Source organism: Sorex fumeus, unplaced genomic scaffold (genome assembly GCF_029834395.1).
Source record: "Sorex fumeus unplaced genomic scaffold, SorFum_2.1 ptg000034l, whole genome shotgun sequence".
NCBI classification, from domain to species: Eukaryota; Metazoa; Chordata; class Mammalia; order Eulipotyphla; family Soricidae; genus Sorex; species Sorex fumeus.
In genome coordinates, this window is record NW_026606091.1 from 11811357 (window position 1) to 11955535 (window position 144179).

At 43.4% G+C, this 144179-nt stretch overlaps 2 protein-coding genes across 2 annotated transcripts; one reads left to right on the plus strand and one right to left on the minus strand.

The window, feature by feature from the left end:
- The first annotated feature begins 12218 nt into the window (after positions 1-12218).
- MTAP (methylthioadenosine phosphorylase) lies at positions 12219-66574 on the plus strand. Its single transcript, XM_056117107.1, has 8 exons — positions 12219-12424; positions 25316-25402; positions 26652-26710; positions 29964-30131; positions 51698-51800; positions 55273-55512; positions 60749-60871; positions 65357-66574. The coding sequence occupies exons 1-8, from the start codon at positions 12392-12394 to the stop codon at positions 65393-65395; spliced, it is 852 nt and encodes a 283-aa protein (XP_055973082.1). The 5' UTR covers positions 12219-12391; the 3' UTR covers positions 65396-66574.
- A 42196-nt stretch (positions 66575-108770) lies between these two features.
- On the minus strand, positions 108771-114964 carry LOC130026434 (cyclin-dependent kinase inhibitor 2A-like). The gene is made up of 3 exons (XM_056117236.1): positions 114839-114964; positions 111154-111460; positions 108771-108871 (listed from the first exon to the last, which is right to left on the minus strand). The coding sequence occupies exons 1-3, from the start codon at positions 114962-114964 to the stop codon at positions 108852-108854; spliced, it is 453 nt and encodes a 150-aa protein (XP_055973211.1). The 3' UTR covers positions 108771-108851.
- Positions 114965-144179: the final 29215 nt, after the last annotated feature.

Sequence of the window (144179 nt, forward strand, 5' to 3'; positions counted from 1 at the left end):
TCAATCACACCTACGTGTAATTGCTACCCCTGACATTTCATGATTTCTCCATAACCAACGCTGTGAGACTTGAATAAATGGGTCAGTGATTACCAACCAGCCCAGTTTCCCACCCCCCTCCCAGCCCCCTTGCCCCTACCTTCCTTCAATCATCCATTGCCATTGACCAGCTAGGGTGAAGGGGACCATGATTCTGCCCCAAACACATGTGTCTCGCACTACAGATTGAACTCACACAGAGCAGGTTTGAAGCTTCTGGGAGAGGCTGAAACAAAGGCCATGCTAAGAATATCAAAAGAAGACAAATTCAAAACAGTTCCAAGCTCCCAACCCAGCTTGACAACACTTTAACAAGGAACTATTTGGGGAGAAGTTGGGGAAATGGTATAATAATTAACATTATAGGGATCAATGTACACATTTCCCAAAGTCTGAGATTGCCCATACCCCTGCCTGAGATAATCACTCTCTTTCTTTTACTTTGTGGCATATTTTCTCCATTTTCTCCATTGTACTTGGTTTGCTTGTAGCAAACCAAGTACAAGCTCTACTTGGCCTGTCTGTTTGGTTCTCTCTGCTCTGGAGAAGCCTGAGTCCTTGCACACAAAACTCTTTCTCTCCTCTCAAATTTCCCAAATAAATTTATCTTACTTCACTATTCATTTCTTCTCTGTAATGTTTTTCTGTGCAGGTAGGTGACAGACCAAGCAGAGCTAACGACTGGTTTTCTTTTTCCGGAAAAAGAGCAATTCCTCACTCCAACCTAAATTCCATTACTCCCCAAAAGTTCTTGTGCAGGGATTAACTCTTATGCCTTACACATAAAGTAAGACTCAGGTACAGCTAAACAATTGTATGTAGCTTGTGGGACTTTATGTCTGTGCCCTAAATTCTATTCCATGCAGATATTCACAGCGGACTTTACATTCTAACCTTCCAGCACTTCCTAAATGTCCAAGGTGGATGAAGAGGATAGAGAAAGGACTTACCTCTCGCTGCCACCTCCCCGCTCCCCACTTCATAAGCTACTTGCAATACCTGCTTTGGTTTGCCAGCCCCTGCAGCTATTACACGCTAACTCACCATTTTCCTTTTACCCCAAACCCATAATCCCAAGAGATGCAGTGTGGACTCACGGAACATACAACAAAGTACTTATCTATTCTCTCTGGTTATATGACTCAGTTGCCAGCTTCCTAGATCTTGCCACAATCTGGAGTTATAAATGTCCTAACATCTCCTCACTCTACTGTCTGGCTTTAGATTTCTTCGAAACTCCCAGTTTCTTGATCCTCTGCTCTCAGCTCCTTCCTCACTGCTTTGTTTCTAAGGCTCGGGGCTGGAGCAATAGCACAGTGAGTAGGGCGTTTGCCTTGCACGCGGCCAACCAGGTTCGATTCCCAGCATCCCATATGGTCTCCTGAGCACCACCAGGAGTAATTCCTGAGTGCAGAGCCAGGAGTGACCTTTGTGCATCGCCAGGTGTGACCCAAAAAGCCCCAAAATAAAAAAACTGTAAAAAAAAAAAAAGAAAGCTCGATTTCCATGGTTGATCTTCTTAATTAACATCTACAAAACCCTCCATTCATTGAGTCCTATCTAATCAGATAATAGGAATCTACCAGAAAATTGATATGTTCTTACTTTTAAAAGATGTTATTATTGAATCACTGTCAGTTAGATCCTTACAAAGCTGTTCATGATTTGGTTTCAGTCATACAGTGTTCTAACACTTTTTTCTTATCACTTTTAAGAGGAAAGATGAAAATACTAACAAAAATTTAAATATGTGAGTGTTTTACATTAGGGATAAAACAGGATTGTCTCAAACAACCCAGGACATACCATACTCATCCATATTTAGGGAGTAGTTAACAATTTGGCTGAGCAGAGATTCCTGAGTCAAATGTTTATAACCAAAACATGTCTGAGGTTTCACACAAGGCTTTACGTGTCAGAGACTTCAGACCTGGTCATAAGATCTGAAAGGTGGCTATTTTCTGGATGTTTCCTCCTAGTTGACCCACACTTCCTGGGACAACTAGGATAACCAAAACATATGTCAGAGATTTAACAATCGGGTTTTATAAGTCAGATATTTCAGATCATGTCATATATGATGTAGGAAGGTAGATAGGGAAAGGCCCTTTGCAATGAAACAATGTTTTATGGAAGAATTCTAGGACTGACCCACTTTGTGAAAACAAAGACCTGATAAGACCATTCGCAGACCCTGAGTATATAGGCCTCCTCCCCATGAAGTTCTTCTTTCTGGACCTCCCTTTTAATCTGATTAACTTTAGTGATTCAGCCCAAAGAAGACCATCACTGCTCCCAACCTCTCTGGTAACCTCCTTAGCAACAGACTTTTACCTGGGAAGAAGCTTCACGTGAGAGCAGGCTGGAGAAACCCTATAAAGGCCACCTTGAACAAAGGAAGGGCGCGCATATGCTGCCTGAGCCCATGTGTGCTTACGCCCACGTGGCCGAGCACATGTGGTGCCCGAGCACGTGTCGCCCGCATCTCCCCTCTTGAGATGTGTACTTTCATGCTTTCATGTCTAATGCTAGGATGTGTGTAGGGGCTCTCTCTCCGTCCTTGGAGAAACCTGTGTTCTCTTTTGAGTTCTCTCTCTCTCTCTCTCTCTCTCTCTCTCTCTCTCTCTCTCTCTCTCTCTCTCTCTTTCTCTCTCTCCCCCTCCACACCTTAAAAATCCTCCAAATACATGGAGAAAGGTGTTGGGAGGATTCTCCCAGGATGGGAGAGGCATGCTGAAAGTAGACTATAGACCAAATATGATTGTCACCCATTGCCTCTTTTGCAAACCCCAACACCCAATAAGAGAGAGAGAGAGAACAAAAGGGAATGCCCTGCCACAGAGGCAGGGTGGGATAGGGGGACGGGGGGTGGGAGGGATACTGGGATCCGTGGTGGTAGGAAATGGGCACTGGTGGAGGGATGGGTATTTGATCATTGTATAATTGAAACCCAAGCACAAAAATTTGTAAATCTACAACTGTACCTCATGATGTCTCACTAATAAAAAAAAAATGAATTAAATTTTTTAAAAATCCTCCAAATAAAATCTATTTGTTTCACTGCTTATCTACTCCTGAAATTCCTTTCTGCGAGGCGAGACAAGAACCCAGTAACCCTGGGTCCTGGGTGGCAGAGGTGGTTGGGGAGAAAGTGACCCGTCTTTCTCCCTGCTTCACATAAGTCACCTGTGGGGCCCACCGACATAACACTTAAAAACTGCTTCCTGATTCTCTCGATGCTGCAGATGGACCTGGGAGGTCTTTGTTGTTAACAATTGCTGCCTTAGCCAGGGACCAGAGACATCAGAGTTTACTTCCTGTTTTTGTTCTGGGACACCCGTCCTGCAGTGACCTGGGGAGTCCCTGGTGCATTCGTGGCCAATCACCAGCCCTGGGGCCGGCTGAGGATGAATGAAAAGGGACCACAGGCTGTTCACAAGTGGCCATTTATTCAAGTCTCACCTTGTTAATTACAGAAAAATCATGAAGTGTTGGGCGGAATAGCAATTGGTTAAACGTTATCATAAATAATTTTTTCATTTCATTTCATCATCCTGTTAATCGTCGATTGCCTCGAGCAGGCCCCAGTAACGTCTCTTTCATCCTAGCCCTGAGATTATATTCACGGCTCTTTAGGAGAATGAGACCCATCATTGTTACTGGTATTTGGCATATTTGGTAGGGAGTTTGCCAGACTCTGCCCTGTGGGCAGGCTACATTCGATAGCCTGCAAGTTTGTCCAAAGTAGGAATGAGATAATAAGATGTCATAAAGAAAAGTTCTGATAAGATGTCGCGTGGCCGCATTTGCGGTTCCGGGATCTGGATTTTATAGTCTCTGAGTCTTGGCCGCTGATGGGATTACGCGGCGCCAGGGGGCCAGGTGGTGGGTGTGACCCCCGCCTACTGGAATTTGGAGGATCTGGGTGGAAGATGCTCGACTCCAATTCGAGTAGGCTTGGAGGTCTCGGCCCCGGAACCCGCGTGGCTTTGTCCCTCTGCCAGTACCTTCAGGTGTGCAGAGAGTGGTCTCAGCATGGTGGTGGCTGGTCCTGGAGGTCTCCGGCTGCCGTAGCCCTGGCCGGGGCGGGGAGGAAAGCTCAACCCGCTCCCCTCCAAGGGACTCCGGGAAGGAACACCGAGGCGCGGGGGCAGAGACATAAATAATAAATAGATATAAATCCCTTCCTTCAGGGGCAATTCTAGTAGGAGATCCACCCAAGGACAAATCTCATCTAGGAACTCCAGCATTCTAAATTCCTACTAGGAGATCCACCAAAGGGTGGAATACTATCTAAGGGCATATGCTTTCTCCTTTCCTTTGCTAGTAATTGATTTAATCATATTAAATTTACTTAATAATATTCCTAGTCATTTTGTATGAACACAGTAAGAGCGATATATTAAGCTTAAAGAGTGGCTCTTCCTGGGCACATCTCACTATATATCCCAGAATACAGTTCTCAGGCCAGGTTAGTCTTTCCTAACCCATGGGTCATGATAGAGTTTGTTCCATGACCGGGCTCTTAACTTTATTAAACATTTACGAGCTTAGCCTGTACCTTTTCAATCCCAGGGTAGCGTGCAGCTTGCCCTGGGTCGAATCAAGTCTCTCAGCCAGGGGTTAGAATCTAAGGGCAACTGAGGCTTAAGTCAAGTGAATATGACAGATGCCCAGGAATAAATATTACTCAGAGTCAATTAATCCCCATGTTACAAAAGCCTAGCATTAACTGTCTTCCTGTGCCTATACAAAAAGGACATTGTTTTAAAACAAATTTTGCAGACGAAATAAAGGAAAGAGAAAAGCAATATTTCACTTACATACAAATTCCGGGGCCTTTTTCAAGACTTGACTTTACAGGTTATAGTGTCTGATTTGGAGATACAGGTTATAGTGTCTGATTTGGAGATATTTGTGACTAACAGGGGAAGAAGAGAACAAAGGGGATGTTAAAGATAAGCACAGAAGATTGAAAGTGTCCAATGGACCTGGATGTGCCTGATGGACTTGGGTATGCCTCGGGAGCACTTATGGTGGGTGTGAGCACTATGGTGGTATAACTTAATAAACCTAAGCTCCCTGCTGGGGGAAAGTAGAACAAGCCAATGTTACTTCTTAAAATGCTTAGTACTATATTCCAACAACCTCCTTCACATTGATTTTGCAACTTTACCTCCTAAGTACTTACATAGTTATTTCTGACTTCTCCAGACCTTTGAGTAATCACCTCCAGCCCCTGAAATGGCAAGTTTTTGTTCACATTAAAGAAGAAGGTCCTAACAGACAATCTACATCAATCATTTTCATTTCCAGACTACAATTACCTGACCTGCTCTTTCCAGAAACTTCAATTTCCTTCATACTCATATTCTCTCTCTCTCTCTCTCTCTCTCTCTCACACACACACACACACACACACACACACACACACACACACACACATCTCACTATATATCCCAGAATACAGTTCTCAGGCCAGGTTAGTCTTTCCTAACCCATGGGTCATGATAGAGTTTGTTCCATGACCGGGCTCACACACACACACACACACACACACACACACACACACACACACACACACACAAAACACACACACCATCACTATCACCATTACCATCACCATCACACTTTCTTTCATGCCCCATTCCTTAACTCTGATCTCAAATATCACTTCTCCGGGAAATGCACTCTGCTCAGCATGCAGTCTCAGCTGAACTGAAGTCTTGAGCATACTCCCACACTGGGTTACAATCTCCAACTTCTCTCAATCCTGTCACATTAGGACTTCCTTAAGGGCTGAGAGCAAAAGTCATACATCTTTCATACTTCAGCACTTTGCCTAAGGCCAACACATGGTAGAAAGAATAATACTATAATTAAGAGTTCATACATGGCCATTAAGACAGATTTAGGACTGAAACCCAATTACCCTGATTGTATAAATATGAGACTTCCTAAATGTACCAAGCCTCTGTGATAACAGTCAGGCACCAAATGTAAACTTTCTCACATTTCATATTGCATTTCAACTTTTATTACCTTCTTTGGTTTTAAAATCTCTGTAAAGTTCACAGACCCTTGGAGGAGAGATTACCTTTTAAGCCAGTCATGGGCATTTACAAATTAACAGGAATGATGTTTGATTAATTTTTTGATTCAAGTGAAGGTGGAAGAGCCTAAGAATCCTCAGCAAACAAGGTAGCTTTTGAGAGATGCAAACAAACAAACAAAACGAAAACAAAAAGAGGTGAGGGTGTACAAAATCTTTGAGGGCAGCCAGGGGAAGGCCCCAGCAGCTCTTTCCCTCACTGCCTGCGTTCGGGGTGGGCCCGGGGCTGCTCTCCCAGCCAGGGCAGCCCGGGACATGGGGCAGACAGTGGAGGAGACGCGGGCCAAGCCGGTTGATTGATCAGATGCTGTTTATTCCATTCTCCCCTCGCACCTGCCCCAGTCTTCTCTCTGGGCCTCCCATTCTAGTCTCACACAGCTCCTCATTCCCATCTCCTTCTGTCTCTCCCGCTCCATCTCACAGCCTGGGCTCTCTCTCTCCACGTGCCTGTTCCTATATTCTTCTACATTCTTCTCTCTCTGTCCCCCTTGCTATTCTCTCCGTTTTCCATCTTGCCACCCTGCTCTCTCTCTCATTCTCCAACTCTCCTGTTTCTCCAACTCCCTTATCTCTCCATGCTGACACTGCACCCAGTCAGGTAGCCAAATCAACATAAGAAAACCCTTCCTGAGGGCCCAAGTTCAAAGGGAACACCACCTAGGATATTCAAAGCCCTTCCTGACTGCCCCAGGGCAAAATACCCTTTTTTCTCTTTTTCCTAGTCCAATAACTACCAACATCTCAATACTAGTTATTTTTGTATGGACACAGTAAGAGATAACATTGAGGCTTGTGGGGCAGCTCTCCTGGGAACATCTTGCCACAGACTCAGACTATAGTGGTCAGGCCAGATTAATCATTCCTAACCCTAGCAGGGTCCCAATCTAATTGTTACTATTTGGATCATGACAACATTTGTCCGTGGCCAAGCTCTTAACTTATAGTTAAGCATTATGGCACTTTGGCCAGGCCCATCATGATGCCAGGGTAGCACATAGCTTACAGCTTGCCCTGGTTCCATCCAGTCCCTCATTAGGACCCTGCTTTGGAGGGCCCTAGGAAATAAAGGCAGCTGAGGTTTAGGTGAGAGAACGGATGCCCAGGGGGAAAATATTACTGAGAGTCACATTACAAAAGCATGTCTTCTTGTGTCCATACAAAAATAACATTGCTCTGAATAAACTATGCAAAGGACTTAGGGAGAAGAGAAAAACAATATTTACAAGTCAACAAAGCACAAAGAAAGAAGTTACAAATAAACACAGAGGAATGGGAGCACTGTGATGGGAGCAACCCAATAAACCTAAACTACCTGAGGCTATGCAGAAAGGACAAAATCAGTGTTATCCTCAACACCCAAAAGGAGAGAGAGAACAAAAGAGAGAACAAAAGGGATGGGGGGGTGGGGGTGGAAGGGATACTGGGATCCATGGTGATGGAAAATGGGCACTGGTGGAGGGATGGGTATTTGATCATTGTATAATCGAAACCCAAGCACAAAAAGTTGTAAGTCTACAACGGTACCTCATGGTGTTTCACTAATAAAAATTAAAAAAAACAAAACAAAACAAAACAAAAAACAGTGTTATCCTAAAGGAAGGTAATTCAACTCTTCTTGGTCCACTCCTATAAAAAGGGAATTATGTCAGCCTTCAGATCAAAGGGTGGCCATGAGGATTAAATTAAGACTAGATTGTTCTGGGATCCTAGGGATGGCTCAGAGGTAAAGTTCCTGCCTGGAGTTCAATCCTCAACACCATTCTACATGCTGAGTCCAATCCCTAAACCCTGCTCTCCTCAGCACTACAAAGTATTTCATCTCCAGGGCACCAGAAAAAAAAGTATCACCCCTGGTAAAATCACAACAGCAACAAAAGGGAACAGGAGGAGAAGTTGGGGAAGGGGGAAATATATGGCTCTCAGTAAATATTAGCTAATTTATGTTTCTCTTTAAAATATTCAAAAAGCAAATATTACCCCACCCCCAATTGATTTCACATACTTTATTAAAAAGGGCTGGAGCGATAGCACAGCGGGTAGGGCGTTCGCCTTACAAGCGACCAACATGGCCAACCCGAGTTCGACTCCTCCGCCCCTCTCGGAGAGCCCGGCAAGCTACCGAGAGTATTGGATATGCCAGACACAGTAACAACAAAGTCTCCAATGGAGACGTTACTGGGCCCGCTCGAGCAAATCGACGATCAACGGGAGGGCCTTTACCTTTTTATTAAAAAGGAGGGCACAGAAAAGCAAAGCTTTTAGTTACTTTCTTTATTTTCATTTTTATCCATAGCTCATAGATTAGGGTTTTTGAGGTTTTTTTGTTTGTTTGTTTTTGGATTTTGGATTTTTTTTTCTTTTTGGATCACACCAGCAATGCTCAGAGATTACCCCTTGCTCTGAGCTCAGGAATTACTCCTGGCCATGTTCAGGGGACCATATGGGATGCCGGGGATCAAACCTGGGTTGGCTGTGTAGAAGGCAAATGCCCTACTTGTTTTACTATCACTCTGGCCCTACAGGTTAGGTTTTAAGTTCTAAGTCAGAATGAAGAGCAGGAAACAGACAGGGTTGGACACTTTGTCTTACTTTAATCTCTATAACAAAAACGCCGTAGCCTGGAGGCCTTCAATTACATCTTCCTCATAGAATTACTTAATCAATATTAGTCATCATAGCTCAGAACTTCACAGAATAGGATGAATTGTGCTGCCACTATCAAATTAAATTATATCTGAGTATCTATAACTCCTCGGCTTTTTTCTATATAGAGGAGAAGTCCATGTCTCTTGAAAACAGGAATGAACATTTTCTCCACCAAAGGAAATGAGTAGAATTTAGGGGATCATCTTGCAGTTTGTTTATATATAATAAAAATGCAAATCTCATAGAAGTGTGAGTTCTAAAATCACAGAATAAATTCCCATTCTGTAAACCAGAATATGTTCTTAATGACTTTGGGGGAGTCATACCTGGCTGTGCTCAGGGTTACTCCTGGCTCTGAGCTCAGGAATCATTCCTGAAGGGACTCACTCCTGTGGAATGACATAGAAAACCTAAAATAACACCAGCATAATAAAAGCAGGAATGAAGATAAATACATTTCATACTCTTTATAAAATCATTGGCCAATGGGAAGGAACCTTGCAGTACTTCTCTTGATGTTCAGAGCACACTGCACTTGAAATAACTGCCATTATCAGCTACACAATGGAATACTACACAGCTGTTAGGAAAAATGAAGTCATAAAATTTGCCTATAAATGGATGGACATGGAGCATATTATGCTGGGTGAAATGCATCAGAAAGAGAGGGACAGATAATAGACTGACTGCATTCTTTGTAATATATATTATATACATAAATAATATATATGCATAATATATACATCGAACTCGGGTCGGCCATGTTGGCTGCATGCAAGGCAAACGCCCTACCCGCTGTGCTATCGCTCCAGCCCGCTCTATAACTTAAACGAAATAATTTAGATTGTATTCTGGGGAGTCCTTGTGGGGAGAGGGATCTCCCAAGAAATCCCCGAATTTCTCCAAGGCCAGCCTTGGGGAATGCCTGGGGGACCATGTGATGCCAGGGAATAAACATGGTGGGCTGCAAGCAAAGATAGTTGTAGACTTTTAAACAGATTTAACTTAAAATAAAACTATGTTGCAAGAAAATTTAGACTTGAATCAAACAAAGAGAGTACTATTTAAGTAAAAAAAGATTAAATAGGCAGTTCCATAACTGTTGTTTTTGTTTTTGTGGGGAGAGGGGCACACCTAACAGTGTCCAGAGGCTATTTTTGGTTCTGTGGATCACTCCTGGTGCTACTGGGTGGGAGGAGAGGAGGGGCGGACCGTGTGTAGTTTCAGGGGTCCAACCCTGACCAACCCCATGCAAGACAAGGGCCTTAAGTCCTGTAGCATTTGACCCCAACACAGGGATATTTGGAATGAAATTCTGTCCTCTTCTCTGTGTTCGCTAACGACAGTCTACCCAGCCACATCATCCTCTCATTCCCAGAGTATTTGCAGCGGCTCTGTTTCGAACATTACTGCCATTGCAGTTCCTTGGTTGGGAGAGCCTAATTTATCTGTGGAAGTTAACCAGAATTACCCACTCAGAGAGAGATGGGGATTTAGAGCGGCAGAGATTATCTAACTCTGCAGAGAATGCCGAGGGATGGGAGGTATGAGCAGACAGTGTAGAATGATAAAGAAACTTGAGTATGGACTCTAAATCTAAGTGCCTACTCCGGAATTAAAGATGATCCCAGGGGCTGGAGTGATAGCACAGCGCGTAGGGCGTTTGCCTTGCACACGGTCGACCTGGGTTCGATCCCCAGCATCCATATGGTCCCCCGAGCACCACCAGGAGTGATTCCTGAGTGCATGAGTAACCCCTGTGCATGGCGGGGTGTGACCCAAAAAGCAAAAAATTAAAAAAAAAATTTAAAAAAAGATGATCCCAGTCAGAGTCAGGTTAGGGGTTGACATGGTCTCATCATCCTAAAATCTTACTTCCTTGGAGTCCAGAGATAGCATAGTGGTTAGGGCACATACCCACCCGGTTCGGTTCTGGTGAACTACAGGGCAGGAGCACCATCCTATCTTCACCCTTGCATTGAAAGTTTCACCTGATTGGCTGATGGGGCCCCCAGACTTCCTGGGCACCATTTTGGAGCCTCCACTTCCCCCCCCCAAAAAAAAAATATTTAAAAAAAAAACACCCTTTCCAACAAATTGAATACGAGTGGATCACAGTTTGTAAACCAGGAAGGTGACCCATCTGATTCAGTTTTTATTGCCCCCTTTTTGCCATCCCTGACTCATGTGTAGCGCGAGGGGGCGGTGGGGAGGCCGTCCCCCAGGAATTAAGCAGAAGGGAGCAAACTCGAGGTGGAGTCGCAGGGGGCAGGGGGCGCTGGCGCGCCCTCAGCTGGCCGGCCGCTGGAGGGACACGGCAAGAATGCCCAGTTCCCTCCTGGTGACCAGTCCTCCCGCCCGCGAATTTCCCGACAATTTCTAGCTCAGGCGGGCCTGCTGGGACAGATCATACAGGCGAAGTGCAGTGAATACTGGGCCGAGCGGAGAGTGCTGATGTTCCCCGGGAGAAAGCGTTGGCACCCGTTGATGGAGCTCATTAACGTGCAAGGCACGGAGTCCAGGAAAACCAGGCACTCAACAAACTATCTCCGTTATCATCGGGATCAGGACCCGTTATAACCCGGGCGGACACACACACAGAACCATGGTCAGGACCGCGTAGTTATAACCGGGGCAGGGATGGGACATACAGAGAGAACCTGATACACACGTACACAGAACCAGACACACACTCGTGCTGACACAGAAACGTGATCAGAACCCGTTAGCTGTAATCGGGGTGGGGACACACACACAGACACAGACACACAGAGAAAACTGGACACACTCATCAAGAATGAACACACGCATTTTAAAAAGGGGGGAGGGGGTCACGCACGCACAATCGCGCGCGTGCACACACACACACACAACACCCCACAATCATGATCATGACCCGTTAGTTATAACCGGGGCAGGGACGGACACACATACACACAGAGAACCGGACACATACTCACGCTCACACAGAAATATGACCATGACCATTAGCTGTAACCGGAGTGGGGACACACACACAGGCATACAGAGAAAACTGGACATATACCTAAAGAATGGGCACACACAAAGGGGGGGGGGGGGAAGGAGTTGCACGCGCGCACACACACAGGTACAAAACACACAATCATGATCATGCCCCGTTAGTTATAACCCGGGCGAACGGCGGCGAGGGCACATCGGACGGGGACACACACACATACAGAATCAGACACTCACGAGCACGCACGCACACAATCAGGATCATGACCCGTTAGTTGTAACTGCGGGGGTGTTTGGGGGGACGGACACACACACACACACGCGCGCACGGACCCAAGGAGAACCGGCCACACGCTCACGCACACGCCTGGCCGGAAAGGTCCGCGGCCGGGGCGGGACGCGGGAACCCGGGCCGGAGGCGGGGTGGCCCGGGGAGCCCACACCGACAGCCAATCCAGCCGTCCCGGGGAGGAAGAGGAGGAGCCAGGGCCGCCCCACGCCGCAGTGTTGGCGCTCGGGCCACGCTTCCCCACCTGCTCGCGCCGCTCGCCGGACCCGGAGCCCGCAGCCTCGCGCCCACACCCCGCGGGGCCGCCGCGCCGTCCTCGCGCAGACATGGCCTCGGGGCCCGCCGCCACGCCGGTGAAGGTGAGTGCCGAGGGGCGCGCAGCCGAGTGCCCGCACCCCGGGGGACCGCGCCTCCGGGCTGCACCCCCTGCGCGGGCGGGCGCCGGGGCCCGGGAGCTGGCACACTCGGTGCCCACCCGCCGCGCCCCGCCACTCCTCTGCTTGCAGCCGCACCGCTCGGGGCGCGCACGAGCCCGTTGGGGAGGTACAGAGTTCGCGCCCCGACCTCGCCAGAGCGCTCCTTTTCGGGGCGAAACGTCTGTTGGGGGCGGGAGCGGGTGGGACCCGGGCCGGGGGGGTCGCCCGCTGCGGGCTTGAGGCTTCCCGGACCCCGCGATCGCGCTTCCGCCCTGTCCCCGCTGCTCGCCCCGGGCCCACGTGGGGGATCTGCCTGCCTGCTCTTTTTTGTAAGCTTCCGGGTGTGTTTTTTTTTTCTACTTCCAAATGCAAACCTTTTTTTTTTTTTTTTGTAGTATTGGTAGTTGTTGTTGCTATCCCGAAGTTTGCCCCTGCGGCTCCGCGCGGCGACTTTGTTTCAGAATCCTTGCGAAGGAGTGCGAGGCCGCACCCTTTTTTAGAGGCCTCTGGCCTTAAGTGCTTTGTTCGCCGCCTGGGGAGTTAAATCCGCCTCTCTTGTGACCTCGCTGCACCCGGTTCTCGCCCGCCTGGAGCTCTGTTCCTTGGACCCCGGGAAGTGGGGCCTCCTCTGGCCGCGAGTTTTGTGGGGCGCAGAGAACTTCCCCGGGGGCGTTGAAACTTCCACCTAGCTGTCTCCAGAGGGGTTGTAGGATTACGGCGCACCGGGAAAACTTGACATTCAATTTTAGGACCTCTACTAGGCAGTTTCTGATTGGGCCAAGAACTCTATTGACTGTTGGACTTTGAGAAATTCCTGGCGGATGGGACTAGGATAGCTGGCTGCCTCTCTCCAGGCAGCTCTTGAGTTCTATCTGCCTTGCCTGCCAGTCTCCAGGGAGAAGGGAAACCTCTGCGGGCCTGTGCTGTGATTTGCCAGCCAGGCTACTTAGGTCCTGCAGCTCTTAATGAGACCATTGAAGAAAAGAGGGTGTGGTGGGTACCTGTCAGATTTAGATATGAAACTCCTTTTGCCTTCTTGAAAAGAGTCTTACATTCCACAGATGTTTGTAGATGGCCATCTCCTAAGGGGTCCTGGAGTGCACAACAGAAGGTGGTTTCAGGAAGCTCATGCAAAGCGTCCCAAGGTTTTTCTTTTTTTTCTTTCTTTTTTTTTTTTTTTGGTGCTCATCTTTAATGTGAGAAATTTTACTGCAGAATCTGCTGGAATGGTTAGATTTGTGCTGTCATCTGGTACATGGGTGAAGTTTATTATATGCTAGCTCTCATAAGCGGATGTACTGAGATTAACGTGAAATAACTTTTCTACCAGCTGGAGTAATAGCACGGCGGGTAGGGCATTTGCCTTGCATGCAGTTGACCCAAGTTCGATTCCTCCACCCATCTCTGAGAGCCCCGCAAGCTGCCGAGAGTATCGACCAGCATGGCAAACTACCCATGACTATTCAATATGCCAAACACAGTAACAACAAGTTTCACAATGGAGATGTTACTGGTGCCCGAAGCAAATCGATGAATAACGGGAAGACAGTGCTACCAACTTTTCTGCAACATTGAAACTATTAGGAGGAGGATCATTAGTCCCATGGAGCTTTCAGTTGGCAAACTGAAAATCCATCTCTCCTTAACACTGTAGCACTGTCCTCCCTTGTTCATAGATTTGCTTGAGCGGGCACCAGTAACGTTTCACAACAAATTGTGAGACTTGTTGTTACTGGTTTTGGCATATTGAGTACACCACGGGTGGCTTGCTGGGCTCTCCAAGAGGGGTGGAAGAATCAACCCAGGTCAGCCGCATGCAAGGCAGACGCCCTACCCGCTGTGATATCGCTCCAGCCCCATCTCTCCTTACAGATATGTATTTAAAGTGATATTTTAAAGACAGAGATGCCAGAGAGATATAGTACTGGGGTTAAGGTACTTGACTAGCACATAAGTAACCCAGGGTAAATCCCCAGCATTTCATTTGTTCCCCCCAGCACAGAGCCAGGAGTCACTGTCACTGTCCTCCCGTTGTTCATCGATTTGCTCGAGTGGGCCCAGTAACATCTCGATTGTGACAATTGTTACTGTGTTTGGCATATCGAATACGTCAGGGGTAGCTTGCCGGGCTCTCCGAGAGGGGCAGAGGAATCAAACTCGGGTCGGCCATGTTGGCCGCTTGCAAGACAGACGCCCTACCTGCTGCACTATCACTCCAACCCAAAGCCAGGAGTAAGCCCTGAGCATTGCTCATGTGGCCCAAACAAAAACAAACACTGTCCTCCCATTGCTCGTCAATTGCTGGAGCGGGCCCAGTAACTTCTCCATTGTGAGACTTCTTGTTACTGTGTTTGGCATATTGAATACGTCACAGGTAGCTTTCCATGCTCTCCGAGAGGGGCAGAGGAATCGAACCCGGCTCAGCCGGGCTGTCTGGGTGCAAGGCAGATGCCCTACCGCTGTGCTATCACTCTAGCTCATGTGGCCCAAAAACAAAAAAAAGGGAGAGTTAAGTACACAGAATCAGCTTGGGCACCCGGTTCTTCCTGCCAGTTTCTCGTACTTTGAAGTGCGAGATGGGCTCTGTGATCAGAGTCTTGGTGTAAATATTGAGTGCTGTGTATTTTGGGTCTTGGCAGGCTGCTAAATATAAAATGAAGAGCTACAAATAGTGCTAGGCTTCCTGCTGATTTTCATTCTTTGAGAAGAGAATGGGTGACAGCTTGTCTGTTGAAAATCCGGGATGCCAGCACGAAATCCGCAGGCTACTGCAACAGCATCTTATTAGAAAACCTGAGGTCCAGAGTGAAATAAGCTAATGAACCGTATGCTACCCCAGTCTTCTCAGTGGTAGAGCTGTGACTTGCTCACAAGAATCAGATCATGGCGGCCTGGGGAACATAATTGGATGGATCCACTGGGTTCAGTAGACAGTGGTGGAACAGGGCCCTGAGCTTGCATCCTGCCAGCTACATGAGACGCATTTCCAGAATCTGGCGGTGGTCTCTGTGCCCTGTTCATGCACCTGTCAGCAAGCAGCAGGAGGACACGCCAAGTACCCGCCCAGAAGCACCTCCATCCCAGGCTGGTGCTGTTTGGGCTCATTACCTGCTACATCTGCCTTTGGTCATTTACAGAGCATCTGTGTGGAGGTGAAGCTAGAGCTAGTGAGAAGAGGGAAAAGTGATGTAACCAGGAGCCCCAGCCCCCTGGGTCCTAGGTTACAAACTAGTAACTGGGTGCTGGTTGCTGGCGCCCGCTTGAGCTAATCGATAAGTTATAGGATGTCAAGTGATCAAGTGAACTGGGTGCTGGTAACATGCCTCTGAGAGATGTTGGGTTTAAACACTGGAATGTAGTAAACCACTATGGCTTCTGAATTGCCGGAGAATCCAGTGTGTAGTCAGTCGGACCCACCGCCACCGCTCTGTTCAGGGATGAGGGTGTGTGGGCCAAGGAGAGGTTAGGCCTGCTCCCTTGGGAGGCTTCCTTCTGGGCATTTGCTTGTTCTCCTAGTATCCTCAGTGTTTGTTTGGAGGCCTGAGTGTTGTCACACGCCCACCTGCTTGGCCTCAGGGCCTCCTGGGGCAGCAGAGCACATTCTGGGAAAGGGTGTGGTACCCAGGGTCAGCAGGCCCTCCTCCTCTAATGCCCGGCTCGCACAGTAACCCCAGCACCTCCAGCTTTCACTTGTACTCAGGGTTTCAGATATAGACTGCTGTGATACTGTGTAGTGTGTCATTCAAATCTGACCATGTGCTGGCGGGTCCTTGTCAAAATAGTCATCGAATACTAGACTGGAAATGAATCTTTGACTAAGAGAACACCCACTATGTTTTTTTTTCCTCGGCTTCTTCTCTGTTTTTGTAGTTTGGGGGCTGCACCTGGCCATGTTCAGCACTTTTGGCAGTGCTCAGGGGACCATATGTGATGCTGGGGGTTGAACTCGGGTTGGTAAGATGCAAGTCAAGCAGCTTAACCCCTGTATTAACCTTTTTAGCCCCCTTTTATTCTTCAAATATTCCAAAGGGAATGACAAAGATAGTGAGATGAGTATGGGAGGGAGTGGGCCAACCCGGGCAGTGTTGGGTGTGGGGAGGACGGGAGCTTGCCGAGAATGGAGATGACAGTTCTGCTGGGGGCTGGTATCAGAGGGTCTTCTAGCAGATCATAAAGGATTTGGATTTGAGGGCAGATAGCGTGCTCTGCATTGATGAAACTCAGGTTTGATCCCCGACACCAGATGGTCCCCTAAGCACCCAGAACATAAAGGCAGGCATATCTATAAATGGATGGACATGGAGAGTATCATGCCGAGTGAAATGAGTCAGAAGGAAAGGGACAGATATAGAATGACTTGCATTCATTTGTGGGATACAAAAAATATATATAGTGGAAGACTGATATCCATGGCCAAAGGAAACAGGAGCTAGGTAGGAGGGCTGATCAGTGGTTGGAACTAACCACAAGTGTGTGGGGCTGAGAGTAGGTAATGTAGAGAAGGGACCAGTATGACAATAGTAGCAGGGAATGATCATGCTGGACGGGATCTGGGTGTTAAAATTAGGTAAAAGGAGATTTTTGATAACCTTTCAGTATCAGTATAGCAGTCCACAATGGCCAAAAGGAGAGAGAGGCAGACAGACAGACACTGGTGCTGGGAAATGCACATTGGTGGAGGGATGGGTGTTGGAATACTGTATGACTGAAATCTAAGCATGAACAGCTTTATAAGGGTCTATCACAGTGATTCAATGAATTTTTTTTAAGTGGGCATATCACCCTGAGCACTGTCAGGTTTAGACTAACCCCATGTCAGAAGAGAAATTTGAATTTTCATTGTTTTGGAAGGCACTGAAGGGTTCTGAGCAGAGGGGTCATACTGGGTTTTCCCTCTGTGATCCTGGCTGTCCATGAAGTCCCCGTGTGGGCAGGAGCTGGACAGACAGGCCTGGAGCCATGGTACTGCCAGGACTCAGGCCTCGGGTGGCAGCCACAGGGGGGTTAAGACCCTCGGATATAGTTCTAAGGAATGCAGAGAGATGGGTGAGTCATGGGTAGTGCAGGGCAGAAACCTGCAAGATGCTAGTGCTAGCGAGTCATTTCACGATGGGAGGAGGGAGACGGTAGGTTCTTCAGTGGGAGTCTCTGCTGATCACAGACCCAGGCTCTAGGAAGAGCTGCAGGGTGGAAACTCCCAGTGTCCTCAGGGGGTTCACTGCAGTGAGAGGTGGCCTTGGCCAGGGAAGTGGATGACTCTGAGAGGTGACCGCAGTACTGGAAGCCACTGCTTCAGTGTCAGCCAGGATAGAGCAGGTCCTTGGCAGCAGGGTCTCTCTCGTTGGGTGCTGGCTTCCTCGGGCAGCTGCCCAGCTTGTACTCGGGATGTTTGAGAAATTCTGGGACCTGGGTGCAAGAAGCACGTGCTTTGCATGCACAGGCTCTCAAGTTCTGTCCCATGCATCACTGGATGTAGACCTGGAAGCCACTGAGCACTGCAGGGCATGGCCTTGGGGACTCCCCTCCCCTGGGCACCACATACCGGGCAAAGCCTCAAAAGCATTCAACAAAGGGTCTGGAGCAATAGCACAGCGGATAGGGCATTTGCCTTGCATGCAGCTGTCCCGGGTTTGAATCCCAGCATCCTGTATGATCCCCCAAGCACCGCCAGGAGTAATTCCTGAGTGCAGAGCCAGGAGTAACCCCTGTGCATTGCCAGATGTGACCCCAAAAGCCAAAAAAAAAAGCATTCAACACAGTTAATGGAGTTCTGCGGGGATGAGCCCTGCACCCCCACCCCAACCCTGCCCTGGAGCATTGCTTGGGAAACCCCTAAAGGTCATGGTTGCTGTGAAAAGTGGGGAGTGTAGCCTGCTTGGTGGCAGGTGGTGGGATGCTAGCCCAATGGCTTGAAGGAAGAGGGACAGTGGCCTGAAGGAAGAGGGACAATGGCCTGAAGGAAGAGGGACGGCTTGTGGAACCTTCGCAGCTCTCCTTTTGTCCTGGCTTTAGTGTCATAATGCTTATAATATGCGGTCTACCTACCGAGGAACATACTTAGCTGTGACCGATACTATATACAAGTATTATACTGGGGCCGGAGAAGCAGCTCAATTGGCTGAGCGCTTGCCTTGTTTGCAGGAGGCCTGGGTGTGACCCTGGCACCACAGGATCCCCTGACCACTGCTGGGTCTCCAAAATAAAAAATATTTTTCAATTAATGCGACTGTACTTCCTAAGAGTTCTGGAGGGCACAAAGCCAGAATGAATCTGAGAGAGATAAAAATCGTGGTGTTGACAGGGCAAATATTGTTGGGGGCTCTCGGAGGAAATTCCGTGGACATACCTTTTCCAGCTCTGACTCCTAGGTGGACATCACTTGATCTTCTCTCTGCTGCCTTTGTCACATTGAGCACCTTCTTCCTTTTGTGCCCTTCTCAGAGCTCTTTTGACCCTCTGGGGTCCACTAAGACAATCCAGGGTCAGCCTCATCAGCAGCCCAAGATCCTTAGCTTGGTCACATCAGGTGATGCTTCCCCGTTCTGGGGCGCAGGATGGAGATAGGACCTTGGTAGCCATTATTCAGTCTGTGACACTCAGCAAATCCTCATTTAGAAAATTTAGGGCTTCCAAAAAGCTAGCCAATTCTGGCTGCACAATCAGCTTAAAGAAACTGATGAGGCCCTTGGTGGTGGGAAATGTACACTGGTGAAGATAGGTATTGGAACATTTTTTCACCAAAGCCCAATGATGAACAACTTTGTAACTGTGTATCAGGGTGATTCAGTTAAAAAAAAGATAGAATTCTTTTGAAAAAGATGCTAAAGAAAAGCCATTTTTCCTTTGCTTGGTTAATTATTCCGTATCCCTGCTTCTGTATTGAAAGCTCCTGGGGGCAGGGGACACCAGTATCCAGCTTGTGTCCTAGGGAAGGGCACTAGGAAGACTCCTGCTCCTGTTCCACTCCTGAAGGAGAGTTCTCCAGAACAGATGGTGTGTTAGGAAAATCCTTCTCCCAAAATAGTCATTTCTGGAGGTGATCCCTTATCTGTAAGGTTTACAGTGCTTTGACCTTGGAAGAGGTCTGTAAGCACAGATGTTTTTAGCCCTGACTTTGCAAGAGCAGGTAAATTAAAAGCCACAGCTGTTGTGAGCCCCTCGGCTTCCCCAGGCTGCCCTCCTGGAAATGGTCTCGCTGTACTCATTTGCTGATGGTACTGTCACCAAGTCCCAGACTGGGTGGTCTAGCAGTAGAAGTTGACTCCTCACAGCTCCATAGACCGGAGGGTCAAGATCAAGTTGTTCGCAGGTTTCTTCAGAGACCCCCCTTTCCAGTCAGCTGATTTACAGCTGACTCCTGTGCCCTTGCGCCGTCTCTCCTCTTTGAATGTCCACCTCCCCACACATACACACAGAAAGTTGAGTCCTCAAGAGGCTACTCCTGACTCTGTGCTCAGGTGTCCCTTGTGGCAGTGTCGAGAATCTTATCCTGGTGTCCAGCCTACTGAGCCATCTCTCTGGTCCCTTATGTCTTTAGAAGGATTCCATCAGATTAGCCCTTTCTCTCCTTCATGTCCTCGTTTATTGACACCCCTGTCCCCAAACAGTAGTTCCATGCGGAGTCATAGGAGTGACCCTAACTCCGGCAGGATTCTAGCTATAACTTATCGCCTTGGGTGCCTTGTCAGAGTCGGAGCTGTCAGGAATCGCCCAGGACCCATTTGCATTTGGCCACTCCGGGTCTATGGGTCTATCTTTTTTTTTGGGGGGGGGGGTCACACCCAGCGATGCACAGGGATTACTCCTGGTTCATGCACTCAGGAATTACTCCTGGCCGTGCTTGGGGGACCATATGGGATGCTGGGAATCAAACCCGGATCAGCCGCATGCAAGGCAAACGCCCTACCTGCTGTGCTATCAGGACTGCTTTCGGTCCGCTGTGCTGAACAAACCTGTTACTGACCACTACGGGATGGAAATGTTCAGGCCCCTTAGGATTGGGCTGGACTCTGCGTCCTTTGTCTTAGGAGATTGAAGGTGAGGTGGGCAAGCTGGGATTTTAATGCCTTCCTGGAGGGAGAGGGCAGGGAGGGGGGCGCTGGGTCTGGAAATATTACAGTTTCTCCTTTAGGAAGTATCAGCCCAAGGAACATTTCCTAATGATTTCAGCTGTTTTGATTAACAGTTCTCTTTGTTTCTCAGCCTAATTCCAGAAAGTCTCCGGTTTCTTATACTTGGAGTAGATGAGAATCTTCTGGAACTAGGTTCTGGACGTCTCTGTTTTGGACAGGTGAACCAGCTTTCAGGGTCTTTGCTTTCAAGCTCTCCGGGAGTAACACCTTTTCTATTTGAGGCAGACTTTCAGTCTGTCCGCAGAAGGTGTAGCCTGAGAACTTGCTGGAAAATCTGGTAGAGGGTAGGGGAGTCCTTTATTTCAGAACCTTGAATGACGAACAACTCCTCACTGAGCACCACCCACTCCACCACATTCCACCTTGATCTGCAGCACATTTATTTCCCTGGGCCGGGTACTGACACTTCTGGCTGAAACTGGTGGGGTCTTGTCACTGGTTGGGGTCCTGAGTGAACAGGGTCATGGAGGGGAGCCCCCTTCCCTCCACGGTGGAGTTCGGTGCCCACCCAGTGTCACTGTTCCTATGCTGTCCATGAACTTGTCAAAATCATATAGTAATCACAGATTGGCTCTTACTCATTCAGTTTCTGATCATTCTATTCATCATTTCTTAAAGGTTTTTTTTTTTTTTGAATAAGCAATATAAAGCAAACCTGTTGTGTGCCTGGGGCGGTATGGAATTGGGAGGGAAATTGAGGGTGTTGGTAGAAGGAAGATCACACTGGTGGTTTTGGAACATAAATGCTTGAGACAGCTGTATAATGGACAACTGTGTGAATCATGGTGTTTCTAATAAAATTTTTTTTAAAAAGAACTTAAACTTAGTTGTGAGAGATATAGTACAGTGGGTAGAGTGATTTCCTTATACGCAGTTTGATCTCGGAATACCATGTGGTCCGCCGAGTATCATCAGGAGTAATTCCTGAGCCCAGAACCAGGAATAACCCCTGAGCATAACTGGCAAAACAAAACAGAGCAAAAAGAACTTGAACTTACACCCATTTCCTCATGACCTGGACCCTTAAAAGACTTTAAACGGGGTTGGATCCAGGGATACCTGAAAGTTGGACAGCAGTGAATTAGAACATCTAAGTCTTGGCTTCCTAATCTAGTTTTACTGGGCAACTTTTTTTTTTCTTTCTTTCTTTCTTTTTTTTTTTTTTTTTTTGCGGCTGGAGCAGGAAGGGCCGTTGTGACCCAGGGATGCTCTGGGACTATTCCTGGCTCTGTGCTTAGGAATCACTCCTGGCAATGCTCTGGGGGGCGGTCATAGGCTTTGCTGGGGATCAAGCCCAGGTTGACTGCTTGTAAATCCTTGGACTATGGCTCCCATCCCTGGGCTTGTTCATACCTGTGTTGCTGTCCTCATTTGTGAAGTGGGTAGGACAGTTGGGAGGCTCACCTGCCCCGAAACACTTGACACAATGCTCTGAGTGTTAGTGCTCAGATGGAGTTCTTCTACTATCCAGGAAAGGACTAAGTCAGTTTCCAGGGGAGCATGGAATGAGGCCCTCCAGCATGCCTGGGAGTTCCTTCTCTCGTGTATTTCGCTGTGGAGCCAGTAGGTGGTGCCAGTGGCCACATCTTAGCCTTGCTGACCTCCACACAGCTCGAAAATGCTTATCAGCAAACCAGCTACTCAAGTGCCGAGTGTTCAGTCACTGCACTTGTCCTGCGTCTGTCTCTTGCAAAATGTGGGGTTCTAGAAACAACTCAAGCCCTGAGGGTGACTGGACAGACTCTCCTGCAGTCCCCTTGCAGATGAGTAGTTGACACACTGCTTCCTGCCAGCTACTGCCTGTTCCTAGGGAGGGCTGCAGAACCAGCTCCTGGATGTAGGTCATCAAGCTGCCAGTGAGATGCAGAATGAAGCCCAGGGCCTCTGTGCAGAGGACACAGGTGCTGGACTTCCCACAGAACTCGGAGTTTACATTCTTTAACCACCATGGCAATGTTGGATTTAACTTACCTCAACTGACTGTAGTTTCAGATTTGGTTTGTACATTCAAGTGTTGAGTTGAATGTGAGATGACCATCCAAAAATAGCCATGTCAGGCCAAAATGTTACTTTTTAAAGATTTGTTTATTTATTTTTTGAGGAAGCTCCCCATGGCATATTTGACATGCCAAAAACAGTAACAACAAATCTCACAATAAAGATGTTACTGGTGTCTGCTTGAGCAAATCGATGAACAACAGAAGGACAGGGCTACGTGCTACAGTTTTTGAGGCAAGCAGAAGCTTTTAGGTGTACAGAATCATCGAAGAGTAGTTTGAAAGTCAGAAATTCAGTTCTCAGACTGGATGATGACACAGATAGGACAGTTTCTTAATACCTCCCAAACCCCCAGTCAGGGCTAGGAGTCTGGCACAGTAGAAGAGAGCATCTGTCTTGTATGCATGAGGCCAACACACCACACACACACACACAGAGACCCCTTTCAAACTCCCCAGTCAGTGGTGTTGCAGAGCTATAAAACAGACAAACCAGGTGATGGGCAGAGAGGTAGCCCTTGCCTTGCACACGGCTGCCCCAGGTTTACTCTCGCACTACATGGTCCCCAGAGCACTGCCAGGAGTAAGCCCTGAGCACTGTCAAGTGTGGTCCCCGAACACACCAACGAACAAAATAAAAGTCAGAAAACCCAGGGCCAGAGTGGTGCATCAATAGGTACTGTGTATGCTCTGTATGCAGAAGGCCCAAGTTTGACCCCTGGGTCTCAATGACCCTCCCCAGCACTGTTAGCTGGAGTTGCTAAAACACTACAATGGGGAGGTGAGATATCCCTGAAGCGTTCTGTCCTTGGGGTCACCCAGTAACTCGGACTTATAATTTCACTTTCTTTACACAATGACACGCTCACTCTCCTCTCTCATTTCCTAAGTACAAATAATTGCCTCACTAAAGAAAGTACCCATAGAAACTGGTAATGATTTAACTGTAGTGGTGACGCAAGTGAACACTAGTGTTGATTTGGAAATGCATGTTGCTTTGTCTTGACCTGTATTGTTGAATTTGTAACAAGGCAGGAGAGAAATGAAATGGGTAATCGACTGTGGTTTCAGTGATGTGCCACAAGGTGGCGCCAAGTTCAAAAATGTGCTCAGCCACTCCAGGAAGTTGTGGGAAAACTTTAAAAATGATAAATTGTCAGCTGGCGGTTCTTAAAGCGAAAACTCATTAAGTTGCATTAGTTTTTCTTGTTTTGTTGATTCTACAGTACTCTCGCCCTCCTCCACCGGAATCTGAGGTTTAGAGGTAACATTGTTTTCCATGTTTATATGCATCAACTTGTAAACTGATCTGAAAATACTCAATTCAAAAGTTCTGTTAATTCTTAGTTCTAGAATTTCATTATTTCTCCTACTTATACTATAATTTTATTCAGTTGACAGTGTAGTTCATGTGAATCATTACAAAGTAATGCTCCAGTCATTTTAAATAGGATTCGGGTTGTATCCTCCCTATCCTGCGCAATTTCATGACCATTTCTCCTTTAGGAAGTGTAAGCTGGAGGAATAATAAGAATGGTTTCAATCGTTTCATTTTCGCTGAGCATTTTAATTAATTAGTTCTTTTGTGATGGTTTTGTTTGTTTTTTAGCTTAGTTCTAAAGGTTTCTTTAGCTTAGATTAATTAAGTTAAATTAAACTTGATTTAACTTAAAAGAGTATTGCATTAACTTCTGGAAAATGCAGTACGGCACTTGAACATTAATAATTTAAGTTGGGGGCCTCAGACAGTACAGGGGTCGGGGACTTGGATTGTATGTGGCCAGCCCAGTTTGATGCCTGGTCATATGATAATGTATGGTCGGTCACCTAAGCACAAAGCCAGGAGTGACACCTGAGTGACAGGTGTATCTCTCACTGAAGACTTCAACAAAAATAAAATAAAAATAGCATTGATTTAATAAATGGTTAGGTTTTACTTCCTTGATATACAGAAGACTGACTTTTCACGCTACTTCAGACCCCTTTCTGTGTTCCCTTACAGCTCGGTGAGCATAATGGCCTGGAGAAGAAAGTCTTCGCTGTTCTCTATGGGGTCATAAGGAGAAATAATTAACAAATATTTCTTTCTTTTGAACATTCTTTGTGTTATAGCATAACTACTTCCTACTTCCAGTATGCAAAAATTAGTGTTACTTTGCAAGTTATCCCTGGATCATGTAGTGGTACTATTTATTATCAATATTAATAGGCATTTTTATTACAAATGATATTTTTTAATGTGTAAACAGTTTGAAAACCACTTCCATAGTATACCTTGTAGAGCAGGAAAATTGAAAGTACTTCAACAATCACATTTGACTGTGTTTTTATTATGATATGTTAAATTCAGATAGTCATTGATAAATGTGATTTATAGCAGGTAAAAAGCTCTTGCCTTGGATGCAAGTACCCATCTTCAGATCCCCGGCACTGCATATGGGCCCCTGAGCAGTGCCCGTGAACCACCACCCTCAGTAAATAACTGTGATCTGTAGTCTGAACGGTGACTCATGCTCTGGTTATGTCTGGAAACTAGAAAGTCATCAGCTGTGGGTTGATGGCTATTTTTCAGTAGTTTTCTATTTTTTAAGATAACCAAACAGGATTGGAGATGGGCATATGAGTGTGACTAAGTGAATTTGTTAAAATAATATTACTTCTATTGAAAAAAGATCAAATTTATTTCCTTTCATTGTCTCCCTTAGATTGGAATAATTGGAGGAACAGGCCTGGATGATCCAGAAATTTTAGAAGGAAGAACTGAAAAATATGTGGATACTCCATTTGGAAAGGTTAATTTCCTGTTAATGACTAATGAATATCCTATGTTTTCTTTTCTCCTATCTACCTTTTTAGTATTAAAAATAAAATTAGGGGAGGCAGAGAGATAGTAAGACAGGTAAAGTGCTTGCCTTGCACATGGCTGACCCGGGTTCGATCCCCAGCATCCCTGAGCACAGACCCTGCAGTATGGGTATGGCCCGAAAACCCAAAACAATTGAATAAAAATCATTGCTTTTGCCTATGGTTCCCTGCCCCAGCTGAGAGGTGCCAGTAGTACCTTGCTGGGTTCTCCCTGTTAAGACAGATTTCCAAATCTGTTGCCGTGGATTTGGCTTGATGGTGAATATGTCTTTTAAACATATACAAGTCGTGGGCTGGAGCAATAGCACAGTGGGTAGGGCATTTGCCTTGCACATAGCCAACCGGAGTTCTATTCCCAGCATCCCATATGGTCCTTTGAGCACAGCCAGGAGTAGTTCCTGAGTGCATGAGCCAGGAGTAACTGCTGAGTATCCCCGGGTGTGATCCAAAAAGCAATATATATATATATATATATATATATATATATCTTCTCAATAAATACCTTTCTGTAGAAGTCAGATACTCCTGTCACACAGAGCCCAACTGAACTTTTCAGATTTCTGCATTTGGATCATCTTCCGGTGTGATGGTCACACTACACTAATTTAAGAGGTAACTGTTGGCTGTCGGGGAATTACCTGTGGACAGTATTACCCAGTCACCTTTTTCTGAGTGAGCCCCGGCCTACAAAAGGATTTCTTGTGGGACACAAGAGCTGACACTAACATGCCTCCTGTTTCAATAGAAAGGGCGGTTATTCTCCCAGCCCTGTGTCCTCGGCCTGGCCAGGTCAGGTGTGCCCCTCCCACTTCCATTGGGCTGCTTCAGACTGTGTGACTCACTGAGCTCCTGGCGTCCCAGCCAGCCTAGCCTTGAGTCAGACCTTGTGTCTACCAGGTGTTGCTGTCGGCTTGGTTCACTCGAGCTGATGTTTCTGTTGTGTTTTTCCCAGTGTCAGGGCTCACGTATGCGAGGCCTGTAGCACCGAGTCACATTCCAGCTCACTCCTGTTGCCTTACCTTCTTTGGTTCCTGTTGCCTTACTTACCTTCTTTAGTGGACCTTCAAATTCCCAACTTCCTCAAATTCTGCTGTGATTAACCAGTTTAGAAGGGAGACTTTGGAATGGTTGGTTTTGTTGTTGTTTTTGTTGGTAACCCTTTTTTATTGTGTGCAGCCTTCTGATGCCTTAATTTTGGGGAAGATAAAGAATGTGGATTGTGTCCTACTTGCAAGGTAAGATTCTTTTTTTTCCCCCCAAACTTCTTGAAGGTTATCCTTCAAAGGAGACTTTCAATTGAACTTAAATTCTGGAAAAAAGTATGGATACAGATATAAGGATTTAGATGTTGGTAAAGTAGTTACCAACAAAGTAGTTCAGTCACCTTTATTCATCACAGTTTGGGGGTTAATTTGGGGTAAGTGATATAAACTTCGGAGACCAAACACTACTCTTCACCCCAAGTCCTCTTCCTTTAAGAAAGTTTAATTAATTCAATGAGGGATAAATTAAATTCAAATCGAAACTCTACTTTTAATTCGGACTTCACAAAGAACTTTTTCTCTATTAATTTTCTCCCTTCTAATTAACCAAATAAAAGATAATGTTCTATTCTTGAGCCCTAGGTAGCAGTTTTAGGTTTATGGGTGTGGATGTGAGTATTTGGTCTCTTACATGGGTTTCCTCTGGTTTCCTTATCTTGACAGTTAGAAAGTAGTCACATGCATTAGTTTTCCATTGTTGCCCAACTAATGTTATAGACCCCTTACTGGTTTTGTTTTCTCTGGTTCGCACTACCCACAGTCCATGCCAGTCTGAAAAAAAACATTGCCTTCAGTAAGGTATTTTGACAGGGTGCAGAGAGATAGTACACACTTTGCCTACAGCTGAGCCTAGTTTGATGCCTGGTTCCCTGGTACCACAGAGGGTTCCCTGAGTTCCAGCAAGGGTGACCCCTGAGGAGTAAGTCCTGAGCACCACGGAGTGTGGCTGAGAGAGACAGAGAGAGATTCACACCTTATACAATACATTAATCACAAAATCACAAATCATCCTGTTAATCGTCAATTGCCTCGAGCAGGCCCCAGTAACGTCTCCTTCATCCTAGCCCTGAGACTATATTCAAGGCTCTTTAGGAGAATGAGACCCATCATTGTTACTGGTATTTGGCATATTGGGTACGCCACAGGGAGTTTGCCAGACTCTGCCCTGTGGGCAGGCTACATTCGGTAGCCTGCCAGTTTGTCCAAAGTAGGAATGAGATAATAAGATGTCGCTCGGCCGCAAATGCGGCCGCGCGGTTCTGGGAGTTGGTTTTTATAGTCTCTGAGTCTTGGCCGTTGATGAGATTACACGGTGCCAGGGGGCCAGTTGGTGGGTGTGACCCCCGCCTACTGGAATTTGGAGGATCTGGGTGGAGGATACTCGCCCAAATCCGAGTAGGCTTGGATTATTATACATTAATAATCACTCTATTTGTTAATCTCTTGCTGTGCATAATTTCATTGTTGTTAATCTCTTGCTGTGTGGTATAGTAAATTTTATCCTATGAATGTGTAGGGGAAAACAGTGTAATAGAGAGTATGATGGCCTCCCCGGGGGATTTAGAACAAGTCCCTGGATGGTAGGGACTGAGGCTGAGCATGGTTCCAACAGTCGAGCTTCTTAAAGCCACACACTTCATCTCAGTTTACTGTTCGCTTATTTATTAAATCACCATAAATTACCAAGTTGGGGCCAGAGTAAATATTACAGCACATAGGGCTCTTGCCTTGTATGCGGCTGACCCAGATTCTATCCCAAGCATCCCAGATGGTCCCCGAGCCCAACAGGAGTAAGCCCTGAGCATCACCAGGTGTAGTCCCCGAAAAACAAAGAACGGTTATTCATGATGGAGTTTCAAGTGATCGAGCACCAATCCCTTCACCAGTGTCCCCTTCACTTCACCAGTGTCCCCAGATTCCTTCCTGCCCCCCCAGCCCGCCTCCATGGCAGGCACTCTTTCCTTCCCCTTGCTTCCTTTCAGGCACTGAGGTTTGCAGTACCGAAAGGGCATCCTGCATATCACTTGGCCTCCTTTCACCCAGTTCTCATCCACACTTCCCCCATGTACCTAGACCTGCCAAGTCCCAGTTCAAGCTCATGAGGGGGTTGTGGGCAGAACCCCATTCCTGCTGGGCAGAAGCTGCAGCTCCTGGGGCAACCTCCATCCCTGTCCTGTGTCCCTCATGGACAGATATTTCCATGGCAGCAACTTCTAAAGAGCCTGATGGCCCATCCTACCCCACCTCCCCCCTCAAAACCACCCCAGCATTGGTTATGCTGCTTTGTTTGGTTTGGTTTGGTTTTTTATGGGGTGTGGGGGATACTCCCAGGCAGTGGGTTCACTGGGCTGGGTCTTTCCATGCTCAGTGTTGGAAGTAACACCACTGTCCTACCCAGCAGAGGTCCCTCTAGAGGGCCCATGAGGTGCCGGATCCAGTTCAGGCCTCTGAGTCTGCAAGGCATGAGCTCCAACCCTTTGAATCCCCTCCCTTCCCCCTGCTTTTCTTTTTTTTTTCTTTTTTTTTTTTTCCCCATTACTGTTACTGCCAGAGATCCAACCAAGGACCTATTGCAAGCTGAGCTATTTCTCCACCTGCTACTGCACCTTTTGGATGTAGAAGTGGCTTTGCCAGAGCCTATACAAAAAATTTTACTTTTATTTTTTTTTTCTTTTTGGGTCACACCTGGCGATGCACAGGGGTTACTCCTGGCTCTGCACTCAGGAATTACTCCTGGCGGTGCTCAGGGGACCATATGGGATGCTGGGAATCAAACCTGGGTTGGCTGGGTGCAAGGCAAACGCCCTACCCGCTGTGCTATCTCTCCAGCCCCAAAATTTTACTTTTAGAGGGTCACCTAGTAGATTTCAGTCCACCTCCCTTGGATTGGGGTTCTTGCTGGAGAATTGCTTCATTACCCCACGTTCAGAGAGAAAACTGTCAGTAGGGGGGGTGGGGGGTGACCCCACAGTGCAGTGTAGGTTTTATTCTCTGCCAGCTGAATGGAGATGTGTTGGACTAGGAAATGTATGCCGTTGAATGTGCAGGTTCTTGAGGGTCAATCATAACTATTCCTTTTGTGTGTTTGTTTTGCTTGGGGGCCACACCTGATGATGCTCGGGGCTTATTTCTGGCTCTGCACTCCAGAATTATTCCATGGCGGTGCTCGGGGACCAGATGGGATGCCAGGGATCGAACCCGTGCAAAGCAAACATGCCACCTGCTGTACTATCTCTCGGCCCCTCATAGCTATTCTTGGTACAGAGCACAGTCCATGGGCCGTGCCACCAGCCTGCCCCTGAAAACCCTGCTTTTGTACTTGGAGTCGCATATGCTCCCTGTCCCCTCACCGTTCTTGCTTGGCCAGTGAGAGCGCTTTGGTGGGAAGGCCTGGAAGCTGCTCCCAGATGCACTGCTCACTGCTGCCGTGCTGACCTTGCTGCAGGCACGGGCGGCAGCACACCATCATGCCTTCGAAAGTCAACTACCAGGCCAACATCTGGGCTCTGCGGGAGGAGGGCTGCACGCATGTCATAGTGACCACAGCCTGCGGCTCCTTGCGGGAGGAGATCCAGCCTGGTGACATCGTCATCCTTGACCAGTTCATCGATAGGTGAGTCTCTTTGGAGGCAAGGGGGAGGGGGGCTTGGGGTGGAGAGGGGTCCAGCAGTGGGGAGATAGGGAGATTGTGGAGGAGAAAGCGGCCAGCCCACAAGCGTCTTCAGCCTCCGTCATGGGAGTTCTAAATTCACACCTGCTGGAGCAATCAGCGGGAATTCTCCAGCTCTTGGTTCTGTCTTTATCATCAGTTCACTGCCCTTTGTACCCTGAAAAGATAAGGGCAGATGACTCCTATTTCCTTAGATTTGGGTAACGCGCCCCCTCCCCTTCCCCCATGCCACCATCCTAACCTTAGTCTCTAACTTTTGACAGTTGTTTTTGTTTCTTTGAGGGTTTGGAGGAAGTCTGCTGCTTATATTCCTGAAGCTTTTTGAGGGTGCAGTGTTTTGTTTGGTTTTGGTTTGGGGGCGGGGGGTGACACCCAGTACTCAGGACTTATTCCTGGAATGGAGAGATTTACCTTTGGTGAGGTTCAGGGGACATCCGTGGTGCCAGGGATTGAAGACAGGTTGTGGTCCTGTCCTGCCGCTCCAGCCCCTATACCGAGAGCTTTTCTGGGGAGCCAGAGAGAGAACTCAGTGGGCTGAGTTCATGCTTTGCATGCAGCGTCCCAGACACCACACAGTTCCCCGAGCATACAGGGAACAAAGATCCCCTGAGCACTGCCTGGTGTGTCTCAAAGGCCCAAAGAAAGTCTTGCAGCTCATTGGTAAAACTCATCCCTCATAGGCAAGAGACCCTGGGTTTGATCCATAGCACCAAATAAAATTTTTTTTTTTTTGTCCAGAGGTTTCCACCCAGTTTCTTCATTTCCTCTCGACCCTGTAGAATTTGTCTATATTCTGGGTGTTATTGATTCATCCTTTTAAGTGTCATTTAGTGTCCTCAAATGCACTGATTTTGCTGTGGCCACTCACTAGTCAGGTCTGGCAGCCTGATAACCAGACTTCTGATAACCAGATAAATGAGCTTCACTCTGCTTCTTATCAGGAGACACAGATCACCTGGTCATTCCTGCACTGTGTGAAGACCCTTCCATTGGTTTGGGAACAAGGGGGGGTTATTGTATAACTGCACGAGCACTAAATACTGTTCTGTATCCCCAAATGAAGCAATAATAGACTATCATAATAACATAATAATCTGTTAAATAACACCTAAGGATAGTAGAGATAAGGGCCAGGAGAATCGCCCCAAGACTTGGAAGCCAATCTCATGTGTTGGGGGGGAAAGGCAGGTGGAAGGGAGAAGAGACCAACCACTAAGTAAATGATGGTTGGAGGGATCGCTCGAGGTGGTAGATGCTGAAAGTAGGCTATGGACCCAACATGATGGCTGCCAAGTGCCTATATTGCAAACCATAACACCCAGGAGAGAGAAAGAAGAAATGTGTCTATCGAGGGTGGAGGGTGGGAGGGGAATAGACACTGAGAGCATTGGTGCTGGAGAAAGGGCACTGGTGGAGGGATGGGTACTGGAACATTGAAACGTAATCACAAAAATGTCTTAAGTCTGTAACTATCTCATGGTGATTCACTGAAATTAAAAGATGAAAAATAGTCTATTCAATAGACTGGACTTTTTCTGCACTTCGAAGTAGTTGAAGACACGCCAGTGGAAGTGAATGCTGTGTTGGGGATTAGTCTGCCCCATTCCTGCTGGGATGGACCACATCAATGGTGGGGGTGCAACTCGGCAGTAGAATGCATGCCTTGCATGTGTGAGGCTCAGGGTGTGGGGGGACAAAAAGGGACCACATCCTCTGCTTTGGATCAGGGTGGTGAGAGAATTCCCACAAAGGAAACTGAGGCAGCTCCTCCCCAAGTCTCATCCCATCTTGGAGACCTGCAGGTACTTCCTCATCCTCCTCCCAAGTCTTTGTCTTGGAGCTTCTCATTCTTGTTTCCTGGGAGGAAGTGGCTTGGTGTTTTTGTTTAAATCCAGTTCTGTGGGCTTCTTTCAGGGTTTGCTTATAATTCTCACCCAAAGCCCTCTTGATTTGAAGTGGAAAAATTGAAGTATATGAGATCGCACACTTTGGAAATGGCAGTGATTGAATCAAGTGATTTGGCATGGTAAATAACGGGGAGAAGGCCAGAACCTTTATATGCCATTCCTGTCATTGCTATCAATTTTTTTGACACCCGAGATTGCATGTTTATTTTCTATCTCCCTCTCTGGCATATAAGCATATAACCTGGCCTCATAGCTCTCCAGTCAGTGCTCGAAGGAATGAACATGATCACTCAAAAGGAGAGGGAAGACAGAGTTTGTGTTTAGTCTGTAAGCATCTTGGGGGCTGGAAAGATAGTTCAGTGGACTGCGTGAATGCTTTAGGCACATGGAAACACAACACACCCCACCCCCCTCGATGCTGAGCCAGGAGCAGCCTCTGAGCACAGCCAGGTAGCACTGTCCTCCCCTTGTTCATCAATTTGCTCGAATGGGCACCAGTAACATCTCCATTATGAGACTTGTTACTGTTTTTGGCATATCGAATCCATCACGGGAAGCTTGCCAGGCTCTGCTATGCAGCCCAAATACTCTAGGTAGCTTGCTGGGCTCTCCCAAGAGGGACGGAGGAATTGAACCTCGGCTGGCCACCCGCAAGGCAAATGCCCTACCTGCTGTACTATCGCTCCACCCACATATAACTCAAAAAATAAAAAAAATTTTTTTTTTCATAAAAAGCATCTTGATCAAATCTCTGACTAGCAGAGCCCTATGTTCAGAACAAATGGCTTAAAAGATCTTTGTGTGGTTACTTAAGTTAGAAAAAAGGAGTATAATGGCATTCTCAGGATGATCCAGATTTATAAAGTAATTAGAGACGTTACTGAAAGAAAAGTCTGACTTGGTTACTCATCCTGGGATTAGTTGGTACTTAGTGGGCATAATCAACAGTGCATTGTTACTTGTCCCAATCCCATTCTCACTTTATATGCATAAATGATTCACTTTCTGACTCTTTCAAGAATGTAGTCAGTGCTAGAAGTGAAAAAGAGGACAGGCCTTACTTATTCAATCAGGGTTCGGTCTGTCGCTTCATGGCTGTGTGTTCATGGCTGAGACACTAGTACCCGGTACTGGTTTTCTTTTGAGGACCATGTGAAAATCTTGGGTCTTGCCTAATTCATTTATTGTCTAGAAAGTGCCTTTGTTTAAGGCCCAACTGATATACCTGCCCAGTATATTGGTATCCTTATTCTGTCTGAATGGAAACTTGTTAGCTGGAGGGAACAGTAAGGAACATCAGTTGGTAGCAGCAGAAAAGGAGTTTTGTTCAAAAGATAAAAATCTTTTGGAATAAATTTCAAATGCTCTATTGACTGCATACTACAGAAACATTTTGGTTGTATTTATATTTGATAAAACAGAACTTGTTTCTCTTTTCACGTGACCACTGGAAAATTTGAAAGGGTGCACCACCTACATTACCTTGCCATAGACATTATCTTCTAAATGAACTACCATTGGTTGAACCTCCAACAGCCAATTAGCCAGACCTGGGGGGACGGTCGTGATTCCTCAGAAATACCTTTGAATGTCTTGGAATGTCTCCTCTCTCTAGGAGAGGAAGTTCAGAATTGTTTTCCCTTCTCAGTAATGTCCTACCCAGATTGTGTGGATACCACTTTTTGTTGTTGTTTTGTTTCTTTTTTTTTTCTTTTTCCAGAATAAATCTCAGTGTATTCAAACAGATAACCTTAACCGAAAGGCAAGGATTGGTGAGGGAGTCTGTGCTCTTTGTGACTTCAGGTTCCCCAACCAGACCTACAAACTCAGCCTGTTGGACCAAATTGCCACACTCTGCAAGGGGCAGGAGCATTGCGTTGGACTGATCTTGGTTCTGTTGAGCAGCCAGCAAATCACTTTCCTTAAGTGGACCCTTCTGAATCAAGACTTCACATGCCAGCATCCCTCTCACTCCTTTCCCTGCAAGCCATTGAATTTTCTGGGACCCATCTGTCAAAACAGGCAGCCACACGTATCTACTTCCTCTGATGTTGCAAACACCTCACCTTAGGACTGTCCTAATTTGAAAGTGCCCATTAAGGGCTAGAGGCATTGTTTTATTCTCCCTAACATAAATTGATGATTAAAAAAAATAAAAAGAAGAATCATAATAGTAGGACTATTGTTTTTTAATTGATGGCTAGGGTAAGGAAGACCTGTCCTTCTCTGCCCTCTGTGCTCTTCGTGCAGGGAAAGTCCCCTCAGCCTCCTGACCCCATGACTCCAGGGGGGCAGTATGGTTTGGGTGACCAGGGGTATTCCCTTCAGCAGCACAGAGACTCAAATTGAAATGACACAGAAGTTGATGTAACCCTACGGGGGCGGGGAGGGGATCAATATCTACCTTTTTTTTTTTTTTTTTTTTTTTTTTTTGGGTCACAACCAGCAAGCCCTAGAGGTTACTCCTAGCTCTGCTCTCAGGAATTACTCCTGGCGGTGCTCGGGGGAGCATATGGGATGCTGGGATCCTGGGTCAGCTGCGTGCAAGGCAGTCGCTCCAGCCCTGATACCTACTTTTCAAAATGAAATTCACCTATGAAGAAATCTGACCACTACCCCATTTAAGAGAAACAACTAGTTCTGTAAACAATTTAGAAAGTTGCCCCTATTTTATTGAGTTCTAAACCAAATAATTAATAATGAGGCAAGTTGTTTACATGTCGTAAACTGATTCTATTACTGATAGAAAATGTCTTAAAATACAAAATAACTGAGTTGTAAGGATAAGAATGAGATTCTTTTAAATCACAGTTTTTAATCAAGAGTGTTCCACAGATAAAGGTGTGTGTGTGTTTTATAATGAGAAAAATACAACCCCCCTACATAAAAAGTGTGTGTGTGTGTGTGTGTGTGTGTGTGTGTAAGCACTAATTTCTAGCGCCAGGTGTTTTGTGCAGAATATCATTAACATCTTGTCCGGTTGTGCCTAAGACCTTACATATATGCCCTGCTTGGAAAATGTGGCTGCATTCTCCTGAGAGGAAAGCCCCCTTTTAGAAGTGAGAACATCCAACATTGTTTCCTGGTGCGATCCTGAATTCCTTTGTTGCTTAGTGTTCCCAACTGTTAGATGAGGGTGTTGGCCTGGTTTTTCAGAGCCTGCCCTTGGGATAATAAGAGAAGGAATGTTTTTGTGCGGATGGAAGAGGCTGCCCGAGTGCTGGCGGCTGATGCATCTTTCTTACTCATCAGGAAAGTCCCGCAGTAAACATAGTGATGAGGGGTTGTCAGCTTACGTGGCCCTCTCAAAAGCACAGCCCTGCCTGGGCTTCCTCCCATCCCCCGTCCCCGGGGTATCTGAGCCTGCAGTTCTTCCCACCTCCCTAGAGGACTGGGCCCAGAAGTTGGTGGCATGTGGCTGTGGCCCAGTTAAAGTCATCTTCCAGCCATGGGAGTGGTGGGTGAATGGTCGGCAGTGGCCGTGGATGCCTGTGGTAGCGAAGGATACAGGAAGTGGGCCAGAGCCGTAGTACAGCGGGGAGAGCGTTTGCCTTGCACACAGCCGACCTGGGTTTGAGCCTCCACATCCCATATGGTCCCCCAAGAGCCGCCAGGAGTAATTCCTGAGTGCAGAGCTGGGAGTAACCTGAGTATCGCCAGGTGTGACTCAAAGAGAAAAAAAGGCGGGGGGGAGGATACATATAGGAAACTGCATTTCTGAGCACAGCTGTAAACCCTGCCTTTTCCCAGGGCCCAAGGATATGGTTCAGTAGTAGAATCCTTGCTTTGCACACTTGGGGGAGGCCCTGGGTGGGATTCCTGCTACTGCTCATCCCCTCCACCCACCCTCCAAAAGCCTTCCTTCCCTCTCACAGCTTCCTGTTCAACTCCTTCCCTCTGAGTTGAGGCTGTTGCCTCTTTATAAGAAAGCAGGTGCAGTCAAGGGTCAAGTCGCCTCTCCCCTCAGTCGTCTTTTATCAGTTCCTGCCCATAGTCCTTGAAGTAGGGGCCTGTTTCCTGTTTAACTCTGGCATTCCTCTCTGCTTCTGTGGTGTTGCCTCACTGTGCCTCCTCACTGTGTCTGAAAATGCTCCTGCCTCCCCACCCTTGGAGGAGTCCTTCAGAGATGCCCGCTTGAGGAGTGAGCTCTGTCAGTGGCACACCGGGCCTCTCAAGTTTGTGGTTGAGGAAGCTGAAGCTTCGAAGTGATGGGCCTCTGCTAGGAAGTGGGACCCGGGAGATTTGAATTTGGGGAATCTCCAGTCCCTGCCTACTACCTCTCACACATTCTTCCAACCATGCCTTTCCCGATGGTAAACCAAACTGGCCATGAGGTACCAGAGTCCCAAAGTGATATTAGGCTTTCTAAGATAAAATTGACCTTAGAGCCAGGAAATAGTACCAAGGTTGAAGCATTTACCTTGCATGCATCTTAGCTGCCACAGTGTCCAAATCCCAGCACTGCATGTGTTTTCCTGAGCTCCACTAGGAATGATCCCTGAACACCAAGTAGGAGTCCATCCGTCTCGAGTACAACTGGGTTGGGTCCCAAAACAAAAAATTTCCTTTTTCCTCATTGTCTTCTACTTCAAATGAAGTCTCACTCCCCTGAGACCCGTTCCATTTCTGTGTAGGTCATAGTGTGGCCCTGCCTCCACCACTGACCACCATCACCGTCACCTGTGCTGTGGTTCCATATTGCTCCCACCTCTGGTCAGGCCCCAGGTTCATCTGTGCTACCTTGAATTCACCCTTTCCCCTCCATCACCCGTATGGGGGGTGGTAGTTGGTTGGGTATTTTTTTTCCTGGCTTGGGGGCCACACCCAGCAGTGCTCAGAGCTTCTCCTAGCTCTGCTCAGGAACCACTCCTCACAGGGATAGGGAAACAGTGGGGAGCCAGGGATTGAACCTGGCAGCCATGTGCAAGGCTGTTACCCTAACACTGTACCATCTCATTGCCCTCATGTCTGTTGTCTTTCACACGGGGGCTCCTGGTGGTGTAGGGCTATAGTGTGGAGCTGTCCTGTCCTTGCAGTCCTTAACAACCCTCCCCTGCCGCTGGACCCCGCTCACAGCGGGTCTCCAGACTATCCAGCAGTGGTATGAGGAAGGAGGATGGGCTGAGAGTGCTGGAAAGGCAGCAGCAGCGGGCCTTGCCCTGGACTCTCATCCTGGGGGTTCTCACTAATGGGCATCAGATCACTCCTGGGCATGGGAACAAACGGCAGTCAGGAACGGGGCGGGGGAGTCCTAACATGCTCTGGGAGAAACCTCAACCCTTCCTGTAATGTGCTGTCGTTTTTCCTCTAGTTCCTGTTGTCTTTGATGGTGATGGTCTTGGACGTGTGCTTAAAAATATGTCCGTCTGCTTTGCTGTGGTTTCATCATTGCTTTTATATTTAGATTCCTCCTCTGTTTCTCTCTCTCCCTGCTAAGTAGTCATGTTTGATCTAGCCACACCTGGTCTGCTGAAGGTGAAATCAGGTAATTTCAGGATAATATCGAAGTGAGAACACAGAGTTCTTAGCACGAGTCAGATGCCATTAGACCCTAGGTCATTAATATTTACTGCCAGTAGAGCTGGTGAGTCCCTGTCGAGAGGGCAGTCGACACTTAGAATAATCTGCCTTTCCAGTCACTCTTCGCTTTAGCACTGTGCAATCCTAAACTGAAAAGCAATGTGCATTTTTCTTTTCTTTTTTGTATTTTGTCCTTTTTTGGGCTCCCACCTGGCGAAACCATCTATAGGGCTTAGTCCTGGCTCTGCTCAGGAATCACTACTGACAGAGTTAAAGGTGGTGATCGATATACATTGTTGGGAATCAAACTAGGGTCAGCTGCATGCAAGGCAAGCACCTTAACCCCAAATCCCCAACTCTCCCCCGCCCCCCCAGCCTTTTGCATTTTTCTATGTCATATGCCAGGATATTTCCTTCTTACTTCCTGAGTTTGCAGTGGTAGAATACAGTCCTGTGAGATGCCCTGCAGATAGAAATAGGAGTCACTGAAGCCGTTACACACTGACCCAAGGCCCTCCCGTTGATCATCGATTTGCTCGAGCGGGCCCAGTAACGTCTCCATTGGAGACTTTGTTGTTACTGTGTCTGGCATATCGAATACGTCATGGGAAGCTTGCCAGGCTCTGCTGTGCGGGCGAGATACTCTTCGGTAGCTTGCCGGGCTCTCGGAGAGGGGCGAAGGAATCGAACTCGGGTCGGCCATGTTGGCTGCGTGCAAGGCAGACCCCCTACCCGCTGTGCTATTGCTCCAGCCCCACACTTCCAGCTTCAGGAAAAGGAGCTTGAGGTGTTCCAGAGAGATGGGAATGATTTGCACATGACATATAAGATAGGACTTGTTGAAGCACTGTGTGGGTTTCAGTTCACATTTAAACACCTTGATGGACGTCAAATTGTGGTAAAATACCCTCCTGGCAAAGTAATTGAACCATGATGTGTTCGTGTAGTTCGAGCTGAAGGTATGCCACAATACCGTAATCCTTTTGAAAAAGGTGATCTTTACATAAAATTTGATGTGCAGTTTACTGAAAACAACTGGATCAACCCAGACAAACTTTCTGAACTAGAAGATCTGCCTTCTAGACCAGAAGTTCCAAACATAATTGGAGAAACAGAGGAGGTAGAGCTTCAGGAATTTGATAGCACTAGGGGCTCAGGAGGTGGTCAGAGGCGTGAAGCATATAATGATAGCTCTGATGAAGAAAGCAGCAGCCATCATGGACCAGGAGTGCAATGTGCCCATCAGTAAACTCTGCAAATTGCACAGGTGGATTTTCTTTCCACGTTTGCCTGATTTGTTTTCAGTGGCCCAGCTGGAGTGTCCGGTCAATTCAGATGAACTGATGGACATCTGTTGGTCTATGCGTAACTTTTAAAATTGGTATAGTATCTACAGAGTGTATAATTTAAACTAACCACAAAGCTTTACCATCTTCATTTTGACTATTCTGTAGCAGAATAAAGCACTTGAAAGGAAACAAGACTCCCTTTCACACTGACCCAGTACTGTTTTTTTGTGATATTTACAGTGAAAATGGTAATAACACCAGTAAATGCTAGTAAAGCCCTACTGTGTTCTGGTGTTGCTAATTAGTAACAATTGCAAAGACATATGCCCACATCATGTATTAGCCATTTTTTTATAGTTAAGAAGACTGAAGCTTGGTATTATTGGTATTACCCACTTGTGTGGACACTGAGATTTTTTTCATCATAGTTCTTTTTTTTTGTTTCTTTTTTCTTTTTTTTTTTTTGAATTTTTTTAGAGGAGCTCTGTCCAGCAGTGCCGGGTGGGGCAGTGTGGTGGCAGGGGACCAAACACTGGCTCTCTCTCACAGGTGAGGCACGTGCTTGCCACTTGAGCTACACGTATAGCCCCTACAGCTAGATAGCCTCACATGTATAGCCTCTACAATTGGGACTTTGCTGTTCTGTTCTTGTTTTGTGGCTCTAGGTTTTAGCAATACCTCATGAGAAGTAGACAGGAAGGAGAGGGGATGGTTATATTACCTGAAACACGGACTTCAGTGTTTCTGTCTTTTGCTATAGCACCATAAAAATTTTGGGACACTTGTGAGATCAAAGGACTTGGAGGGTCTTGGTGCTGGTCCACATCCCCTGACTAATCAGCGGATTAATTGAGTATTAATTCCCACTGATTCACTTAATCACTTAATCACTTAACTTCCCGTTAGTCGTCGATTTGCTCGAGCGGGCGCCAGTAACGTCTCCATTTGTCCCTGTCGCGTGCTAGTGTAGCCCAATGGCATCTGTTCGCTCCGGGAACATGAAGGGCCTCAGACCGATCGTTGATGATCTTGACGAAGAAATCTGACCATCTGGTAGGTGGGCGGCCACGTGATCTTTTGACATCCCGTGGAATCCAGTCAGTAACAGCTCTGGTCCAACGGTCGTCTTTAAATCTCATTACGTGACCAGCCCATCTGATTTTCGACACCTTGGCAAATGAGACAGCGTCCCTGATCCTTGATCGTCGACGGATGTCAGAACTCCGGATTCTTTCTCTCATTTGAGTGAAACGTGATATTCCAAGCATAGCTCTTTCTATTCTTCTTTGGGAGACCTGAATAGCGTTCTCATCTTGTTTGCGTAGGGCCCAGGTCTCTGAGGCATATGTTAATGCAGGAAGAACAGTGGAATCAAAGAGATGTGCTCGGAGCCGGAGGTTCTTCGTCCTCTTAGCTATTTCTTCGACGTTCTTGAAGGCGTTCCAAGCTGCTCTCTTCCTCCTGCGCAGCTCGGGTGCCAGGTCATTTTTCATGTTGACCTCTCGACCTAGGTACACATAGCTGTTGCATTCGGAGGTGGTCATTCCATTGAGAGCGAATGGGGCGTCAGGAACAAGGCTGTTTCTCATAAACATTGTCTTCGTAAGATTCAGCTGTAGTCCTACCTTTCCACACTCACGGTCAAAGTCGGCCAGCATTTGTGCCGCTTGGCTAATGTTTGGTGTTATTAAAACAATGTCATCAGCAAAGCGGAGGTGGTGTAGCTGCCGACCATCTATCTTTACTCCCATTCCTTCCCATTCCAGTCGTCGCATGATGTTCTCGAGGGTGGCACTGAAGAGTTTGGGTGAAATGGTATCACCCTGCCGCACCCCTCTCTTGACATCAACGATCACTTCTTTGTAGAATGGTGAGATCCTGGTAGTGAATCCGCAATACAGCTCACGGAGGATCCTGATGTATTGGGCTTGAATGCCCTGATTGGCTAGGGCTTCAATGACCGCTTCCGTCTCAACAGAATCAAAGGCCTTCTTTAAATCAATGAACGTTAAGCAGAGCGGCATCTTGAACTCCCGAGAAACCTCAATGAGCTTGGTTATCATGTGGATATGGTCGATGCTGCTGAATCCTTTGCGGAACCCTGCTTGCTCGCATGGTTGTCCTTCATCTAGTGTTCTGCCAATCCTATTTAGGATGACTCGAGTGAACAACTTGTAGATGACAGACAATAGGCAGATCGGGCGATAGTTGCCAATGTCATGGATATCTCCCTTCTTGAACAGTAGTACGGTCCTGCTGGTTTTCCATTGGGACGGAACCTTGCATTCAGACAGGTAGCGAGTGAAGAGCCGAGCCAGTGTATTGATGAGTACTGACGGCAGGTTCTTCAGGTGTTCAGGTCTGACCTTGTCTGGGCCGGGTGCTGTTTGTTTCTTTACCGACGAAATGGCGTGTCGGATTTCGGAAGGGAGAACGTTGGGAACGACATACCCATCCTGTGGAATTTGGTATGTCGGCAAGTGGACATGGCTATCGAAGAGATTTGAGTAGAAGTCATGGATAATCTTCTCCATTGCCGTTCTGGAGGATGTGATGGATCCATCAGGACGTCGGAGGGCAGTCATCTTGGTCTTATAGTTGGCGAAGGACAGGCGGGCGTTACGAATACTTTTCCCGGCTTCTGCCGCATCTACCAGTACTTCTGCTCTTCTCTCTTTGAGGTCTTCCTTGATCGCATCTCTGCACTGCTTTGCGAGCTTGGACGTTAGTTTGCGGTTGCCTGAGGCATGCGCCAAACCACGCTGGCGAATTAGCTCAAGAGTTTTCGAAGATAGGCCATTTTTTGTGGCTATCTCTCTCTTGGCGTTCCTCGCACATTCATGGAGGTGCTGAACCAGTCGATCGTATTCCTCGTCAATGTTGTCAACAATGGCATCTTCCCATGTTGCCGCAATAGTACCAAAGAGTTCCCAGTTGGTGGTCATTCTGGGAGTTCTCTTTTTGAACTTTGCAGCCCTTTCTCCCCGCTCTGTGAAGTAGAATTTTGCACGAAGGAGACGGTGGTCCGATCCCGTTCGAAATTTTGGGACAACAGCGACATCAGTCAGGCAAAACCGTCGATTGAATATGATGTGGTCTATTTCGTTGTGGAATCGTCCACCGGGAGACTCCCATGTCCATCGTTTAGATTCTGCCTTCTGGAACTGTGAGTTACCATGAATGGTTTTGGTCGACATGATGAACTCAGACAGTCTCTCACCCTGTTCGTTCGTTTTGTTGATGTTTTGTAAAAAAAAAAGTGTTCTCACTTCTCCCCTCTGTAAGATTGACCCCAGCTCCCTGAACATTTGAGGGATTATGAGTGCCAACTACCCCCCAGCCTCAGTTGAAAATCTGCTAATAAAGTTTGGATTCTCCACAAATGTTTAACTATTGGTGGTCTGCTGCTGACCAGAAGCTCTGACAATAATGTAAATCAATGAACCCCTACTTTTGTATTCTTGCCTATATTATTATCATTACAAAATAAGACAAAATACATTGATATTAAGTGGATCATTATATAGATGACTTCATCTCAGTTGTCTTCATGTTGAGTGAGCAAGGAGAGAGAGATTACATTTATGGAAATAATGTGTAATTTCTGTTTGACTGTTGTGGTTTTTCATTTCTTTAATGATGTTTCTGCACGGTGCTAATCTTTCCACTGCTGGCCTTAGGTTCTGTGTCATAAAAGAAGCCAAAAGCAGTCTTAAATTTCTTCAGAAGCCTTGTGCCAAATGGTCTGATTTTGCTTTCTGTCACTGGTTCCAAATACCCACTCATTTCATTTTCTATTTATCCCTCTGTTATATCTCTCTGATAAGTGGTCAATCTTCATGGTGAAATCCAGGCTATTTGAGAGCTGACTTTTGTTTCAAATTCCTTCTTTTCTGGGCTGAGAGAGTGCCCCACCTTCCTCCTCTTCTAGGTTCGATTCCTTGGAATCCTCATTCCATGACTGTTTCTTCAAGAATTTGATCCTACAATTAGGAACATGCTCGTATTAGCATATTAGTGGGGTTTTGTGTGTGTGTGTCTAAATCACACATGCAAATAACATTCAGGAATTTAGGAAACTCACTCTTGATACTGTTACCCTTTAAACTATGCATGTTGCCTAGGGTATAATTACCTTTTGATCTAACCAGATGGTGATTTTTTTTCCAGCTCCACCCATTTGTAGTCTTTGGTTTGGGTTATTCTTTTTTTATTTAAAAATTTGTTCTGATGTATGCTGAAAACTAGAATTCTAGCACTATGCATATGGGTTTACAAAACATGCTCATTTTAACCATATGTTAATCATAAATAGCCCAAGTAGAGAGGTTAGTAGTGAAGAAGAAAACTCTCCTGTGATTTTGTTTAGTGTGTGCCCTTCTATGGCCCCTTAAAGGATAATTTGGTTGAATCTAATAAACTGAAGATGTAGGGGCTAGAAAGATAATACAGTGGGTAAGGGTGCTTGCCTTGCATACTGCTGACCCGGGTTCAGTTTCTGGCACCACCAGTAGAGACTTCTACTGGGCACAAAACCAGGAGTAAGCCCGGAGCTTACTCCTGGTGTAGACTTTTCCCAACCCAAGAAAAAAGATGTGTTTGTCCATTGACTCAAACCATTTTCTTGGCTTATTGAGAAATACATAAGACAGTGCTTCTGGGGAACCTGACTAACTTGGGGAAATGGCACAGTTCTGAGTGAAGCTTCCTTGCTGTGTATTCTTGGGATCAGGTTTGGGGCCTTCCATGGTCCTAGCTGAGCTAGCTAGAGCTCTTTTTTTTTTCTCTAAAAGTTTCCTAACTATTCTCTTACTTTTCAGCTATTCTCTTAATTTGTTTTCTGAATCTGCAGTTAGGCACCACCTAGTCTGCCTCATAGCCAACAGTTGGAGCTGTGATTCACTTGAATGGTTTTCTTGGGGAGCATTTGTTTTTAAGTTTCCCGTCAGTATTAACTGCAACTCTTTTTTTCTCATCTCTGTATTTGTAGGAACGTTTCTCATAGGCGAGCTGTGGGCAGTGGAAGTAGGGGCTGTCATGATAGCTGAGAGGATGGTCCTTTGAGAACACCTTCGTGTTCGCTCAGTGCAGGCTTTAATGGAAACAGGGGAAGCTTTATAGGTTTAGGTTTCTTCCTCACCATCACTGTCGTTCCTTAGTTCATCAATTTACTTGAATGGGTGTCAGTAACGTCTCTTTCATCCCAGCCCTGAGATTTTAGCAGCCTCTCCTTACTCGTCTTTCCTAATGCTGCCGTATTGGAGGCTCTTTCAAGGTCAGGGGAATGAGACCCATTATTGTTACTGTTTTTGGAATATCAAATATGCCACAGGAGCTTGCCAGGCTCTGCTCTGTTTGTTTTCTTAAAAACAAATTCTGGGACTGGAGTGATAGCACAGCAGGTAGGGTGTTTGCCTTGTATGCAGCCAACCCAGGTTCGATTTCCAGCATCCCATGTGGTCCCCTGAGCACCGCCAGGGGTAATTCCTGAGTGCAGAGCCGGGAGTAACCCCTGTGCATCGCCAGGTGTGACCCCAAAAAGCAAAAAAAAAAACTGAAATTCCATGTCCATCATTGTTTGGGTGGCTTTTGGTGATACCCGTTCTCTTAAACCATGCTCCTTACAAAGAACCGTTGCCTGTTCTGCTAGGAAATTCATTGACTTGGTGTTTTCATTGTAGAGGGTTATTAATATGTGCAGTAGTTGGAAGCTACCACAGAGCAATAACCTGTAATTCTACTGTGGACCAAGTATTTCTCTTCATCTTGTGCGCTACTCTCAGCATTTCACTGGAAAAAAAATTAACAAAGTCCTGACTTTGAGCTTTAAATAAGCAAAAACTGGGGTGTAGGCAAGCAGAGATACTAACCCCAAGAGACCCAGCTAATGAGTGGGTGTTAAAGGCAGCCGGCAAGGTCTATTTTCGGTTGACTAGTAGGTTTCCCATGCTAATAGGAGGCGACATTAGCAGTCCCCTGCTTAGCTGGAAGGGTTATTGGCTGCAGCAAGAGTTGGGGACCAAGGCTGCAGAGATAGTACAGGAAGAGTACAGGAAGTAGGGCACTTGCCTTGCACATGGCTGACCTGGGTTCAGTCCACAGCACCCCATACAGTCCCTCAAGCCCTGTCAGGAACAAACCCTTAACACTTCCAGGTTTGGAAAACACCCATACCTATACCCCCCTCGTGTCCCCCCACCGCACCCCACTCCCCCCAAAAAAGTTAAGAATAGGCCTTCAACATCTGTTTGTCTTGCTATTACAGAAACCATAACAGGGTTGGCTCTATCACTTTTTTCCCCCCTGTCTCTGCTCCAACAAATGCTAGCACTCGTAGGAAAACTCAGCAACATAAACTGGTATGTCAGACAGCAGACTGGTGCACACCAGTGCTGTCCTTGGGTGTAGGAAGATTGAAAAGAAGTGGTTTAGGGGCTGGAGCGATAGCACAGCGGGTAGGGCATTTGCCTTGCACGCAGCCAACCCAGGTTCGAATCCCAGCATCCCATATGGTCCCCTGAGCACCGCCAGGAGTAACCCCTGAGCATCGCCGGGCGTGACCCAAAAAGCAATAAAAAAAAAAAGTGGTTTAAACAACACGGGATTGATTCTGTTAAGAGCCTCACATGGATCTCAATGGGTCTGGATCAAGTGTTAGAGGACCGCATTCTCTATTGGACACTCAGGAGAATTCATTTCCTTGCCCTTTGCCCTCTTTGTTCTGTGACTTATGGTCAGCTTGGACGTGCCAAGTCCTCACCCTGCATCCTCCAGACCCGGCCCTTTCACCTCCCTCTTCCAGGTGTCAACCTGTGCTGACCTTCAGGCTCACCTGGATTATCCAGAAAAATCTTTTTGCTAGAGCGATAGCATAGTGAATAGGGCATTTGCCTTGCAAGCGGCCAACATGGCTGACCCAAGTTCGATTCCTCCGCCCTTCTCGGATTGCCCAGGAAGTTACCGAGAGTATCTCACCCGTAACGCAAAGCCTGGCAGGCTACCCATGATGTATTCCATATGGCAAAAACAGTAACAGCAAAGTCTCATGATGGAGATGTTACCGGGCCCGCTCGAGAAAATCGATGAACAACGGGAGGACCGTGACAGTAACAGTGAACATAAGGTCAGCAAGTGGGCAATTTTAATTTCATCTGCAGCCTCACTTTCCCCTTAACATATAAAGGGAATATATTCACAGGTTCTAGGCTTTAGGATGTGGGTGTGTTTGGGGTGGGGGCATTCCACCAGCCTCTTGCACAGATCACTAGGATAGAGCCTCCCCTCCTGGACTCTGTTCTTGGCTTCAGGTTGCTTCAAGAGGTATGTGAGCTTTCCTGTTCCTCAGGGCCACAGCCCCCTGGCAGGGCCTGGTCTAGTTGAGCATCCTCTGAGGCAAACTTTAACCCCAGGTTCAAGAATAGATTCCATTTTTCCTTCCTGGAAGGAAGCACACACTTCATTAAGAGACCCCTGGGTTAGGGAAAAGTGCTCACTGAGGCACTGCAACAGGCAAGTTTCTTCCCTTAAGCCATCTGTAGTTCTCTTCCAGTGAGCTCCCCTTCCCCTCTCTCTGCGTGTAAGGCCATTGGAATGAGTACTGGGTGCCAGCTAATGAATCTTTACCTCATTGGTGCTCATGGCAGTAAATACAGTAGCTTGGCAGCAATTAAGAATTTGTCCCCAGAGGCAAACATTTGACATGCGAAACCAAGATGTTATTGTATCTGAGTATCAGGATGTTAACAGCTGGCAGTTTTTGCAACCTGTTTTCATACTTAAGCAAGGTGACAGTGGAAAGACTGTTCGTACTTTCCTTACAAAGAAAGATTCCAGGAAGATTAATATGCTCAAGGCCGCACAAAAGTTCAGTAAGTGCAAATTCAGATATAAAAGCTACCATTCCTTAACAGTTGCCCAGAGGCAACAGAAACTGAGAGAATAGGCCTTAAGTAGCCTGCAAGGGGTGGAGGGTGGGGGACTAGGGGGAAGAATGTAAAAAAGTGTCTGTCAACGGACTTAGAGACAGTCTGGTAGGTGGGAGAGAACCTGGGACACTGGTGAAGGGTTTGGTGTTGGAACATTGTATGCCTGAAACTCAGTCATGAATAACATGGTAAATCACAGTGCCTTAAAAATATTTTTCAGGGGCCGGAGCGATAGCACAGCGGGGAGGGCGTTTGCCTTGCATGTGGCCAACCTGGGTTTGATCCCCGGCATCCCATATGGTCCCCTAAGCACCACCAGGAGTAATTCCTGAGTGGCTCTAATTCCTGAGTGCGGAGCCAGGAATAAAGCCTGAGCATCACTGGGTGTGTCCTGGCATCGCATATGGTCCCCCAAGCACTGCCAGGAGTAATTTCTGAGTGCAGAGCCAAAAATAACCCCTGAGCATTGCTGGGTGTGACCCAAAAAGCTATATATATATATATTTTTTTTTTTTTAATTTTTCAGTTTAAATTTGAAACAAATCCCATAACAATAGAAAAGAACAATTAAAGATTGGGCCTTTAAAAAACAAAATTTTTATTTTCTATATTGTTGCCATGTCATGCACATGTGAATAGCTGTTCTGTTTATAAAACTCTTTTCTCTAGCATTTGGGCATGAGTTGGTATGTCCAGGTTCCCTGTCAACAGTCCTCATTACGTGACTGACAGGTTTTACTTCTGGCTTCCTCTGAGTGGTAAACACTCTCACTTCTCTAACAGAAAACCTCAGGGAGGACAGGAGCAGTGACAATCTTGCATATTTCTAGGACATAGAAAGATCCTACAAGAGTTGAGGCATTTGCCTTGCATGCATGAAATATCCAGCACCTCATATGATACGTCTAGCACCGCCAACATCGTACCCTGGGCACAGCCAGGTGGGGCACCATACAAACAAAAATGTATGCAGACTTTTATAATAGAATTATTCCTGAAAGAATTGTACATTTCACTGGTGTTGATCTGATTTCAGCAGAAAGCGTGACTCATCATTTATACTGTGTGGAAGAATTTACATTTGTAATGGTTTGTTTAGATCCTTAAAGAGCCCAGAATGTGCAGAAGACCAGATAAGTGGGCAGTTTGAAGGATTGGTGCTTCTCATCTGAACCTTTTGGTTTAGGATCTTGATAGTATAACTCTGGAACTATTAATAACATTAAGTTTGTTGGGGGTTCTTTTTTAAGGGGAGACAGTGGTGGTGGCGAGATTCTCATTTCTTGCCCCTTTACTTGGCCTCTTACAATATTGGGTGTTCTGAATACCTACTTCCTCAGCCACCGCATCTTGTGGGTCCAACTCTTAATTCTGTCCCAGGCCCAGATTCACATCTGAGCTATTGAGTGTTTCTAAGCACCATGGATGACTGAATCCTCACGATGCTCTTCTACAGGGACAGATCAACACTAATATTTTACATCTAGCGTGAGACTGATCAACACTAATATTTTACATCTAGCGTGAGACCCAGTTGATATATATGGAGTTGATTCCTCCATCTCTGGAGGATGCTGAAGTGGAGTTTATTTTTGCTTGTGTTTTTAAAAAGAACTTGTCCCTTATATAGGAGTGCTGCAGATCTTAGTCCTTGGATGATAAAAGTCATATTTCTCTGCCAGAATGTACCCTCTTTCACTGGGAATCCTGGATGGGACAATGGACAATCAGAAAGATGTGGCAGGTCTTTATCAGATGCATAATTGATAGTTAGGAAGCTTTAAAAAGAAAAATGTAAAGTGTTCCACTTGAGAGAAGTTAAAACTGGCATGAGTGTTACCTGTATACAACATAACATTACAGCATGTATAATGCTGGAACGATAGCACAGCAGTAGGGCGATTGCCTTGCATGCAGCCAACATGGCCGACCCGAGTTCGATTCCTCCGCCCCTCTCGGAGAGCCCGGCAAGCTACCGAGAGTATCTCGCCCGCATGGCAGAGCCTGGCAAGCTCCCCGTGACGTATTCGAGATGCCAAACACAGTAACAACAAAAGTCTCCAATGGAGACGTTACTGGGCCCGCTCGAGCAAATAGATGATCAACAGAAGGGCCTTTATTATAGCATGTATGTTTTAGGGTCAGACAGAGAGTTCAGAACAAAGAGGACTATTGAGCCTAAAAGAAAAAGATGGAGGCAGAGGTAATTAGGAAGGAAACTTCTATGGCGTGGAGTCTGTTGGAATAGAGCCATTGAAGGGTTTCGTGGCCCTAATTTCTTTCTGAATCACAGCTACTGTTGGTGGTGGAATTGCTAATAACTCACTGAAGGCTGAAAACCCTCCAGAGATGGAGTATGAAGCACTGATTATTGACCAGTTTGACAGAAAATGTTTGTACAGACTGGGACAGTCGATTGACCTGCACTTCAACTCTCCCTGGGTTAGATCTGACAAAAGGGGTTGGGAGGAGCAGTGACATGGTTTTCATTTCTCCAGAGCACCAACATCTGGATCAGCACCAGCACTAGGATCACAGTATGATATGTTGACACTGGCATGGCAGTTTGTGATAATGAAGCCAGTTTAAAGCGTGAGCCACCAGGGGTGCACGCCATTGTCGACATGTCACTGCACGACAGCCTGTGAATAGTAGCATTAGGGTAGGTAGAACTGCCCGCTGCTTTAGCACTCTTGGGCTCTTCTCCATACTGTCCTGGAAGTCTTGCTTATACCATCTGCCTTTTCCTGTCAGTTGCCCCACCACCACCACCTCCCCTCTGTAGGAAAGACATTATTACTTGTGAGTTCGACTTTCAGTCAGACGCATAATGACGCAGAAAGTCATGATTCTTTTTTTTTCCCCTTTTTTAATGAATCATCATGAGATACAGTTACAGACTTACGTTCGAGTACCCATCCCTCCACCAGTGCCCTTTCTCCACCTCCAATGTTCCCAGTGCCCCTCCTGCCAACCCTACCCCTTCCCACACCCCCCTCTGTGGCAGACACATTCCTTCTCTCTCTCTCTCCTCTCTCTCTCTTTGTCTCTCTCTCTCTCGTTTTGGGTGTTATGGTTTGCAGCATAGGCACTAAGCAGCTGTCATATTTGATCTTAGCCTACTTTCATCACGCATCTACCATCCCAAGTGATCCCTCCAACCATCATTTGCTTCGTGGTCTCATCTCCATCCCACCTGCCTTTTCCCCCAGCACAGGAGATCGGCTTCCAAGCCATAGGGCCACCCTCCTGGCTTTTATCTCTACTATCCTTATGTGTTATCCTTCTATTATGTTACTTTATATTCCACAAATGGGTGCAGTCGTTCTGTGTCTGTCCCGCTCTTTTTGACTCATTTCACTTAGCATGATGCTCTCCATGTTGATCCACTTATATGCAAATATCATGGTTTCATAGAAAGTGATTTTTCTTGAAAGGTCTGGTGAGAAATAAGAATTTCCTGGGTGACTTGACACTGGATTCTTTTTAGCCTTTTTTGTAGATTATAAGGTGTTTTACTTGAGCCAGAAAGCTAGACCAGCAGCCCAAGTGCTTGCTTTGCACAAAGCCAACCAAGTTTTATTCCCAGCTTTATATATGGACCTCAGAATACAGCCAGGAGTGATCCCTGAGCACAAAGCCCGGAGTAAGCCCGGAGCTTAGCCGGTGTGGCCCAAATGCCATCACCACCACCACCACATCTTCCTAACCCCCAACACACACATTAAAAAGATGGTTTACTTAAAATGTTAAACTAAGGGGCTGGAGCAATAGCACAGCGGGTAGGGCATTTGCCTTGCACGCAGCCGACCCGGGTTCGATTTCCAGCATCCCGTATGGTACCCTGAGCACCGCCAGGAGTGACTCCTGAGTGCAAAGCCAGGAGTAACCCCTGTGCATCGCCGGGTGTGACCCAAAAAGCAGAAGAGAGAGAGAGAGAGAGAGAGAGAGAGAGAGAGAGAGAGAGAGAATCTTAAAATATATCTGCACAAACTGATGCTTCCTTTAGTGGGTCCAAAGCATGAAAAACGTTGGTGGTGGGCAAGAGTTTCAATTTAGAGACCTGGGCCATAAAATACAAGTTTAGGCTGAAAACTAATAAAGCAGGTTTTTAAGATTTTTTAGGATGTCAGGAATATTTGCTTAAAGTCTATAATATTAGCCAATGCTGGAAAATTCATATTATCTTTACCTGATTTAATAACATTACTGTAGAAAATAGTCCACATATTTTTGGCCATGTATAAGTAGGGATGAAATGGTGACATCCAGGATTTGCAACTGTGGAAACTCCATCAGATGAAACAAGTTTGATGAAACTTGGAAGCTATTGATTCTAGGTGATGGATTTAAATAGGGTTTGCTATACAGTTCTCTCCATTTCCAGCAATTGGAAGCTTTGAGTTACCTGCCCTCCTGACCTGCAGTGGAGTCCCACATGCAGTCCAGTGTGTTGACCTGTCACAGCTCCCCCAGCACAGAGCTTCAGTTACCATTGTAGAAAGCATGCTGCCTCAGAGCGAGCCAACCCAAACACTTCCCGGAAGCTGCTTTTGTTTTATTTTGAGTAAGGACCTGAGCTTGGCCGACAGTGCTGAGGCTGGTGGGTTTTGGGGTCCCTCGGAAAATCCCTGGGAAGTGCTGGGTAGCAGCTGGCAGAGGACATGTTGGGGACCTTATTCAGGATACATACACATGCATCCTGCCACCTAAGCTGTCTCCCAGCCCCGACACTAAACCTACCCACTGACTTCACTGTACCCAGGATTGCTGATTCTGGCGTGAGGATCAATGCTGTTAGCCCTTGATCGGGGTGATTCATTAGCCTCTAAAGAATTTTTTCCTAAAGGAACCTTTTATTTTTACAGGACCACTACAAGGCCTCAGACCTTTTACGATGGGAGTCATTCTTGTACGAGAGGCGTGTGCCACATTCCAATGGCTGAGCCGTTCTGTCCCAAAACAAGAGAGGTTTGTAATCTTTCTGGAAGGTGTGCCAAAATAAAATCATCAGCACTTGGGAAGGTGTCTAGAGTTAAGAGTAATTGGCTAATTAATAGTGCCAGAAAGATTGTTCAGTGGATTGCCTTGCACTGTATTGCCTTGCATGTGGCCAACCTGGGTTCGATCTCCAAAATCCCATATGGTCCCCTGAGCACTGCCAGAAGTGATTCCTGAGTGCAGAGCCAAAGTAACCCCTGAGAATTGCCAGGTATGTCTGCCCCCCCCCCAAAAAAAAAACCATGGCTAAGCACATGATTCTTTATTCCCTCTGATTTGATTCATATGCCAATTGTATGGGCTGGAGCGATAGCACAGCGGTAGGGCGTTTGCCTTGCACGCAGCCAACACGGCCGACCCGAGTTCGATTCCTCCGCCCCTCTCGGAGAGCCCGGCAAGCTACCGAGAGTATCTCGCCCGCACGGCAGAGCCTGGCAAGCTCCCTGTGATGTATTCGATATGCCAAACACAGTAACAACAAAGTCTCCAATGGAGACATTACTGGGCCTGCTCGAGCAAATCGATGAACAATAGGAGGACTGTGACAGTGCCAATTGTATAAGCAGCCGTTACCCTTTGCTAATGTAATACCTCTCTACTCTTAATCATTTGTAAATGGGTCAATGAAAATTACCTAGGGAACCCAATTTGAACAGTTAAAAATTAAGAGTCAGGCCAGAGAAATAAAACAGAAATTAAGACACTTGCCTTGCATCTGCCTAACCCTGGTTCTAATACCCAGCACCGCATAAAGTCCTATGAGCATGTGCCAGAGTCACTCCCTTGTATAAAGACTAAGAGAGTCCTGGAGAAGACAGCAGTTAGAGAAAATACAAAAATCAAGTCTTTCGGTTATGACATGATCTTATGACTGTGAAAGAGATGTTCAAACATTGTCATGAAATGCAAAGATTCCGTGGTACTGCCCCTTGGTGAGCTACCACTGAAACTGCTGACCTCCATATGACCTTTTGTGAACTGATGAGGAAGTAGACCGATGGATTGTCAAGTGGTAAGTAAGGTGTGTGATGGTTTTTATATAATATTCATGTGTATAAAGAGATCCATCTGGAAGTAAGGTATTTCTGGAAAGTTGGTCTGAAAAAAAATGATAACAGTGGTTTTCCTTCAGGGGAAAGAAATTTGTCACAGGGCAGTGTTATTTTCTGTACCTTGTGCAAGTGTTAACCTGTTTTTGAAAAGTTGTTTTAGATCATCTAAAATGCACTCCTGAACATTCTTACACATTAGTTATATTTAGCCTGGTGATCTAATGTTGCTAAGACACTTTTCAAGGATAGCAGTAGATTCAGGAGTTCCACAATGATTACTCAAGACAGGGAAATGAGGTCATCTTAGCTTCAGACCTTGAACTTTCTTGGGCTGTAATTTTAATTTCTGCTCTGTTATCTGTTATCTACTGAGAGTACAAAGTGTCAGTTCTCTGACAAAATCCAAGAGTCTGTCACTGTCGGACCACATCCCTTAGCCTCGCTCCCTACCATGCCCCACTCCACCCATCCATCATGGCCTCCCCCCCTCCATGGGTGCTGGTGGGGACTCACATGGTGCAAGCCATTGTCACTGGGCTTTTATGATTTTCCTCCAAACATCTCTAGAGGAGCCCTGAGGTTAGATGGAGATGTACCCTTGGCTATTTGGAATTTTTTAACATTTAATGAAGGCAGTACTGGACTCTTGAAGTTTTGAAAAAGAAATTGTGGGGAGAGAGGAGTGGTTTTGATTAAGGTTAATCTTATTTTCAGCAAATAGAAGATAACGAAGCATGATGTAATCTCAACTGTTCGTTGTCTTTGGCTACTCGTGGTTCTAAATTTGGAGTTGCCCAACTCTTATTAAGATTCTTGGTTCTCTGCCATGGTAAAGTATAAGTTGTTTTTAAGGAAATAGGGTTGATTTTCTTATCTGGCTCAGACATGTGGAAGCAAGACTGGCCTAGAGTGAAGCCTTCTATTGACTTTGAGTCAATGTACACATATAAATATATAGTTCTAAGAACCTTTGCCAATTATTTGACAAACATGTGTAGAAACTACCTGTGTGTATTGTTAAAAGATAGTATTATTGAAAGTGTTTTGTTAAAGCAGGCCAGAGATAGTACAGGAAGTAAGGTGCATGCAGCCGACCCAAATTCTATCCCTGGCACCACCTAAGGCCTCTAAGCACTGCCAGGAGTTACCCGAAGCAAAACACAGAGCCAGGCATAGCTCTTAAGGCAGCACTGGGTGTGGCCAAAAAAGGGACAAGTTTATTTTTTTTTTTATAGCTAGTGTGTACAGGTGTCTGACACAATTGGTCCTATGTATCCATTACTTCATTTAATCAGTATTCATTTTACAGTTTGTTTTTTTTTACTAAGACATTACGAAGGTTAGAAGATTTTTCAACTGTACTAAGTAGGTTTTAAAGGTTTTATAAAAATTTATTAAAAGAAATACTGAGATGCAGTCTAAGAAAAAATGAATTAATAAACTGAAGTTTAAATATGTGTTACTAATTAAACACTGGACAAAATCAAACTTTACTCGTGTGGTACCCAAGAACTGAACTTAGAGTTCTAGACCCAAATGAACAGGTTTTTAAATAATTTTTTAAAAACCTGAACATTTTGCTTCGCTAGCAAACATGCTAAAATAAGTTTATTCCCGGACAAAATAATAAGAAGAACAGCAACACACAGACTTCATCTGTTTACCTTCTGGCCTGGGAGGGCCACCGGTTGGCAAAAAAACATACTTTACACCTCCCTCCCCCACCAAAAAATACTTTACTTTCTTTCTTCGGGTTTTGTATTTTAAAAAAAAAGCAATAAGAATTTTTGAGGAGCTTAGAAATTGTTTCCAGCTCATCTCTTTAAGGATTGCTCCATGATGAGCAGCACCTTAGCTTAGCCTTAGAGGTTGAGTCAAGACAAGTCCGTATTCACAGCCCAGCCTCACCTCTTCAAGCTGTTAAGAAGCGAGATTAAAGTGTGTAAACAAACTTCTGGTACTTAGATAAAGCTCACCATCTGTTCTTAGTGTGTGCCACGGACTGGAGGATCAGAGGATTTTTTGGTTCCCAGGGTTTGGGGTGGTTATTTTGTTTATTTTCTTTTGTTTTGGGGCCACACCTGGCAGTGCTGGGGGTTTACTCACTCCTGGCATGCTTGAGTGACCATGTGGTGCTGGAGATCAAGCCTCAGCCTCTCTCATGTGCAGCTGTTTGTGTATTCCATTGAACCATCTTTCTGGCCCCCTGAGGATTTCTTGAGTGCATGAGGATTCTAATAAAAACTCTCCTACTGTTGCCCAGGTTCTCTTGGTCTACTGGTAGAGGCATTTATCATAAAAATCATTCTAAATTTATCGAACATCGGGGGAAGTAAGATTTTTAAGCTGTACTTATATTTCTGTGTTTTAAGTCTGTGGTTCTTTTCTAGGTCCTCATAGAAACTGCCAAAAAGCTTGGACTCCGGTGCCACTCAAAAGGGACAATGATTACAATTGAGGGACCTCGTTTCAGCTCCCGGGCAGAAAGCTTCATGTTCCGAACCTGGGGAGCAGATGTGATCAATATGACCACTGTTCCGGAAGTGGTTCTTGCTAAGGAGGCTGGAATTTGCTATGCGAGTATTGCCATGGCAACAGATTACGATTGCTGGAAGGAGCATGAGGAGGCGGTAGGTGGATTTCACGTCTGAGCTTTAATGCCAGCCTGAGTCTCCAGGTGTTTTTAAGCGCCACTTAAAGAATGTCTGACTTTCTGTTGTGGTAGTTCCAGAAAGTGCTATTCTACCAGACTATGAAGCCAACATTTTGTTTAAATGCATTGTGTTAGGTATTGCCCAATACTTTCCATGGTTTCCATGGAAGATAGAGCAAAAAAAAAGTTTTAAAAAAGGACATTTAACTTTTTCCACTCTGGAGAAGTCTGTGTTCTCTCTTGAACACCAAGTCCTTTCTTTCTCTCCCATCACATCTCTCTCTAAATTTCTCTCAATAAAAACAGTTTTACTTGAAAAAGGAGGATGAAGGGAGGGAAGTCTTATCCAGGATCTCGATCAAACAAGTGTGTCGTAGGCATACAAATGGGATGGGAATCACATTCTAAGGATAAAAAAGTCCTTATTCTAAAGGATGAAAGAATCTTTCGGTCATAATTTCTTTGAGCTATTACAGTTTATAGTAGTAGGTTTGTTTCCAGAGGGAAAAACTATTTTTTCTTCTTGGTAAAAGGACTCTCTTCGTATTTACCTATTTAACCTACCATAGCTAAATGCTTGGTATAAGACGAGCCAATATTCAGTGTTTCGGGGATAGGAGAAAGCTTAAGCAAAACCCGGAGTGATAATGAGGTGTGATATGCAGGCATACATAATCATGTGACAGAACCAAATATTTGAAATCTAGGAAGCCTTCTGTACTTAAGTGTGCCAGGAAAGATGAATCTGATCAGAAGGAGAGTAGAAAGGATGGAGTGGCCTTGGAGACCAAGTGGAGGGCGGGGGAGGGGGTTCAGTTGGAGGTTAGTGAGAGAGACTTTATGCAGGAAAGATAATATGATTAAGCTTCCTAACTATTCACATTTCCAAACTCTGGTCTCATAATTTCTAAGATTTCATTTTGGTGTTTGGTGCCAGCCCTAGCAGTGCTCGCTGCTTCCTCCTGGTTCTGCATTCAGGGATCACTCCTGGTGGTGTTATGAGAACCACATGTAGTACAGGGGACTGAACCAGGTGGGATCTAACATGAAAGGCAAGCACTTTAACCCCTGAACTAACTCTCCTGCCCCGTTGCCTCAGAATTTGTAAATGTTCAAATCACGGCCCCTTAAATTTACGACTTGAATTCGAGTCAAGTCTCCTTTTCATCTATCTGGTTATATATCTCCTAATTCAGAGAGATGGACAAAACTAAAGTCAAGGAATGTTGAAGTCAGCAAGAAATGTAGGGATATGAATACATTTAGGAGAGGGGACATGGATGGAGCAGGGAACGACTCAACCACCATCTCAGAGCAGGTGTCCTGTTGCCTATCACTGTCCTGTTGCCCGTCACTGTCCTGTTGCCTGTCACTGTCACTGTCCTCCCGTTGTTCATCGATTTGCTCGAGTGGGCCCAGTAACGTCACCATTGTGAGACTTGTTACTGTGTTTTGGAATATTGAATACGTCACGGGTAGCTTGCTGGGCTCTCCAAGAGGGACAGAGGAATTGAGGCCGGGTTGGATACCCTAGGCAAGGCAGATACCCTAAAATGGGGAGAAATTTCTGCTGTTAGTACCCACCTTTGTGGAGCTTAAGCTACAGGTGAACGCTGTTGCTTAGTGTGCAACAATGCCTTACCCTTGCTTTCTGCTATAATATACTACACTGCATGCTGGGATGCTTTCTTTGTAAGAGATTTGCAGATCGTGACACAATCTGATTTGGCAACTTTGGTTATGTACAGAGTGCTCAGCCTCGTGGGTTGAAGAGATACTTCTACTTCATAGGAAATTCTGGAGTCAGCAAGAAAATACAGGTGTATGAACACATTTAGGAGAGGTGACATGGCCACGCTCTGCTATGCTTTGAAGAAACCCAAGATTTAGGGGCACAATGATTAAGTCTTTCTTTTATAGACCCTTCCCACAACTACATACACTGCTCACTGCTGTGGCATTCTGCTCATTTAGTGACATGTTTAGATGGTCAGACTCTGCAGAGCACACGGGACTTTCCGTTCGTGGACCACAGGATGTTTGGAACTCATTTAGATCTAACTCAGTTCAATGCAGAGGAACTTAACCATGTTTGAGTGGTAAAGCATGAATGTAAATAATGACAGATGGCACAGGAAGGCCTAGGTAAATTTGGCACCTCAGCCACTGTGTGTGCTTGTGCTTTCGATCAGTTGTGTAGCCCAGGTCCTTACACATGCCTGTTACCTCATTCATGTGAGACTCCAGGCATGTTCTGCTCTTCTGTAGAATGGAGCCAGGGCTTGTGGGTAGACCATGTGAGTTGTGCAGTTACAGTTCTGACCCTGGGGGTCTACTGGGAGGATTAATCTGGATGACACGTGCAGAGCAGTGTGGTAAAAGCATCCATTGGTTGTCAAGTGATAGCTATAATGATTGGGGAAGAAGAGAGACAAAAAGGAGTTTGTAAAGAAGGACACTTAGGGTCGCCGCATGGATCACCCAAGAAGGGCAGGGAAGAGTAAATAGAAAGTGAAATTTTGTTTGTTTTTGTTTTGTTGTAGGGCTCACTTCTGGCCCTGTGATCAGGGATTATTATTTTTGGTGAGACTCAAGATACCATAGGGGGTGCCAGGGTTAGAACCTGGGTCAGATACATACAAGGCAGATGCCCTACCCACTGTACTATTGCTCTGGCCTGCCTGCCTGCCTGCGTGCCTGCGTGCCTGCCTTCCTTCCTTCCTTCCTTCCTTCCTTCCTTCCTTCCTTCCTTCCTTCCTTCCTTCCTTCCTCCCTCCCTCCCTCCCTCCCTCCCTTTTCTGTAGTAGAGTTTCAGGCATACGTTCTTGCCCCTGTTACCTCCTGCCACCTGTTTTGACTCCCACCTCCCCCTCCAAACCTCCACTCATTTCTCTCCTTCACTGGTCTTTTCATTTCTGTAATCTAAGGCCAAGATTTTGACCTTGCAATTCCCTTGTCATGTCATCATAAAAACAGATTACTCTGTTTCTGTCTTCTTCTTGACTTTGCTTAATAGCCTCCAGTTCCATCCAAGTTGCATCAGATTGCTTTATTTCTTCATTCCTTTTGACTGCATAGTATCCCATTGTGAGTATATCCAACATGGAAGGTAAATTTCCTGATTCCTTCGTGACTCTTCCTTGGAAAGACTTTGCTTTAATTAGTCTTATCCCTACACCTGGCTGCTGATCAGTATTTTATGGTTCTAAACGCATGTTACTGTTTGTGGGAAGAGTCTATAAAAGAAAGATGTAATCGTTGTGCCCCTAAATCTGGGATTTCTTAAAAACATAGCAGAACATGGCCAGTACACTATCTCTGATTTTCTATTTTCTATTCACAACTTTTTATTTTTTTTCTATTTTTCTGTTTTGGTCATATGTTACAAAAGTTTATAATAATACAAGCTTTTGTGAAGCCAAAATCTGGCTTCAGCCATTATCACTATATATCTTTTTTTTTTTTTCAATTTTTTTGTTTAGTTAGTTTTTGGACCACACCCAAGTTCAGGATTTACTCTTGGATCGGCACTCTAGAATCACTCCTACTGGTGGGGCCGGAGCAGTAGCACAGTGGGTACGGTGTTTGCCTTGCACACGGCCGACCTGGGTTCAATTCCCAGCATCCGATATGGTCCCCCGAGCACCACCAGGAGTAATTCCTGAGTGCATGAGCCAGGAGTAGTACCTGTGCATTGCTGGGTGTGACCCAAAACAAAACAAAACAAAAAAAAGAATCACTTCTACTGGTGCTTGGGGGTCCATTTGAGATGCTAGTGATTGAACCCAGGTTGGCTTGAATGCAAGGCAAATGCTCTGCCTGGTGTAGTATTGCCCAGACCCTCACAATGTACCTATTATAACCCATAATTATATCCACTGGGAAATATCTAACATAACCAAATTATTGTTGATTTCCAGCAATGATTCCTTAATTGGAGCAATAGCACAGCAGGTAGGGCATTTGCCTTGCACGTGGCTGGCCTGGGTTCGTTTCCTCCGTCCCTCTCGGAGAGCCTGGCAAGCTCCCTGTGGCGTATTTGATATGCCAAAAACAGTAACAACAAGTCTCACGATGGAGACGTTACTGGGCCTGCTTGAGCAAATCGATGAACAACAAAAAGACAGTACTACAGTGACAGTGCTACCAGGAAGCACAATAAAGTTCGTTGTTTATTTGGTTGTTTATTTATTTCACAAACATCTCTGTAATATATGATTACAGATTACACTGCTTGAGTATGTGTGTAAGATTCTTCTTAGTTCCCATCACTAGAAAGCAGAGAACAGTCTCAAGAAACTGATCTCGATCCTTTAGGCATCTTCCAGCTTGTTTTCTCTTCAACAGGATGGTTTTATCTTTTTCACTGAATTCTGGATTGCTCTATCATTGCCTTGTTAGCTTACTGCCTAGTTAGCTAACCAGTTAGAGTCATCTTCAGTCTTCCCTCTTACTTTCCCTTAAGACCACTTAATACCGGCGCTAGGGCTGGAGTGATAGCACAGCAGGTAGGGCATTATTTGCCTTGTACGCAGCTGACCCAGGTTTGATTCCTCCGCCCCTCTCGAAGAGCCTGGCAAGCAACCAAGAGTATCTTGCCCTCACGGCAAAGCCTGGCAAGCTCCCCATGATGTATTTGATATGCCAAAAACAGTAATAAGTCTCAATTTGTTGTGAGATGTTACAGGTGCCCGCTCGAGCAAATCGATGAACAATGGGAGGACAGTGCTACAGTTTATTTGGTTTGGTTTAATGATGTAGCACCCATCCATTTAGGAGCTGTGAAAATGGCGATACTTTGATTTCATTTCTTTTTTCTTAATTAGCTAGAAGACTTCTCTACAGAGATTTATGCTTACTGATTGGTTATCCAATATAGCAACAGATTCAAGCTAGAATTGATTCTAAGAACATCAGGAAAATAGCTTCATCTTTCTAGTTGTTATTAGCCCATTATACATACATCTGAGAGAGTTTATCAGACATGGCCGAAAACCAGTGGTCCTTTTCAGAGATGTGTTCTTCAATATCTCTCCCATGGGATCAAGACCATCATGATAAAAATGTAGAACTTGGGCTTAGTGGATTAAATAGGAGTCAGTTGTCTTCACAGATCAAGTAGAAACTTACGAAAATGTTATACAGAAAGTAGTGGGATATAAAAAGTAATGAGATTTTTCATTGGTAACATTTGTGTGCTACTGTTTCTCTAGGTTTCAGTGGACCGGGTCTTAAAGACTCTGAAAGAAAATGCCAATAAAGCCAAAAGTTTACTCCTCACTACCATACCTCAGATAGGGTCCATGGAATGGTCAGAAACCCTTCATAACCTAAAGGTAAGTATCTTCCTCCATCTGCATACAGACAGCTCAGAGACCCTTAGCTACTTTTTATCTTATTTGCATTTCACCCTTCATCCATCTCAACATGTACTTTATATTTTCCACAAATTTTCATGGCATTTACTACCACACTGAACACTTGTGAAATTTGTGCAACCTTTTTTTTAATTCTGACTAGTAATGTAAGACAGCAGAATATCAGATGAAACTTTGACACTTTATTATTACCTCGTCTGGAAAACTCTTCATTTTCTCCTGCCCTGCAGTAAACTCCCAAATCTTTTTTTTTATTATTTATTTATTTATTTATTTATTGAATCACCGTGGGAAAGGTTACAAAGCTTTCAGGTTTAGGTCTCAGTCATGCAAATATCAAACACATTTCCCTTTACCAAAACTTATTTTTTACCATGAAGAACCCCAATAAAACCTCACCCCCCACCCCTCCCAGTCCCTGTGGGGTAGATGAATTCTAGTTAACACTCTATCTGCTTTGATTAGATTCATTGTTTCAATAAAAGATTCACCACTATTATTTAGAGTTTACCCCCCCCCCCCCATCAGACATGCTGAAAAAGCATTGTGAAGTGATTTGCTTTCTACAGCTGGGTTCAAGAATTATATGTTTGTTTTGGATTTCTGCTATTTTACTTATTGACCCTGGAAGTATTTCTACTGAAAGTCAGATAGTTAAGAAATTGGTTTCTGTGCTCTGGAGACGTGGCCGTGCTGGAGAGCTGCTAGTGGGGGGCAACTGGTGGCCTTGGTAGGGCGTGAAGGGCGGACCGAAACGCCCCCCTTCCCATGAAACTCCCAAATCTTATTTAGAACATTGACGGTGCTTATTCTGCACGTGTCTTCCATTGTTCACAGAGCTCTCTTCCTCTTTGGTAGATCTATGTAAAAGGTTGGCAGTCTTTAAGGCAAAATACTGACATACCAAAATAGTTTCTAGGGATGTCTGCTTCCACTGTTTTTAACTAGTGATAAACATGGGTTGAGTTTCAGTTTGCTAGCTTTTCGTCTCAAGTACTATTTTCCAAAGTGTAATGTGTGCTGGTTTAAACAGCTCAGATTTGCATGATGTGGCATTTGGTATTCTTGATAAACTTCCTCTAATAAAAAAAATCATCCCACATCGACATGGCAGCTTACCCTTAGATTGTCTAATGCATCACTATCTGGCATCTTACACCAGTGGTTGGGAGAAGAATTGGAAGGTTGCTCTGAAGGTTCACTCCATGAATTACCCTCGAGGAGCCCAGGAATGAAGGTCACTAATCAGGGTGTTGAAGAAACAGTGTAAATGTGTCTATAAATAACGATTGCAGATGGGAGTTGAGTTTGCCATTTACAGAATATAAATGCTCTAACGTGGGCTTTTTTTTTGTTGTTTTTTGTGTTTTTTGTTTTTTCCTTTTTGGGTCACACCTGGTGATGCTCAGGGAACCATATGGGATGCTGGGAATCAAACCCAGTTGGCCACGTGCAAGGCAAACGCCCTACCTGCTGTACTATCACTCCAGCCTCCATGGGCATTTTCAAGATACCAACATACACAAATTGAGAGATACTTTGCGTACTTGCAAACTGGTACGCGAAGCTCCAGCACATCACTGTAACTAAGGTGACTGAGTCAAAAATCATGGAATCTGACATATTTCTATTAGACTTAAAGTTCATTAGGAGTAGGAGAACACATCTCTTAGTTTTCTGTAGCCCGGATATTTAAGAGAGAAATTTTCTGTAATAAGTAAGTGATGGTGGGTGTGACCCCCGCCTACTGGAATTTGGAGGATCTGGGTGGAGGATGCTCGACTCCAATCCGAGTAGGCTTGGAGATCTCGGACACACTCACCACCTGGTCCCCTGGCGCCGTGTAATCCCATCAACGGCCAAGACTCAGAGACTATAAAATCCAGCTCCTGGAACCGCGTGACATACGCGGCCGCGCAACATCTTATCAGGACATCTTTTTATGACATCTTATTATCTCATTCCTACTTTGGACAAACTTGCAGGCTATCAAATGTAGCCTGCCCACAGGGCAGAGTCTGGCAAACTCCCTGTGGCGTACCAAATATGCCAAATACCAGTAACAATGATGGGTCTCATTCTCCTAAAGAGCCTTGAATATAATCTCAGGGCTAGGATGAAAGAGATGTTACTGGGGCCTGCTCGAGGCAATCGACGAATAACAGGATGATGAAATGAAATGAAATGAAAGTAAGTGATAACCCGTTTCCCCATCAAATTTTTCATTGCCATTGAAATAGTTAATCTTTTTAGTAATCGTAGGGAGAGGACAGTAATAGAGGTCAGAGATATGTGGCTCAGGGGTCATATATAGTTCGCATATCCAAGGCCCTGGTTTCAATTCACAGTGCTGCCAGGGGAGGGGAAGGCAGTGGACTACATGAAATAAATTCTAAGAGTTGAAGAAAGTTGGAACTGGAAACAGTCTCATTTGGCTAAGTATAGTTCAACAGGGCAGCATGAATGTCGCTGGTCTAAATAAGCACAGTTGATTTGCAGGAAATGTGACTCATCCTTTTGCTGCTGTAGAGGCTAGCGTTGCTAGCCAGTTAGCAAACAGTGCACTTACTATTTCAGTTTAGTTTTAAGTAAAATTGCTTAGATGTTAAAAATCAGCATTTCCTCCTTCTCTGAAGCATGTGGAAGCATATGAAAAAATGTGTAGTTTTGTATATTGTTCGGATTTGAATTTGGATAATGATGGGGATCAAGGCCAGTACTTCATACTTGTAAGCCATGTGCTCTTCCACTGACCGACATTATATAGATCATTTTCCCAACGGCTCTGTGCACAAAACATTCATTGGATGCTAAGGAGAAGAATTGAAGCAGTGATGCTCCAGACAAAAGGGACAGTCGTGAAAATAGGTAAAGGAACAAACATGATCTCTCAGTATCTGTATGGCAAACCCCAAAAGGAGTGAGAGAGGGAGAAGCAAGTGCCTGCCATACAGACAGGATGGAGGTGTGGTGGGAGGGTAAATGGGAATATTGGTCATGGGAAATGTGCACTGGTGAAGGGATCAGTGTTGGAACATTGTATGACTGAAACCCAATCATGAACAACTTTGTAATTGTTATCTCATGCTGATTTAATTAAAAATAAAAAAGGGGGTTTACAGTCATCTTCTCCACTTTGTGGTATTAAGGAAAATCATACTAATAAGCCCTAATTCTGGGAAATGTTTTCAGTCCTCAGCTCTGGAAAATATCTCATTCATTTCAGAAATGCACATAGTGGAATTACCTGCCATGTTAAACTTGTATTTGCAAAGATGTATAAATCTTGCTGTGATTAAGATCTTTTCCTATTGGGAGATTCTATCATATTAAGATCTCAGCGATTATTTTTTTAGCAGGATAAGGGAACAGATACAGGTTGCGTAACCAACAATCCAGGCTAGGGATTAATATATAAAATGTCTTCAAAGAAATGAAGATAAAATGAAAATCAGAACAGGGGCTGGGGCGCCACGGGTAGGGCATTTGCCTTGCACACAGCCAATCCGAGTTCAATTCCCAGCATTCCATGTGGTCCCCCGAGCACCACTCATTTATTAGTGCAAAGCCAGAGTAACCCCTGTGCATCACCAGCTGTGACCCAAAAAGAAAAGGAAATCAGAACAATCCTCTGAGCTAAGCATTTTGAATCTTACCTTTATGAAAGGAGCATGCAGGAGTTTATTTGTTTTGCTTTGTTTATTGTGGCAAACAAACAAAGGGTGTTTAGGGGTTACTCCTGGCTCTGCACTCAGGAATTACCCCGGATAAGCTCAGATGACCATACTGGATACCAGCGATTGAACCTGGGTCAGCCAAGGCAAGTGCTATACCAGATTTACTATCAGAGCTCCTCTGAAGAGTTTTTTCTTTTTTTTTTTTTTTTTTTTGCTTTTTGGGTCATACCTGGCGATGCACAGGAGTTACTCCTGGTTCATGGACTCAGGAATTACTCCTGGCGGTGCTCGGGGAACCATATGGGATGCTGGGAATCGAACCTAGGTTGGCTGCAATCAAGGCAAGCGCCCTATCTGCTGTGCTATTGCTCCAGCCCCTGAAGAGTTTCTTTAAAAATCTGGTCCTGGTTTGGGATATGTATTTTGCATGCAGAAGCCCCAATTTAGTTTCTGTAGCACATAATCTGCATACATACAGACAACACACTACCCAGAGCAACCCCACCTCCTCCACAGTACGTATAAGCTCTGGAAATCACTAGAGGTAGGTCACCCCAACATGTGCATGTTCCTTGAGTCTGTAACATCGAAGCTTATTATTAACAAGCTCTCCAGATTATGACCTGGAGTGCTTATTAAACAAGCTTTTGACATCACAGACTCAAGGAACATGGCACTTTTCTTAAGATCTTGCTCACACAGGCTTAAAACTTACTGCTTATAGGACATGCTTGGTTAATTGTCGTTTCTGCCTACTTTCTTTCAGAACATGGCCCAGTTTTCTGTTTTATCACCAAGACATTAAACTAGCATGCTTCCTCAGAAAAAAACAAGAGGACTTCCTAATTCCGGTCACATCGGGAATTTCTGCTTAGCTTCAAAAACCATGGAAAAGACATGCAGCTTCCAGGCCCTTGTCCGTGAAGGAAGAAAACATGATAAGACAAGTTATCAGAAATGCTTTCTAAAAAACTTGGACTGCTTCAACAACAACAAAACAAATTGGAAAGCAAAAGACTGGTAATCATGTGAGAAAATTCTTACTCTTTAGAAAAAAAACAGGACCACACCATTAACCCTTTCCCTATTTAAATTTGTACCAATAAAGACTGGGAGGTAGCATCTAGTTTCCTGTTGTCTTCCTGTGAAGAAGTATGAAAAAGGTATGACTGTAAATTTAGGCACCCAATTTAGGAACGTATCTAAGGGCTTAAAAATACTTAAATACTTTGTGTTAGTTACATCTCTTAAAGATTTTTGATAGAGTATATAGACTAATGTATAAAGAAGAATGCTAAATATGTTAGTTGTCACAGCAAATATAACAATCTGAATATAAAAAAATGAGGTAAATTATGGCTTAACTCTAATTAGAAGTTGAAGCAGATGACAAAAATTCATGTTTTTATATCATGTAAATGCCCTAAAAGAAAATTGGTTGATCTGTAACATGAACTAAAAAGGAATATATAAGCATTTTTTACAAAACTTAATTTTATTTTAAAAACCTACCTACATGTACAAAAGACTAGGAAAGAACAAATATAATTCTATTACATTTGAGGAGATATGCTGGATAAATTTTAATTTTCTTTGTATTTTTGTGTCTTCAGATTTTTTCAACAATGAAAATAATCAAATACCAAAATTGTTTTTAAAATAAAAATGGACTTAAATCTAGTTTTTGAACACAGTGTTTCTGGTAAGCAAAATTTAACATATTGATAGGAATAAAAGGTTAGAGTTCATCTTTAGTTTAAAAAGGATCATTAAGGACATGTGCGAGTACTTGGATTTTGCAACAACTTAAAATCTGATTGTTTAAAACTGAGCTAGTCTTAAAAGTTAAACTATATAAAAGACTATACACACATTATGGTGTGTTATTTTTTTTAATATTTGGCTTTCTGATTCTACTTTATGAGTTGAACTATCTTATGTGAGTTGGTGATTTTTATGTTTTAATAAAGAAAATAGAAGCTTGCTTTTTAATGTTTTTTATAGTTAATTTTGTAGGAATGAGTTTTATTATCTAGCACAGAAAAATCTTTGTTTTCCACAGAATTACTTTTCTTTTTTCACTGTAGTCTGTTACAAGGTCCTTTCATGATGTATCTTTTATCTGTTTAAAGAGTCTGTGAAGTCTGAGATTGCCTTTAAGATAAGAAGCTGCTAGTTGTAAACAATAAACCCGTTACCTACCAGCATTAATACTGAGCTCTGTGACTTCCATGGGATTATGTCTCTTGGATTCTCCTACAGTCATTTTGATTCCATTTGTACATTAGTGATTCATCAAGACCTAATGGATATGAACGTTTCTCTGACTTTGTAACTCAGGATTTTTCTCACTCAAGTAATATATCTTCACTCTTGCTTTCCTTCATTCTCAGTAGATGCTGAGGATGTTAGGGCAGAAATGTAGGCTTCTCCCCAGTATCTCCCAAGTGTATTCTGGGAAGTTCCCCAGCATCACCATAGTGGTCCTTGCAGCCCTTAGCGAAGGTGGGCCTAAGTAACTTGGCATGGCGAAGTCCAAGCACTGGACTATCCTTTCTGCCTGCTTAGCCAAGTATCACCAAAAGTGACCTTCAGACTTCCTAAGCATCGCTTGGGAGCCTCTTCCCCCTCATCATAGCAAATTTTTTTTTTTGCTTTCTTCAGATACTACAGTTCCCCACAAGTTACAGAGGTACTTTTCTGGGTCCACTAACTGTTTTTCATACTGCTTAAATGAGTACATTTGTGTTGCTATCAATCATATATTGACAAGCAATATAAATTTCTTGTGCCTCATTACTGGCCATTTATTTCTGAAACACATGTAGGCGTTTCATAGTGACCTTTTCTTTTTCAACTCCCAAAATGAAGTGAACACTATGTGGGGCTGGAAAGATTGTACAGCGGGGAGGGCACTTGCCTTACATGATGCTGACTGAGGTTTGGTCCTCTATATCCTATGTGGTCCCCTAAGCATGGCCAGGGTGATCCCTTAGTGCAGTGCAGTGCCAGGAATAAGCCCTGAGCACCTGGGTATGGCTCCAAAACTTTTTAAACTTAGCACAGCGGGTAGGGCGTTCGCCTTACAAGCGGCCAACATGGCCGACCCGAGTTCGATTCCTCCGCCCCTCTCGGAGAGCCCGGCAAGCTACCGAGAGTATTCGATATGCCAGACACAGTAACAACAAAGTCTCCAATGGAGACGTTACTGGGCCCGCTCGAGCAAATCGACGATCAACGGGAGGGCCTTTACTTATAAATAAATAAACCATGATTCACTTTGAGCATTTCAAACTTTTCCTGGTGGATTTCCTAGCAGGCCTAATGAATGGTACAAACTCATCAATTTGGAAGAAAAGTTAACCAGTAGATGGATGTCTATTTAGAAATCTTTATTAACATTATAAATAAGCTATATGTGATTTATTTAAATGATTTTGTGAACAATAAGAATACTTAAAATACCTTATAGGGTGCTGAGTGATAAGACAGTGGTAGGACATTTGCCTTGCATGCGGCCAACCCAGGTTTGATTCCTTGATTCCCAGCATCCCATATGGTCCCCCAAGAACTGCCGGGAGCATTGCTGGGTGCGACCCAGAAAAAAGCAAAAAAAAAAAACTTATTAGCCAAGAAATAGAAATAGCAGAGTTACATCTGAACCTGAAAATATTTTGCAAACTAACCTAGTACATCCTGGATTTTTTTTATGATAGACAAAAACTTAGTAATAGCCAGAATTCTCAGTGGTATGAGAACATCTAAATAAGGTGCATTGATTCAAGCATCTTTATGTACCACTACAGAATGATGTCTCATAAAAATGGACCAGAAAACATAAAGGAAGAATGGAGCTTGTGTGGATGTGAGTTAGCCTAGTTGTTATTCACAGAAAGCTTCTGGCAGTTATCTCTGATAAATGAATCAAGTGACCTGCTGTCTCCTTCGCACTTTTCTCTCCTTATTGAACTTTATTATAAATATCTACTCTTTCAGTTTACATTTTATGGGTAGAACCTAGAACGATACCTGACTTTGCAGCAATTTGTGTAAACAAGATAAATATCTACTTCTTCATAGGACTGACACTGAATTCTGGGTCGTGTCTGGACACTGTACCCAGTGTGGGCACACCACTTTCAAGGGAACATTGGCCTGCTAAAATGTACCAAGAGAAATATGTGGGAACCAGAGGTAGTAGGTCATGGTTAAAGGAACTGAAAACATAAACATTAAGGAAAAACATGGAATGAGAGGTTAAAATATTTTATGCATTGTTCAGTTAGAGATATAATTTGTCTTCCTATTTAAGGCCCCAATAAAAGCAGAAACCATGTCTTTTTCAATTAAGAGTATGGAGATTGTGTATCCTTTATACTTAGCACAAGTTGAACAAGATTGGGGCCAGAATCATAGTGCAGTGGGTAGGGAGTTTGCTTGTATGCATGTGACCAGGGTTGGATCCCCAACACCTGATATTTGTTCCCTGAATGAAGAGTCAGAAGCCCTGAGCACTATTATGTGTGGCCAAACAAAACTTGAATAAATACTGTGTATAAGACCATCTCACCATTCCTTTTTATATAGAGCCTATCTTCAATTCTTCAAACTGAATCCGGGAACTTCCAACACTACTTCACATTCTCCTACCTCCTCCCAGCCTGTTTAGTTCGTGCAGTCAGCATTGCTGAGAGGGCTGATTAAAATAGCTTTTTTCTGTAGAGAGAATTAAGGAGGAAGGTGCCTGGCATAGAGGCAGGGGGTGGAATGGAGTAGGGGTGGCAGGAAGGATACTGGGAACATTGGTGGTGGAAAATGTGCACTGGTGGAGGGATGGGTGTTCTATTATTGTATGACTGAAAATCATGAAAGCTTTGTAACTATCTTGCAGTGATTCAATGAAAGAATAACTTTTTCCCACCATGGGCCAAAAAGATAGTATATAGAGGGTAAGGTGCTTGCCATACATGCAGCCTGCCTAGTTTTATCCCTGACAACATATACGGACCCCCCACCAGGGTTGATTCCTGAATGTAGAGCCAGAATCCCTGAGCATTGACGGGTGTGACCCTAGAACCAAAATAACAGCTACAAAACCCTTTTAGAAATCATTAGTCGTAAGGCACTTAAAAAAGGGCTTCAGTGGCCGTCTTGAAATGGTACATATGCTTCTCTGCTGATGTTTCAGCACCCCTTTCTATGGCTTTACAGCTTTCAGCCTTTTTTTATCTTGTTGCTTACTGCTCCCAATATAACCATTCTAGAGGAAATTCGTGGAATATCCTTACTTATTTTGAAATAAAGTTTAGCCATTCTATAACATTAATTCCTTGGTCCTCTGGTCACCTGGAACTACCAGGAAATAGACATTTTTATTCCATACAAAGCAATTTCAGTATTTGATGACAGCCCTTTTGTTTTTTTTTCTATATGTAGGGAGGAGTTTTTTGCTATCTCAATAATTCTATTAAGATAGAATTATTCTATGATACTATAAACTAATGTAGATTACCCTATAGTATCAGATATTAATGATTTGGCATAGGTTTATTATCAAAATTAATGATTTGACATAGGCATATTTTTAAATGATTACAAAGAAGTTTAGTTAATATCCATAATCTTAGTTACTGGAAAACAGATTTTCGCCTTGTAATGAGAACTTTTAGGATCTATTATTTACAGTGTCAACAGTTTGAGGATATCACATATAAGTGAGATCCAACAGGGTATGTCTTTCTCTGCGGTTTATTTCACTAAAAATGGTACACCCATATTTTAGCAAGAAGCAGGATTACCCTTTTGGGGGGTCCTGAATAATCCAGTGTATATGTCTCCCACATTTTCTCTCTTTTTGAGCAGGGTGGTTTGGGGTCACACCCAACAATGCTCAGAGGTCATTCCTGGTGATGCTTGAGGAACAGTGTGATGCCAGGGATTGAACCAGGGTCTCCTGCATAAAATGCATCTGCTCAGAGCATTGAGATGTGTCCTGCCCCCTCCCATTTTCTTATCCATTCATCTGTCAAACTGCTTAGTTTGTTTCTACATCACAGCCACTTTGAAGAATAAAGGGGGAAAGACCTCAAGCCTGCATGAACATGACAGTGCTTATATCTTTTTGTGTTCGTGTTACTTTCTTTGAATAAATAAATCCTCAATAATACAGTTGATGGATCATCTGGCAGTCTTACTTTGACTTTGTTTTTGTTTTGTTTTGTTTTTTTGAATCTTTGGGATTTTTGAGGAGCCTCCATGCTGGCCACACCAATTTGCATCTTACACCAATATACATTCTCACCAACAGTTCACTTTTCTCCACATCCGTTTTCTCTACATCCTTATCAACATATTTTAAAAAATATTTTCGAGTGTAGTCATTTTAACAGATACGTGGTCACATTGATCTTTTGGGTACTTTTTTTTGTGGTTTGAAGGGTGTATTTTGAGCTTGGGGTTCACCTGGCAGATCTTGACCATTTTTGGCAGTATTTAGAGGATGATGTGCCCAATATTTAACTTGGGCCACCAGAATATGAAGTATGTGCTCAGTCTATTGAACTGTCTCCCTTGTTCTGATATCTTATTTTCATTTAGATTTGCATTTTCCTGATGATTAATGGTAGTACCTTTAATTTTTTTTTTTTTTTAGTGGGGGCAGAGGTAAGAAGATAGGGCACACCTGGCAGTACTCAGAGATCATTCCTGGCCGGGTTCAGGGTACCATGTGTGGTGCTGGAGATCAAACCCAGGTCAATTTAATGTAAGGCAAGTGCCTTACCTGCTATACCATCTCTTCAGCCCTCACTGCCTTTTTAGTGGCAAATAGCATGTTGGCCATTTGTATACCTTATTTGGAAAAATATCTCTTCAGGTCCTATGCCAAGTTTTAAATTTTGGCATTGAATTCTATGAATCATGGATTTCGAATAGTAATCCCTTATCAGACAAATAACTTGCAAACATTTGCCCTATTCCATAGATGGCCTTTTCATTTACCAAGCATTTCTTTTGCTTTATAGAAACTTTTTGGATGTAATTCCATTTGTTCATTTTTCATCTTGGTACATGTGTTGTAGATATTGTAGCCAAAAAGTCACTGCCACAACCTATGTCAAATCTTTTCTGTGCCTTATTTTTATGTATGTTTTTGTATCTTACATTTAAATTTTTAACCTATTTTGAGTATTGTTGTGAGTGGTATAGAACAGAGGTCCAGAGTTTCTGGATTAAGAAGACTGGGATAGGCCAATTATTCTGATTTCTCACTAGTTCGGATCATTCTGGATCTTACTTTGAAAACTACCTTAAATGCTTTTCTCTGCCTATCTACTGACAAGCTAGGAGTTCTCACCAACCTCTTCCCATACTGAAATTTCCCCTTATTCACAAATCATTTCAGTATCACTTGATCACTTGATCCCCCGTTATTCATCGATTTACTCGAGCGGGTGCCAGTAACGTCTCCATTCATCCCTGTTGCGTGCTAGCGTAGCCCAATGACATCTGTTCATTCTAGGAATTTGCAGAGCCTCAAACCGATCATTCAGGATCTTGACAAAGAAGTCTGACCATCTTGTAGGTGGGTGTCCATGTGATCTTTTGACGTCCTGTGGAATCCAGTCAGTAATGGCTCTAGTCCAGCGGTCATCTCTAAACCTCATTACGTGTCCAGCCCATCTGATTTTTGATGCCTTGGCAAATGAGACAGCGTCCCTGATTCTTGAGCGTTGACAGAGGTTGAAACTCCGCATTCTTTCTCTCATTTGAGTGAATTGTGATATTCCAAGCATAGCTCTTTCGATTCCTCTTTGAGAGACCCGAATAGTGTTCTCATCCTGTTTTCGTAGGGCCCAGGTCTCTGAGGCATATGTTAATGCAGGAAGAACAGTGGAATCAAAGAGATGTGCTCATAGCTGGAGGTTCTTTGTCCTCTTAGTTATTTCTTCAACGCTCTTGAAGGCATTCCAAGCCGTTCTCTTTCTCATGCGCAACTCAGGTGCCTGGTCGTTCATCATGTTGATTTCTCGACCTAGGTATATATAACTGTTGCATTCGGAGATGGTGGTTCCGTTGAAAGCGAATGGAGCATCAGGAACAAGGCTGTTTCTCATAAACATTGTCTTCGTAAGATTCAGCTGTAGTCCGACCTTTCCACACTCACTGTCGAAGTTGGTCAGCATTTATGCCACTTGGCTGATGTTTGGTGTTATTAGAATGATGTCATCAGCAAAGCGGAGGTGGTGTAGTTGCTGACCATCTATCTTCACTCCCATTCCTTCCTATTCCAGTCGTCGCATGATGTTCTCGAGGGTGGCACTGAAGAGTTTTGGTGAAATGGCATCACCCTGCCGAACCCCTCTCTTGACATTGATGATTACTTCTTTATAGAATGGTGAGATCCTGGTAGTGAATCCGTAATAGAGCTCACGAAGGATCCTGATGTATTGAGTTTGTACGCCCTGATTGGCTAGGGCTTCTATGACCACTTCTCTCTCAACAGAATCAAAGAATGAAAAAGTCATTTCAGTATAATCATTTCATTTCAGGCTGGAGCGATAGCACAGTGGGTAGGGCATTTGCCTTGCACGTGGCTGACTCAGGTTTGATTCCTCCATCTCTCCCAGAGAGCCCGGCAAGCTACTAAGAGTATCTCACCTGCATGGCAAAGCTTGGAAAGCTATCCGTGACGTATCCAACATTCCAAAAATAGTAACAAGTCTCACAGTTTGTTGTGAGACGTTACTGGTGCCTGCTCGAACAAATCGATGAACAACGGGAGGACAGTACTACAGTGCATTTTATTTCATGTCATTATTTCTTCCTTTTAAAAATATGTATTCACCATGATTCTAAGAACTGTTTTCCTGCTTTGCCTTTTATTATGATAAAACCCCGTCAGGAGTTTTCTGTCGTACTCTGCCGCCACTTTCTCTTCATTTCTCCTTCAGCCTGCTCCCAGTCAGATCTGGCCAATGAACACTTACAACACCTCCAATATTAGTCTTCAGTTCACCTCTTCTCCATGTCTAGTCAATTCTAAGGTGTCATCCTTTTCCTCACAGCAATATTGGATAATTTTTCATCTCTCCCTGCTGGTTGATAAAACTATCATTTTCAAGTTTCCAAGTTTCACACTCAGTTTCCTTACTTAGGTCCCCCCTTCCCCCCCATTTTTTAATCACACCCAGCTGTGCACAGGTCTTATTCCTGTCTCTGGAGAGGGATCACTCCTGCTGGGGCTCAGGGAACCATATGCAGTACTAGGGATTGAACCTGGATCTGCTGCATGCAAGGAAATCACCCTACCTTCTATACTATCCAGCCCCCCATTTTCTTTCTATCTCAAAGATTAGTCCATATTCTTCTTTGTTCATTCCTCCTTACCTCCCTTCCTCATATCCTCCAGCCCTCCCCACTATACACAAAGACACACACACAAAAGCCAGAGCCAGCATGTAGAGCACGTGCTGTCTGTGCATTCCTTGGTGACCATGTCTCTGCTACCCAAAGTGTTCTCTCAGCACTCTCTCTCAGTCTTGCAGGATCTCATACCAAAGTCATGAGGTTATCCTTGGCTCTTTAAAACTTGCTGGGAAAGTTTCTGTCACCACCCTAGCACCAAAATATATCCCCAAACTGGTGCGTCCTGCTGCCCCTGCCCTGCACTGGGTCACACTTGTTGCTCCCCTGGATACTGCGATTATAGGATTATTTTCCAGCTTGTACGCTTGTTCTGTACAGAAATACAGGAGGCAGAGGATCGTAAGAACGTGTCACTGTCCTTGAGGTATCATCTCACACCACAGAGACTGGCACACATTCAAAAGAACAAAAGCAACCAGTGTTGGCGTGGATGTGGGGAGAAAGGGACATTCTTTCACTGTTGGTGGGAATGCTGACTAGTCCAGCCTTTCTGGAAAACAATATGGGCATTCCTTCAAAAACTAGAAGTTGAGCTTCCATATGACCCCACAGTACCACTTCTGGAAATATGTCCCGAGGGTGCAAAATGGCATAGTAGAAATAACATCTTTACTCGTGTGAGAAGATGTTATTTCTACTGTGTTATTTCATTGCAGCACTGTTCACAATAGCCAGAATCGGGAAACAACTTGAGTGCCCGAGAACAGACGACTGGTTAAAGAAACTTTGGTACATCTACACAATGGAATACTATGCAGCTGTTAGGAAAGATGACTTCATAGAATTTCTTATAAGTGGAAGGTCATGGAGAGTATCATGCTAAGTGAAATGAGTCAGAAAGAGAGGGACAGACATAGAATAATTCTGACTGTACTTATTTGTGGAATATAAAACAACATAATATGAAACTGACACCCAAGGACAGTAGACAGAGGGTCATGAATATTGCTCTATAGTTGGAAGCCTGTCTCATGAGCTGGGGGAGAAGGCAGCTGGAATAGAGAAGGGATCACTAAGTCAATGATAGTTGGAGGAATTATTCGGGATAGGAGATGTGTACTGAAAGTAGATAAAGGACCAAACATGATAACCTCAGTATATTGCAAACCATAATGCCCAAAAGTAGAGACAGAGTATGGGGAAATGTCTGCCATAGAAGCGGGGTGGGGGGGAGGAGGGGAAAGTGGAGATACTAGGGACATTGGTGGTGGAAAATGTGCACTTGTGGAGGGATGGGTGTTCGATCATTTGTATGACTGAAACTCAAACATGAAAGCTTTTGTAACTATCTCATGGTGATTCAATTAAAAACAAACAAAAAACTTGTCACTCTGCTTCAAACTCCAAGTACTCAAGAAGAGCTCAACCCCTCACACAGGTCCATGAACCCCAGGGGATCTGCACTTAGCCCATATTTCTTTGACTTCTGTCATCCTCTATTACTCACTCTGCCTTGTATTCTGGACCTTCCTGCTTTTCCTGTCTCATGGCTTCAAAATAAACATATTTGCTTTGTGTTTCTTCTGCTCAGGAAACTCTTGTCCCAGATAAGTATATACTCCCTCTTCGTCTTCAGATCTGCTTGAAAATCACATCTGCTTCAACCTGACTGTCCTGTTTAACAAAAGACAGTGGTTCTCATTCCACTCCCTGCCACCCTTAACTGTCTCCATGTTCTTTTTTCTTTAGTGTTTTATACCTTCTAACAGTGGTCTACTATTTGTGTAGGCTTTTTTAAGGGTATTTTTTGTTTATTGACACTTTGTTCCTCTAAAATGAAAATTCTTCAAGATCAGGTATCTTATTCACTGATTTGGATCACCAGTGGCCAGACCAGGCACTGAGTCTGCTTTCAGCCTATCTATATTAATGTACAGGTTCCACTGGTTATGACTTGCAAAATCTTACATGTTCTGACATGTTTTGGCTTCCTTCCATCCTCATCTCCTACACTTTTTGGCTGTACTCTGGAGCTGTACTCTCCAATTGAAATGTGAACTAATAGGTAACTAAATTCTTCTAAGGTCCTTATTAAAAAGTAAAAATGAAACAGGCAAAGTTAAGTATCAATAATACATTCTGCTTAATCTAATACATCCAAAAATGTCAAATGTAGTCAGATTAATAAGCTATGAAACTACGTGATTTATTTGAATTTCATAGATAAGACTTTGAAGACTAAGTAAATTCACTTACCTAAGTTTCAAATCTATTGTAAAGTGAGATGTTTTGGGGCTGGAGTGATAGCACAGTGGATAGGGCTTTTGCCTTGCACGCAGCTAACATGGCCGACCTGAATTCGATTCCTCCACCCCTCTCGGAGAGCCCGGCAAGCTACCGAGAGTATCTCGCCCGCAGGGTAAAGCCTGGCAAGCTACCCGTGACGTATTTGATATGCCAAACACAGTAACAAGTCTCACAATGTTACTGGGCCCGCTCAAGAAAATTGATGAACAACGGGAGGACCGTGTAAAGTGAGATGTTTTGGGGCTGGAGTGATAGCACAGCGGGTAGGGCATTTGCCTTGCACACTTGTTCGACTCCCAGCATCCCATATGGTCCCCCAAGCACCGCCAGGAGTAGTTCCTAAGTGCAAAGTCAGGAGTAATTCCTGTGCATCACCAGGTGTGACCCCCCCCCCCGCCAAAAAAAAGAGAAATAATAAAGTGAGATGTTTCAAACTTGAGTTCATTAAAATTGTAAATTCAGCTTCTTACCCCATTAGCTGCATTTCAAGTGTTTGATAGATGTTCCTCAGGACAGGCAGCTTTAAGATGTCAGCCCCTAGCTGGAATTGCTCTTGCCTGTGTGACTCTTAACTGCTCTAATTCCTCACAAGGAAGCCTGTCCTCTTCGCTGCACCACCACCGCCTTTTGGTCTGGCTCACTTTGCCCTTGTGTGTGCTAGAAAACATGCTCTTGTGTTACAGTACTTCCATACTGTACTGTATTGTAATTGCCTGATTCATTTTCTGCTTAGCTTAGTGAATAAATGAGGTTTCATGGACACCTTATATATAATTATATATGTATAACTACACACACACATATATATATATCTGTGTAGTTAATGTTAAATGTGTAAACTCATGGCGTTTCTGCCTGAGAAGATTTCTGCCATTCATCCATTTTTAGTTCAAATCACTTCTTCCTAGTGGAATCAAATAATCAAAATTTTATCACACACACACACTCACAATGCAGATACAATTTGGGTTAAATCTCTAGGCTTACGAAAGCAAACACAGGAGCCAAGGAGATAAATCAAAGAGGAGGAGCACATGCCTTGCATTTAATCTTTGAATTTAATCTTGAAGTAATGTTGAAGCCTTGAATTTTCAGCATAGCACAGCTTCCACAAGCACTGCTGGATATATCTCTCATGGCGTCCACCTAGGCCAGAGCAGTACCACCTCACAGTCTAGATACCAATAAGTCTACAAAGTCAGGCTTGGTTCCTGAACCCCATCCTCACCCCCAAACACCTCTAGAGAAAGCCTGTTTTGCTAATTGTTTTTTAAGCAACGAAGTGTGTCCCAAAATCTGTTGTAAATAATTATGTAAATCACGTTGTCTAAAAACAAAAAAAAAAATTAATTAAAAAACACAACAGGATGGAGAGATAAGTCCATCAGGTAATACGCTTTACCTTGTACATGGTGACTCTGTTTCAAACCCCCACACCACTGGGGGGGTCACTTCTGAGCACCCAGAAAAAGTCTCTGAATATTGCTGGTTACGACCCCCGAAACCCAAAAACCCACCCATAAAAACAGTCTGACCTGATGTTGGGCTAGAGCGATAGCACAGCAGGTAGGGCGTTTACCTTGCATGCGGCTGACCCGGGTTCAATTCCTCCGCCCCTCTCAGAGAGTCCAGAAAGCTACCGAGAGTATTCCGCCCGCAAGGCAGAGCCTGGCAAGCTCTCCATGGCATATTCGATATACCAAAAACAGTAACAAGAAGTCTCACAATGGAGATGTTACTGGTGCCTGCTCGAGCAAATCGATGAACAATGGGAGGACAGTGGAGAGTGCTACAGTGGCCTGAGGTCTGTCATTTGGAGGGTATGTCAACCCTCTCTGGGAGAAGCTATATTGTTCTATTCTAATGGCTTTGATTACACGCAAACCGAGCCTTATAGATGGCTTTGCGTGAATAAGGTCTCCAGATCCTAGCTGGACAGTACTAGTGAGTGGAAACTATAGAACAGAGTTCTCCTTGACTTAACAGTCATCTTTCTACTCATTGCCATATTTTTTTTTAATCCCTGATGATCTCTCTGTTTTTTGGACATGCAATGCATGAGTGTTACTTATGTTTATTGTGTATTTCTAAAATTTACATGACCGCTTTTCTCCCTCATAAATAAGTATGACTTTTCCAGAAAAATTCAATGTGTTCAGTCTTATCTCACCCTAATTCTACTTGGCTTAAAGCCAGATCCCTTCTTTCGCGAGAGGCCAGTTTTACAGACTGTGCTGGTTAGACATGCTTCCCCACTTAGATGTTTTCCTGCCATATGCCCCTTTCCTATTGGGTTCTTCTGTGCTTTTTTAGACACTGGGAACCTTGTCTGATCAGCTAACAATAAATTCCTGCTTTCCCTTAAATCACTCGAAGGCCTTATTACTCACTCAAGTCATTTATTTTAATGATTTATTTAAGTACAAATTCTGCCTCCTCAGTTGGATAATGAACACTAGGAGAGCAGGAGTTCTGGTAAGAATATGACTTGTTAGTTCAATTAAAATCTAATATATTATTGTCTATTGCCTAGTTTGAATTGCAGGTCTGGTGATTGCCTTTTTCTGGGGGAATCCAATGAAATATCTTTCCCTGTTTTAACTATGATGTTAAAATCTACTTTCTCTTGATCTTTTTATTTTAGAGCCAGTATTACCTAAGAGATAAAACATTTTCTAACTGACTCCATCTTGTCTGTGTATGTGTATAGGATGTCAGTATACATTCATCAAAATGTATACCCACATGTCATTAATCCCTGACCAACTATGTTTATTTTCCATAGAAACCACAGACACTTGATTCCCTGGGACTATAATCACTTGTCACTGTAATTACATGCCAAACAACTATTTCTTCATCCCTGATGAGCTAGATTCTCATTCCTTTAAGAACAGAGCATTCTGGCCTTTTGTAAAGAAGTCTCCTTCATAAAAGAAAACAAACCAAATGCTAAAATTGCTGCCAAGATCTAGACCAGTCTTTGTACAGCATTAACATTCTTCATATCTTTGCAAGAGTCAAAGGAAGGAGGAAGATGAGTGGGTTAATATACTGTAATTTTACTATAATGGCAGTGATGTAGTTAATGTATATACCAACCAGAACTTTCAATGTTTTATGATCATTTCCTTACAATAAAGACACCACTACCCTGCCTTTGCCTCCCAATGAGACAAGACAGGAAGTGCCTCCTATCTGGTTGTGGACCTGCAGTCTGGCTCTCTCTAAAGGTCCAATTCATAATCAGTCCAAATCATGTCCTGGTATAGCAGAAATAGAGTACCTGATTTTCCAGAGAATGGAATAAAGATATTTGCATATGTTATATTGGTGTCTTAATGTTTCTAGAACCTTGTTCGTAGTGTATTGTCCCAATTCCTGACTCCTTATTTTAGACAATATGGGTGTTAATCAGGGCATAGCATAATTAATACAAAAAAGCATAGAATAAGGGAAACTAGGAATCTGAATATTGATTTAAGACTTAAAAATAAAAGCTAAGTAGGATCTGGAGAGATCATACAGCGGGTTAAATCCCAGGTAAAATCCGTATGAATCAAAAGCTTAATAAATCCTAAGGCTCCAGAGTACTAGTACAGTGGGTAGGGTGTTTGCCTTGAACTTGCGAATCAGGATTCAATCTCCAGTATCCCATATGGTCCTCCAAACACAACAAGAATGAACCCTAAGTGGAAAGTCAGGAGTAAGCCCTGAGCACTTCCAGGTGTGACCCCAAAAACAAAATCTAAAATTAATTAAATTAGAATAAAATATAGGGAAAGTCTTCATGACATTGAGTGCAACAATGATTACCCATGTATGAAAGTATAATCAACTAATATAAAATAGGGGCCAGAGAGATAGACCAGCAGTAAGTCTCTTTCCTTGCATGTAGTACAATCCCCGGCCTCCCATAGGGTCCCCTTTAGCTTTCCAGGAATGATCCCAGAGCACAGAGCAAGGCTTACTCCCTATGAGCAAAAGTTGGGTATGGACCATTAAAATTTTTTTAAAAATTAAAAACAAATTTGCTCGAGTGGGCCCAGTAACGTCTCCATTGTGACAATTGTTACTGTTTTTGGCATATCAAATACACCATGGGTAGTTTACCAGGCTTTGCCAGGTGGGTGAGATACTCTTGGTAGCTTGCTGGACTCTTCAAGAGGGGTGGAGGAATCGAACTCGGGTCGGCCATGTTGGCTGCTTACAAGGCAAACGCCCTACCGCCGTGCTATCACTCCAGCCCATTAAGGGTAACAGTTAAAAAAGTACTATGGTAGAGGAGAAAATATCTGCAATGCATACATCTGACAAAGATTAATATTCAGAATATATGAAGAACAATAGCTGAATAACATGACCCAGATAAAATGTGTACAAAGGACTCCAATAGAATCTTCCTCAGAGATTAGATATAGATGACAAATTTTAAAAAACAATAGCACTCACACCTGGTAAGATGATTTCTGTTAAAAGAAAGCAACAGAAAAAACTAATGCCATAGCACAGCGGTAGGGCGTTTGCCTTGCACGCAGCCGACATGGCCGACCCGAGTTCGATTCCTCCACCCCTCTCGGAGAGCCCGGCAAGCTACCGGGAGCATCTCGCCCGCACGGCAGAGCCTGGCAAGCTCCCCGTGACGTATTCGATATGCCAAACACAGTAACAACAAAGTCTCCAATGGAGACGTTACTGGGCCCGCTCCAGCAAATCGGTGATCAACGGGAGGGCCTTTACCTTTACCTTTAGGTAAATCAGAAATCCCACTTCTGAGTATATATCTAAAATAAGTGTGTATATATATATATATGAAATTTGATCTAAAGATACACAACAAGAAATGGATCAACTTAATGTCTGTTGAGGGATGAACAGTTGATGAAAAATTTCTATATTTACAAGAGAAAATTATTAGTCCTTAACTGAAAGGAAACAGCACATTCCATATGGAAGAATTCTGAAGATACTAACTAAAATAATATGGTTACAAAAAATACAAATACATAATTCTACTCATGAAGTATCTAGAACAATCAGATGTATAGAAACAAGCTAACTGGAAGTTACCAGGACGAGGAAGTGGAGGAGGGGAGAAAGAAGAGCATTTTGGGTATAGAGTTAAGGGTTGTAAGATGGAAAGAATTATGGTATTGATGGTAGGGATGACTAAACAGAGGTACTGATTTTTTTAGTGAAGTAAATAGGTGTTTTCCCTTGGTATGGGCGGGGGAAGAAAGGGGGTGAAATTGAAATGTTTACTTAAAAAATGAGAAATTACTGAAGATATTCCCACAAGTGCCGAGAGTGGGAGTCCAAAGGGCAACACCCTGAAGTAAACAGTTTTATTTAGGAAAGATGAGAGAGGCAAAAATATTCCAAGGGAAAGTCCCATAAAGGAGGGGAGGCAAGATTACACTCCCTAGGCTGAATTGGAGGCCATACTAGAATGGAATGGGCTTGTACACTGGTTGAGCTGTACTTTAGAAATGGTCGAGATGAAAAATATTATGCATAATAATGAAAATCCGTTACCTGCTTATAGTTTGCTATTATTTTTCAATTGGTGTTGATTATGAAAGCCCTAAATGAGCAGTAGTAGTAGCAGTATTATTTAACCTATAGTAGTAGCAATATTAACTGATTCAAAGGAAAGAAAGTGGAGGATTGGAAAAGCTACTTTAACTACCTTAACCAGGTGTGTGGAATTAAAAATAAAGGATAGTCATGGCTATATGGGCAAGAAACGAAGATGAAGACAAGGGAATTGTTGAAAGGAATGAAAATTTGGAGAAATTACATAGGCCTGAGAAGAAACGCTGATTTTGTTTTTGTTTGTTTCTTGGGCATACCCAGTGGTGCTCAGGGATTATTCCTGGCTCTGTGCTCAGGGGTCATTCATAGCAGGGTTCCGGGGTCCATGATGTGGTGCTGGGGATTGAATCTGGGTAAGCACCTTACCTGCTGTGCTCTTTCTCGAGCCAAAAATATTGATTTTCTAATTAACTGCTTACAACAAATGATATCACTGAACAAATAAGTGTGTGTGTGTTGGGGCAGGGCAGCGAAGGTAAATAAACTAATTGTAAGAATCAGGCTCTGCTCTGAATTGGATTCCGAGATTTCTCGTTGCTGAGGGGAAAAAAATGGAAGCATGACAAATATTATAGTGATTATTACTGAAAATGAGTCATATTAAATGCAGCACATACTAATCAGCAATAAATCCCCCTAAGCATGGTCGACCTGAGTTCGATTCCTCCGCCCCTCTCGGAGAGCCCGGCAAGCTACTGAGAGTATCTCACCCGCACGGAAAAGCCTGGCAAGCTACCCGTGATGTATTCGATATGTCAGACACAGTAACAAGTCTCACAATGTTACTGGGCCCGCTTGAGCAAATCAATGAACAACGGGAGGACAGTGACAGTGACAGTGAAGCAGGGTGATAATAGAATGGGTAGATGTTTGCCTTGCATGTCGTTAACCTGGGTTAGAGCCTCAGCATCTCATATGGTTCCCCACTCAACACCTCCAGGAGTAATTCCTGAGTACAGAGCCAGGAGTAAACAACGCCCTCTTCCTGCTGAACATTGCCTGGTGTGACATCCCCCCTCCCCCCCAAAAAAAAGCCAGAATTTTTTTTTAAATCCCTAAATAGAGTGTTTGAAATTTAGCTGTAAGTATGAATTCCTGGATGCAAAAAACAGATGTCATCTCCATCTGAATTGATAAGGGAAGAATGTGGCAGGAGGTTGCATAAAGGTAACACTGAAAAACATTTGAAAAGTGTGTGCACACCTATGCCCATAGCCGCACTTTGTACAAAAAGCCAAGGACTGGAAACCCAACGCTATGGAATACGATGCAGGTCTAAGAAAGAACAAAGTCATGCAGTTTACAGAAAAATGGATGTAACTAAAGGACATCATGGAAAAGGGTGCAGATGATCAGCACACAGCTGACCTGAGTTCAATAACTGACACCCCATACGGTCTCCCAAGCACCTCCAGGAGTAATTCCTAAATGCAGAGCCACTTGTGACCCCTGAGCAAAGCTAGGTGTGTCCACAAAACCAAAAGAAAAAAAAGTAATTCACTACATAGAGACTAATATAGATCATGTAATCCACCACGAGGACAGTAATCAAAGTTCCAGCTTAAACCACGAGGAAAAATGAACTGACGCATTTTTCAGAATTGGCCCGGAGGTAAAACTGCTCCCTCCAGTTTTGCAGATCCTGCCTTCAGAAGCACGTCCTCTCTAGCAGCCTCCGATTGGTAGAGCCAAGTCACATGACTGTGCCACTGCCCGAAAAGGAAAGTATCTAGCCAGTTTAGCTCCCGACGGGTATCTTACTTGATGTGTATGGTAAGATACAAAACAACCATTTATAAGATTAAGATTTCTTCAAGTATAAAAATGTGTTCCTGGAGAAGCCAGTAAGTTTCTTGCCATACACGTGCCCCACCTGGGTTCCTTGCCCGGATCTCCCAAACCTTGCCAAGAGTAACCCTTGAGCACAGAGTAGGTGTAAACCCTGAGCACCCGTAAACCCTGAGCACCGGCCAGGTGTGACCAAAAATAAAAATAAGTTTTAAAAAATTAAAAACACCCAAAAGAGTGCTTCTGGGGTTAGAGAGACTGTACACAGGTTATGATGCACGCCTTGTATATGGCCTGATTTCATCCCAGGCCCCATTTTGTCCCTCGTTTCCAACCCCAGTATAGCTGGGTGCAGCTCTAGAAGCTCTCAGAACCTTGGGCGTGACCCAGAAGTCTCTCACACTGCAGGGCTAGCAACAGCATCCTGGACCCAGCATTGAACTTCTAACAAGGTTAGCAGTCTGTATGGGCGGAGCCCTGAGCTAGGCAGTACCACCTGAGGAACAAAAAGTTAAATGAGTCAAAACCAACCAAATAATGAAACCGAAGTATAGAGTGCTTAAGGTATCTTCCCTGCATGTTGCAGACCCTAGTTCGTTCACCCAAGTTTAAGTTACCAGTATCACCTGGTCCAGTGTTATGAGCACAGAGCCAGGAGCAACTCCTGAGCACCACTAAGCTGGGCCATACTCCCATACTCCCAACTCCCCAACTTCCAAACATATTAATTAAGTTAATTAATTTAATTAATTCCAGGAGCTGGGTTTTATAGTCTCTGGGTCTTGGCCGTTGATGGGATTACATGGCGCTGGAAGGCAGTTGGTGGATGTGACCCCTGCCTACTGGAAGATGGAGGATCTGGGTGGAGGATGCTCAGCCCCAATCCAAGCAGTCTTGGAGATCTCAGCCCCGGGATCCACATGCCTTTGTTCCTCTGCCGGTACCTTCATGCGTGTGGAGAGTGAAGAGACTACAAAACCCAGCTCCCGGAAGAGAACAGTGCAGAGACTCCTGCCCCCGCGCCTGGCTGTCCTCGCCGGGGCCCCTTCGAGGGGGGCAGGTTGAGTTTCCCTCCCCACCCCCAGCAGAGCTCCAGCAGCTGAAGACCTCCAGAACCAGCCACAACCACATTGACTTACTGACCTTTAATCTAACAACATAATTATTCATCAACCTAATACCAAAATTATTTATTCATTTTGGGTGCCACACCCAGCTGTGCTCAGGGGTCACTCCTGGCTTTGCTCTAGCTGGACCATATGTGGTACTAGAGATTTGACTCAGGTATTTGGCTAAAACTGCAAGAAAAGCAAGTGGATTTAACCTTTGTGCTCTCTCTCTCTCTCTCCCTGGCCCCCTATAATAGCATATTTATAACTGTATATTAAATCACTGTTTTCAGTAGAGGCCTTAAAACATGCATATATGTGGCTTTTTTTTTTTTTTGGCTTTTTGGGTCACAGCCAGTGATGCTCAGGATTTGCTCCTGGCTCTGCACTCAGGAATTACTCCTGGCAGTGTACGGGGGACCATATGGGATGCTGGGAATCGAACCCGGATTGGCCACATGCAAAGCAAACGCCCTACCCACTGTGCTGTTGCTCCAGCCCCTGTAGCTTTCTTAATCAATTTAAGTTGATACACTAGTTAAGCCCAAAATACCTGGAGGAATGCATAAAATAACAAATCTTTCTTATTATCTCTTAGAACTGAATTCATCTGCTGAAAAGGAAAATTTTTAGTTTAATAACAGATATTCGCATAAGACCTGTTTGCTTTTATTTGCTTTGATATATACATATGTAAACATGTGTATATATAGCCACACCTAGCAATGCACAGGGGCTACTTCTGGCTCTGCATTCAGGAATTACTTCTGGTGGTGCTTAGCAGACCATGTGGGATGCTGGAAGTCAAACCCAGGTCTGCCGTGTGCAAGGCAAGTTCCCTACCAGCTGTACCTGTTTGAGTTTAAATGATATCACCCACTCTATGAATAGATTAAAATTCCCATCAAAATATAAATTCCAAACGTGAAAGAAGTAGAAGAAGAACAGAAAATCACAATAATCATATAAAGCTACTGGAAAGGAGGCCAAAGATAATACAGCAGACTAGCCACTTTTCTTGCAGGTAGCTGACCTGGGTTCTTATCTGCAACGCTCCATAAGGTTCCTCCCAGAACCACAAGGAGTGATCTCTGAGCACAGAGCCCGAAGGAAGCCTGAGCATAGCCAGGTATGGCCCACAAAACAAAACACAACCAAAAAATACTAGTGGGAAAAATTTAACTCAGTACATGCACAGCCATCTCTAAAAGAGTTCTCCTCTTCCTCCTATGTAGTTATCTGTAAATCATTGCAGGTGAGGAAGGATTGCCTGGTTTATTCCGTAACATTGAACAGAGGCTGCTTTATTAGATGACTCCAATTTTGGGCTATTTCAGACAGTAAATGGGATGACAGTATATTTAGACTATGGCTGCCAGGAAGCACGGTGAGGCATGCTTCGACTTGATGATTCCCTAGCTTATGTGGACAAGTTAGCCTGAAAGATAAAAACAAACTCACAAACAAATATCTCCAATAGCAATGCTAAACCAGTATCTAAAATATCATTTAATGATAACATAATGTGTAGAATTTGAAGGAAATATTCCTGGAAAGAGAAACGATGGAAAATATGAAGTAGTCTCTGGAAACAAAAGGAAAGTCTTTCAGCCATTCTTTCAGAGCTACCCTTGGTCCCAAGGGCCCTCTGGGCTTCTCTCCATATCTTCATCAACATTTCTACACTGCTCTTGCTCAATCCACGAAACACAAATGAGTCATTTTTTTACCCATAATGAACACAGACCTTGCTAATTGTTGAATAGCATAAGCAATTCTGACTCACTTAAAAACAGTGAGTTATTCACTTTATATATATAATTATAAAGAAATGGGGCTGGAACGATAGCACAGCGGTAGGGCGTTTGCCTTGCACGCAGCCAACATGGCCGACCCGAGTTCGATTCCTCCACCCCTCTCGGAGAGCCCGGCAAGCTACCGAGAGTATTCGATATGCCAGACACAGTAACAACAAAGTCTCCAATGGAGACGTTACTGGGACCGCTCGAACAAATCGATGAACAACGGGAGGGCCTTTACCTTTACCTTATAAAGAAATACTTCTTTTGAATCAATATAAAGGCAAAGGTAAAGGCCCTCCCGTTGTTCATCGATTTACTCGAGCAGGCCCAGTAACGTCTCCATTGGAGATTTTGTCGTTACTGTGTTTGGCATATCAAATACATCACGGGTGGCTTGCCAGGCTCTGCCGTGCGGGCGAGATACTCTCGGCAGCTTGCCGGGCTCTCAGAGAGGGGCGGAGGAATTGAACTTGGGTCGGCCATGTTGGCTGCGTGCAAGGCAAACGCCCTACCGCTGTGCTATCGCTCTAGCCCTGAATCAATATATAATGCATAATGTCATAAAGTGAATGTATGTATGATATATTATATATAAAGAAGTATATGTACTTTTTGAGTGAGAATATATATAACGTATTTAATATACATAAAGTCAATGACTTGGCTGAAGCGATAGCACAGCGGGTAGGGCGTTTGCCTTGCACGCAGCCAACATAGCCGACCCGAGTTCGATTCCTCCGACCCTCTCAGAGAGCCCGGAAAGCTACCGAGACTATCTCGCCTGCCCGGCAAAGCCTGGCAAGCTACCCGTGACATATTCAATATGACAAACAAGTAACAATTGTCACAATGGAGATGTTACTGGGCCCGCTCCAGCAAATCGATGAATAAGGGGAGGACAGTGACAGTGAAAGTGAAAGTCAATGACACTTCTTTTAAGTGGCTCAGAATAATTCATATATATTAATATATAATATATATAAGATATCATAGTTAAAATGTGACAGAAAAAATCTGTAGAGTTACCTCTATAATCTGATCATTGTTGTTGCTGATTAATATATTTATTTTTAACCCCATGCTTTCAGCATATTATTTTTTCAACCCACTTAGAACATTATTAGGATCAACACAATTCAGAGGTTATCATTTTATGATGAAAAATGTAAAATTTATTAGAGGTAGTGTCATGTAGTGTCATGAGATTTTTATTTTCTTATTCTGTATTTATTTTGGTTGGAGACAGTTCCCTACCAGTTTTTCTATACAGTAGACACACACACACACACACACACACACACACACACACACACACACACAATCACTGTCTTTTCCAAGATATGGAAATATGGAAAGCTAGTAACCAAGATTTTTCACCACAAAAAGTTAGAAATGCTAGACAAAAGTTTGACAAACAAGCTATTATGTACTAAGGTGAAATTTCAATAAAATGGAATAATTTTTCAAGTTTAACAGAACAAGTTAAAAAATGTAAAAACAAACAATGGAGAAAATGGGAAGGGAAGCTTCAGATATCAGGGATATGTTTGAGTTATCTCCATCACTTACTGATGGAGACAAGTCTTATGACTAAGAAATAAGAATCAGAACTGAAATACCCACAGAGAATTCAATCCCTTGTAAAGCTAAAAAGCAAGAACTTGGGAGGACCTAGAACATATTGCAAAAGAAGATAATAATGCATAAGACTGTGTTACTTGCAGGGCTAGAGAGATAGTGCAAGGACTAGAGTGCTTGCTTTGCATCCCTCTGAATCTAGTTAGAATTCCTGGAACCATGTAAGGCCCCCCAGATACCACCAAGGGTCATTGCTGAGCACAGAGCCAGGAATTGCTTTTTAACTGGGTGGAAACTTTGGGGTGTGGATGTGACTGCTGAGGCTTTCTGGAAGTACAGGGAGGTGGGAGGAGGTAGCCCATCCTGACAAAACCTGCATACCAGAATTTTCAATAGATTATATCTTGGTGAGGTCCATCCTGAAATGGTGGAGTCAGGCCAGGGGTCACTTAATCACTTAACTTCCCGTTAGTTGTCGATTTGCTCGAGCGGGCCTCAGTAACGTCTCCATTTGTCCCTGTCGCATGCTAGTGTAGCCCAGTGGCATCTGTTCGATCTGGGAACATGAAGAGCCTCAAACCGATCGTTCATGATCTTGATGAAGAAGTCCGACCATCTGGTAGGTGGGCGGCCACGCAGTCTTTTGACATCCCATGGAATCCAGTCGGTAACAGCTCTAGTCCAGCGGTCGTCTTTAAATCTCATTACGTGACCAGCCCATCTGATTTTTGACACCTTGGCAAATGAGACAGCGTCCCTGATTCTTGATCGTCAACGGATGTCGGAACTCTGGATTCTTTCTCTCATTTGAGTGAAACGTGATATTCCAAGCATAGCTCTATCAATTTCTCTCTGGGAGACCCGAATAGCAGTCTCATCCTGTTTACATAGGGTCCAGGTCTCTGAGGCATATGTTAATGCAGGAAGAACAGTGGAATCAAAGAGATGTGCCCAGAGCCAGAGGTTCTTTGTCCTCTTAGTTATTTCTTCAACGTTCTTGAAGGCGTTCCAAGCCGCTCTCTTCCTCCTGCGCAGCTCGGGTGCCAGGTCATTTGTCATGTTGACTTCTCGACCTAGGTACACACAGCTGTTGCATTCGGAGATGGTCGTTCTGTTGAGAGCGAATGGGGCATCAGGAACGAGGCTGTTTCTCATAAACATTGTCTTTGTAAGATTCAACTGTAGTCCTACCTTTCCACACTCACGGTCAAAGTCGGCCAGCATTTGTGCCGCTTGGCTGATGTTTGGTGTTATTAAAACAATGTCATCAGCAAAGCGGAGGTGGTGTAGTTGCCGACCATCTATCTTCACTCCCATTCCTTCCCATTCCAGTCGTCCCATGATGTTCTCGAGGGTGGCACTGAAGAGTTTCGGTGAAATGGTATCACCCTGCCGCACCCCTCTCTTGACATCAACGATCACTTCTTTGTAAAATGGTGAGATCCTGGTAGTGAATCCGCAATACAGCTCACGGAGGATCTTGATGTATTGGGCTTGAATGCCCTGATTAGCTAGGGCTTCAATGACCACTTCCGTCTCAACAGAATCAAAGGCCTTCTTTAAATCAATGAACGTTAAACAGAGCGGCATCTTGAACTCCCGAGAAACCTCAAGGAGCTTGGTTATCGTGTGGATATGGTCGATGGTGCTGAATCCTTTGCGGAACCCGGCTTGCTCGCATGGTTGTCCTTCATCTAGTGTTCTGCCAATCCTATTTAGGATGACTCGAGTGAACAACTTGTAGATGACAGACAATAGGCAGATAGGGCGATAGTTGCCAATGTCATGGATGTCTCCCTTCTTGAACAGTAGTATGGTCCTGCTGGTTTTCCATTGGGATGGAACCTTGCATTCAGACAGGTAGCGTGTGAAGAGCCGAGCCAGTGTGTTGATGAGTACTGACGGCAGGTTCTTCAGGTGTTCAGATCTGACCTTGTCTGGGCCGGGTGCTGTTCCTTTCTTTACTGACGAAATGGCGTCGGATTTCGGAAGGGAGAACTTTGGGAACGACATATCCATCCTGTGGAATTTGGTATGTCGGCAAGTGGACATGGCTATCGAAGAGATTTGAGTAGAAGTCATGGATAATCTTCTCCATTGCCGTTCTGGAGGATGTGATGGATCCATCAGGACGTCGGAGGACAGTCATCTTGGTCTTGTAGTTGGCGAAGGACAGACGGGTGTTACGAATACTTTTCCTGGCTTCTGCCGCATCTACCAGCACTTCTGCTCTTCTGTCTTTGAGGTCTTCCTTGATCGCATCTCTGCACTGCTTTGCGAGCTCAGGCCAGGGGTATGGCAATGCTTTTGGATTTTGGAAGCTAGTGGCTTCTGGGGGTTTTGCTTGGGCAGGCCCTATGCCAACCCACCCCCTCCAATTTACCCCAGTCTGTTCAGCCATGAGTGGGTTCGAGCTTAACTGTGGCTTTTGATCTCTTTTAAGATTTATTTATGGGTCTCTGGTGAATGAGACCAGTTGTAGTTGCTGGAAAACCAGCAGGACCGTACTACTGTTCAAGAAGGGAGACATCCATGACATTGGCAACTATCGCCCTATCTGCCTATTGTCTGTCATCTACAAGTTGTTCACTCGAGTCATCCTAAATAGGATTGGCAGAACACTAGATGAAGGTCAACCATGCGAGCAAGCCAGGTTCCGCAAAGGATTCAGCACCATCGACCATATCTACACAATAACCAAACTCATTGAGGTTTCTCGGGAGTTCAAGATGCCGCTCTGCTTAACGTTCATTGATTTAAAGAAGGCCTTTGATTCTGTTGAGACGGAAGCGGTCATTGAAGCCCTAGCCAATCAGGGCATTCAAGCCCAATACATCAAGATCCTCTGTGAGCTGTATTGTGGATTCACTACCAGGATCTCACCATTCTACAAAGAAGTGATCGTTGATGTCAAGAGAGGGGTTCGGCAGGGTGATACCATTTCACCGAAACTCTTCAGTGCCACCCTCGAGAACATCATGGGACTACTGGAATGGGAAGGAATGGGAGTGAAGATAGATAGTCGACAACTACACCACCTCCGCTTTGCTGATGACATTGTTTTAATAACACCAAACATCAGCCAAGCAGCACAAATGCTGGCCGACTTTGACCGTGAGTGTGGAAAGGTAGGACTACAGTTGAATCTTACGAAGACAATGTTTATGAGAAACAGCCTCGTTCCTGATGCCCCATTCGCTCTCAACGGAACGACCATCTCCGAATGCAACAGCTGTGTGTACCTAGGTCAAGAAGTCAACATGACAAATGACCTGGCACCCGAGCTGCGCAGGAGGAAGAGAGCGGCTTGGAACGCCTTCAATAACGTCGAAGAAATAACTAAGAGGACGAAGAACCTCTGGCTCCGGGCACATCTCTTTGATTCCACTGTTCTTCCTGCATTAACATATGCCTCAGAGACCTGGACCCTATGTAAACAGGATGAGAATGCTATTCGGGTCTCCCAGAGAGGAATTAAAAGAGCTATGCTTGGAATATCACGTTTCACTCAAATGAGAGAAAGAATCCAGAGTTCCGACATCCGTTGACGATCAGGGACGCTGTCTCATTTGCCAAGGTGTCAAAAATCAGATGGGCTGGTCACGTAATGAGATTTAAAGACGACCGCTGGACTAGAGCTGTTACCGACTGGATTCCATGGGATGTCAAAAGACTGCGTGGCCGCCCACCTACCAGATGGTCGGACTTCTTCATCAAGATCATGAATGATCGGTTTGAGGCTCTTCATGTTCCCAGATCGAACAGATGCCACTGGGCTACACTAGCATGCGACAGGGACAAATGGAGACGTTTCTGGCGCCCGCTCGAGCAAATCGACAACTAACGGGAAGTTAAGTGATTAAGTGATTATGGGTCTCTGAAGCAAGGCCAGTAGTAGAACTCACAGGGCGGCGCTGGAGTTGATTCATGGGGATGACTGCCAGTGCTTTCATGGGTGTTGGAAAGCGGGGGGAGGTAGCCCACTCCAACTCCGAGAAAGTCTGGAAATTTCAGTCATGAAACTCGCATACCAGAATTTTCAACAGAGTGTATCTTGGTGAGGTCCGTCCTGAGATGGTGGAGTCAGGCCAGGGATATGGCAGCAATTTTGGATTGTTGAAGCAAGTGGCTTCTGGGGGCTCTGCTTGGGTGGGCCACCAGGCCAACCTGCCCCCTCCGATTTACCCCAGTCTGTCCAGCCATGTGCGGGTCCAAGATGAACTGTGGCTTTTGATCTCTTTCGAGATTTATCTATGGGTCTCTGAAATAAAGCCAATAAATGAGCTTGTATAGCTAATCTAGAGGTGGTTTGTGAGTGCAGCTCCCACATACCTAACTTTTGGTCATTTAATTTCTGGGTAAACTTGGTCCCAAGTTGTTGGGGTCTGGCCAAAGGCACAGTGGCAATTTTGGGGTGTCAGGAAACCTGAAGGCACCATGAGGCTGTCAAATATATATTTTTTATAACTTTATAAAAATATATAATTTTTGAGGCTAAATTCACATGTGATTTTAGGAAATAATACAGATAGAGCCTTTATAAATCATTTGCTCAGTTTACTCCAAAGTTCCAAAGATAATATCTTGCAAAACTATAGTACAGTGTCACCAACAAGAGAAATTTTTTTCTGTTATATTTTATCTCAATATCTCATTTTCTGCTTAGTTAATTTTTTTCTCTCTCTCTTCTCTTTCTCTTTGAATTCTCTGGTCACTTCCACCCCATACCCCCCCTCCCAACACAGACACATATTAAGATAGTTAAATTACAACAGTTTCCTCTAGTGTCCTGGTCTATGCCGAGATTCATGTTTTTAATTACAAATTTTAAAGTAGCTGGATGTCATAGCTGAAAGTCAGATGAAGAATGAATTTAGGATGTTACAGGAAACTGTTTCTCACTGCCAGAAAAGCAAAAACCAATAAATGACCTAAATGAAGAACAAATGTATGCTAAAGAAATAAAATGTTTTTTTATCTGAAAGTAATAACTCTACACATTTACAAGTCTGGTCATATTTAGTGTCAGAGTTAACAGAAGAGTAAATAATTTGTGGGGAAGACAGTTGACAGCCCTTATTAAAATACAAATCCATGTGTCCTTCCACTCATAATTTGAACTGCTGTGAAAATATAGCCTATCCAGCACCTTAGGGATTTATTTTAGCTATGTCCAAAAGAATCATATATGTATTGTTCAGATGATAGATGAAAGGTGTCCTTTTCTTTTTCCTTTTTGGGTCACACCTGGTGATACACAGGGGTTACTCCTGGCTTTGCGCTCAGGAATTACTCCTGGCAGTGTTCAGGGGACCACATGGGATACTGGAAGTTGAATCCGGGTTGGCCGCGTGGAAAGCAAATGCCTTATCCCCTGTACTATCACTCCAGCACCTAAAGTGTCCTTTTGCAAGCTACCGTCACAAAACAGAACTAGGGTATGGTGCTGCCTTGTATGTGACTGACCTGGGTTCAATCCCCAGAATCCCTCCTATATGGTTCCCTAGCAACACCATGAGTAATTACTGAATAGAGACCCAGGAATAACTCCTGAGTATCACCAGATGTGGCACCTAAAAACAAACCAAAACAAACCAAAAAGCCTGTTCTTCATAGATAACATGATTATCTAGGTTAAAAGCCTGAAAAGTCCATAAAAAACTCTTGAGACGAATTAGATTACGACATGACTTCAAAATATAAAATTAATAAACATAAGTTAATCCCTTTCCTATATAACTAAAATGAATGAGTTATTTGATATTAAAAACCAGTATTATTTACATTAACTCTCCCTTCCAAAAATTAAATATCTAGTTCTAAATCTTAAACCTGATATATAAGATATATATATGAAGAAAGCAACAAAAGCATCGCTGAGTGTGGTCCCATTTTTTTTGAATTGCTAAACACAAGCTGGAGTGATAATACAGTTGGTAGGACGCTTCCCTTCTATGCAGCGGACCTGGAGTTCAATCCTTTGCATTTGATTCCCTAAGTCTCCCCAGAGCCAGGAGTAAGTCCTGAGCAAAAGGAAGGAAGGAAGGGAGGGAGAGGGGGAGGGAGGGAGGGAGGGAGGGAGGGAGGGAGGGAGGGAGGGAAGGAAGGAAGGAAGGAAGGAAGGAAGGAAGGAAGGAAGGGAGGGAGGGAGGGAGGGAGGGAGGGAGGGAGGGGGGAGGGAAGGAGGGAAGAAAGGAGGGAGAGAGAGGGGGGAAAGAGAGAAAGGGAAGGAGGGAGGGAAGGAGGAAGGGTGAGTCTTTGAAGGAATGATACACTAAGAGGGAGGGAGGGAGGGAAGGAGGGAGGGAGGGAAGGAGGGAGGACGGGAGGGAGGGAGGACGGGAGGGAGGAAGGGAGGGAGGAAGGAAGGAAGGGATAGAAAGGAAAGAAAGTAAAGGAAGAGAGAAAGAGAGAGAAGGAGGGAGAGGGGAGAGAAAGAGGAAGAGAGAAAGGAAGGAAGGAGGGAGAGAGGGCAGGCAGGCAGGCAGGCTAATCTCTGGGGAGACCTTTACTTCTAATTATCTCTTTATTATGAAGAATACAACTCTTGAATAGCAAAGTGGGAGGCATTTATTGGACAAGATATTGTTTTGGGGGGGTTGGGTAAAGCAAGAGAAGATACAATTATAGCTTTCATACTGTCCTCTGCCACAATACCACCCAACGTCTCAATATGTTTACTAACTTGGAAGCTCTCTAAACCTGGTATTTTAGAAATTTGTATGGCAGTTTCATTGTGTAAAGAAGACTTAGTAAATCATTAGCCAGTGGTGACTGAACTCGATCTCCAGGCATCACCATTCCCTCTGCTGAGGTGGGAAGGTTTCAACTCTCTATCTTGGTTTAATCTGTTGACTAGCACCAGCCTGAAGCTATCTTACGCATTAGTATACAAGAGACACTCATCAATTAGAGGACTCCAAAGATTTGAACTGTTCTTTTTCAGAAATGAGGAACAAGAACCAAATGTATTTCTTACTCTACTGTAATATCATACTGTAATACTTGGTTTTGATTCTGAAAATATGATAGCTACGTTAAAATTTTTGTTTCAAAAATAGTTATTTTTATCACTTAATCACTTAATCACTTAATCCCCGTTATTCATCGATTTATTCGAGCGGGTGCCAGTAACGTCTCCATTCATCCCGGCTGCGTGCTAGCGTAGCCCAATGGTATCTGTTCATTCTAGGAACATGCAGAGCCTCAAACCGATCATTTAGGGTCTTGACGAAGAAGTCTGACCATCTTATAGGTGGGCGTCCATGTGATCTTTTGATGTCCCGTGGAATCCAATCAGTAATGGCTCTAGTCCAGAGGTTGTCTGTAAACCTCATTACGTGTCCAGCCCATCTGATTTTTGATGTCTTGGCAAATGAGACAGCGTCCCTGAATCTTGAGCGTTGACGAAGATCAGAACTCCGGATTCTATCTCTCATTTGAGTGAATCGTGATATTCCAAGCATAGTTCTTTCGATTCCTCTTTGAGAGACCCAAATAGCGTTCTCATCCTGTTTTCGTAGGGCCCAGGTCTCTGAGGCATATGTTAATGCAGGAAGAATAGTGGAATCAAAGAGATGTGCTCGTAGCTGGAGGTTCTTTGTCCTCTTAGTTATTTCTTCAACGCTCTTGAAGGCATTCCAAGCCGCTCTCTTCCTCCTGCGCAACTCAGGTGTCAGGTCATTCATCATGTTGATTTCTCAACCTAAGTATATATAACTGTTGCATTCGGAGATGGTGGTTCCGTTGAGAGCGAATGGAGTGTCAGGAACAAGGCTGTTTCTCATAAACATAGTCTTCGTAAGATTCAGCTGTAGTCCGACCTTTCCACATTCACGGTCAAAGTCGTTCAGCATTTGTGCCACTTGGCTGATGTTTGGTGTTATTAGAACGATGCCATCAGCAAAGCGGAGGTGGTGTAGTTGCCGACCATCTATCTTCACTCCCATGTTTTCCCATTCCAGTCATCGCATGATGTTCTCGAGGGTGGCACTGAAGAGTTTCGGCGAAATGGTATCACCCTGCCGAACCCCTCTCTTGATATGGATGATTACTTCTTTGTAGAATGGTGAGATTTTGGTAGTGAATCCGCAATAGAGCTCACGAAGGATCCTGATGTATTGAGTTTGTACGCCCTGATTGGCTAGGGCTTCCATGACCGCTTCCGTCTCAACAGAATCAAAGGCCTTCTTTAAATCAATGAACGTTAGACAGAGCAGCATCTTGAACTCCCGAGATACCTCAATGAGCTTGGTTATTGTGTGGATATGGTCGATGGTACTGAATCCTTTTCGGAATCCAGCTTGTTCACATGGTTGTCCTTCATCTAGTGTTCTGCTAATCCTATTCAGGATGACTCGAGTGAATAGTTTGTAGATGACAGACAATAGGCAGATTGGGCGATAGTTGCCAATGTCGTGGATGTCTCCTTTCTTGTATAGTAGTACAGTCCTGCTGGTTTTCCATTGGGATGGAACCTTGCATTCAGACAGGTAGCGTGTGAAGAGTCGAGCCAATGTATTCATGAGTACTGATGGTAAGTTCTTCAGGTGTTCAGGTCTGATCTTGTCTGGGCCAGGTGCTCTTTGTTTCTTTACAGACGAGATGGCATGTTGAATTTCGGAAGGGAGAACATTGGGAACGACATATCCATCATGTGGTATGTGGTATGTGGGCAAGTGGATGTGGCTATTAAAGAGATCTGAGTAGAAGTCATGAATAATCTTCTCCATTGCCCTTCTGGAAGATGTGATAGATCCATCATGATGTTGGAGGGCAGTCATCTTGGTTTTGTAGTTGGTGAAGGATAGGCGGGCATTACGAATGTTTTTCCCAGCTTCTGCTGCATCTACCATTACTGCTGCTCTCCTGTTTTTGAGGTCATCCTTGATGGCTTCTCTGCATTGTTTTGCCAGTTCAGATGTTCGCTTGTGGTTGCCTGAGGCATGTGCCATGCCACGTTGGCGAATAAGTTCAAGAGTGTTCGAAGAAAGACGGTTTTTTGTGGTTATCTCTCTCTTGGCATTCCTTGCACAATCATGGAGGTGCTGAATCATTCGATCGTATTCCTCATCAATGTTGTCAATGACGGCATCTTCCCATGTTGCCTCAATAGAGCCAAAGAGCTCCCAGTTGGTGGTTGTTCTGGGAGTCCTCTTCTTAAACCTTGCATTCTTTTCTCCTCGTTCTGTGAGGTAGAATTTTGCACGAAGAAGACGGTGGTCTGATCCCGTTTGGAATTTTGGGACAACAGCAACATCGGTTAGGCAAAACCACTGATTGAATATGATGTGGTCTATTTCATTGTGGAACCGTCCATCGGGAGACTCCCATGTCCAACGTTTAGATTCAGCCTTTTGGAATTGTGAGTTACCATGGAAGGTTTTGGTTGACATGATGAATTCAGACAGTCTGTCACCCTGTTTGTTCCATTCCAGGCCATGGGTTCCGATGTGGAGTTCATTGACTGATGTTCTTGGTCCTATTTTGGCATTAAAATCACCAACAATGATCTTGTAGAAGGTGTGATCTTCTTTATAGAACTTCTCCAGCTCCATGTAGAATTTCTCAGTTTCTCTTTCACCATAACTGGATGTTGGTGCATAGACAACAAAGATAGAAACTGCCGGTAGTGAGCCACATTTATTCAAGTGTAATCGTCCGATTCAGGTTGTTAGGCATTCGAATGAATCAATGCTCGTGACTAAGTTTGTGTTGACAAGGATACCAACACCACCGATGCCTCTTTTATCACATGTTCCAAGGAACAGTTCTTCTCCAGTGTCGAAAACAGCATGATGGGATTGATGTCTTCTCGTTTCGGTCAGACCAATGATGTCGTACTTGATCTTTTGCGCTTGTACCATAAGGTCTTCAATGGATGCAGTAGATGCCAGCGTACGAGCATTAAAAGTACAGACAATCATTTTTGTTTTTCTGCGCTTTGGCAGCCTATGTCTGCCTTGGTGTTTTATCAGCCTCTCCTTCCATATCCTTCTCGACTCTGCATATTCAGGGTTAGGGAAATGAGATCCATTTATTACTGGATTTGGCATATCAATTTTGTCTATTTGGTATAGACCACGGATAGCTTGCCAGGCTCTGCCGTGTGGGTTGGATATTTAAGGTACCCTGAAAACTTAGAGAAAAGTAAATAAATAGTCGCGCGGCCGCATTTGCGGCCGCGCACTCCCAGGAACTTCTTGTGATAATCTCTGGATCCTGGCCGTTGTTGGGGTTACACGGCAGTTGGAGGTGTAACTGTCTAGCTACTGACAGGTCCAGTCCCAAACCGTGCAGGCTTTCAGATCTCAGCCCCGGGTCCCACATACCTGGGTTCCTCTGCCAGTTCTGTTATGTCTGAGGCTTATCCAAGTGTGTGGAGAGTGGCCCCAGTTAGGCCTTGGTTGGGGCCTGGAGGTCTTCAGCTGTTGGGCCCTGGCGAGGATAGTCAGATACAGGGTAGGAGACTCTGCCTCGCGTTCTCCCAGGAGCTTGTTGTTATATTTAAAATAAAACGCAATATACATTAATATAAATATTAACATAGTATATAAAACTTTGTATTAATAAGATTAACAATTTCCCCCCGAAAGTAGTGAGGAGACTGACGTTTCATATTTTTGCAAATCTCGTTCATGTCTGACTTCATAGGGGATGGCTATTCTCCTACCCACTACTATATGTGTTCTATTAATATATCACAGGTCACAGAGCATTTAAAACAAAGGTCCTCAATCTTTTTTTTTTTTCTTTTTGGGTCACACCCAGAGATGCACAGGAGTTACTCCTGGTTCATGTTCTCAGGAATTACTCCTGTTGGGTGCCCGGGGAACCATACGGGATGCTGGGAATCGAACCCAGGTTGGCCTCGTGTAAGGTAAACGCCCTACCCACCGTGCTATTACTCCAGTCCCAAAGGTCCTCTATCTTATTTGATTTACAGCCCTCCTTGCTGAAAAAATAATTTATTCAGCGCCCCCTGGAAAGCTACCTTAAGAAAACAAACATAAAGTGCCCCCTAATTGCACCAGAGGGTACTACAGCAGAATTGCCCTCTTTGGGCGGAGCAGGGGTTGGGTGGGAGGGCGCTTTTCGGGGATAAACAGTTTTGGGGAAAAATTTTTCTAGAGGATTCCAACGTGTGCTTATAAGAGGAGCGTGATGGGGCCAGAGTGGTAGTACAGCAGGTAGGGCGCTTGCCTTGCATGCAATTGGCCCTGGTTCGATCCCCCACACCTCATATAATCCCCCAATCCCCACCAGGAGTGATCCCTGAGCACTGAGCCAGGTGTGTTCCCAAACAAACAAATAAAAAAACAAAAAGAGTGAGGAAACGTAAAGTCTCAGTCTGAATGGAGAAATAACAGCTTCAACCTCAGTCTTTGAAAGGATACCCAGTCCTTAGACCACAGATTCAGAGTCACTGTTATGCCTCCTTTCTTGCTCCTCAGCCAAACTTTACAACACTAGTCTTCATTCCCTAATATATTCAATTTCATGCCTATGGTATTCTAGGATAAAGGGATTTGCGAATTTTTAAAGAGATATCTTCCTTCCCACCCCCCTTTTCTTCCCCTTTCACATTTAACTACTGGGAAGAAGTTAAGATTTTTTTTCTTCTGATTTTCTGGAAAGTTCACTAGACTAAGCCAAGAAACTTAAATGCTAGTCACCATGCTGTAATTTTTGGCATCGCCTTGAAACACTCCTTAAATTAAAAAATTGAACTTATAGTTATGTAGGTGAATGCTGATATTTTTCCCTCTGGTTTTGTGTATTATCTTAACATGTCTAAAATCCCTACACAATAGTTGTCATCCAGTTCCAATTAAGAAGATGTACCCATCAAAAAAATCTCTTCAAACTCTTTCACTCCTTTACATTTACACTTGTCACCAAGGCGTTGTTTTCCTCACATTACATATAGTGATTAATCATAATACAGCACTAGCTCTCAGTGACAAGACTATGGGAAAGAGCAAATTTCCTGTACTTGGGGCTGAAAATACGATACTTTTCTCTCTGTAGGCAAATGACCAAGATACCTTATAATGACTAAAACAAATCACAATGTGACAATTGCTGCCAAGAAATCCCATAAAAGCACCATAGGCAAATACTGTTAAAATACTATGAAGAAGATTCTGGGTACCTTATGACTATGGATTTTAAAAATCTAAATTAGTATAAATTAAAAAGAATGGTAAAAGTATATAAGAACAAGAAATATAACTCAAAAAAAAGCAAAGTGTCATTAAGTAATTATTTGATAAGCTCAAACTCAGAGCCTTCTTAGGTTGTCATCTATATATTAAATGTCAGGCAACTGATAAAGCTTGCTGGATTATATTTGCCAAAGGTCTTTGCAGTTTAACCATGGAAACGCTTCTAAAACAATGGAGTGCTTTAATTCACTCAACAAATATTTGCTCCTACTCTGAGGATATGAATATGATCAAAACAGAAACTTTTCCTGGGGTCAAGAAATTTAGGAGATAGAAGCAAAGCCAAATATTAATCAAACATCATTTATATTTGTGCATTCTGTAAACTGAGATAAACAAAAGTTGCAGAAAGAAGGAAAACCATCCTGGAGAGTTGATATTCAAGATCTTATCAAAGGGAATATCTAGGAAGAATTAATCATTAAGTTGAGATCTGAAGGTTGAGTTAAGTTGAAAACATCTGTCTTAACATACAACAGGATTGTTAACATAGGGTTGGTGTATTAGTTTTCTGGGCTATCACAACAGAGAATCACAGTGACTTAAACAATGTAAATGAATTGGGTGTGTAACTTAGCAATGTATGCGCGAAATCATTACTTTGATCCCTGGTATTGCAGAATATACACAAGCAAACCCAGCATCATAAATATATTGCTTCACAGTTCTGAAGTCTGAGATTAACTGGTCAAGAAGATTGGTTCTGGGCTTGGAGAGATAGTACAGTGGGTAGGGTGTTTACCTTGCATGAGGCCTACCTGGGTTCAATCCCCAGCATCCCATATGGTCCCTCGAGCACTACCAGGAGTAATTCCTGAGTACAGTGCCAGGAGTAACCCCTGAGCATTGCCAGATGTGATCCAAAAAGCAACCCCGTGCCCCTCCCCCTCCCGCACACACACAAAAAGAAGATTGGTTCCTTCTGAGAGTGGTAAGGGATAATCTGCTTCATTGCTTCACTTCCAGATTCAGACATCAGGAATCATCTTTAGTTGTTCACTAGTTTACACATCTCTGCCTTCATATTTATTTATTTATTTATTAGTTATGTTACACCGAGATTTATTTTTGAGGGGTTTTGTTGTTGTTAGATCATTCCTAGCAATGTTCAGGGCTTATTCCTGGCTCTATGTTCAGAGACCACTCCTTGTGGTGCTAGGGGGACCAGATGGGGTGCCAGCTATCCAACCCTGGATGGCTATGTGCAAGGTAATTTCCCTATCTGCTGTACTATTGCTCTGCGCCATCTGTTTTCATCTTTATATAACCTTCTCCCTATGATATATTCATATCTTTTTCTAAGGACACTATATTGGGGGTATACTGTTCAAGCCACTTGAGTTGAGAAGGCAGTAGAAAGTAGAAGTGTCTCAAATTCATCTCCTGACTTTTGGATATGTTTCTCAGGGAAGAGAAAAGAAACATTGGAAGAGAAAAGAAACATTCGCTTTAGAAACCTACAGGAAATTCTGTCTTCTAGGCAGAATTAAATTGCTTTTTTTACCAAGAAGGAGGCAAAAACTGTCTGCAAGGAAATGAAAACTACAGGTATGGGCTGATGATAGAGTACAATAGTCGGATCAGGGAACACAGTGGAATATTCGAAAGAGGCCTGGGTTAAGGGCTAGGAAGTAAAGACCATTAAAAGGCTAAAGGAGAAGTAAAAACTTGGTCGGAAATATTTACCTATACTTAAATATGTTTTTGTGTGGGATGATGGGTGATGGTCACACCTGGCAACGTTCAGAGCTTTCTCCTGGCTCTGCATTCAGGAATCACTTCTGGTAGGACTCAGGGGGCCATATGTGGTGCCAGTGATTGAACCAAATTGTGCAAGGCAAGTGTCCTACCCGCTACACTATCTCTCTGGCCCTTTATTCTGAAATTTTATTGATGAAAATAGGTGTGAAGTAAGGCAGCTTTTATTTCAAATGCCTTACCAGGGATGGCTAGGGGGCTGGAGAGATGGTAAAGTGGGTAGGGTGCTTGCCTTGCATGCAGCCAAAACAGGTTTGATTCCCAGCACTCCATATAGTCCCCTGAGCCCACCAGGAGTGATTCTTCAGAGCCAGGAGTAACCTCTGAGCATCACCAGTTGTAGCCCAAAAACCTAACCAAAAAACCCGAAAAAAAAAATCAAATGACTTATTGAGTGCCAGTAAAATGGCTCCAAATACTGAAATGCATACTTAACATGTGGGAGGCCCAGGTTTGATCATGGCTTAGGTCTGAGCATTACTAAAAGTAATATCTAAGCTCTGAACAAGGAATAGCCCCCGACACCTCTGAGTGTGGTCCAAAATAAAACAAAAAGCAAATACCTTATTGAGAAAAGTCAATAGACCTAGATGTTCATTGTAAAGCAGTGTCAGTCTCTTGAGGATATAGCTTCTGCTCTCCAGAACAGAACTGAGATAATTTACCCGCCCCACCATTCACCAGATGAGAATGGTGTATATATGTAGGTAGTCGAGCGAACTCTAACCCCCTCTAAACTTCAGCTTTCTCATTTATAAAATATGTATGGTAAGGACTGGCGAGGTGGCTGAGTGGTAGAGGGCATGCCTTGCTTGTGTGTGGCCCTGGGTCTGATTTACCACACTGAAAAATAATTGCAAAAATATGAAATGAGGGAGGTATGGTGCTGTCAGCAGGTCAATCTGTATCTGTGAGGCGAGTGCATCAGCAGCCTGATGGTGCCTTCAGACTTCCAGATACCCCAAAATTGCTGCTGTGCCTTTGGCCAGACCCCAAAAACTTTGGGCAAAGTTTACCAAGAAAGTAAACGGCCAAAAGTTAGGTATGTGGGAAACACACCCACAAACCACCTCTGGCTCAGCAATATAATTGGAGGCATGTCCTCTCTGGTTCCTGATTGAACTGCTTAATGGCCATGATCCCAGAGACTCAGAAACAAATCTCGAAACCCAGCGGCTTTTGGCAGAAATGCGTCCGGACCCCACAGTACATAACTGTCACCGGGCCACCCCAGGGGGGAAAGGGTGTTGTCCCCCCACCTGCTCCCCCTTGGTGGCTTGGTGGCCATCATCTTCCAGAGGCCATTTGACAGTCAGGTCTGGGCCCACAGTGACGAAACTTGTTGGGCCTCACAGGATGCGGGTGGAGCTGGTCCTGGTCTCCCGGTTCCAATGAGACTTCAAGTCATTGCCCATGAACAGTCTCCCTGGCTCCTGATCAAGCTGCTCAACGGCCATGATCCCAGAGACTCAGGAGCAAATCTCGAAACCCAGTGGCTTTTGGCAGAAATCCCTCCAGATTTAAGTGTTAAAATTTTGGAATTTCAAAATCGCATGGCCCTACTGCAGTCACGTGACATCATATGTTATTCATAACCAGCAATAGAACACAAATTGTCTACTGTTGCCTTTTCAGCACATCTGAGTGTTGGGGTGAAATCTCAAATAATAATGGTGGGTCTGGTGTCGAAATATTGAATGTGATCAAAGTAGAGAGAAAGTAATGTGGAAATCATCTGCCCCACAGGTAGGTGGAGGGTGCGGGATGGGGGTATACTGGGGGTTTTGGGGGTGGAGAATGGGCACTGGTGAAGGTACTGGTGTTTCATTGTATGACCGAGACTTAGACCCGAAAGCTTTGTAACTGCTCTCACAATGATTCAATAAATAAAATTATAAAAAATGAAAAAAAAAGTAAGGTGGAGTTCATGCACAATTCAATCAGCTAATCAGTGGCTGAATAAATAGCAGTACTCCTACATAAAAAAAAGAAAAAAATATGAAATGAGTATGGTATTTATGAAGACTGGCTAGTTCTCTCAATATCACTATGGAAGGTCTGGAGAATTCTCATTCCTTCAGCAAACTGTGTGATTGCTTAGATTTTTATTTCTTGAGTAAAATTGGAATAGTAATGCCTGATAGAGGGTTATAGTAACTCGTGCCTATCTATTTATGAAAGTGATAGAGGAGCTGGAGAGATAGCACAGCGGGTAGGGTGTTTGCCTTGCACGTGGCTGACCCGGGTTCGATTCCCAGCATCCCGTATGGTCCCCTGAGTACCGCCAGGAGTAACTCCTGAGTGCAGAGCCAGGAGCAACTTCTGTGCATCGCCAGGTGTGACCCAAAAAGAAAAAAAAGTGATAGAGAAAATAGAAAAGTGATGTAGCTTTATATATATGTATATATATATATAATATATATATTATTGAATAAGATTGTGTTCTGTGTCTGTGTTTCAGCACACTATAGGAGGGTGCATGAAGAAGACAGCCCTGCTCCATTGTATTTTTTCTGTTCATCTTCCAAATTTACCCATCAGGTACTATTAAGAAGTCATTTTTGTCAGTGTTTTCATTCCAGTTCATAGGAGAGAAATATTTGGGGGGGGGGGTATAGTTTGGCAGTATGCAAGACAAGCACCGGGCTGGAGCAATAGCACAGCGAGTAGGACATTTGCCTTGCACGCGGCCGACCCGGGTTCGATTCCCAGCATCCCATATGGTCCCCCGAGCACCGCCAGGAGTGATTCCTGAGTGCAGAGCCAGGAGTAACCCCTGAGCATCGCCAGGTGTGACCCAAAAAAAAACACACACAAGCACCTTATCTTCTGTACTATCCCTCAGTACATTCTTATGGATAAAGTCAATGTATTGATTTGCTCTTCTATTCAATTAAAAAAAATTGGGGCTAGGGGCAATTTTTACTATATCAAGGAGGCTTGACTTGGTTAGGAATATAGTTGTTCAGTGAATATTTTTTTCTCTGTTGAGGCCAAATCTCAGAAGGTAGCTATAGGACATTGGAAGAGAAATTAATGTTTCTGTTACTTTGCTTTTCTCTTTCCCTTTTTATCCCTTTTATTTTAGACAATGGGTCTCCTATTCCTGTTGCCTAGCACAGTGCTTGGTGAAACAGTGATGCTAATGATTACTTATTTAGTGGCTTAGGGAATAAGCCTTCCCAGGTCACTTCAGGCCAGGGAAGAGCACAGAAGTATCACCGCCAATTTTCTTCTGGTGGTGGTTTAGTTCATGGACTTTTTTTTTTTCTGTTAAAATGGGGAAAACCCCAACCTCAGACTACCTTGCTTAGAACCCCTTTCATTTTCTTCTTCCTCTTTCCTCCTTTCTTTCACCCCCTCACTCTCTCCCTTTCCCTCTTCATCCCCCCCTGTAATTTGATCTCTCTCCCTCCCTCCTCCACCCCACCTCCTTAAATACAGACACCCTTCCTGAATTTCTTGGGCCACATTTCTGGGACCTGTGCAGTCAAACTTAATTTTTCTGGTACTTTCTAGAAACCGCTGAACATGCTATGCTTCTGAGCAAAGGTGAACAAAAGAATAACAACAACAAAATGCACCTGTGGAATCTCCCTGCCTGGCTCTGGAAGGAAGGTTCTGTAGTTTAGTATGCTATGGTGAATCTATATCTTCCTGTAGGACAGGCTGTGGGGAGGATCTAGCTCTTACAACTGAGAGAGAAGGAAAAGGAAGGAATGTTGGAGAAAATATTTAAAGTTATAAATGAGTGTTGGCACTAAAAAGATTTCAAGAAATAGTGGGACACAGGTACCCAGAGAGTCAGAAGGTTGGGCTTAGGCACGGTGACTCAAAAATAAATAAGTAAACACCCAGCCACAGGGCAGGTTTTGAGGAGAACTGATATATCAGAGGCATTGGATCATTCCGCTGTAAAAAAAAAATTTTAAAAATAGTAGGCAGCTCAATGAAAATGGCAGAGTAAAAGGCTCTAAGGTCCATAATATCCAATATCCTTTGGACTCATAAGGTCCAAACTCAAAAACATACATACATATCAGAGAGAGAGAGAGAGAGCGCATCTGAACGCAAATGTTCAAATTAAGAAAATCATTACTGGGGCAAAGGAAATAACAAAGGGCTACAATGCACCCTTTGTATGTAATGCACCCATTGTATGGTCCAGCACTGCAAGGTCCCATGCATAAAACTGGGAGGAACGCCAGAGTATAGCTGGATATCTCCCCTCACAAAGAAAAAAAATAAAAAGATTACTTAAACATAATTACTCTTACTTAATGGGGATGTTATATTATGTAACTTCAAGGGAATCAAAGAGGATTATAAGAGAAAACTATGAGCAACATCTGCCATCAAATTGCCAACTTTATCCTAGTCAAAGTGAACAGATTCCTAGAAATCACAAACTGCAAAAACTGACTGTGGAAAATAGATGGCAGTTCCTCAGAATTTTTATCTAAGCTAGTGGTCCCACTCCCAGGAGTGTAATCCAAAGGACAAACAAGCATTTAAATACTTGTTTATGACAGTTCATATGACTAGGCACATTTACCAAAAGGTGGGAAAAACTCCAATGTTCATCATAAACAAAAAGTGAAAAGCAATAAAGTACTGATGATGTTATGGAGGAAGCTAAAAAAATATGCTAACTGAAAGACGTCTATCACAAGGGTAACATATAGTTACCTGAACATTTCATGTAACAGACCACTTACATGAAATGCTCAGATTAGGGATCAGAGGGATAGTATGGTGCATAGGGCACTTGTCTTGCACACGGCCAATCTAGACTACCTAGGTTCAATCCCCAGCACCCCATATAGTTCCCCGAACTCATTAGGTGTCTGTATGACTGAAACCTGACCATCATCAGCTTTGTAACTCTGTATCTCACAGTGACTCAAAAATAAATAAGTAAACACTATTTAAAAAAATTTTTATGGGCTGGAGTGATAGCACAGTGGGTAGGGCATATGCCTTCCACGCAGCCGACCCGGGTTCAATTCCCAGCATCTCATGGTCCCCTGAGCGCTGCTAGGAATAATTCCTGAGTGCAGAGCCAAGAATGACCCCTGTGCATTGCCGGGTGTGCCCCCCCCCCCGAAAAAAAAGGAAAAAAAATTTTTTTAAAAGGAACAATCCCTGAGCATTGCTAAATGTTTCTCACAGTGATCTCACGGTGTATCTCATGGTCATCTGTATCTCACAGTAACTCAAAATAAATAAACATCCTAAAAAAATTTTTTTGAAAGGAATAACCCCTGAGCATTGCTAAATATGACCCAAAAACAAACCAAAAATTTTAAAAAGAATTAAAGATGTTCAGATTAGGTAAACTCATAGACAAAATCCAAGAAATTTTATTAAAACAGGAAGTTTTTTTATATAAAACAGGAAGTTTTAATAAATGCTTAAATTGTATGGGGCTTAGCCAGAGAGTTGATAATACTTGTCTAGCTATGGGCCAACCATAGTTCAATCCCTAGCAGTCCCACATGGTCCCAGGAACAACCTCATACACAGAGCTAGAAATAGACCCTCACACCTCTGCACGAATGCTGGGTGTGGCCCATGGAAAAAACAGAAAAAAAGAAAAATGAATGTGTATGGGGATTCAGGTGTGAGGTTCAGTCCCTGACAAATGTGTGAGGTCTTCTTTGGAACTATAGTATTGTGAGTGTACTGAATGCCAAAGAATCATGCCATTTAAAATCATTAATTTTATATTATGTGAATTGCACCTCAGTAAAAATTAAGTAACAACTCTGTGCCAGAGGGAGCAGCACAGCTTCCCAGCTCTAACCTGTTTGAGCCTAGTACCTGAAGTAACTGGGCTTTGGCAGAGAAGTGGAGCTGCTTTTGGTTAGAGTGGTAAATCTACTACCGGAAGGAGCAGCTGCAGGTAGCTCCCAGAAGGATGGGCTTTTGGGCCTGGATTTGCTATGGGTTTAGTCCTCGTAATTCCCCTACTTCCAGGCTTGTGGAGTTGGGCCCCACATGATGTGTTGTGCTAGATGTTTCCATCACCTGTTGATGGTGGGGCCTTGGGCAAAATATCCTAAACTATGCTGGAACTTGCCTGTACTGGAACTAATAAATATTGAAGGCCAAGTGCAGGATAGTCTGCCAATCTGAGTTCTCCCTGGAATTTCCATTCACCATATTCCATCAATAATAAGACCTAGCTTTTGACAACTGAGAGCTGATGTTGTTTTACCACCTATAGTGTGCATGTTTACTGGTAATACATTTTCTAGTTGTGTATTTTTGTATTTGTCAGTTGAGGTTTGTTCTCCTTTCCAAGCCCGTGGCATGGTGAATTAATAGGTGCTTGATAAATGTTGGCTACATGAATGAGTGAAAGAAAAAACTCTATATTTAAAATATTCTAACTTTGGCTTTGCCATCTGTTGGCAGTTTGACAGGACAGGAGAAAGGCTGTATAATCTTTTAAGTTTGGTTTTCTAATCACCCAGTCACTGTAATAATAGCCACCCTCACACTGTGAGGCTTACAGAAGTGCCATATAGGTGAGCACTCACTCTTGAAAAACACCAGCTCATTGAAAAGTTATTAGTTTAATAGAATTCTTTTTTGTAAGAATACAAATGGAAATTTATTTGAATACAAGAGGAAGTTGGTTTTTAGGGAAGGGAAATAAGATTGGGGGTACTTTTTGTATTTAAACTTCATTGCAGGTCAATGCATTTCGGTGTTTCAGGGGTTCTTTAAGTTGGGGTCGAGTCATCTGCAGACAGGAAAGAAACAGACTTTAGAAACTCAAAAAAATCACCTATGTGTGACCCAGCTCCAGTTTTGCATTACACGTCTGGACAAGGCTCTCAATTGATTTCTCTTTCAATATCCACCCTCGTGCTGGGCGTTGCCGGAAGTCTGGATTCAGTCTGTTGGCCCAGCATTTCCAAGACTCACCTCGTAGCAAGCTCACCTTGTGGCTGGCTGCTCTAGCGTTTTGATCTTTTAGAACCTGGACAGGGAGCTGACAGGGAGGGGTGGCTTGGGCAGAGACGGAACAGCACTGCTGTGCTTCCAGCTGAGTTCAAAGGAAAATGTGCCCGCCCCTATAATGGGCACAAAAGGCGTCACTCACTCCTGGCCCGGCCCCCTCCTAGTCAACTGTGCAAGGCTGGGAGTCCCCAACTAGAGGGCGCAAAGCGAAACCAAGCTGCAACTGCGCAGCTGCCTCGACTGCAGACCGAACACTCAGTTTCAGACTTACGATCTCCCAATCCAAAGCCTTCTCTCTGGTTGTGGAGAGCATCCTAAGGTCGCTAGAACAAAACCCATGTTTTGACCGAAGCTCCTATTTTGGACCCATAAGGGTCCATGCAATGATCTGGCTTCTACCCTCCTGATTTCGTTGCGTATGCAACCCAGCCTGCCGTTCTGGTGCTCTGATGTCTTTTACATTTGAGTTTCTCTACCTAATAGTGAGAGTGCCTTTTCCTCTCAGTCATGTTCGTTAACCATCCTTTCGAGGCACACCTTATTCTCATCCACGATGCTGGTTTTACAAACTCCGCCTCTCTCGGAGAGTAAATTCTAGAAAAGTGGGACTCCTGTTCTGTCCCCTTCACTTTGTTTTTATTGTTGGGGATTATACTCTGCTGTTCTCCGTGGTGGCGGAGGCTAGCTAGACGAATGTAAGCAGCTCCAACCAGCTTAGACGTCACAATGACTTGAACCCCTTTTCCCATCCCACGCCTCTTCGCTTTTTTTTTTTTTTTGTCCTCCCGAGGGGGCTGGTCGAAAAGCACGAGCAAATGTGTTTGGGTTAAATCTCAGGTAACATAGAGTAATAACTACCTTTCAAGTTTAGTTATTGCCAAATTTACTCATTTGTCTGCGTCCCTATTCTATTTTTATTCTATTTTCTAATTCTTCGCGCAGACCCAGTTTGAGGTCCGCCCAACCATCTTCTGATTGGTCATTGTTCTCCGCCTCTGCGCCCCACCCAGTTCGAGGTCCGCCCAACCATCTTCTGATTGGTCACTGTTCTCCGCCACTGCGCCCCACACAGAAATTCCAATTGCAGAAGAAGAGAGAGGATGGGCAGGATCTGGTCCCACCCAGTCACTTAGTGCTCCTGCAGTGCGGCTCCCTCCCTTCTCGCTTAGTGACTGCTCCGCTCAGTTCTCTCCTACTGGTTCCCCCAACAGTCTTAGCACTCCAGTTCTAAGTCGAATTTATTAGTAACTCGGAAGCTATATTTCAGTATATTCGATGTCATAATTTATCTTAAAAATCCTGACTTAGTGTTTTAGGCAGACAGGAGTGGACATAGGGAGATATGGCTGTGGTGAAAAATATATTATGCTGCTTGCGGGCAACTACTACAAACATAACCCGATCTCCCTCTCTCAATGCTCTCTTGCAAAAACAGAAAGTTTAAGAGAAGAAAAAGCTGGAGGGGGTCTTGTTTGAAGATGCCCCTGGTACCTCCTGGAAAAGCTCTACCAAACTCCTTCTGCATAGAGTGGAAGGCTAGATTTGGCTTATTAAAATGCATTAAGGTTGGAAGGGGGTGACGTATATCTGCAAGATTAAGTCAAGTGCAGATGAATTTTGGAAAGTGCAGCACGGGTTGGTTCAGGACCTAAGTAAGCTAATAAGGACATCGAGTGCCAGCATTGAATGAATGTGGCTGGTGAGCTAGTTTGGAGGAACAGTGTTAATTCACTACAGTTCTAAAGCTGTCAATGCTCCACTGTCTTGGGCTGCCAGGAAAACGGAATAGGTGAGGAGGGCGGGGAGAAAGCCTCGGGAGCCAATGGAATTTATGGGATGGGCTTTGAAGTGCGTAAGTTTCCAACTCACAGCTCCGAACTGAGACACAAGCTCACTCAGTTCAGCTCTCTCCAAGGGCTAGATATTGGGGTGGTCCAGCTGGAGGGCAATAGATGAGCTGAGTGAAAAGGCTGAAAGCGATCCCCCGGCTAACTTTCGCAGCAGAAAAAGGAGTGCGCTGGGTAGCGGCTGGAGTTCAGGGTTTTATTTTAGCTAACTCACCAGCTGGACCCATCTCTGGGTCTATAGGAGCGTGACCACCATGGTGGGTGCCCCTTACCGCCACGCGCAAGTACTGGACAACGTGGCGGTGGCCCCTCTCCTCAGCCAGGTCCACGGGCAGGCGGCCCCAAGCATCGCGCACGTCCAGCCGCGCCCCGGCTTGGTGCAGCTCCACCAGCGTCTCCAGGAAGCCCTCCCGGGCTGCGTCGTGCACGGGTCGGGTAAGGGTGACTGGGTCTGCGCAGTTGGGGTTCGCACCGTGGAGCAGCAGCAGGTTGGCCACCCGGGTGCTGCCCATCATCATGACCTGTGTGGAGACAGCAGAGGGGTCAGGAGATGGCAGATGACAAAGGCAGTGGCAGGATTCATTTCATTTAGCAACACAACGCTGCAATTTGTGTCAGTTGAGCCACGTTCAAGCACAAGCCACCTGTAGTATACACCAATGTCAATGGTTAGAGAAATTATTAGCCACTGCATAAGCAACAGTTGCTTAGTTAGTTACTTTGTTTTCACTTCCCAACTCCCTTAACCCATTCTCTGGGGGGGGCGGGGAGCTGGGGGAGGAATTGAATTTCCTTATTTTCTTCACAAAAACTTTTTTTGTGGTACTACAGTCACACATAGAAAACCCTACCAGGCAACAGCAAAAGGGTAAAGGACAAAGTGACTTTCACTAGAGTCACTTTTAATATGGAATTATGAGAATTATATGTGATTTGGGGCTTACACATCTTTAGGCTCTCTTAGCTTCCTGGAACTTTAAAATATCACTATCAGTAAAAATAGGGTTTGTCTAGATAGCCATAAAATTCCTTGTGGCAAACTAATACTTTACAAAGATATCCTAAAATTGGAAAACTGTAAATATGTTACTTTACATGGAAGAAAGGATTTTGTAGGGTGCTGAGATCCAGGATTTTGAAGGAACTTGCCCTAAATTGTTAGAATAGACTCTCAAAGTAGTTACATGTTTTCATTTAAGAGGGACAGGTCTGTGGTTTAAACTGGTATGTTTGTGATAATTTGAAGCCGAAATAGAAAATTAGGACACCTCTGTAACTTATAGTCAGTTCATTATTCAGGAGGTGCTCACTTCATGTGATCATCAAATCATCTTTGAATCAAAGATATTACCAAAGGGAAACTTTTAAAGCACTGTCACAATCATAGCAAACCTACCATTTGAATGTTTCATGGTGGATGGTTGTAGTTGGTAATTTTGTTTTAGGGTAATCATTGTTTAGTTATATTTATGGCTACATTTATGGTATATTTACATTAATATTTAGCTAGCATAACATTCAATTGTCATAATATTCAGAATATTAGATACCATATAAGGAGAAATTTTTAGTTACATTCTGCACTAAATGTAAATCACCAAGTTTGTTCAAATTAAGGAACCAAGTTACATATATATGTATATATATATATATATATATATACACACACACACACTATAGTTGCTAACTCTTGCCTGATGAAAGTGAAACTAATTTCCAAAAAAAGACAACAAAGGAAATCTACATGAACCAAACCACATGATAAAGAGGAATAAGAAAATGCACTGTGAAAAAATGTATAGGGGGTGTACATTTCACTTACACAAGTGAACATTATTACTTACACAAGACTAGTTATTTACACAAGATTTTGAATAGAGCATGGGGTCAATTTCCAGAGTAAAGGAGAGCAACTTTCAAGAATGCCAACTTTCAGAATTCAGACTGCAAGTAACATTGCTATCATTTACATGTCTAATATCTGCTCTTAGAAGTAACTAACCTCCATGTCTGTATGTAATGCAAATGAGAAAAATAATGCGGAAAGCCAGATAAACATTTTTGAAATGTTGAAATGATGAAGTTCTTCATCTTGGCGATAAAAATGGCTTTATGGATCTATTGTATTTAACAGTGCTAAAGGTTAAAATTTTCCTACCATTTAAATCATAATAGCAATCCAAACATAGAAGATAATGATTAAATTAATCAAATAGTTATTAGGTGCTTAAATCCACATAAGATACTCAATATTTATTTTTCTTCTAAACTAAGTATTTTTAAGTAAGGATTTTGGTTTAGAACCCAAAATCATGCTCCCCTTCCCTATTCTCATCCTTCTTATGAAATAATTATAATTATCTATTTTCCTTTTATATTTAAACAGCCAAGCTTTCTTCTAACTTAGCCTAGAACCCCAGGGTTGAACTTTTAGTCTTCAAGTAACTGACAAGTTTTAAAGACAACAAATAAAGAATCATTAATGAATTGTTTTTAAAAAGAACTTTTTTTGTTTTTTCACAATCACACAATCTCTCTGGTTTACAATTTTCCAGTTGTAGACCATCTCTCAAAAACTATTCACATGTCCAACTCTTAATAATCTTTTATTTAAAGATATTTTTAAGTACCCATTTTATTTAAATGTGTACAAAATGTATTTTTTTCTTTTTGGGTCACACCCGGTGATGCACAGGAGATACTCCTGACTTTGCACAAAATGTATTTTATAAAGCATAGTTTCAGGGAAGGCAGACCCATTCGTAATGTCCCTGTAAGTTATTTTTCCATTCTCTTGCTAAGCCAGTTTTTGTGAAATGTGTTCATGGGTTTAGTATAAATTCTATTTTTTGAGAATTAGAAATTATTTTCGATACTTGGATAAAATACTGCCAGCTGAGATTCGCGAAGGCAAAATGAGCACACAAAAAATTTGAACACAAACACAAAACCACACAAAATTCCCCCCCCTCCCGTTCCCCAACTAGAGTGGTGGTGGGAGAGAAGACATTTCTTAACAAAGAGGAATTGAAAACTATTCCACATAAATTAATCTAGGGTCAAAAGTAGCAAAATTAAAAGGTGCTAATCTCCCCTCCAGTTTCTTTCTTTCTTTCTTTCTTTCTTTCTTTCTTTCTTTCTTTCTTTCTTTCTCTCTCTCTCTCTCTCTCTTTATTTTACAAAAAGAACCCAAGTTTGACAGGAAGCTAATCACAAAGTCTGAGAAATGTATATAATTGAGTTCGAATGGGAATCATTATTTTCCCTCCAATTTTAACGTAACCAAATTGGCACTACTTCGGGAGCGGTAATACTAATGAAGAAAATTCCTAGTCTATTTTCTAAATTCTTGCAACAAGCATATACTTTAAGTAAAAAATAAACGCAATTCGTAGCTGTGGATCATTTTAGGACATTTATTCCTGCTTTTATAGCTGTGGGGATTAGCACTGAAATCCCTTTTAGGAAGGAGGAGGATCCGTTCTATCCAGGGTTCTGTGAGTTGGGGGTGACGTGCAAAGCAATCTTATATTTAACATCGTGCATTTCACCCTGCACGTCCGCGAATTTCGTATCCGATAAAGAACACACCTCGAGTTGTGAAATTACACTGGCCTCTCCCTCTCCAAGCCGACAAGCCCAGTCTACAAAAGATGGGCCGCCCCGGCGCCTCCTCGTTCCTGGGGTCGCTTCCCGAGCCAATTGTAGGGGGGGGGGGTTGGGGCTGGGGTGGGAGGGAGGGGATCACCAAGAAGTGTCTAACTCCCGATCCCACCTTGAGAAAGTGCTCCCCCTGCCCCTCCACCCCCCACCCCCTAACCCCAGGGCGTTTTGGCAGACCCTTAGAGCAGAAGCCCCTTCGATCTCAACCTCCGGGGCAGCGGACGCGAGCGACCCACCTGGATCGCGCTCCGACCAAGACTGTTGGTCGCGTTGGGGGGTACCCCGGCCTGCAGCAGCGCCCGCACCTCCTCCGCCCGGCCGCCCGCCGCCGCGCTCGCCAGCCGATCAGCTGCACGTTCCATGCCGAGACTGCCCGGGCCGCGCCAACGAGCGCCAGCTGCCCGCCCCGCCCGCCCAGCGGAAGCGATCCCCAGATTCGGCCCCTCGGCCCCTCCTTATTTCCCCGCCGGGGAGGGGTGCGGGGCGCGCGAGGGCGGCTCCCTTGCTCCCCGCACGCGGCCGGTGGTACCTCCACCCCCACCGAGGTGGCCGCACTAGGGGGACCCTCCGCGGTCACCCCGCGCCAGCGGGGGGTGGTGGCGGGAAGGGTCCCGGACGCCTCTCCACCAGCCCCATCCCAAATCCCCGCCACCCCCCACTACCCCGGGGCGCTGCGCTCCGGGGCCCCGCCGCGCCCCGCCACTGCGCGGGCCCGCTCACGCCCTGCCCTGCCCCCAGCTTCCTCTCTGCACTTTCACAAGCCCCAGGCCATTCAAAAGCCCGCGGCACCGGCCTCCTGGAACTGCCCAGCTCCAAGCTGCGTGTCAGTAGGTACAGAGAAAGAACAAGTCATGCTTCCCCTTTTAGTCGTCGCTGGCGAGCTGAAAAAGTTCCTCCTGTTCAGAGCCCTAACGAGGCCCCTTGGAGCCCAAGCGCCCCCCGGCAAGCATAGTGAGGGTACACGGTCCCCACCGCCCTCCTCCAACACTGGAACCAGCACAGTGTGCCGGGCCGACACTTGGGGGGAGGGACGGGATCTCCCCCTGTCCTCAACCTCCTCTCGAAGCCTCAGAAGGTGGTTCCGGGAAGCTAAGGCAATTGCGGGGATGGTGGAGATTTCTGCGTCTAGAGGAAAGCGCCGTGGGAGTCACTGGATTGATATCTCCGTTCTACTCTGGGGACAATCGGGTGGAGACGAGGGGGGCGGAGGAGACTCCCTGTACCGCGGCGGGCCGCCCACCACCCGGCGAGTGACAACGGCCTGACCGACCTTATGAGTTGGTGCTTGGATACCGCGGTGCAGCGGTGCTGGGTGCCACCAGGGCTATAGGCAGGGGGACTAGGGTGTGTGGGTGTGGGTAGGGGGCTGAGGGGACCCATGGCTACACGCTGGTGTACTCGGCGTCTGGATCGAAATTGGTAATTTCGCCTATGTGGTTTGGGGACGGGACACACGCCGGGCTGTGCTAAAATCACTCCTGGTAACGGTCACATGGGGTGAAGAAGTGTTAAGCGGAATCGATCGCGTGCAAAGCAAGCACCCCTGCCGCTGCACTATTTCTCTGGTCTGTGTATTTTTAAAAGAGCGTTCAAAACTCTAGAAGCAGAGTTGCGTGGTGATTCAGAGTCCAAGACTCATATTGTCCTGAGTTCTCCTCTCCCGGTTCTCCCTGGATGGCTTCTTTTGAAAACCCGGAGGGCGCGATCAATGTCGTCAGTTGTTAGGTGGGTGAAATATGAAGTTTTAAAATTATGTTAATCGAAACCCTTAGGGAATGACGAGTTATTTTAAAAACTCCTCAGTAAATCACCACGCCCTGGGTATTTTCCTTCAGGTTTCTCTAATCATTTGGGCAGCGGTGGTGTGGAAAATTCAAACTGTAGCAGAGAACTTAAATTTTACATCAGCGGGACTGGAGAGGTAGTGCAGCTGGTAAGGGGTTTGCTTTGTATAAGGCTGACCCGGGGTTTAATCCCTGCAGAGCCAGGAGTAAGTCCTGAGCATACCCCAGAGTGCCCACCCCCTCCAAAATTACTTTACTTGAGGCTTAGTTTGAGGATTTGAACGAAGGGGGAGCTGCAGTGATGAGAGGGAGATAACACATTTCCCTTGTAATATATCTGGCTTTTAGAACACTATGAAAATTAATTTGTCACCATAAGTGGTTTTTAATGTTGGGGACCAAAGAGTAAGCACATTCAATGGTCTGTTGAAAGCTCAAAACCTTGCCCTCAAAAAATAAAGCATAATGGGAATATAGTATGATGGGCCAGAGATAGTTAAGGGGTTAAGAAGCTTGCCTTGTAAGTAGCTGATTGCATTTGAACAAAGCATATGGTGCCTAGCATCCTGAGGAGTGACCCATAACCATTGCTGGGTGTGACACAAACCCTTCTCCCTACCCCAAAGTATGAAATTTTTGTTGAAGTGTGTCCACTTCCAGGTTTTAGATATGCTGATAATAGCTCAAGCACTTGGTATTGGAGATCCCAAAAGATTATTGTATCCTAAGTGGCTTCCTTAACGTAGATATTGACTAATGCTTTGTTAGAAACCTTGTATGAGAGTGAAAGCTTTCTCTGAGTTTACCTTTTGAAGAACTTACCATCCTACTTCAGGAGAAATGAAAGATAAATCCCAGTGCTAGTTACACAAGTCTCAATTCCATATATGTAAGATGGAATTCATGCCTTGATAACATAGTGATGTCAAAGAACTTTTTCAATTCCAAAGTTTACTGGTGTTTTTTATTATCATCCCCAAACTTCCTTTTTGCTTTCTCTTCCCTAAGAATGCCTTTACCTTATTTAGGTTTTTGTTACATTGGCAATTTTGAAAATTCATATTATGGAAAAAACCTGTTTCAATTTTAAGCAGTCTTTTTAAGGAAAAAAAAAAACCTGCCACTTGTTTATTCATACCACAACTTCAGAGGCTACAGGAAGAGCAGGGTTGAGGACTGTTAAACATAGGGACTCTAAGACACGACTGCTGTGGAATCACTGTGTAACTTTAAACAAAGTTACTTAATATTTCTTGGCTGCAGTTTCCTCCTCTGTGTAGTAAACAGAGTATATAGAGAGAAAAATACAAAATAATGAAAAGGGGGCCAAATTTATTCTTAGGGTTTAACTGAAGTTTCCATGGGTGCTCAATAGGTTTAACCAAAGTTTCCATGGGTGCTCAATAGTAACTGTAGTCTCAAAAAGCATACAAATGTCAAAGCCATAAAGAAGTGTTCCAGAGATGAGATGAGAATATGAGCAAGGGCAGAGAAGTCTGGGAACCCTAAAAATAATCGGGATGGAGAAGCTGAAAAAAATAAAGTTCTAGAGAGCTTGCAAAGGAGCCTGTGACAGGTACCCAGATTATCAGAAGAAAAATCAGGAGTGAATGCAAGGGCAAGGAGATGGGGACTGGGCTTTGTAGAGACATTTCAAAGTTTAGTTGTGGTAGCTCAAGGTAAAGCTGTGAAGAAGGAGAGAAGGCAACAGAGATCTGGGCAATTAACACTGAGGCAATATAGGCTACTTTTGAGGGAGGATGTTACAGAAACATCTGACCACAGAAACATCTCTTTATTTAAAGACACTTAAAATGGGACCACTCCGGTAATATAAATAATAGTAATTCTAGAGGCAAATATTAATCTAACACATCCCCAGGAAAAAGCAGGAAGATACTTGGCAAGAGAGTTATTTTGTTATTAGGTTCTGGCTCTAATGAGGCATTTCAGGATTGGCAACGTATTGTATGGCATGCAAACATATGAAAAGCAGCATTATTTATTGGGGAAAAATTAAAGTTTTGGGAAAATAACTCTAAATTGGAACAAAGGGATATAGCCCTGATGTTCCTAATAGACTTTCTTATTTTTTATTAATTTGGCTTTGGGATCACACCCTGTGGTGCTCAGGCAGGGCTTATTTCTGTGTTCAGGGATCACTTCTGGCTGGGGCAAAGGCTGGGTGACACTATGGTGTATGGGGATTGACCACCTGCAAGGCAAACACCCTACCCATGAAACAATCTCTCCAGCCCTAGCCTGATTTCTTAAATTGGAATATTCTTTGAGACTATTTTTAGCTTTAATGTCCAGATATTTAGAATAAGCCCTTTGTTTAAAATTTATAAAGTTATTAAGCCAGGTGAGACACACACTGGTAATTTTTAAAAAACTCCTCTCTCCTTGTTTCACTCAATGTTAGTACTGTTTACTATAAAAAAATATCTGTGCAATGGATTCATGAAATGAGGAATATCTGTAGCTCATGGAAACCATTACTCCTTAAACTCAATACTTTTATGTTAAGATTCTTAGGGTGAATTGTTTTTAAATTTAGGATAAATTATTTATATTTATTTGTAGCTACTCTACCAATTGAGAAAACTGTAAGAGTAACACAGAATATGTGTATATGTATTATAGCTATATATAGCACTATAGCCATACACATATGTAGCTACAGTATATATAATATAGTTTGTAAAGAACTGTATAGTTTGTTTTGTGTAGTTGGTTTATGAGCACAGATTTTATAGTTAACATGTCAAGGAACTAATAAATATAAGGCATATATGTAATTAGAGGAAAGACATAAATAGAGACAATAGGAAATTCACTCAAAGTTGTCGTGAAAAGCATAATGGCTACCATTTGTTGAACTCTAACTAGGTGAGAAGCATTAATGAGTTTTACATATACAATTCTAATTCTACAACTTTCCTAGGGGATAGAGTTTCTTCATAAATTGGGATGGGGTAGGAGGGATGAATCCCAGCATGGGCAAGTATCACTGAACATGGAGACGAAGTCAAACTCACCATTCCCAGCTCTTGGGGTGGTTCACACTCTCTCCATGATGTTTCCCTGTTAGTTTGTGTAGTGTCCTACCCACTGTTCTATCTCTCAAACCCCTCATGTTTTTTAATGTTTTTTCCTGATTATATGTCATATATGTTAAAAAGATTTAAAGAATAAAAAATATAAGAAAAGTTTTTTTGAACACTATATAAAAGCAATAACTATACTATTTAAAAAATATTTTCCTTCTGGGCTGGAGAGATAACATAGCAGGTGTGGCACTTACCTTGCATAAGGGTTCCCTGAGTAAAGGAAGAGTAATCCCTGAGTACATAGCAAAGGGTAAACCTTGAGCATCCAGGGTGTGGCCCCAAACCAAAATATTTTTCTTTTCTTTTCCTTTGTTCATTTCTTTTGTATAATGCAGCTTTGGTATAAACATTTCCTCACTCAACCCTCCAGAATTTTCCCCAGATTCTCTAAAAATTAATCTTAAATAATTTTAATAGATTTAATGTATCCCAATGAAAACATTATAGTTTCCTTACTGATGTTCCTATTGTCAGATATTTAAGGTGTTTCTAATTGCTACAAGAAATATTATTGAAGTTTCTAGAGTATGGTTTTTGATACATACTGCAAAATTGCTTTTCAAAAATTCCCCAATTTGACTTATTGATAATAGAAGATGGTATATTTTAGTCAATAAATATTTAATGCAGATCTGGATCTAATTTCTCTCTCCATATTCTTCCTATGTTGACAGTTGGTAGAATGTTAACTGTGTCTTTAAAAAATAACACTGGAGGAGACATAAATGAAACATGGGAAATGGGACACTACCATTTAGACTCATAAATTACCATTTATGCCTGCTCCTCACTTATCAACTCTGCAGGTATGACTAAGTTATATAAGCTTTCTGAACTCCATTTTCTTTCTCTCAAAATGGGGGAAAATAAAACTTCATAATGGGATTATAAAGAAATGTAGTGTTAGGTATATAAACGTTCTATACATATACAATCCGAATAAATGAAACTTGGCTTTTTTTTTTGTTTGAGACTACCTATGACATTTACTATCATAGTCTTAATTTAGGCCACCAAGTAAATTTCCTCTTGGATTTTTTTTTTGGAGTACATTACTATATATTCTGGCAGGGGCTTGTGGTTTAAATATGTAAGCATTCTTCCAAAAGGTCTGATTGTCTTCTTTCAATTCCAGCATTTTTGAAAACTGAGCTTCTTTCTAATAAATCTGGCTGTATTTATTGTATTTAAGGAACTTCTAAAAAACTTCATTAAATCATGAGACATGACAATGAAGTGTGTGCCTACATTCAATGTTCGCTCTGCATTCTATAACTGCTTGTATTCAAATAAGCACAGGTGTTGTTGGAGTGAAAAGATTCTGTAAAATTTATCAGAGAAATAATATTCATTTTTATTTCTGATGTGGGAGTGAAGTATTCTTGGTTGATTTAGTTTAACAAAGATTTAAGTTATTTGGATTTTATGACCTTTGTTTTATGGAGAAATTAATGTACAATTTCCAACAGTTATACTTTGAAACTACTGTTTGGGTTCTATAATCTTACTTTAGGATACATTTCTTGAGAGTTCTGATACCAGATTCTCTTCTAGTATAGTAAAAGGAAAGACACAATTATTATTCTGGATAGCTCCTCAGGTCAGTTTTTATCAATGTATGGCTAAACTCTGCAAAGTATCAACTGCATAACTACATATATATTCATGTCTGTATATTTTATTTTTTATTATTTTTTTCTTTTTTGGATCATACCCAGTGATACTCAGGAATTGCTCCTGGCAATGCTCAGGGGGACATGTAAGATGCTGGGGATAGAACCTGGGTCAGCCACATGCAAGGCAAATGGCCTACCCACTTTACTATCTCCCCGACCTGTATTTTAGAAAAAAAATTATAAATTATAAATTAGGAGATACATCCTACATATGTTTCATATGTTTATAATTTAAACATTTTCACTAATGTTTTCCTTTGAGTCTCTTGTATATGGATTTTTAATATTTTTTGTTCAAATCATAACTTCCAAACTTTTTTAAAAAAATGATATACCGATAGCATATCTTGTTCACTATCATCACTTTAATGTCAATTTTGCCTTATGGAGGTATATTTAATCATCTTTGTCTCTTGATAGCCTAATAAATATGAATAAATCCCTGAAGATTTATATTTCAAGGCAGGGTTTGTGATGGCTTTGAGGATGACTTTAATGTTTTTGCTCTTCTTTCCTCTCAACAGACACACACACACACACACACACACACACACACACACACATACACACCTCTTTATACAGAAGAATCATTTTGGAACTACTATGCCAAAACTAGTTATTCAAATGTTTAGACTCTTGCAATCATGTTGAAGGAATTAAGAGTACTCCTCAGTGGTCCTTCCAGAAATTATTATTTTTGTATTACTGAATTTTTCATAAATTAAAAGTCATGGTCCACTGACTTTTTTTTACAAACTTTTAAAAAGTTTCCTAATATTTTAAAAGTTTTTATTTTCCTAAACTTTTTAAAAAATTTCCTAAAGTTACTTACAAACTTTTTAAAAGTTTCATAATATTAATTTTGTTTCTTAACTGAGGAAACAAAGGTCCATAAATAGTTTAGTATTTTTTGGGGGGGGTTACTCCTGGCGCTGCAATCAGGAGTTACTCCTGGCAGTGGTCAGGGTACCACATGGGATGCTGGGACTCAAACCCGGGTCGGCAAGGCAAACACCCTACCCGCTGTGCTATCTCTCCAGCCCTCAAGTTTAGTATGTTTTAATGATTATGAATACTAGCAAAGTTTAAACTGTAAAGGCCATCAGGCAAGGTTCTGTACAGGTGTGGGTTAGAGTAGGTAAATTTACACTGATTTTATTTGATTCTTTGCAATGTGCCAGTGATTTGAACAAATCAGTAAATTTTATTGACATGTATATTCTTTAAGGTGAAATTTAGGACTTCTTAAATATTTTTGCTATTTAAATTCTAATGTACTGTAAAGGTATACTAATGTGCTTCAAGGGCATGTTTGAATTATGTCTTTTAACAATACCTGACAAATTAAAAGTTTTAGTGCATCTTTAATTTATCTAGTTCCTTATTTGATCTCAGATCACATAGGAGAAAACAGAAGCACTGATGGTTTTAAGTAGTTAACCCTAATACCAATAATTAAAGTAAGCAAAATAAGTAAAGTAAGCAAATTAAGTGAAATAAATGAAATCTATTAATGTGACTTTCAACTTTGGACTTAAGGTTTTTCCCAAACTGGTGCAAGGCTTTCTAGGTATTGTCTTTAATGTAGTAATAAGTAATTTATATTTACAAGGTATTTAGTTTGCAAGGAATATTTTGATTAATTTTATCCTGGGCAAGAAATAAAATTCTGAAACCAATCTCTGTTTTGATGTGAGATTCAATGGCCTTTTGAGCTCAAAAGAATGTAAGTGATTATTATACTGTTTTTATTCTTTGAAACCATTTAAATGTATTTTATCTGTTTATCTGACTTTTTATTTTCTAGTTTTGGTGTCACACTGGTAGTGCTCAGGGGCTACTCCCTGAACATTGCTCAGGGGACCATGAAGTGCCTGGATTGAACCCAGGGCTTTTATGTGCAAAGCATAGCTTTTTGAGCTCTTTTCATACTCACCAATCAATGTCTATTTATTTGAACATAAGCAACTAATACTCAGTAAAACAGATATTGAAGGGACCTAAACACAATGTAATGAACTAGAGATGTACCTGAGACTCTAAGATATTAGTGTATCTTAGTATGTGTAACATGTAATACAGATTTTATATATAATCACATTATTACTATGTATATGAATTACTCTATTTACTCATAGGCAAATTATAAAGTGGTTAGGTGGGGGAATTTGGGGTAAAAGAAACTCAGATCAACCGTACACAAATGAGTAATCAGTGACTTGGCAGTTATAATCAGTGACTTGGCAGTTAGTTAAATATAACAAATTCCTCAGCCCCGGAATTATATTCTTTCACTGTTTACTGCCTGTAGACAGTAAAAGAATATAATTCCTAAAACCCCAAAATAATGTGACAGCTAAGAGATTAATATAAGCTGACATGTTCAACTATTGTTATACTCCTTATCATTATTTTCTTCCTGATTAATTTGAGATAAAAGACATAAAGGAATATTAACTTTGGAAGACAGTTTCAATAAGCTGTTTTTGCAAATCAAATTACATCAAATATATTCAACTATAACTCTTCAGCATAGAAACTGAGTGAAGTAAAATTGAGAGTATCACAATTTGCATAGTGGTTTTAGAATTATTAAATGATTAAAACATACTATTTGTTCTACAGGGAGGCAAAGGTTTGCAACTGAAGGGAGTCACTATTCTTAGAACAGCTGTTTCTTTAAATCCGGTGAGAGTTGTAGAAGTGCTGAGTCAGACAATTTTGGCAGCCTGAAAGAATCAGAGCAAGAAAATGGTGGCACTTGCAAAAAGAAACCAAAACATAATCCATTTCTTTATCTATGTACCTATTGAGCTTATACCCTGTGTAATCAGGTAAGTTTATGTAGTGTTTTTTAAAAGATATAATTATCTTGTGAGAGTTCTCTTGATGTTACAGCTGTTGAAACACCAAGATCCTGTTATATTCGTCTCCTACAATATGATGATTATAAAAATATCTGATCCCTGGGACTGGAGTTGACAGAGGGCATGGGTGGGGGGGTTGTGGGCATTCTGGTGGGACTGGGGTAAGGTACCTGTGGACACCAAGACCATAAATATCAACTCTAAACACATTACCTTAACTATGAAAAATTTAAAAATAATCTGCTATCCAAGAGGGATGATTCGCTGTTTCAGTTGAAGAATCACGGAACAGTAAAGGATCTTTTTCATTTGTTGCAATAGCTGCTTCACTGATGATGCAGACTCTCGCTCTCAATCCTGTGTGTACAGTATGATTCTCTTGCCTAATATCCTGGACCTCAATTTAAAAATATGAATAAGGGCCGGAGAGATAGCACAGCGGGTAGGGAGTTTGCCTTGCACGCGGCTGAGGCTGATCCGGGTTCGATTCCCAGCATTCCATATGGTCCTTCCAGCACCTCCAGGAGTAATTCCTGAGTGCAGAGCCAGGAGTAACCCCTGTGCATCGCTGGGTGTGACCCAAAAAGCAAAAAAAAAAAAAAAATGAACAAGAAATATAAGGCACAAGTTACATTATTTATCAGGGAGTGTCCTAAATAGAATATCTCTCAAATACTTATTTAACTCAGGGCTTCTCAAATTTTCCTTTTCTGAACTACTTGGAGAGTTTTTAAACTTCCCAAAGTCTAATATTCCTAGTAACACAATTGAGAGCCAGACCAAATCCATGAAAACACATCAGAATATTCTGAGGGTGGGGCCCAGATGTCAGTAGTTCTAAGTTTGTGCAGGTAATTCCAGTGTTCAATTCACTTTTGAGATCCACTAATTTAAAGCACTTGGGATTCATGGCAAATCTGCTAAATCAGATTTTCTGGCAGTGAGCCCCCCAATGTGTATTTTGCACAACAGTCAAGGCAATGGTGCTGCTGACTTTTCCTTCTTTGTCTTCTCCTTACTCTCAACATAGATTAGAAGAATAAAAGACATTTATTCCCATCATTCTGACTACAGTTTTAATCATTTTTAATTTCCTTAAAAGATTACATACCATTGTTCATATAGTTCTTAACTTCTAACAAACCTTCCCTATCCCCCTCCCATTGACTTATCACTGGTTTGTAGTGTAAAGGGATCTCAGGGGCTTAGGTTCATTTTTCAATATGTGTATAATTGTCACTTCCCCTATACAATGTTCAGTGCCACCCCTCCACCAAAAAGATCCCTCTGCTTCTTCCTCTTAACTCTTTCCCTTATGCCCCTGGTAACCTGCATTTTTCATTGAATACAGACATTAAGTTTTTCTATAAGCTTTTCTTCCCTTAAAAAATTCATACTTGAACAGATGACTGGTTAAAGAAACTTTGGTACATTTACACAATGGAGTACTATGTAGCTGTTAGAAAAGATGAAGTTATGAAATTTACATACAAGTGGTACTACATGGAAAGTATCATGTTAAGCGAAATGAGTCAGAAAGAGCGGGATAGACACAGAAAGATTGCATTCATCTGGGGAACATAAAGCAACAAAAAGGGAGAGTGACACACAGGAATGGCTGAGATTAGTACCAGGAATTTTGCTCCATGAATGGAAGGCCAGCCACAGGCTCTAGGTGAAAAGGAAGCTCAGATAGAGAAGAGAGTACCAAATGAAGGGTGTTGTGAGGGCCCTCCCAGGGTGGGAGAAGCATGCTAAAAGTAGTCGATAGACCAAACATGATTGCCACTCAAAGCCTCTCTTGCAAAACACAGTACCCAAAAGAAGAGAGAGAGAACAAGGGGGAATACCCTGCCACAGAGGCAGGATGGGAGGGGGGGGGGATGAGGGTGGGGGGGATGCTGGGACCCATGGGGATGGATGACGGGCACTGGTGGAGGGATGGGGACTTGATCATTGTATAACTGAAACCCAAGCACAAAATTTGTAAGCCTATAACTGTACCTCATGGTTTTTCACTAATAAAAAAAATTCATACTGGATTTATGCCCGATTATATAAATTATGAGACTGAGCCAGAGAGATAGTTTAGTGGATACACTATCTCTATATAGAAACGGATAATATAGTATAGAGAGTAAGGTGCTAGCCTTGCATGCAACACCCTGACTCAGCCAGGAGTGATTCCTAAGAGTAGAGCCAGGAGTAAGCACTGAGCACAGCTGTCTCTAACCCAAAAAATGAACAAAAAAATTATGACTCTATTTGAAGATTAACACTGAACTCTAGATGAGGCATTTAATGAATTACAAAGATTAAATTATTATTATTTTGTTTTTTTGGGTCACACCAGGTGTTGCTCAGGGGTTACTCCTGGATCTGCACTCAGTTACCCCTGGCAGTATTTGGGGGAACATCTGGGATGCCATGGATTGAACCCAGGTCAGCTGAGTGCAAAGCAAATACCCTACCTTCTGTACTATGGCTCTGACTGAAATAAAGTAATTTTAAATAGTTGTAATAAAATGTTTCTCTTTTTATGAACAAACCCATTGTTACTATATGAAAAAATAAAAACACATTCTTCTTTAAAAGACCTCTGCCACTGAAAATTCAAATTTTTGTAGTTGACAGACAGATTTAATATCCCTTTTATTCTTTCTGTTTATGCAGCTCTACCCAATAGTTAAAATCTTTTCAGGGCTCATAAAATAAATGACAAGCAGATCTTTTCTTGTGTTCTTATTTTCAAAATATATTATTGGGAATTCTGAGATCTAACAATGATAAATACACATGGAATTGCTGAACCCATGCTGAAATAACATTAATTAGGATCTGATGAATCTGTGGAGAGTGAGAATCGGTGGGGATTTTTAGAACAGAACACAGGAGAGCCCTCTGTGGAACAGCGACACTATTTATTCCTCTGGTTTTCTCCAATGGTTGACTTATGTCATGAAAGTTGATCTTGTTTTAATAGTTACTGACATTTTTTATCCTAATAAGTGGTTTTATCTTAGTGTTTTAATTTCCTCGTTTAGTAAAGTGAGGAAAGCTACAGTAAAAGAAGCCAACAATTGAGAGTAGGTAAAGGAGCAAATAGGATAACCTCTCATTATCTGTGTTGCAGACCATAGTGCCCAGCAGAAGGGGGTGGAGAGGAAGAGGTAGGGGGGTGTGAGTGTCTGCCATAGAGCCACAGACGCAGACTGGGGGTGGGGATGAAAGGGAAACTGGGGTCATTGGTTGTGGGAAATGGACACTGGTGGAGGGATGGGTACTGGATGATTGTATGACTGAAATCTGATCATGAACAGCTTTGTAACTATGTGTCTCAGGATGACTCAATTAAAAAAATTTTTTTAAAAAGAAGCAAACAACTGGGGCTGGAGTGATAGCACAGCGGGTAGGGTGTTTTCCTTGCACGCAGCCAACCCGGGTTCCATTCCCAGCATCCCATATGGTCCCCTGAGCACTGCCAGGAGTGATTCCTGACTGCAAAACCAGGAGTAACTCCTGAGCATCGCCAGGTGTGACCCGAAAAGAAAAAAAAAATTAAAAAATTTAAAAAATAAAAGCGAACAACTGAGTTATTACCATGTAAAAATACTATGGTATATTCTGTGCCACCTTTCACTGGACACAGAGCAACCAAACCCAAGAGGCCCTTTCAACACTCTTGTTCACGCTGAGAAGGGACCGGGAGGGGTGAGAATCTGCACTTTCCACACCTTCCTGACTCACCCTCTTCCCTCCCCTCCAAGAAACAACGGCCCAGCCAGTCCCCTAGCTGAAGAGAGACCTAGAAATGTCCTTCTTCCTCTGTTGGAACCCCTCACTAATCCTGAAGGCCCATGAAGACTGCAAGCCCCTTCTCCCCCCCCACCCCACTCCCACATGCCCCGCACTGAATACTGCACCCCTTCCCCCCAGGACAGCCCTCACCTGGATCACTCGGATGCACATCTCTGATCTGTTCCTCAGATCCCATCTTACTGCTGGGAATAACAGGGGAGATGCCAGAGCTTCAGGGGGTACTGCCAATAAAAGGGGTACCCTGCATTGCCTGGGAAAGGGGCCAGCCTCTAAACTCTTGCTGTGGAGGATCTTACCAGTTACCAACTGCATCTCTGGGATCCACCACGTATCTAGCAATGGAGAGGGTGCGTTGGGGCCGCGGGCGTGGTGGGGGCTGGGAAGTGTGTGTGTGTGTGTGTGTGTGTGTGTGTGTGTGTGTAGCGGAGCAAGGTCTGAGAAGTAGTGGTGCAACACAAAGCCCCCTGGAAGGAGAGGAGTAGGCCTCCAGCATCCCGAGAGGACTTGGAGATGGGATCCCCCAAATTGCAACAGCCTCAGGGTCCAGAGTCCAACCATCAGAAACACAGGGACCGATGCTGTTCACTTTAAACCACACTATGTGCGAATAGCACAAGGTACCTTAGAGTCTGACATCAACTCTGACTTGCTCTCTTAGTCACATATTAAAGCCACCTTCTTAGATGAGATGCTTACAGAACTCATCTTCCAGGTTGCTTTTCACTAGCCCCTTTAAAGCAAACAAACTCTTAGTTCATCTATAAAGCACAAGACAGTTGAAACTAACTCCTCCCACCCCTCAATCTTGGAGAAATGCAGAACTACAAGGAAGAAAAAAAAAAGACCAATAAGTGCTGTTACTCCTTCAAAATATTAACTGATATTCTCTGTGTCGTGAAAAAGAGGTTAAAGCACAAATACCTGCTTATTGTTTCGAATTACTCAAAAGATTACCTAATTTTATAATGTGATCACTATATATCAAGCGTTAAAATACTCTTTAAAAACACATTTCTAGGGGCTGGAACATAGTACAGCGGGTAGGGCTTTTTGCCTTGAACGCGGCTGACCTGGGTTGGATTCCCAGCATCCCATATGGTCCCTCCAGCACCGCCAGGAGTAATTCCTGAGTGCATGAGCCAGGAGTAACCCCTGTGCAATGCCGGGTGTGACCCAAAGAGAAAAATAGAAAAAAAAAGTTTCTAGGTCCCCTGAGCCCTACCAGGAGTAATTCTTGAGTGCATGAGCCAGGAGTAACCACCCCAGTGCAATGCTAGGTGTGACCCAAAAAGCAAAAAAAAAAAAAAAAAAAAAAAAAAAGAAAACCCAAAAACCAGAAAACAAAAAAACCCAAGTTTCTAAGTTTCAGAGCTTGATATATATATGTATATATATATATATATATATATATATATACACACATACATATATATATTCTGAGAAATGAAGAATAAGGATATATAATAACAACTTGTTGCTCTAATTTTATGCACTTTTCAACTCCTTGGTACTATTTATTTGTATTGATCTCAGAATCTTTCACTGGATTATGCCTACATATATAATAACTTAACAAAATTGTTTTTAAAAATTCTTAATGCATACCATAGAAATCCCTCAACAGAGATGTTTAAGGAACATCTTAAGGAACATCTTGTCAGTCAGTAAACACATATTTAGTGATTAGATATGTAAGAATCAGAATTTAGAAAAATTTACATTTAAAAAACCTATTCAGAATAATATTTAGAAAATGAAACTATCCCTTCTCCTTTTTACATAATTGAAGCTAGAAATAAAGCACCATAAAAACTCTTTATGAGGCTCAATCTTGTATCAGAAAGAAGGTTCCTCTGGTCTATGGTGTTTTAGCATGGAGAGTAATCTGGATTATTATACTTCTCAAAAAAAAGGTTAAATGTGGGTAAAAAAAAAATAGTGCATCAAATGCTCAGCCTTCCTTTAAGAAAAAAACATGTTTGAGATGATGTCATGTGGCTAAAAAGAATTATTCACATGTTGGTAATATGTTTTGGCATAACTCTAGTATATAGTTACTGTAAGTGCTGAACAAATATGTTGAACAGACCTATAAAATACTGTGGATACAGACAATAGGTTATATATGTCATTGTTACCTCTTTTTTTGGTGAGGGGATGGCCATGCTTAGAGGTGCTCAGGACTTACTCCTAGCTCTACACTCAGGCATCATTCCTGGCAAGTTGGTGAATATTATGGGGTACTAGGAATTGCCTGCTGTACTATCGCTCTAGCCCCCCATTGTCATGTTTTAAAAAAATTCAAGATCCTTTCAAAAAATAAGTACTAAACCTTGACTACGGAAGGGATTACTGCTTATTTAGAACATAACACACAAGTGGGGAAATTATATACACTTCAGGAATGATTTATGCTAGCTGGTATCTGCTTTGAGAGAACACTATGCAGTCAATAAAGGGGGAAAATCTTGACAGTAATAAAGTATTTAATTTCATAAAAGTAGAATTATAAATATATCAATGAAGAACCAACTAAGGGAACTCATCAGGCCTGTGTGGATAAGAAACTAGCAATGTGAATTTTTATTTTGTTTATTTTAAAATCATATTCAAAAGTCAAAATGAGAATATTGCAGAAACTTAAAAATATGTTAAAGTAAAACCCTTTATATGCACATTTGCATTAATATTACACAAATTATACAGATGTTTTTAAAGCCGTGGTTCTCAAGAAATTGTGTTACAGCATTATCAATATAATATATAGACATTATACATAAAAATGTGAACTAACATTACAAATCATTCATAATTAATTTTAGATGCTTAGATGATATAATTTTACATAAAGGAGAAATGCACAAATTTACAAGATACTGTATTTATCCAAACTATCTGTTTTGTCTCCAAATATTTCCTGAAAATTGGGCTTCTTAAGAATAGCCAAGATAAGTACCAGGAGGTTCACTCCATGACTTGGAGGCTGGCCGCACATGCTGGGGGGAGAAGGCAGCTCAGATAGAGAGGGGAGCACCAAGTAAAGGGTGTTGGGAGGATCCTCCCAGGATGAGAGATGCATGCTGAAAGTAGACTATAGACTAAACATAATTGCCACTCAGTGCCTCTTTTGCAAACCACAGCACCCAAAAGGAGAGAGAGAACAAAAGGGAATGCCCTGCCACAGAGGTGGGATGGGATGGGGGGTGGGGGAGTGGGAGGGACTGGGAGCATTGGAGGTGGGGAATGGGCACTGGTGGAGGGATGGGTACTCAATCACTGTATAACTGAAACCCAAGCACAAAAATTTGTAAGTCTACTACTGTACCTCTTGGTGCTTCACTAATAAAAATTAAAAGAAAGAAAGAAAGAAAGTTGGGTTTCTTACTTAGTAACATTTTTTTTTTCTTGGAGCTACACCCAGCAGTGCTCAGGGTATCTAATTTCCCCTCTTTGCTCTGCGGTCACTCCCTGGCATATTTGGGAACCATGTGGTACTAAAAACCAAACCAGGACTCCTTCAAGCAAAGCATGTACCTGTTGAGCTTTTACTCTGGCCCTTCATATAATGAGTTGAAGTTTTGTTTTCTTTCGGTTTGGGTCACACCTGACTGCTCATGGTTGTTCCTGGCAGTGCTCATGTGGTGCCAGTGCCTGGGTCAACCCAGGCTTTCTTGCAAATCACAGGCTAGGCCCACTGAGCTCTCTGGTCCTAGTAATGTATTTAAATAACTTTATTCATCATTTCTAGAAATTGATTTTTGTCTAAATAACATTAAATGCTACTTTTCCATGTTTATATTTTGAACATTTTATTGAATATCTATATTTCTCGGAGTAACCACAGTACTATCTTTTGTATTCCTAAAACAAAACAAAACAAAAAAAAAACCACATAGTTTTACAAAGAATATAACTTCCTGCTTTGTTAGTTAGGATTCCCAGAAGTAACCTAATATTTTAAAAGAGTTTTGTATCATGATTATTATTTAAAAATGATGATGGTGAAAAACAGTGGCTAAAACATTTTCTGATAAGGATGTACTGCCATTAAAAAACTGGGCCGGGGAGTCAGTTCAAGGGGCTGGCAGCCATGCTTTGCATGCTGGAGGCCCAGGCTGGATCCCAGGCACTGCATAGTCCCCTGAGCACAGCTGGAAGCAATTCCTAAGCACAGAACTGGAAGAAGACCTCCAGTATAGCAAGCCATGGACCCCAACCCCAAAAACAAAGTTAAAAAATAGAACCTTGTTAATGTTTCCAAATTAACTAAAATCCTTTACAAACTCTTCATACAGATTTCTTTTTTAAAAAATACCCCGAACTTTCATAATAATATGTAAAAGAAAACATGTATTTGCCCTATAAATTATAGTTTTGCTAACTGTGCAACTAAACACTAATAGTTTCACAGTATAATATTTATACGTGAAAACGTCTATTAGCATTACAGTAAAAACAATTTTCCTCTGGACTGGGCCTAGGCTTTACCAGGAAATGAAGCCACATGTAAAAATAACAAAAAAGAGAGCTCATCAAACACCCAAATTCTAATTCAAACTGGGCGTGCACTCATATTTTCAATTTTTCCAACCATGATTATTACACCCATAACAAAACTACTTAATATTCAGTGTTTCAAGAAGTAGGCCTCAGTTTTGAACAAGTGCTCATCCTGACCCTGGGTGATTCAAAAAGGATCGGCTGAGATTCTTGGGCCTCATCACTGTTGTTCTGTCTGTTGTTAAAAATCTGGGCATTGCCCCGAGCCGGTTCAGTGTCAGGCCACATAGCTCACTTAGGAAGCCCATCTCTTCGGGCGCAATGCAAGTGCTTGCTGCTGCTGCTGCTGCTGCAGCTGCTTAGCCGAGGTTTTGGTTTTCAGAAGCCTAAGCTGACGCGGGTGCCCCGCCATTCCCCGGCCTGCGTGTCCCGCGCTTCTGGAAGGCGGTAGGACTGTTGGCTAGGCAGCGAGGCTTGAGAGAAAAAGCGGCGTGCAGAAAGCAGACCATTGGTGATAATTTTCTCCCCTAGGGCGAAATAAGCAGTACTAGAAATACACCTTCTCCCTGTGATTCCGTCTCTGTGTGCATCTGTCTCAATCTCCTCTCGACCTCTTCCCCCCAACCCCCATCCTCATCTCCCTTCCGCACCTTTCTCTCCTCTGTGTGTGTGTGTGTGTGTGTGTGTGTGTGTGTGTGTGTGTGTAGGGAGGGGGATCAGTGCGCGTGAGCCTCTATAGACTCCCACCCACGAAACTCAAGAACATCTGACTTCAAAAGCGAGCTCAGAACCTTCCAGACCACCCTACCCCAGTTTCATGGGTTTTAGGGGTGTGTGCGTCCGTGAGCAGGGGATTCGGGGCTCCATGCATGGATTACAAGACGGCATCTCTAACTAACTGTACCCCGGATCTCCAGGGAGCAAGGGGAAGGCATCCAGATCCCCCGCTCACCTCCTCGTCCTCCTCCTACACTCGCAAGGTTTACCGGTGTATTGAAATCCCCCTCCCCCTGAAATCGTCGTCGGACCCGCGGTCCGGGGCGAACGTTCGAGGCCTTTCCTACCTGATCTCCTAGGATGTGGCTGCCGCGCCCTGCTCAGACTCCTCACGAGCAGCCGCACGAGGACCGCCGCGGCGGGCACCCCTGGCACTGCCCACTCAGCCGCGCGCCGCGTGATGTGCACCACGAAGGCCCGGACACGCGGTGGGCCGCAAGCGCGCCGGATCCGCACGGTCACCAGCAACCTGCGCACCATAGTCCCGCCGCCGCCGCCGCCGAGCTCCGAGCCGCTGCGCAGCCCTGGGCTCTCAGTAGTGAGGTATAGCTCGGCGCCCGCCCCCCTTCACCCCCGATCGCCAACCCAGACCCACGCGCCGCCCCCTGCCCATCCCCGCCCTGCGGGCGCGCACCGGCGTCCCCCGGCGCGCGCCCGCGGCCCCCTCACCCCCCGCCTGCGCCGCGACCTCCGGGTCTCGGAGAACCGCTCGGTGCCCTGGGCGCGCGGGAAAGCCGGCCCCGGACCGCTAGCGCCCGCAGTTCCTTCCCCTGCCCCCCACCCCCCGCGCCTCTTTCCCGCCTTATCTGCGCTCCCCACCTCCCACCTCACGCTCCGCGCGGGCGCCCCACGCGGTGCAGCCCGGGGGCAGGGCGCGGGGACGCATCTTCGGGCCGCCCGCCTTCTCGCAACATCGTCACCTGACGCGGCCCTACCAGGAACCGCCGCGCTCCCCTAGCGTTCGGGCTGCTCGCGTTCTCGCTCGCTCCCCCGCCGGCTTCTCGCCGGGGAGCCGGAGACGGGTGGGGTGCGGTATCTCCCGTTTTTTGCAAAGAACCTGATGAGCTCAACGCGGGGGTAAAAAAAAAAAGGAAAAAAGAAAAGCCAGCTCGTCTCCTCTCTCGTTACGGGGGCCACCCAGAAAGCTGGATGTCAATTTCAAAGCAATGGCGCGCCGCTCCGCTGTTCTGCTTGAAAAACGGACGTTCATTGAAGGACCGCGCGGCGCGCGCCAGCGGCGCGACCACTGGGTACAGCGCGGCGCGGGCGCTGCCCGAGCGCGGGACCAGGTAGGCGGAGCCGGAGCCCGTGACCCGTGGCCGGGTCGCCTTGTCTCTGGTCTGGGAGTCTATTCCTCGGCCCGCTGGGTGCCGAGGGCGCCGGGCTGGGCCGGGGAGCCAGGGCCGATCACCCCGAGTTTTTATTTTCGGTTTTAAGGACGCAACCGGACGCTTCTTCCTCTTTCTTCTTCCCGCGCCGCTCCCCTCCCCCCGGGGTGCTCCCCGGCTCCCCGCGAACTCCGGGTCCGAGGCCCGCAGCGCGCGCCCGCTTCTCCCGCGGCTGCGCCCGCCCGATGCGCCCACGCCCCTCGCGCTCGCTCACTGCCGGAGTCCTCGGCCCGGTTTCCTCTCCCTGCCCTTTTCTGCCACATCACTGGACCTTTCTCTTTTCGGGGCACCCCGCTCCCCGCTTTGCCTGCGGCGGTCCACCTCCGGCCGGGCTATGCGGGGGGACGGGGAGAGGAAGGAGCAGTCCCGGGGTCCGGGTGAGCCGAGGACACAGTTCCGGAGCGCAGGCTGGCGGCGCGCGGCTGCTCCGAGCGCAGCTGCCGGCCGCCGCTTTCCCCCTCGGTAGCCAGCGGAGCCGCCCAGGACGCGGCTTTCGGGCGGGTGACGCTGAGCGGGCGCCCCCGCCCTCGGGCCTGCTGCGGCCCCGGGTGTCGCGGGTTGCGGTCGCCGCTTGCCCGGCGGGGCGAGCCGGAGATGTAGTGGGAGCAGGCCCAGCCCGCAGAGGCCGAAAGGTGGAACTCGGTGCGGTGGCTTCTCCCCGGCCCGGGGCCTAGTGGGCGTGCTGTCGCAGTGGAACCCCAGCTGTAGATCTGATGCTAAGCCCCCCCTCCCACTACAGGAAGGAGGCACGGGAGAAGCTAGGATTGGCACTGAATGCCAGGTCTTAAAGCAGGCCTCTTACACGTCTCTCCCCTCCCCTCCATCTGCTCCCGGAACCAGCGGGTGGGTGTGAGTTAGGGACCACTCTTAAAGAGCCACTTTACATCTTTACTTAGATCTTTACAAACTTCTCCTAGGTAAGGTTACGCAGTTTAGGAATTCCCCTACCCCATGCCGAGGCTGCTAGCCGCCTTTCTGTCTGCAACGAGCATTCATTCTTGCTTTGGACGAGGCTCTTTCTCCTGAAGGCCCGCTTCTCGCATTCAGAGACTCTTTTCCCTTTCAGGTGCAGGGGTCATATCAGAACCCTTCCCACTGGTCGCGCTCCAGGACTACGGAGTTTAGCGGATGTAATCCATGAAATCGTTCACTTGCTCTTTCTTTGCCTTTCACAATATCGTGTAAGTTTCCACGGGAGCCAGGTCCCTCTCTGCCTTGTCCTACAAGGATCATTCGCCCACCACTCCCAAATATCCTCAAAGGAGCGGCAGAGGAGTAAAAAACAGTTATTAAAATAACATTTCATTGTATGGCCAATGGGGGGAGGGACCTTCTGAGGGGGTAGGCCAAAGCAAGCCTCCTGGAGGGGAAATGCTGAGTTAGTCCAGCAGTATTGAGACTCTGGAGAACGGAAAAGAGTAGACTCTAGGGTTTCCTAGGCCCAGAGAGCTGTTTGACTGGGGCAGTAAGCCATGGTGGGTTGCGGGGGTGGGGGGGGGTGGGGGTGGGGGATCAGAAAACATGCATTACGCACTTCTCTTGAAATTGTTACAATTCTCTAGAGAAATAGAAATAATAGTGTGCTGCATCTGTTCATGTGCGTGTGCGTGCATGCCGGCATGTGATTAATAGAAAGGAATTTTCTATCTCAGTTATGGGACAGGCAAATCTGAAATCTGCAGAACGATAGGCACGTGAAAGTTCAGGAAAGACTTCTTGCAGTTCCGAACTAGGAGGCAGCTTAGTCTTAGGAGTCTTTTTAACTTAAGGCCTTCAACTGACTTGAGTCCAATTCACACTGGGAAACTTCTACAGGGCTAAATTATTTATAATTCTATCTGAAGAAATACAGTTGCAGCAGTATCCCTACTGTTTTTTGATCAAACTATTTGGTATGTAGCCTAACAAAATTAACACACGAGTCTCGCATTATTATGTATTAACATCAGGAGTCTGTTAAGCCTGTTTCCTAGGCAAGTTTAAAATCTAGGCTATGTTTGTATTGATTGGACTGTATAACTTAGCATGTAAGTATTTCCTCTGTACCCAGACTTGTTCTGGGGATAAGGGGAGTTGCTTGGTTCAGAGAAATGCGATTGGAGTAACAACATTACACAGCAATCACAGTTCAGTGATTATTGAACTGAATGTAAAATTCAAAAACAGCATGTAAGCTTAAATTCCATGTTGGTTTTCCCCTGTCACCCAACACCTGCTTTTTGTTAGTTGTGGTATGCAAGGGGAATTCTATCTAATTTTAATATTAGCTTAAGCAAAAGATAGTTATGAAGACAATATTTAGAACAAAAATTAGCAACAACAAAAATACATGATTTTAAGCATTCCTAAACCTTTTGGAATTACAAATGAGTTTTAGGTATGTGCTCTTCAAAAATATATCCAAGAATTGATTAGTATTATTTGCACTTTCACGTTTATGACAATTTATTTTCAGAGAGGCTCTATTTTAGATGTGAACTCAAGCGTAGGCACTTTATGGTCAACAAAGGCCAGACACAGAAACTAGGACTTTGGCCTACAAGCCTTGTACTTTTTCTGTTGTATTAAAAATTGGATTTAATACGGAGTGAACTGTTGCTGGGTAATTTATGCAGAATGTTGGAACTTTTCTTTGCTATTTTAGCCTAAAATCCTGACTTTGCAGACCTGTTTCTATTTTTAATGGAGGAAAATTTATTTTGTATTTTGGATCTGCAAGTTCATCCCAGAGACCTGATTGGAGGGGACATTTTTACTTAATAATGTTTGTTTTATGCCAACTCTTCCCCTCCCATGATTAGTAGGACAATAACTCTTTCCCTCTCTGATAACTCTTGGTTATCAAAATTCTATGAGGAATTTGTGTAATATTGCACATGTTTGAACGGAATACCTCAGAGATCTAAGGCAAAAGATGTCATAAGCATGATTTAAAACTAATATTTGGGGGCTGGAGCAATAGCACAGCGGGTAGGGCGTTTGCCTTGCACGCGGCCAACCAAGGTTGGTCCCCTGAGCACCGCCAGGGGTGATTCCTGACTGCAGAGCCAGGAGTAAACCCTGTGCATCGCCGGGTGTGACCCAAAATGCAATAAAATAAAATAAAGCTAATATTTGAACACATATGATTTAAAAGATTAACTTCTGAATAATAAGTACATAAATGAGCAAAAAAAATTCCAGGATTAAAATGAACAAGGAACATAATGGGAAGTTTACAGCAGGGAATATACAGATAGTCAAGTGATAAAAATACATATGAAAAGATAATTCTGTTATACTAATTAGCAGATAAATATATCAAGCAATGACACTATAGGTGAGAAAAAATTTAAAATTGATAAGTGATGATGTCAATAGATTTACCAAGAAACAAATTATTGATAATATTGTAACTTGGTGCCATAATTTTAAAATTAACTTAATTACCAAAATTATTACATTATATGTGCACATATATATCCCTTTGCTCAGCAGTTACCCTCATATGTCATATTTTATACAAATATGTGTCTGTATATAGTAAGAAATACATAAGTATAGCTTACATATATACATATATGGAGATATATGTACACTTTACTCAACAATTCCTCTCCTACAAATCACTTCAGTATGAAAAAGATGTATACATATATGTATACATTTATATTGAAGATATACCTAAGTATGGAAAAATTTTACACTTAGAAACAGAGTAAATCTGAATTTTAGAGCATCTTCATGGATGATTTTCATATGGGACTCAGAGTTGAGAACCACTGTTCAGTCTATTGATCTCTAATCACTGCAGGGAACATCACTATCAGTGTACTGATAGAAGTATCTAAGGATAAGTTTTAAAAATCATTTTTTTCTTAAAAGGGGAATGATAATAGATTTCTATTATTTTTTAAATTATTGAATCACCGTGAGATAGTTACAAAGTTTTCATGATTGAGTTTTAGTCATACAATGATCAAACACATCCCTCCACCAGTGTATGTTTTCCACCACCAATGTCCCCAGTCTCCCTCCCACCACCTCCATCTTATTCTACTCCCTGCCTCTATGACAGTCAATTTTCTCCTTTTTGGCCTTATGGTTTACAGTGCAGATACTGAGAAGCCATCATGTTTGGTCCTTTATCTACTTTTAGCACACATCTCCCATCTCGGTGATCCCTCCAACCATCATTGACTTAGTGATCCTTTTTCTATTCTAGCTGCCTTTTACTCCAGCTCATGAGGTAGGCTTCTAACTGTGGAGCATAAATTTCTCTGTTTATGTTGGCACTTAGACCAAGCAAAAGACTCTTAAAATCCTGATATAGATCCATATATAACTCTCAGAAGCAGTCCTGATAATAGCGTTTAAGAATTTTAGGCAAAGTTATTGTTTATAACTCTAGGTGGCATGTAGGGAGGGGATACGAGAGACTGTAGAGGGTATTTCATAATCCAGAAAATGTGACTGAAATTAGCAACCCATAACCCACGGGTAGAATGAGGAATTACTGGGTATAAATATTTCCTCAAGAGGAAAATAAGCATTACACTTCACTCTCTCACTCTAGTACCCCCAACCAAGGATCAAGTACCTTACACAAAAGAAATGAAAGTTAGATTCCCAGGGAGAACCAGTTTCTAGTGAAGCCAAGAAGACAAAGAAGTTTGTGAGGGTATTAAAAAGGGGGATGAATTTGTTTAAAGTGAAATTGAGGGGCCAAAGAAAGAGTACAGTGGATAGGGTGTATACCTTGCACCTGGTCAACCTAGGTTCTATCCTCAGCATCCCATAGGGTCCCCTGAGCACGCTAGGAGTGATTCCTGAGCTCAGAGCCAGGAGGAACCCTTGAGCACTGCCAGATGGCTCAACTTCCCACCCAAAGCGAAATTGAGATTCCAAGGTTAAGTAAGGATTTGAAGGAAAATGTGTGTGTGTGTGTAGAGAGGGGGGGTTGCAGTGGGGAATGTTCAGTGAGAGAACATATACATTGAAAATTAATGCATTCTGGGAGGAGGCCAAATATGAAAGGGAAATGAGGCATGCATAGTTTAATTACTGTAATTTGTCTTCATATTTTGCATTTGGCTCTGCTGTAAAATATTTTCTGTGCCAGCATTAACTCTGCATATCTGCTGGAGGGAGGGCTAATGGTCTTGAGTGGGAAGAGGGTTGATAGGCATATGGGATCCTTTGTAAATTTCTGGTATGAGATGTTTGTGATATAGCCGTGTCATCTCTATACAACTCTTGTTGTTTTTTTCTCAGCAAAACCTTTTATTTATATTTATTTCAGACTTAAAATTAGCAAATAATGTTTGAGTGCTTAATTTTGCCTTAAGTGTTGACATATTTCTGTGTTTAATGTAAAATTTATGCCAATTACATTATTTTATAAGTCGCTCTTTCTTTAAAGAAAAATTTCCCTTATATAAGGAGGTATATATATATATATGCAAAATTGTTTTCATAAAGCAAAGTATTTCTCTATGCAAGGAATGATTTTTAAAATCTGAATGTTGAATTCAAAAGGCAAAAGTGGAGTTATTTCATTTGTAAGAATTATCAAGGGTTTTAAAGAATATCAAGAAAGACATGAATGAGCTTATTCCCATTATTTATTTTAAACATGAATTTTTCACAGGTCCCATTAGCATGTAGGCAGATTGTTTTGGTTTGGTGTGATTAATTCTGACCACTACCATCTCACCTTCCACGTTTGTAACTTTCTTTCTACCTCAGTCCATGCCTGTCCTTTCACACACCCCTTCCTCCTCCATTCCAATGGACACATTTAGGTGATACAGAACTTTTCCCTGAGCATCTGGTTCCCACTGTAATCTAGGTAGAATCTAAGGAATTAAAGTTAAAAGAAATCCAAATGGAATCAAACCAGAAAATATAAACTCTTAGAAATGGCTATGTACAACTCATAATAGTTCTTGTCAGTTATTTCTCTTCTAGTAATTCCAACAGATTTTTACCATTCTTTTGCTTTTACTCTTTGTGTTTCCTCTCATATCAGCCAAAGAAAATACCCCTTTCATTATGAACCCCAGTGGTCAGAATTCCTCATTTACATGTCTATGTCAAGTCTACTATTTCTTTCAGAAAACTTGGATTAGTTTAAAAATACCTTCAGCATTTTATTTATCTACTGATTTACTTCCTTGGTTTTCTCACTTTAAGAAACTATTATAGGGGCTGGAGTGATAGCACAGCGGGTAGGGCGTTTGCCTTGTACGGGGCAGGCAACCCAGGTTGGTTCCCAGCATCCCATATGTTCCCCCAGCACCTCCAAGGGTGATTCCTGAATGCAAAGTCAGGAGTAACCCCGTGCATTGCTGGGTGTGACCTCCCAAAAAAAGCAAAAAAAGAAAAGTCCTTGACAACTTTCAAAAAAAGAAGAAAGAAAAAGAAACTATTATAATCATTCTAAGTGATATAAAAGAATACAAAAAACAACAGGGAAAATCAGAGGTGAAAAAGACCTTAAAATCAAACTGTTTTGCAAAGGACCTTTTCTATTCTAGTTCCCACAAACTATATATATATTTTAAATTAACTAGTGAATATAGTTCTTCTATGGGCAACCTTCCTCCATCTAGCTCCCGAATGTTAAAACGTGTTTTTCTTCTCCAGCCTTCTGTGTATCTTTCTTGGGCTCATATCATGCCAGAAATGCTATGAAATCCCATTATAGTCATTATATAAGAAACCCATAAAAAGGATAAAATTTTAGTGATAGCAGGGAATTTAAAAATAATCTAGTACAATTCCCATCTTTTACAGATGAGGAAAATTGAGGTTTACTAAAGTCACATGATTCATTTTCAGGGAGATGGCTCAAATACTGGAGTGCATGCTTTTGCATGAGAGATGCTTGGCACATGGGATATGTATTATCTTCAGTGTCACTGGGGGTAGTCATTCCTAGAGCATGCCTAGACCCACCACTATTTTTTTTATTAAAAATTTTTTTAATAGTGAAACATCATGAGGTACAGTTGCAGACTTACACATTTTTGTGCTTGGGTTTCAATTATACAATGATCAAAGACCCATCCCTCCACCAGTGCCCATTTCCCACCACCACGGATCCCAGTATCCCTCCCACTGCCCATCCCCCTCATCCCACCCTGCCTCTCTGTGTCCGGGCATTCCCCTCTGTTCTCTCTCTCCTTTTGGGTGTTGTGGTTTGCAAAAGAAACATTGAGTGGCAATCATGTTTGGTCTATAGTCCACTTTCAGCATGCTTCTCTCATCCTGGGAGGATCCTCCCAACACGCTTTATTTGGTGTTCCCCTCTTTATCTGAGCTCCTTTTTCCCCTAGTATGTGTGGTTGGCCTCCAAGTCATGGAGTAAAATTCCTGGTACTAATCTAGGTAGACCCACCACTCTAAAATAAACTATGACTCTGTAGGTCAAAAATTGAATTAATTGAAAAGCTAAATACAGAAACTAAGGGTTTTTCTTTCTTTCTTTTTTATTTTCCATTAGTCTGAACTTCTCTTTCCTTCAGTCCTATTTTCATCACTGAAGTTGTAACCAAATCAGGAGGAGATATTAAAAGTATTGTATTTCAGTTGTTATTGCTTTCAAGTACTTTTCAATGAATTTTTTTTATTTTCCTATGCATGTTATGCCTATACCTACGCCCTCAGTTTGTAGCTTAATAGCTAGACATTGTGAAAATTATGTAATAGTCGTCTAAAGATTACTTCATTAAAAAGAAACACATATATTAAGATTATCAAACATAGTTCCTTTTAATAATGAAAGACTTATTTGCATGTCAGAATTTGGTTATTGGTAATGACATGAAAGAAAGCAAACATCTCTTTAATTTGATGATACTGACATTTGCTTCAGAAGGCATTCTATAAAACTGCCCTTTTGGGGTTTATGATTTAGTCAGACCACTAAATACTATTTGCTCTTATTTTGGTAGAGTGACAATGTCTTGAGTAAAAACAAGTTGCATTTATTCGCTGAAAGTTAATTATCTGGCTTCATAAGATGATTATTTTGTTCTGGACATTTGACATTTGATACTTGACATTTGCAAATAAAGCATCATAAAAGCATATCGATACATATACTATCCTAAAGCTACTTGGGGTTTTATGAGTACCAATGCTTTTTTAATGTTTCCCTTTATTTCTGAAATTACTGATTTTAATCTTCAGAGCAAAGAAAAATTTTAAGACTTTTTCATAGTAAATTAACTTAAAAAATATAAAAATGAGGCCAAATAGATAATTACTGAATCTCAAATTTATTTCCTTATATATTTTTGAAATGAAGGTCAAATAGAATCTATATAAACCTTGTTAATATTTTAATTTCAGGCATAGAAATGATTATGTATAATTCCAGAATGGAGTTAGAAGTGAGGAGTATGTATATAGTAGCTATATTAGCTTGCCATGTATTCCTCAAAGTAAAATCTTTTAGATATTAGTGTATACATTTTTGTGCTGTTAAAACATGCTGGCCAAACCAGTCTCCTAAGTTGCTTTGAAATAGTTTATTATAACAGTATAACCATAGTTTTTTGTTCTATGTTAAAAAAAAAGACAAAATATGATACAAAACGAGTGTGAGATTCATAACCACAGTTTCATTTTACACCCAAGTTCTTAGTTCAAAAACTAAAATAATGCAGCAAAGCTAGTGACAGATCTATTGGAGATCAACAAATTTCAGTTCTCCCCTATGTATGGTATTATTTCATATTATACTTATTTATATTATTATGTTTAGAATATCTAGAAATATAGAAAAAAAGTCACAAATAACTTGTAAGCTTCAATGGAGAAAAGGGTCCTGAACTTGCCTTCTTCTATCCCTGCCTGCTGCACATTGTGTTCTTTTGCTGTTCTGCAATGTCACTTCATAACTCCCATCTCTATCTGCTTTGAAGACATCCACTTTAGTTAAATTTTATTTAAAAGAGGAAAGTTATTTACATAGAGTAGCATATGAAATGTCAGACATTTTTTTGTTTTAGTTGTCCTTAATAGCTGTTTGACATTAGATTCCAGTTCCTCTAAATCAGCAGTATAGTTATATTTCATAAGTATTTCAAGATAGTGTTTTGCTTGTTATAATGATAAATTTGAAATATTGTAACTTAAGCAAAAGACAAATTTCTAAAATTTAATAAATCAAACAGAAGACTTTAAACTATTACCTTTTATGTAGAATTATTTTTTAGTAGGTATAAGAAGTTAAACTTTTGAGAATACTGTTCTTAAAGAATAGACAGCAGCCAGTAATAATGGGGTGCTTGTGCAAATAGTATTTTAATTGAAAATGGGAATTCCATTGTCTTTGTTCAGATTTTTTTGTTCTGATTTTTTTAAAAAAATGTTTTCTTTTTGAGAGCTTCCCTTCACAGTGTTGAAATTAAAACAAAACAATTTGTTTGGATTTGCTAGATATTACAGGAAGAGAAGGTGCCTAAAACTTAAAAGGGAGAACCTGTATTTTTTCTTTAAAAATAAATCAGTTGACTTTATATCTGTCAATTTTGGAGAACAGGTTAGTGCTTTGAAAAATCAGTCCAAACCATAAGCTTTGGAGCAGTAATATACCAATTATAGGAAAAAACAGTAATGGAGAGGACTGGGTGATAGCTCAAAGAGCTGGAGTGTAAGCTATG

Excerpts from the sequence above, each read along its gene's own strand:
- MTAP (XM_056117107.1), top strand. The coding sequence starts at position 12,392 with ATGGCCTCGGGGCCCGCCGCCACGCCGGTGAAG. Across the intron at positions 26,711-29,963 it reads GATTGTGTCCTACTTGCAAG|GCACGGGCGGCAGCACACCA; the intron begins GTAAGATTCTTT and ends ACCTTGCTGCAG. Across the intron at positions 60,872-65,356 it reads AAACCCTTCATAACCTAAAG|AACATGGCCCAGTTTTCTGT; the intron begins GTAAGTATCTTC and ends ACTTTCTTTCAG.
- LOC130026434 (XM_056117236.1), bottom strand. The coding sequence starts at position 114,964 with ATGGAACGTGCAGCTGATCGGCTGGCGAGCGCGGCGGCGGGCGGCCGG. Across the intron at positions 111,461-114,838 it reads TTGGTCGGAGCGCGATCCAG|GTCATGATGATGGGCAGCAC; the intron begins GTGGGTCGCTCG and ends GTCTCCACACAG. Across the intron at positions 108,872-111,153 it reads CCCAGAGATGGGTCCAGCTG|ATGACTCGACCCCAACTTAA; the intron begins GTGAGTTAGCTA and ends TCCTGTCTGCAG.